General features: G+C 41.2%; 4 protein-coding genes across 11 annotated transcripts; 3 read left to right on the top strand and 1 right to left on the bottom strand.

Annotated features, from left to right (window-relative positions):
* The first annotated feature begins 29058 nt into the window (after positions 1-29058).
* On the top strand, positions 29059-42942 carry asah1a (N-acylsphingosine amidohydrolase (acid ceramidase) 1a). Its single transcript, XM_060927869.1, has 14 exons — positions 29059-29165; positions 29272-29318; positions 29501-29591; positions 31616-31699; positions 31835-31913; positions 32076-32150; positions 32251-32296; positions 32397-32541; positions 32634-32688; positions 35508-35589; positions 39012-39143; positions 39260-39383; positions 42333-42389; positions 42529-42942. Exons 1-14 carry the CDS (start codon positions 29097-29099, stop codon positions 42616-42618), a joined length of 1176 nt encoding a protein of 391 aa, XP_060783852.1. The 5' UTR covers positions 29059-29096; the 3' UTR covers positions 42619-42942.
* A 5047-nt stretch (positions 42943-47989) lies between these two features.
* Positions 47990-56848, top strand: fgl1 (fibrinogen-like 1). Its single transcript, XM_060926955.1, has 7 exons — positions 47990-48177; positions 48339-48513; positions 48602-48761; positions 55032-55129; positions 55267-55355; positions 55464-55651; positions 56361-56848. The coding sequence occupies exons 1-7, from the start codon at positions 48115-48117 to the stop codon at positions 56518-56520; spliced, it is 933 nt and encodes a 310-aa protein (XP_060782938.1). The 5' UTR covers positions 47990-48114; the 3' UTR covers positions 56521-56848.
* A 5086-nt stretch (positions 56849-61934) lies between these two features.
* mtus1a (microtubule associated tumor suppressor 1a) lies at positions 61935-117934 on the top strand. Of its 8 annotated transcripts, XR_009655231.1 has the most exons (16): positions 68601-68685; positions 74904-76620; positions 77405-77636; positions 80311-80481; positions 82785-82892; positions 84660-84767; positions 103271-103494; positions 107610-107676; positions 111131-111345; positions 111620-111725; positions 111861-111934; positions 112122-112217; positions 113832-113948; positions 114088-114185; positions 116440-116808; positions 116972-117934. XR_009655231.1 is itself a non-coding variant. In XM_060927862.1 (15 exons), the coding sequence occupies exons 2-15, from the start codon at positions 74950-74952 to the stop codon at positions 116654-116656; spliced, it is 3504 nt and encodes a 1167-aa protein (XP_060783845.1). In that variant the 5' UTR covers positions 61935-61965; positions 74904-74949; the 3' UTR covers positions 116657-117934. The 8 variants fall into 8 exon arrangements, 7 of the variants coding, with proteins under 7 accessions (XP_060783845.1, XP_060783846.1, XP_060783848.1 ...); XM_060927862.1 differs by lacking the exon at positions 68601-68685 and adding an exon at positions 61935-61965 and having other exon boundaries at positions 116440-117934; XM_060927863.1 differs by lacking the exon at positions 68601-68685 and adding an exon at positions 62031-62095 and having other exon boundaries at positions 116440-117934.
* A 285-nt stretch (positions 117935-118219) lies between these two features.
* Positions 118220-132557, bottom strand: pdgfrl (platelet-derived growth factor receptor-like). The gene is made up of 6 exons (XM_060927860.1): positions 132398-132557; positions 131252-131522; positions 128676-128827; positions 128241-128540; positions 127980-128116; positions 118220-118705 (listed from the first exon to the last, which is right to left on the bottom strand). Exons 1-6 carry the CDS (start codon positions 132450-132452, stop codon positions 118514-118516), a joined length of 1107 nt encoding a protein of 368 aa, XP_060783843.1. The 5' UTR covers positions 132453-132557; the 3' UTR covers positions 118220-118513.
* Between the last annotated feature and the right edge of the window lie 11622 nt (positions 132558-144179).

Here is a 144179-nt window from a genome sequence, read left to right as displayed (position 1 = left end):
TGTATTACATTCACTTTACTTTCATATTATTTTTTGTTAGGCTTTTCAGAATACAACCATATGTGCCACTTTTGCATAGATGTTTACAGTTAGTTGAAATACTTGAAAATGTCAGGGTGTTGCAAACAGCCTCAAAGTCTCTGAAAGGCCTTAGACTCCAGAGGGTTAAAGAACAAGTATTGGTGGCATGATCACTGATATCAACCACTTCATGCTCCATGTGTGCTCAACCCAAAGTTCCCAGAACTCCACCAGCAGGCAGACTCTGTCCACTCCCTGTACCTCAGAGACCCTGGTCCCATATAGCCATCGACTTCATCACCAACCTCCCCCCCTCTCAGGGTAGCACCACCATAATGGTGATCGTTGACCGCTTTTCAAAAGATCTAAGACTCATCCCGTTACCTGGCATCCCCACAGCTTGTCAAGCTGCAGAACTACTATTTCAGCATGTCTTCAGATACTATAGTCTGCCTGAGGACATTGTCAGCAATTGGGGCCCTCAGTTCATCTCACACTTCTGGACATGTTTCATGGAGAGACTGGGGGTATCTGTGAGTCTCACGTCCAGATATCACCCTCAATCTAACAGCCAAGTGGAAAAAGCCAATCAAGAAATTGTCTGCTTTTTAAGGATTTTTTGCATGCATAACCAGGGGGACTGAGCACGATTCCTCCCATGGGCCGAGTATGCACAGAATTCCCTTAAACACTCTGCAATGCAGTTGACACCATTCCAGTGCATACTTGGCTACCAGCCACCTTTGTTCCCCTGGGATGACACGCCCAGCCAGGTACAATCAGTAGAGGATTGGTTTTCATGCAGCCAGACAATATGGGAAGAGGTTCACCAATGTCTTGAAACAGTCAATGCCCGATATAAAGAGTATGCAGATAAACATCGGGCAAACAATCCAGACTTTTCACCAGGTGACAGAGTATGGGTGGCAGCAAGGAACCTAAGGGAGCCCAAAACTTGTAGAAAGCTCCAGCCACAATACATTGAATAAGTCAAGGTCCTTCGTTGGATTAATGAGGTCTCGTACCATTTGGAACTCCCCCCTCACAGCAGGTTAACACCCATATTGCACATCTCCAGTCTAAAACCTGCAATCCCAGGGCCCCTTGCTGAGAACACACCAGTTCAGGAACACCCAGCTCTTGACATTGAGGGAGAACCCGTCTATCAGGTAAATAAGATTCTCAAATCCAGATGAAGAGGAAGACAAATTGAGTACCTGGTAGACTGGGAGGGTTACAGCCCTGAAGAACAGAGCTGGGTCGCCACCAAAGACATCCTAGACCCGCTGCTCACGCAAGAATTCCACACTCAACAACCTGACAAACCAGCACCTAGAGGTAGGGGTCGTCCCAAGAAGAATGTAGCTCCCAGAGGAAGCTCCTCAGGGGGATTCTGTCAGTAAATCGGCTGAGAACGCCCCGACTACAAACATGGACACCTCAAACCACAACTCCCAAGTCTCACAGCTCCCTCTGTCTCCTGATTATTAAACTCAGCTGACACTCATTTCCCTAATCACTGTTCTCCCCACTTAAACCTCTCACACATGCCATTTCAGTGCGACGTATCATTCAGCTCATTTCAGTACATACCAAGCCTTGTTTCTCTGACTGCCTATCATTCTCTGACTCCTTTCTTGCCCTTTCTCATTTTCGCCCTTTGTCTTGTCTCTACCAAGTTGTTCACCGATTGCCCAACCCTTGCTAGTCTCTGACCATGATTTCTGTCTCTCATTTTGGCTTTGTTTACAGTTTGTTTCTCATCTTCTTCTGCATAATAAGTAAGTGCCTGCACTCTGACATCTACATGTCACTCATGAGGAAATTGATGAATTGTTTTGATAAATTTGGGTACTTTTTGTCTGTGAATGTGTCTATATAATAAAAAGAAAATCACATGTTAGCTTGAAGATATGAAGTTTATCTTCTCATATTGAAAATTTCACATTTTTCATACAAAATACATCGCAGATCTGAGTGACATATTTCCTGATATTTCACTCTGATGATGTCACTACCAGTGTTTTCCTGAGGACTAAGAACACATTGTCAAAATGGCAAACCAAAATTAAAATTCTTTTGATGAACTTGCATTTTTTTTTAATGTGTCCATAAAATATAAAGAATGTTACATGGTGGAGCGAAGATATGAACTTTATCTTCTCATGTTGAAAATATTTTCACTCATTCACTTCACTCACTCATGAATATATTCACTACTCAAACATAAACTTCATATCTTCACACAACCGTACTCTAAATATCCTCTATTTAGTATAAATATGCAGGTGATCATAGGAAATTATGTGCGCTGATTGGTGGAGAGATTTGGATTATTTCTCGATAATCACCTCCAGTGACTCAGCAAAATGGTGGCCAATTGTTTTGTCACAGTAAGTGAGGAAGAATTACATAACAGTATTTTACATTATATGGCATTGAGCAGACACTCTTATCCAGAGCGATGTACAACGAGTGCAAAAGTCAGGTACATGAAGTGCTGAACTTCTAGACAAGAAAGTTCTAGTGCCAACTGAACAAGTGACAGCAATACCTAGTGTAATATTCTGTTGAAGTACCAATACTCATACAGCCAAGGAAACAAACCAACCATATGAAGTCCAACTAAGAGAACTCAAAACAGCTGACCCCAGGCTAGACCATACACAGCCTGGGTTGGTCTAGACCGAAACGCACTTACACAGTGGGCAGAGAAGAAGGGAGAAGTACAGCCTGAAGAGATGAGTCTTCAGTCTGCAATTGAAGGTGGTCAGGGAGTCAGCCGTTCTGAACTCAATGGGAAGGCCACCAATGGGGAATCAGGATAGACAGTAGTCTTGAGCAGACTAGGCAGGAGCAGAGAGGAGGAGGGGCCAGGCAACCAGTAGTAGCAGAGTATAGAGATCTGGCTAGCATATAGGGGAGGATCAGACTCCAGAGATATGCTGGCCCTAATCCCTTGAGAGCCTGGTAAGCTAGCACCAGTGTCTTAAATTTGATGTGAGCTGTGATAGATAGCCAGTGCTGGTCGGCAAGCAGAGGGGTGACATGGGAAGAGTGAGGGAGGTTGTAGAACAAGCGAGCTGCAGTGTTCTGGATGAGCTGCAGGGGTCTGATGGCAGAAGCTGGAAGGCCACCAAGGAGAAAGTTGCAGTTGTCCAAATGGGAGAGGATCAGTGCTTGGACCAGGAGCTGAGCAGAGTTGGTGGTAAGAAAAGGGCGGATCCATTGGATGTTGTAGAGGAGGAATCTACATGTCCGGGTCACTGCAGCAATGGTCACTGAGGAAGAGAATTTGTTATCGAACATGACCCCTAGGTTCTTTGCGCTGGGTGAAGGAGACTTAGAGATGTCCCCCAGGGAGATGATGATGCCCAGGGGTGGAGAGGATGGAGAAGGAATGTAGATTACCTCTGTCTTGCCTGGGTTGAGCTTCAGGTGATGGTTGTCCATCCAGCTCTGGATGTCACGCAGGCAAGCTTTGATGCAAACAGAGACCTGTGTGTCAGAAGGAGGAAAAGAGAGAAACAGTTGGGTATCATCAGCATAGCAGTAGTAGGATAGACCATGGGCAGAGATAATTGGGCCAAGAGACTGGGTGTAGAGGGAGAAGAGAAGGAGACCAAGTACTGAACCTTGGGGGACACCGTTGGTAAGTGGGTGTGGTGCTGATACAGTACCAGACCAGGTTACCTGGAAGGACTGACCAGTGAGGTAGGACTTGAACCAATCTAGGGCTGTCTCGCATTAGCCTGGCTAACGCGACTTCAAAGCTCTCCGAGCATTTGGTCTGGCCAAGCTATTAAGCCAAACCGTTTCCCAGAGCCCGTGGTTGACCCGCCTCCCTGAAATGCCTCAGTTTGCTACTGGTCGAAGCCAGAAAAGGCTGTGACGAAGCTTAAACCAATCACATCACTCTTTCCTCTGACGTATGTGACGCGACGGAAACTGCTTGAGTAACAGGAAGAAGATAAATACCTCCAGGGCTGCTCTTTGCTCTGTTTTCAATGAGAACTTCCCGTTGAATGCTTTCAATACAGCATCTACCGCTGTGTTAAAGGCTTGCCGCTGCTCCATGTTCGTGATGTGAATGAAGCGCTTCCGGCATAGATTCTGTAAACAATCTATGGCTTCCGGTCGCAGTTCTACTACGTCACTGCCTTGAACACGCCTCTACCCAGGGCCGTTGGAGATGCTCAAAGTTGATTGGTTCCCGATTTTTCGGGAGCTTGGAAATGCTGTAGATAGCCTGCCTGGCCAGACTAAGCTCGGAACAGGCCCTCGTGTTGCGTCACGCTTAGGATGGGCAGGCCCAGGCTAGTCTCGCATATCCCCAGAGCTGATAAGGATGACAGGAGGATGGAGTGATCAACAGTGTCAAATGCAGCAGAAAGAAAATGAAAGAAAATGCTGTCCTTAAAAATCACTAAAGATGCTATGATGTTTGGTCTAAAACTATTCAAAGGTAACATGGAATTGTGATTTTATTTGATCTATTTCAAAACAAAGTATTTTATGTGAGTCCGCATAGATAAGTGCCTGCACACAAGTCTGTATGCATTACATTTGCATGCTGTTTTTGAAGTTTGAAAAAAAAAAGATTTTTTTTAATACAATTTTTTTTTTAAATAATCACCTGTGAATTTATACTAAAACAATTATCTGCCTCCGGCTCAGTGAATATCCGTGAATAATAACCTCAACTTTGTCTCAGTTATTATTCACGGATATTCACTGAGCCTGAGGCAGATAATTATTAAATGTTATACTATCTATTTAGTTATCTTAATACTCTTTTTTAATATATATATTTATACTTACAGTAGGCCTGTTATCTTTTACATGCATTGCACTGTTGTGCTAATTTGCAGCTCTGGTTAGATGCCAACTGCATTTCATCAAGTACTTGTACTTGTGCAATGACTATGAAGTCTAATCTAATCTAATCTAATCTAATCTAATCTAATCTAATCTACTGATGACTTAGCAGCCAAGGTTCTGACCTACCAATCCAACATTTCGTGTCATTTGTGCTGATTAAAATTCAACACAGATTTTTCCTTGTTCAAATAGTAAAAATGTGCATTTCTATAAAGACTGACCTGCAAAAGCTTTACCCCATGAAAAGTAGTCAGTGAGTAGGCACTAAGTTTTTATCACAATGCCTATATTGGTTCTGCTACTAAATCTGAAAATGATTTAAATATTTAAATCACAATACAAAGAATACACAGGATGGTTCAGGTAACAGTGCTGTGCATGCTAACACTAGTTATGTCTGCAAGTAGCATAGACACAAGTGATCTCGCTGAGGATATCAATTCTCTCATCCATTTGGAACAGCACATCTACTCTGGGAGGAAGTGTTCAGGGTATTCCCACCACCAGTGAAAGCAGTAGTGCAACCCAAAGTTTTGCTTGTGTATCATGGTTCAAAAGGAGAACTGGGCGAAGTTGCTAAAATTTGTGAAAGTGAGAAAATGAGAGGAGAGAGTGGGAAATTGTATAGTACATGGTAATCCAGTTGTGTGTTAGTGGGTTAGTGTTTTCTGTCCTAGCAGGCTGCCTGGCTTTGTGTAGTAGATCTGTAACTGGCAATGTGTTGACTTGGCATTGGTGAAGAGGTCCACCTGTGCCTTGCCAAACCTTTCCCAGAGTAAGCTCCTCAACCTTGTGCCACCCTGATGGTTGATGTAGTTGACAGTCAGGATATTGTTTGTGAGAACCAGCATGTGATGATGGAAGAAGAACTTGAGGGCCAGATGGATCCAGCTAGTTGATGTGCTCTGATCTTACACCAAGGGGCCACACACCACCTGTGGCACAATACTACTCCCTAGTCCATAAGGGAAGTATCCATGGTGCCTGGCTGTCTCTGATGTGACACTGACTAAAACAGATCCCTATTGTTAGATTGGCAGGCATGAAAACCTCTGCCACATGGTTTCAGTGGATCTAACACTTATTATATACCTCATCAAAAAATTCTTGAGCAGGGACTGGCCAAGGATGGCTCACATAACATAAAATAGGTCCACCACTGATTAAACAATGTAGCTCGTGATGTCAAAAAATTTAAAAAATCTGATATGGTGTGAGTCAGTCATGGTGTTATGGTATATCCTGGATATACCAGGAACTGACGTCACAATTTCAAGCTATATGGCCGACTCGAGTCACAGTTGTGGCTCTGCGAGCATTTCTGTGTGTAGATCTACGTATCATGATCATGCCTAGTGAGGCAGGTGATACCATGGTACAGTGCACATGCACAGGTTGAAGGTCATGCCGATATAAACAACAAATATGGCTGCCTCCAGTGAGTTTATGCCGAGAGTCAACCTTAACACTTTTAGTTTGGAATTTTTTGAGGAGAGATATAAATCAAATATACCATGCACTGAGAACCACCGGGAATTATGGATTCTCTGAGGTGACTGGCATAGTACTAGCCTGCGCCCCTCACAAAATGCCAGTCACCTCAGAGAATCCATAATTTCAAGCAGAGCCTCTCATCTCATCTCATTATCTCTAGCCGCTTTATCCTGTTCTACAGGGTCGCAGGCAAGCTGGAGCCTATCCCAGCTGACTACGGGCGAAAGGCGGGGTACACCCTGGACAAGTCGCCAGGTCATCACAGGGCTGACACATAGACACAGACAACCATTCACACTCACAGTCACACCTACGGTCAATTTAGAGTCACCAGTTAACCTAACCTGCATGTCTTTGGACTGTGGGGGAAACCGGAGCACCCGGAGGAAACCCACACGGACATGGGGAGAACATGCAAACTCCGCACAGAAAGGCCCTCGCCGGCCACGGGGCTCGAACCCGGATCTTCTTGTGAGGTGACAGCGCTAACCACTACACCACCATGCCGCCCAGCAGAGCCTCTGTGTATGGTATATTGGATTACTATAATGACTTGCTGTGATTTGTTAAGACAACTGTCTACATCTGTGTATGATGGATTGTAATCTATTTATAAACTGTATATCTTGCAATGAGATGGTGCATGACTGAGGTGAATGAATGAATGAATGAATGAATGAATGAATGAATGAAAGTTCTCACAGTATCCTGCTGTATTTGTGTGTGAAGTGGGATCATTTAGAGACGATAAGCTTTTGTTTTCCTTTTCAGTTCAGTTCAGACAACTTTATTAGTCCCCAAGGGGGCAATTCAGTTCAAGCAGTTCCTGAACATAAAAACAACAACAACAACAACAACAACCATGACAACAAGCAGCAGACAGCAGACAGGAGTACAATATGTCAGAAACAACAGGCCAGTACATAATTGTATGGAGTGGCACAGTTAAGTAACAGGGGAAGAAAAATAAATAAATAAATAAATAAATAAATGGGCATACAGAGATGCATTGCACATAGGTACATGAATACAAAGTTACAAAATATGGCTACCATTATCCAGGTTTAAGAGCCTAATGGCAGATGGAATGAAAGATTTAGCGTATCTATTTGTCTTCCTAATAGGTGCTATAAAACGGTGGCCTGAAGGCATCACCGTGTACTCAGAGAACAGGATATGGCTATGTTGGGAAGTTATTCTTTTAGCCTTGTGGACCACCTGCCTTTCTCACAAAAGACTCAAATCCCTCTGCTGGACACCAATTATTTTAGAACAGACCTTTACAATGCTGCAAAGGCTGTTTTTGTCTTTTAAAGACAAACCACCAAACCAGCAGATGAAGGAGAAAGTTAAAATGCTCTCGATAAAAGACTGATAAAACATACACAAAATTCTGTTACAGACCTTAAAGGAGTTCAGCTTTCTTAATAAATGCATTCTTTGCTGGCCTCGTTTGACAATACATTCAGTATTTTTATCAAACTTCAACTGGGAATCAAACACAGTACCTAGGTACTTGTAAGTTTCAACAATTTGACCTCGTTCCCATGAATTGAACTTGCCCTAGGTTTTACATCATTTTTTCTAAAATCAATGACTTGTTTTTTTCACATTAAGGTCAAGGAAATTTTCATCACACCAGTTAACAAAATCAGACAGGGCGCTATCATGGTCCAACTCTGACTCTTGAAGGAGAGTCAGAAGTGCTGTATCGTCTGAAAATTTTACCAAGTAGCTGCCCTCTTTACGAGACCTGCAACTGTCTGTATACAGGATAAAAAGAAGGGGAGATAAAACGCAACCCTGAGGGGAGCCTGTGTTTGAAACCATGACATCTGACAAAGCTCCATTAACTAAAACCTGCTGCTTCCTATCAGTTAAAAAGTTTAAAAGCAACAATAAGAACTGATCAGGTAAATTAAAATAAGAGGAGAGTCGTTGAATTAAAATATGGGGTTGCATCTTGTTAAAAGCTGAAGAAAAATCAGCAAATAAAAGTCTCGCATGTGATTTTGGCTTCTCCAAGTGCTTGTAGATTTTGTCAAGAATGAGGAGTTTAGCATCCTCTATCCCCTTTCCAGCTTGATATGCAAACTGTAAGGGGTCTAATTTGTCACACACTAAAGAGACAATCTCATCTTTCATGATTTCCTCAAAGATTTTCATAATAAGTGATGTGAGAGCAACAGGCCTAAAATCAGTTAGTTGCCCAGGATTTTTTGTTTTGGGGATTGGAATTATTGTTTAACTTTTCCAAATGGAAGGAAGTTGACAATGATTGGCACACATCTGAAAGAGTGTAGAGAAAACTCCACTGAGCTGGTTAGCACAGTACCTCAGTGTGCGCCCACAGACAGCATCAGGGCCAGCAGCCTTCCTTATGTTGGTTTTCTTCAACAAAGCTGTAACCTGATCTTTGCATATCACAAAATCAGTTCGGGGTACAAGAGAATTCTTAAATGCAGAGACATTCTGAGTAAAATCACAACTTTCGAAACGGGAAAAAAACAATTGAAAGCATTTGGTAACTCAGCATCCAATACTCCTTTAATGGTGATATGTTGCTTGGCCTCATCTTCCTGCTTATTAATACAGGCTATTGATTTAAGTCCTTGCCAAGCTACTCTGATATTACCACCTCCAAATTGCATTTCAATTTTATTCTTATAGTTTACTTTAGCCTTTGCTATTTCCCTCCTCACTTCCCTGGAGAGGGGCCTTTTCTCAAGAAGATCACCTGTGAAAAAGGTCCTTTTCTTTTTGTTGATAGCAGTTTTGAGCTCCTTAGTTACCCATGGTTTGTTGTTGGGATAAACAACAACCTTTTTTGATGGGATAATAGAGTTCACACAGAAGGAAATGTAGGAGGAAACAGTATCAAAGAGTTCATCAATATTCTCACTGCCATCATAAAAACAGTCCCAATCGGTACAGTCAAAACAGGCCTGGAGAGATGAAAAACTGTCTTCCGTCCAGATTTTAACTTCTTTCTCTCTATATTCAAGACGTCTGAGGGCAGGCTTATACACAGGCATTAAAAACACACAGTTGTGGTAGGAAGCCCCAAGAGAAGGCAGGGGCAAGGATTTATAAGCACTGCTTACAGTACCATAGCATAGATCAATCGTGGAGTTTCTTACAGTAGTAGCACAAGACACATATTGTTCATAAGTTTTCAGTGTCTTGGTCAAAGTGCAGTGATTAAAATCACCAAGGATAAACTTTGGAGCATCAGGACAAATGGAGTCAAGTCTATGTGTTACATCTGCAATCAGCTGTGCCACTGTGGCTGCATTGGCACGTGGATGAATGTAAACAAGCGTGAAAAATAGTTGTTGAAATTCATGAGGCAAATAGTGAGGGCGGAGTGAGACAGACAACAGTTCAATATCAGGAGTACATAACTTTTCCCGGATCACAACGGTACCTCTGATTGACAAACAAGCACACTCCCCCTCCTCGGCTCTTCCCTGTGATCTCTGGGGACCGGTCCAGCCAAAGTGGGCTGCCAAACCCATTTATAGCCAGGTCCTCGTCTTGGTCCGCCTCACTGAGCCATGTCTCAGTAAACGCTAGCAGACATGTTTCCTGAACTTCAGGTTTAAATTTGGCCCACACTTCCAGCTCATCCACCTTGTTCCTGATGGACTGCACATTTGAAAGCAGGACCGTAGGCAGCGGAGGAAGCCGGCGGCGGTTGTCCAGGCTGAGGCGTTTCAGTCTCCGACGTATGCCTCCTCTCCTTCCTCTTTTCCTTCGGGTAGTCCAGTGAACGGGGACATCATCCAGGCTGTGTGAGGTGTACAGTTCGGCCGGTATTCCCGCCGGTACCCCTCCGGTATTTTTGTTGATAATATAAGCCATACTGGAAAGCATACTACCCTCTATAATGTGATTCTTTAACTGTGTACACACTATTTTTGTTTCAGTAAATGTGCACATATTAGTATGGCTCATTAGCATTAGCATCACAATTAGCCTCTCACTGTTAATGCTAGCATTAGATTTGTTATATAGCTAAATTGTAATTTTAGTCATGGGTATGACTTTAAACTGCAACCAGTGGTGAGTCTCAAGTCCGGGAGGACTTGAGTATTGGGGAAAGTGGCATTACCCCTTAATCACCATTACTCGTAGATCCACTCTGACCCGGAGTGGTACGGTAGCACCTGCCTGGGTTCCAGCTATGGGTTAAATAGTACATCACCAATGAGGCACTGGCAGCAGGGCGCTTTTCGGTGCAATGTGGCAGATGAACCCAACAGGGTCAATGGCACACCACCAGATGGCATGCAGAAGAGCCACTCAAATGGTCCATGGATGGCATCACCCGGCAAGTCAGTTGTCACTGCGGGGCAACTTCCATACCCATCAGGTCTGTGGCACTTTTGTATATCACTTGGCATCAGGTCTGGAGGTCCAGAGAGACAACACAATGGGGGCATGACACCATTTGTCTTATCTTACTGTGCAAGGTGCTTCATTAGGAGAGGAGCTCTGGTGCAGACCTTGTAGCCCATCTCCATTTCTGCACATCCCAATGAAGTAGTCATCATCGCTAGCGATGGACAGCCAACGACGATGACGACATTGTAATTATGCACATGTTTATGTATGCATAACTATGCACAATTCAACTTACTGTTGTTTAGTTCTTGGGTTTTTTTGTTAATATGCTGAAATTTGTACCCTTTTATATTTGTTTGCTTATAGCGAATACCACAGATCTCAATTACAGTTTTCAACTATACAGTCTACCTAGGCAAATCTGCATCTGGTCATCAGAGATTCTGGTGGGTGAAATAACTTCCTTTAGACAGACATCTGAACTTGTTCTTGCTGGATACCCAGTGGGGGGTTTCAAGTGGTGACAGGTGACCAGAGGCTGAGGTTTTGAGCCACTTCTACAGCACTGTTATCAGTCCAGTCCAGTCCTGTTGTTCAGGCCAGAATGCTGAATACCTATCGCCCATTGAGGTTGAGATGCAAGTGTTTTTCTCTGCTCTACAAAACAAAGTCCTCCACCAAGCACATTTACTAAACGAATGCAATTTAAAGAAGTACCTGCAAAACCTCTACTCCATTAACAGCAATGAGTAGGCATTGGCTGCTGTTATAATATTATTGACACTGCTACTACAATCCCGATTCCAAAAAAGTTGGGACAAAGTACAAATTGTAAATAAAAACGGAATGCAATGATGTGGAAGTTTCAAAATTCCATATTTTATTCAGAATAGAACATAGATGACATATCAAATGTTTAAACTGAGAAAATGTATCATTTAAAGAGAAAAATTAGGTGATTTTAAATTTCATGACAACAACACATCTCAAAAAAGTTGGGACAAGGCCATGTTTACCACTGTGAGACATCCCCTTTTCTCTTTACAACAGTCTGTAAGCATCTGGGGACTGAGGAGACAAGCTGCTCAAGTTTAGGGATAGGAATGTTAACCCATTCTTGTCTAATGTAGGATTCTAGTTGCTCAACTGTCTTAGGTCTTTTTTGTCGTATCTTCCATTTTATGATGCGCCAAATGTTTTCTATGGGTGAAAGATCTGGACTGCAGGCTGGCCAGTTCAGTACCCGGACCCTTCTTCTACGCAGCCAATGATGCTGTAATTGATGCAGTATGTGGTTTGGCATTGTCATGTTGGAAAATGCAAGGTTTTCCCTGAAAGAGACGTCGTCTGGATGGGAGCATATGTTGCTCTAGAACCTGGATATACCTTTCAGCATTGATGGTGTCTTTCCAGATGTGTAAGCTGCCCATGCCACACGCACTGATGCAACCCCATACCATCAGAGATGCAGGCTTCTGAACTGAGTGCTGATAACAACTCGGGTCGTCCTTCTCCTCTTTAGTCCGAATGACACAATGTCCCTGATTTCCATAAAGAACTTCAAATTTTGATTCGTCTGACCACAGAACAGTTTTCCACTTTGCCACAGTCCATTTTAAATGAGCCTTGGCCCAGAGAAGACGTCTGCGCTTCTGGATCATGTTTAGATACGGCTTCTTCTTTGAACTATAGAGTTTTAGCTGACAACAGCGGATGGCACTGTGAATTGTGTTCACAGATAATGTTCTCTGGAAATATTCCTGAGCCCATTTTGTGATTTCCAATACAAAAGCATGCCTGTATGTGATGCAGTGCTGTCTAAGGGCCCGAAGATCACGGGCACCCAGTATGGTTTTCTGGCCTTGACCCTTAAGCACAGAGATTCTTCCAGATTCTCTGAATCTTTTGATGATATTATGCACTGTAGATGATGATATATTCAAACTCTTTGCAATTTTACACTGTCGAACTCCTTTCTGATATTGCTCCACTATCTGTCGGTGCAGAATTAGGGGGATTGGTGATCCTCTTCCCATCTTTACTTCTGAGAGCCGCTGCCATTCCAAGATGCTCTTTTTATACCCAGTCATGTTAATGACCTATTGCCAATTGACCTAATGAGTTGCAATTTGGTCCTCCAGCTGTTCCTTTTTTGTACCTTTAACTTTTCCAGCCTCTTATTGCCCCTGTCCCAACTTTTTTGAGATGTGTTGCTGTCATGAAATTTCAAATGAGCCAATATTTGGCATGAAATTTCAAAATGTCTCACTTTCGACATTTGATATGTTGTCTATGTTCTATTGTGAATACAATATCAGTTTTTGAGATTTGTAAATTATTGCATTCCGTTTTTATTTACAATTTGTACTTTGTCCCAACTTTTTTGGAATCGGGGTTGTAAATCAATACAATAAAGACCTAAGATTGTTCAGGTAGCAATACAGTGCATGCTAACACAGGTGACCTGGTTGATGGTAACAAATCCCACCATTGTTATGTTGATGTTGAGTTGCTTGTGCTTTTCTCCGCTCTACAAAACAAACTCCTCCACCAGGATCCTGTAATCTGACTTTAAATGCACCCTATATTTATTGGTTTGTGAATGCACCCTACAGTAGAAGAATCTTCAGAGGACTTCAGGTGGCACAAGTTGGTATTGTACTGACATTTCCATGTGTAGACAGTGAAAAGAAAAGGAGACTAAACAGTTCTTTGGGGTGCTGCAGTGCTTTTCACCACTGCCTCTGACAGAGTTTTGGAGCCTCACTAACTATACAAGTTGGTTAGATAGCCCATGAGCCAAAAAAAAAAAGTATTTTCTTTTGACATGGCCTTTTTTTCTCTCACTCCCTATTAAAAGAGTCTCTTGAGGCTTGTGCTATTCAGTGATTGCTGCAAGACTTCTCATTCATTGCCCTTTCCTTTCATGGCATTGTCAAGATTTGACAATGAAAATGATCTTGTTTTTCAATAATTAACACAGCCATTCTATATTCACTTTTAACCACCTTAGATCTTGGCATGGGCGGCATGGTGGTGTAGTGGTTAGCGCTGTCGCCTCACAGCAAGAAGGTCCAGGTTCGAGCCCCGTGGCCGGCGAGGGCCTTTCTGTGTGGAGTTTGCATGTTCTCCCCGTGTCCGCGTGGGTTTCCTCCGGGTGCTCCGGTTTCCCCCACAGTCCAAAGACATGCAGGTTAGGTTAACTGGTGACTCTAAATTGACCGTAGGTGTGAATGTGAGTGTGAATGGTTGTCTGTGTCTATGTGTCAGCCCTGTGATGACCTGGCGACTTGTCCAGGGTGTACCCCGCCTTTCGCCCGTAGTCAGCTGGGATAGGCTCCAGCTTGCCTGCGACCCTGTAGAAGGATAAAGCGGCTAGAGATAATGAGATGAGATGAGATCTTGGCATGGGATTTAAAGACTTAAAGCAAGTCATAATCTATCTATCTATCTATCTATCTATCTATAGTACTGTGCAAAAGTCTTAGGCACATGTAAAGAAATGCTGTCGGCCAAAAAAGGCTTAAAAATAATGAAATGAAATGTTTCAACATGATGGTGTAGTGGTTAGCACTGTAGCCTCAAGCAAGAAGGTCCTGGGTTTGCAGCCAGTGAGGGCCTTTCTGTGTGGAGTTTGCATGTTCTCCCCGTGTCTGCATGGGTTTCCTCTGGGTGTTCTGGTTTCCCCCAAAGACATGCAGGTTAGACTAATTGGTGGCTCTAAATTGACTGTAGGTGTGAATGGTTGTTTGTCTATGTGTCAGACCTGCGATAACCTGGCGACTTATCCAGGGTGTACCCCACCTTTTCCCCCCTAGTCAGCTGGGATAGGCTCCAGCTTGCCTGTGATCCTGTAGAACAGGATAAGTGGCTACAGATATATAAAAAAAAAATACTATAAACACCAGTAAGCCATAATAAATGAAACCAGAGCATCAGCAACAGTAGCTCACACGGCCGTACCATAAACCAGACTCGTTTATAATTAGTTAAGTTGCTCTTCATGAGAACAATTAGGTCTTCCAAACAAAACAATCAGAATCAAAATCCATTGAAAACTCAGGGAGTAGTTGCGATTTTTGTGAATTGTGGACGGATGGATGGACGCCGGACGCCGCGTGATGGCAATAGCTCATCGCCCTATGGTCAGTAAGCTAACAGAATCAGTATTTGGTGCGAGATGATCCTTTGCTCAAAAAAAAATAGTAGTCTCAGGTACAATGAGTGCAGTTTTATAAGGAAATGAGGTGTAGGTTTTACTGAGCATCTTGCAGAACCAGCCACAGTTCTTCTGGACACTTTGACTGTCACACTTGCTTCTTAATTTTGCACCAAAACCCAGTAGCCTTCATTATGTTTTCTTTTTTAATCTGAAAAGTGGTCGGTTATTAAATATGCTGCTCAGATACACACATTTTTTTTCTGTAACATTTAATTTTGTGCTGGAAAATGAATGTTTGGAACTCTGTACTGTATGTATGTATGTACCGTATGTATGTATGTATGTATGTATGTATGTATGTATGTATGGGTGCTAAGGGTGGCTAATCTTCACAGTTCTGCTCACCTAATTTCTGGATAACTACCTTCTCGTGGTGCACCTGTTTTAAACAGAAAGTTATCTCAGGGACTGAGTAAAGGACGGTATATTCCCTGGGCAGTGCCCGAAGTAGATGGATAGTCAAAATCTTTTTTTGGGTACTATGACAAGTTGACTGATGACATCTGGTGAGAGGGAAACTCAGAAAAGTCTGCGGTTTAAGTGATTACTAGTTATCTTGCTGTGGCTTGCCACTAGATACTAATCACGGAGACTGAGAGAATGGCACTCGTGTTGTACAAGCATTTGTCACTATAATCCACTGATGTACAGATGCCTCGACATCATCTCAGCTGCTGTTCTTAGGATATTCTGCCATCTTATCATGGACTTTCACTGATGTTTACCATCCACATTTTGTTCTTAGCAACAGAGTTCAATTGTCACATATGCCTGATGCCAAGAGTCACCTTAGAGGCCATGAACGTCAAAATGAAACAGTTGATGTGAAGATATAGAGTCGGCTATCATCTGTAGAAGATGTGGCAATCACCACCATGTATGTATGTATGTATGTATGTATGTATGTATGTATGTATGTATGTATGTATGTATCTATCTATCTATCTATCTATCTATCTATCTATCTATCTATCTATCTATCATAGCTATTATTTCCCCCCATTCTGATGTTTGATGTGAACATTAGCTGAAGCGATTAACCTGTATATGCATGATTTTATGCATTTGGCTGCTGACACATTATTGGCTGATTATACATTAGCATGAATGTCCAATGGTACAGGTGCTTCTATCAACATAGCTTGCAAGTGTATATTTCAGCCTGTATATTTTCAGGCTATAGAAGATGATCTGATGTTCCAGGTTTAAATAAGTTACTCCATTATGAGTTTGTAGAGCACAGCCAGGATCATTTTTATGTAATAGGGAGTTTATTCAGCTCTCACCAGCAGTGTTTCTGAATGATTTACTAAGTATGAAAGATTTAATCATTCAATGTAGGTGCTGCTTCGAGGGATTAACTTCTAAAAGGGGCAATTCCTGGTCTTGTCCATGGAATAAAGTGAGTAAAGCTGGTGTTAGGATGCTTCGTTCGCTCAAGCTGAGCTAAGTTATGGGCTGGTAAAGTCTATTCCAGTCACTGTAACTGGCTTAATCATGTTTGCGGATTTTCTTCCATCTTTTCTCTCATGGAGTAATGTTTTGTCTGTTCTTATACGGTACAAAGCAGAAAAGGGGAACATAATACACATAGACAGGATGGTATGAATACATGGGTGCTAATTTTATTTAGAATTTATTCCAGGGGCTTTAACACTATTACTATTATATACAGTCATGTGAAAAAGAAAGTACACCCTCTTCCAGTTACATGGTTTTACCAATCAAGACATAACAAAAAAATCATCTGATGCTTACCAGGTCCTAAAATTATGCAACTCTAACATCAGGTGTAAAGCAACACACAACAGATTCCATGTCATTATTTATTTAACAAAAATTAAGTGAAAATGCAGCATCCATGTGTGAAAAAGTAAGTACACCCCATGATCCAATAGCTTCAAAACCACCTTTTGCAGCAATAACTTGAAGCAGTTGTTTTCTGTATGATTTTATCACTCTCTCATATCATTGTAGAGGAATTTTGGCCCACTCTTCTTTACAACATTGTTTCAGTTCATTCATGTTTGAGGGCATTTGTTTATGCACAGTTCTCTTAAGGTCCTGCTACAGCATTTCAATTGGGTTGAGGTCTGGATTTTACTTGGCCATTCCAACACCTTGATTCTTTTCTTTTTCAGCCATTCTGCTGTAGATTTGCTGGTGTGCTGGGGGATCATTGTCCTGTTGCATGACCCAATTGTGGCCAAGCTTTAGCTGTTGGACAGATGACCTCATATTTGCCTCTAGAATACTTTGGTATCCAGAGGAGTTCATGGTTGACTCAATGACTGCAAGGTGTCCAGGCCCTGTGGCTGCAAAACAAGCCCAAATCGTCACCCCTCCACCACCGTGCTTGATGGTTGGTATGAGGTGTTTTTGCTGATATGCTGTGTTTGGTTTTCACTAAACATGGCGCTATGCATTATGGCCAAACATTTCCACTTTGGTCTCATCTGTCCAAAGGACATTGTTCCCGAAGGCTTGTGGCTTGTTCAGATGCATCTTTGTAAGCGTAAGCCATGCTGCCATGTTCTTTTTAGATAGAAGAGGCTTTCTTCTGGCAACCCTTTCAAACAAACCATACTTGCGCTGTCTTTTTTCTAAGTGTACTGTTATGAACTTTAATATTTAACATGCTAACTGTGGCTTGTAGAGTCCTCGATGTAGTTCTTGGGTTTTTTGCAATTTCTCTGGGCATTGCACAGTTTGACCTCGGAGTAAATTTGCTGGGACGTCCACTCCTGGGAAGTCTTGAATGTTTTCCACTTCTGAATAATCTTTCTCACAGCAGAATGATGGACTGCAAATTGTTTGGAAATGGCCTTATAACCCTTCCCAGACTAATGCATACATGTCAACCTTTGGTCAATCAAACCTGTATAACCAACCTCCAAAATCCGTATTTCCCTTATAAAATCCATATAAGATGCAAATTAAAATAATTTACCTAAAATTTGAATGATAATTAACAATGATATATCCCAGTTACTTTTTATTCAATATTAATAACAATAAACCTTCAGAATAAATACAAAGCTCCAATGTTTGACAAAAACACAGTGTTATCAGCGTAGTTACGAAGGAAATACTTTGTTGTTTGGAGACAGGTTTCACCGAGAGGCTATTATGCACGAGACTTCATATTAGCCACAAAGTCAGGAAAATCTGTTCGTAAAATTACGTTATAATGACCAAATACAATGAAAAGTATTTTTTCCAGTCTCACCTGTGAAAGGTAATCCCATGTGATCTCGTTTGGACGGTAAACCTGTTGGTACAGTTAAATGCAGCACATGAATGAGGCATCTTTATTCTCGGCTACTGTCTAGACGCTATACCAGAGACGGTTGAAGAATCTCCACTTTGCCACATCCAATATGGCGGCGAGGATGACGTATGATTCTACGCAGAAGGCGGCGTCTATGTTTATATGTCTATGACTTCACGGTTGGCGGGATTCTCGCAATGCGGTGTGCGCATGATCAAAAGTGGAACGAAGTCTCGCTACCACAAGATAACGCGCAATTTCATGACTCTTTACTGGCTGTCTGTGGTGTACAGTACGTTTGTAAATGTTATGTGTTCTTTTATCATCGTGGGAATTGATTATAGCTCTAAATAAATACTGAAGTTTTTTTAAAGAATCCGTATAACTTTATTTATACGCCCGTATACTACGTTTATTGAATCAAATCCGTATAAAATACGGACATTCCGTATAGGTTGACATGTATGCTGATGTGCAGCAACAATTGCTTCTCTAAGATCATTGCTGATGTCTTTCCTCCTTGACATTGTGTTAACATCCACCTGAGCGCTCCAGACCAGCAAAGTGCCAAAACGTCTGCTTCTTAAGAGGTGGCCACACTTGCTGATGATCAATTAATCAAATTCATTTGATCAGCAACACCTGGCTGCTAATTGCCTTCATAATTTCTATGGAAGCAGTAAGGGTGTACTTAATTTTTCACACACTGCTACTGCATTCTTGGCTTACTTTGTGTTAAATAAATAATGACAGGGTGAATATGTCATGTGTTCTTGGTCATCTGAGGTTGTATTTGGCTAATTTTAAGACCTGGTAAGGACCAGATGATTTTGTATTATGTCCTGACACTTAAAACCTAGACTTGAAAGAGGGTTTACTTTCTTTTTCGCATGACTGTATCACTGAACATTTGATGATTCCATGATTATCGGAACAATTTAGTTATTTTATTTTTTAACTTTTTTTAACTTTTAAATTTTTTTTTAATTTACATTGCAGATAGTCATTTCCAGTTTATTAATGTTCCACCTGTTCACCTAAAAATGCAACTAAATACATAGTTTTACAGACTTTGTGAAAGTGTTATTTCCCTCCATTTTTAACTTAATTTCAATGTGTTTCATTTCTATTTATTCAAGTTACTTCTGATACACTAATTTGATTGGAAAAGTGGTGGTCCAAGAGTGCTGATGTTTGGTATAATAGAAATGGGCACTTCACTGTGTGGACCATTCTATGGGCAGCATGGCGGTGGTGTGGTTAGCACTGTTGCCTCACAGAAAAAGATTTAACCCATCTGAAGTAGTAAACACAAGCATGCACACACACCCAGAGCAGTGGGCAGCTATGCTACAGCACCTGGGGGTTAGGTGCCTTGCTCAAGGGCACTTCAGTCATGATACAGAGGGAAGGGAAAGTGCTGTTCATTCCCTCAACTCCCCTCACATTTTTCCTGCCAGTCCCAGGAATCAAACCAGTGACCCTTTTGGGGCCATGGCTGCCCCCGCAGTAAGCAGGTTCGACTGGAACCTTTCTGTGTGGGGTTTGCATGTTCTCCATGTGCCTGTGGATTTTCTCCCACAGTATAAATACGTGCGGATTAGGTCAAACTCTAAATTGCTCATAGGTCTGAGTGTGAATGGCTGTTCTGTCACTCTATTGGCCCTTTTCCACTACCCTTTTTCAGCTCACTTCAGCTCGCTTCAGCTCACTTCAGCCCGACATGGCTCGCGTTTCGACTACCAAAAAACAGCACGACTCGGCTCGCTTCAGCCCTGCTTAGCCCCTAAAACTCGCACCGTTTTGGAGTGGGGCTGAAGCGAGCCAAAGCGAGCCGAGTGAGGCTGGGGGCGTGAGCAGACACTCCCCTGTGCACTGATTGGTGAGGAGGAGTGTCCTCACATGCCCACACACGCCCCGCGAGCACGCTGGGATCTGTAAACACCGTAAACCCGGAAGAAGAAGAATTACGAATTACGAGAATTTCTGAAGCCTTATGCGCCTCGCCTCATCTATACGCTCTTGCCAGTATCTGTTGGCGTTGTCGGTGACAACAAGCCACAGCACCAAGACCAGCAACACTAACGACTCCATGTCCTCCATGTTTATTGTTTACTATTCGGGTCATGAGACTACCGCTTAAAAGCTTACTGATGTCACTGTTTGCGCTGCTTAACGACATCACGTGACGTCCACCCACTTTTGCTAACTCCACCCAATGTGTCCACCCACTTCCAGCCAGCACGGTTCAGCGCGGTTGTAGTCGAAATGCAACGCCAACAGCCCCACTCAGCTCGACTCAGCACGGCACGGCTCAGCCGCGTTTGTAGTGGAAAAGTGGCATATGTTAGCTCTGTGATATGGACCTGCAATGTATAAGCGGTATAGAAAAGGGATGGATGGATCACTCCACTTGTATGTCTTTGGCACCTAAAATTTACTACAGAATACTTTGTTACACTTAATTCATTATTACACTCACTGTGGGTTGTCGCTCACATTACATTTAAGAGTCTCAACACGGGGAAGTCATGGCCTAAAGGTTAGAGAAGCAGATCTGGGACCAAAAGATTGCTGGTGCGAGTCCCTGAACCAGCAGGATTGGCTGAAGTACCCTTGAGCAAGGCACCTAACCCCCAACTGCTCGCCAGGCTGCTCTGGGTATGTTGTATGCCGCTCTGGATAAGAGTGTCTGATACAGTGGTGCTTGAAAGTTTGTGAACCCTTCAGAATTTTCTATATTTCTGCATAAATATGACCTAAAACATCATCAGATTTTCACACCAGTACTAAAAGTAGATAAAGAGAACCCAGTTAAACAAATGAGACAAAAAATATTACACTTGGTTATTTATTTATTGAGGAAAATGATCCAATATTTGCAGAAATATAGAAAATTCAAAAGGGTTCACAAACTTTCAAGCACCACTGTACATGCCTATCATGTAACCAAACAAGTATATAAATAAAGAAGCTTGTACTGACCCCTACTGGAAACAAGTAGTTATTTCAAGAAAATGATGTGATTTTTTTTTTAAAGATATTTTTGGGGCTTTTTTTCACCTTTATTGGATAGGACAGTGTAGAGACTTTATATAAATCCCATCCTCTCCTGGTGGCATTACGGTGTTATGGATCAGTCATTTTTTGTATCTAGAATCTGTAGACACTTCTTGTAAGACTGTAGTAGTTTAATTACTATAGAGCGGCGGCGACAATTATTGACAGTCCGTAATTATCGACACCTTTTCAGATTTACCAATAAAAAAAACAATTTTACAAAGATGAGTTTCAGTTACAACAGTTATTATTGGTTAATTAATCAGCCGGAAGACCCCCCCCTCACCCTTTGATCTTGTCGTCTGATGACACAGCTTGTTACTGGAGATGGAATTTTTTTAGCACGATCAGCAATTTCAGAAAAACCCAGATGTTATCATCGCAGGTAAGCGTGGTGGAAAGATCATGGACATGTTTTTACTGTTCAAATTTATTGATATTTCATGATCTCCTTGTCGAAACCTACTTTGTTTCTTACTCTTTCATTTGACAGTCACCATTTTGTATCTAAACGCGCGTTTGAGAAGTCACGTGAGGTGTCGATAATAGTGATCACTTTCATCTGTGTCCACCATTATCGACACCCTGTGGAATTAAGGGACATTTACAACTGTTATGGATTGATCTTTGTGTAACATTGTTGAAGTAGATGAAGTACTTAAAAAAAATAGTGATGTGATTTATAATAATTTTTTTTCCTGATTCATAGCAGAATGGAATGTTTATAGAGTATTTGGAATCCGATTGCAATAAATTTCTATTTAGACCAGAATTAAATTCCTAGCATATAAAAAAATCATATGCTTGAAATATTCAGATTTTTCTATTCCATTCAGAATATACATATATTTATAATCTCCTTCTCACCCCCGGCGGGGGGGTGGTATCCATGTCATCCTCAAACTCGGGTCCTCTACCAGAGGCCTGGGAGTTTGAGGGTTCTGCGCAGTATCTTCGATGTTCCTAGGACTGCGCTCTTCTGGACTGAGGCTTCAGATGTTGTTCCTGGGATTTGCTGGAGCCACTCTCCCAGTTTGGGGGTTACTGCCCCAAGTTCCCCCACTACCACGGGGATCACGCAACCCTTGACCTTCCACATCCGTTCCAGCTGCTCTTTCAACCCTTGATACTTCTCAAGTTTCTCATGTTCCTTCTTCCTGATGTTGGCATCAGCTGGGATCGCCACATCTATCACCACCACCCTCTTCTGCTCTTTGTCCACCACCACTATGTCCGGTTGGTTAGCCAGGATCTGTTTGTCAGTCTGGAAGCTGAAGTCCCACAGAACCTTGGCCCTGTTGTTCTCAGCCACCTTCTGTGGTATGGCCCATTGGGACTTGGGTACTTCTATTCCATACTGGTTGCAGATGTTCCTGTATACTATCCCAGCCACTTGGTTGTGCCTCTCCATGTACGCTGATCCAGCTAGCATCTTACACCCTGCTACTATGTGCTGGACTGTTTCAGGGGCTTCTTTGCACAGTCTGCATCTTGGGTCTGATCTACTCTGGTAGATCCTGGCCTCTATGGCTCTTGTGCTTATGGCCTGTTCTTGTGCTGCCATGATTAGTGCCTCTGTGCTGTCTGTCAGTCCTGCATTATCCAGCCACTGGTAGGATTTCTTGATATCAGCCACTTCCTCTATCTGACGGTGGTACATGCCATGTAGGGGTTTGTCCCTCCAGGTTGTCTGTTCCTCCTCCTCCTCTGCACTCTCATCAGGGTTCTGCTGCCTGAGACATTTGGCCCTTTTCCACTACCCTTTTTCAGCTCACTTCAGCTTGCTTCAGCTCACTTCAGCCCGACACAGCTCGCGTTTCGACTATCTAAGAACAGCACGACTCAGCTCGCTTCAGCCCTGCTCAGCCCCCAAAACTCGCACGGTTTTGGAGTAGGGCTGAAGCGAGCCAAACCGAGCTGAGTGAGGCTAGGGGCGTGAGGAGACACTCCCCTGTGCACTGATTGGTGAGGAGGAGTGTCCTCACACGCCCACACACGCCCCGCGAGCACGCTGGGATCTGTAAACACCGTAAACCCGGAAGAAGGAAAATTACGAATTACGAGAATTATGAAGCCTTATGCGCCTCGCCTCATCTATATGCTCTTGCCAGTATCTGTTGGCGTTGTCGGTGACAACAAGCCACAGCACCAAGACCAGCAACACTAATGACTCCATGTCCTCCATGTTTATTGTTTACTCTCCGGGTTGTGAGACTACCGCTTAAAAGGTCATTGGTGTCACTGTTTGCGCTGCCTAACGACATCACCTGACGTCCACCCACTTTCGCTAACTCCACCCAATGTGTCCACCCACTTCCAGCCAGCACGGTTCAGCGTGATTGTAGTTGAAATGCAACGCCAACAGCTCCACTCAGCTTGACTCAGCCCAACTCAGCACGGCACGGCTCAGCCCAACTCAGCCGCGTTGGTAGTGGAAAAGCGGCAATTCACTTAGCAGTTCATCCTTTGGGGCCATCTTTCTGATGTATTCTCGGATTTTCGATGTTTCATCCTGGACCGTGGTCTTGATGCTCACTAGCCCTTGGCCTCCCTCTTTCCGCTTAGTGTATAGTCTCAGGGTGCTGGACTTGGGGTGGAACCCTCCATGCACGGTGAGGAGCTTTCTAGTCTTGATAGCTGTGGCTTCTATCTCCTCCTTTGGCCAGTTTATGATACCAGCGGGCTATCTGATGACTGGTAGTGCGTACATGTTGATGGCTCGGACCTTGTTCTTACCATTCAGCTGACTTTTCAGGACCTGCCTTACTCTCTGGAGGTATTTGGCTGTGGTTGACTTCCTTGTGGCCTCTTCATGGTTTCCATTAGCCTGTGGGATGCCAAGGTACTTGTAGCTGTCTTGGATATCACCTATGTTGCCCTCTGGTAGGTCAATCCCCTCAGTCCGGATCATCTTGCCTCTCTTTGAGATCATCCGGCCACACTTGTCCAATCCGAATGACATCCCTATGTCATCGCTGTAGATCCGGGTGGTGTGGATCAGCGAGTCTATTTCTCGCTCGTTCCTGGCATACAGCTTAATGTCATCCATGTAGAGCAGGTGGCTGATTGTTGCCCCACTACGGAATCGGTACCCGTAGCCACTCTTCGTGATGATCCGACTGAGGGGGTTCAGGCCTATGCAGAACAGCAGTGGTGATAGCGCATCTCCTTGGTATATGCCGCACTTGATGTTGACTTGGGCAATGGGTTTTGAGTTGGCCTCTAGGGTTGTCTTCCACATTTCCATTGAGTTCTGGATGAAGGTCCTTAGGTTCCTGTTGATCTTATACAGTTCCAGACATTCCAGTATCCATGTGTGTGGCATTGAGTCATAGGCTTTCTTGTAGTCAATCCAGGCAGTGCACAGGTTGGTCTGTCTCTTCTTACAGTCTCGGGCGACTGTTCTATCGACCAGTAGCTGGTGCTTGGCTCCTCTGGTGTTACTGCCAATTCCTTTCTGTGCCTCACTCATGTATTGAGCCATATGCTTACTCATTTTTGCCGCAATGATGCCTGACAGGGCCTTCCATGTTGTGCAGAGACAGGTAATTGGCCGGTAGTTGGATGGGATGGGTCCCTTCTGGGGGTCCTTCATGATTAGGACTGTCCTGCCTTGGGTTAGCCATTCTGGGTGGGTCCCATCCCTCAGCAGCTGGTTCATCTGTGCTGCTAGGCATTCATGGAGTGCAGTTAGCTTCTTCAGCCAGTACGTATGGATCATGTCGGGGCCTGGTGCTGTCCAGCTCTTCATCTTTGACACTCTTTCTTGGACGCCTGCCATTGAGATGGTTACTGGTTCTTGTTCTGGGAGGTTGCTGTGGTCAGCTCTTAGGTCCACTAACCATTGGGCATCGGTGTTGTGTGATGCCTTTCTTTCCCATATGTCTTTCCAGTATTTTTCCACCTCAGCTCTTGGTGGGTCTGACCGGTTTTTGTTCCCCTGCCACTGAGAGTACACCTTGGCTGGTTCAGTGGAGAACAGCTTGTTTATTCTCCTGGCCTCTCCCTTCTTGGTGTATCTCTTCAACCGGGTGGCCAGAGCTGTTAGTCGCTGTTTGGCAGTTTCGAGTGCCTCTGGTATGGAGAGTGAGTTGTACTTCCTGGGTGCCCCTTTATTCACCATGTTCCCTTTCTGTAGTTCAGCTAGCTGGCTAACTTCTCTCCGTGCTGCCTTTATCTTGGCCTCTAATCGTCTCTTCCATGGTGGATACTGTTTGTTATGTCCCGAACCCACCTTGTGTCCAAGCATCTCCATGATTACTGTTGCTGTACTGTGTATCAGCTTGTTGGTCTCAGTGATGGTTCTTGTGGAGATTGTCTTCAGAGCAGCATTCACATCTACTAGTAGATCTTCTGAAGGTACTTGGCAACTCAGCTTCGGTATTCGTCGGGGGCTCCAGGTTTCCAGTTGGGTCATGATCTTCCTTCTCAGGTCAGCAGCTCTTGTGTTGAGGCTGTTAGCTGTTGGGGCTTGGTACCCAATCTCTGGTTGTGGGGATGATGATGATATCTCCCCGCTGACCTGTCTTCCTGGCTCCCCCTTGCCGTAGCATCGTTGTTGTATTTCATTAATCTCTAGTTGTGATAGTAGATTTCGATTACGGATGTTGGAACACTGGGCTAATAGCTGTTTCTTTGTTAGCCTTGATTGTGGGTTTCGAAGTATCCAATGGTCCCACATTCACTAAACTTCAGACAGAAAGGCCCACAAACAAACAGCAACTGAAAACCGCTGCAGTAAAGGCCTGGCAGAGCATTAAAAAGGAGGAAACAGCGTCTGGTGATGTCCATGAGTTCAAGACTTCAGGCAGTCATTGCCAACAAAGGGTTTTCAACCAAGTATTAGAAATGAACATTTTATTTACAAATATTTATGGACCTAACTGTATATATAAAATCTGTAGACACTTATCCTGTACAGGGTCGCAGGCAAGCTGGAGCCTATCCCAGCTGACTATGGGTGAGAGGCGGGGTACACCCTGGACAAGTCACCAGGTTATCGCAGGGCTGACACATAGAGACACACAACCATTCACACCTACGGTCAATTTAGAGCCACAAATTAGCCTCACCTGCATGTCTTTGGGGGAAACCGGAGGAAACCCACGCAGACACAAGGAGAACATGCAAACTCCACACAGAAAGGCCTCCGTCGGCTACTGAGCTCAAACCCAGGACCTTCTTGTGACAGTGCTAACCACTACACCACCGCACACACACATACATACATACACATATATATATATATATATATATATATATATATATATATATATATATATATAATTTTTTTTTGCAGTTTGTTGTAAATATCTACCACATATTACAATGTCGACATCAATATATTTATATAAAAGATATTTTGTACAAAATATAAGTCTATGTTAAACAATTTTTAAATAAAAACCATGTTTTGTTAACTTAGGACCACATACCGATTTTATATATTTATGGTGTTGATAACTGTGGACTAAAGTGTCGATAATTGTGGAACGGTGTCACGTGATCTGATACTCTAGGTCAGGGGTTTTCAAAGTGTGGGAGAGTCAGCCCCCCCTCGGAGAGCAAATAAACAACAGCGCCCCCCCTTACAATTTTTGTTGTTGCTATACTTAATGTTCCATTCGTATTTTTAAAAAATGGTTGTTGTACACATTTTTATTTTTTTTTCTTTTTCACATTTTAAACATCTGTGCTTTTTAAAACATCTTGTTTTACACATTTTAAACATCTCATAGCATCGTTAGCTAGCACCTCTTGGCAGACAGCACACTGTGGCAGTGGAGCATCTTCAGATCCAGTCCATGAAAATCCAAACTTTAAATAATCGTGGTCATACTTCCTTCTTTTTTCAGTCCCCCCAGGATTCCGCGGGCCTTTTTTGTGATTGTTGCGGGCTAAAATGTCTGATGTTGCGGGGGGGGGGTTTCCAAAAAAATTGCGATGAAAGTTGCGGTGTTTTTTAGGTTTTTGTCGCGATTACATTGCGGGAGGAAGTGAAAGTTGCGAGAAATTGTTGCGATTTTCTCTTTTTGTGATTAAAATTGAGTGATATGTTAAATATTAAGTTATTACTGAAAAACTATTGATTAAAAAACAAAGACACTGAGAAATGGTCCTATAAACAACTTTACCAATATAAAAGATTACCAGGACTACAAAAATGCAGAAAAATAGGCTTTACTTATCCAAATGCACCTGTTGGTTCAAAAGTTAAAGTGCATAGAACCTCACAGCACAACATGAAGTTACCTTAAAATATAATATAAATGCCTCAGCTTTCATGTAAGAAAAAAAAACACTATTAATACTAGTACTGTGTGCAGGCAGCCTCTCCTGAAGACTAAATTAAACAATAATTATAAACTAATAAAATAAATGGCTCAGGCTTCATAGAAGAAAAAAAAACAATTTGAACAGAATCTCACAGTATGATGCTGAAGCTGCCTAAACAATGGAAAATAAAATACCATTTTGGCAAAAATGTTGGCATCCATTAATTTCTTGTATTAAGTAAAAAAAAAAGTGCACACAGTCCTTCACTGTAAACATAACACACTTTCAGTAACAGAATTTAAGCCTATATAAACACTGACTCGCACATCATGCAATGTTGCCAGATACTGCTGACGTTTTCCAGTCCAAAATATGTTCAAAACCCGCCAAAATGCACTTAAAACCAATCTGGCAACACTGCGCACATGCTGCTTCTCTTGAACGTAAACACGGAAGTAAGGCGGGAGGTAGTTTGTCGACGTCACCTCAAGACGACGCCAACGATTGGTCAAATTTGCGGGAAGGTTGCGGTGATTGGATATAATTGCAACACCGCCCTGAATTCGCGGGGATTGGTTGAATTTGCGCTGAAGTTGCAAATCGCAACATCCTGGAGGCTCTGTTTTTTTTTTTTTTTTTGCTTGGCCCAGACTCTGTCTCCTCACTCACTGTAGCTTTAGGTACTAAAAATCCATCCATTTTGTCTCTGGTAAAGGCTCCTCACGTTGCGCCCCCCCTGAAGAACTCTGGCGCCCCACACTTTGAAAAGCCCTGCTCTAGGTAATCGGGAATCAACTTTTTTCCCCCCAGTGGAAGTTTGAGTAATTATTCATGCACAATTTAAGCACTGAAAGTCTTTTCTATTTTTGCAATGGCCAAAAGATTAAGGTGTCGATAATTGTAGCCGCCGCTCTAATATAATATAATATAATATAATATAATATAATATAATATAATATAATATAATATAGACTCTAAATTGACCGTGAGTGTGAATGGTTGTCTGTGTCTATGTGTCAGCCCTGTGATGACCTGGCGACTTGTCCAGGGTGTACCCCGCCTCTCACCCATAGTCAGCTGGGATAGGCTCCAGCTTGCCTGCGACCCTGTAGAAGGATAAAGCGGCTAGAGATGATGAGATAATATAATATAATAAGAAAGCAGACTTCACATGCAAGACAAGTGTTTGGCTGTAACATGTTCCAAAAGAGAACGTAAACAGAATATTCATTGTTTATAACCGGAAGAAACCATCGCGTTTCAGATTAAAGGGGGACTCTGTGTACAACTCCTGAACACTTTAACGTAATTGCAAAAAAAAAAGAAGAATTACGTGTAAGACCGAATATTAATAATAATACTAAAATATAACAGCACTGTAAAACACACATTCCATACATTAATGTTAAATAAAAATTAAAAAATATTTCCGTTCATCCCCCTGACCAATGGTACATTCCAGCTCGGTGTACTCGTTGAGGAAGTGTTTATGCTTCATTGTGAAAACTGAAAGTTGGAGGAAAGATGAAGTTGAGAAACGTTCACTGTATTTTGTTGACATCCGTCAGTTTTTTCTCACTTTTTACCTGCTTGGTAAGTTATGAGTTTATTTATAATGACAAGAATTGATATATGATGGCATTAAAGACCCCATGAGAGACTGACAGTCTGAAGACTTTAATGTCTCTCTTGTTTCCAGCATGGTGAAGAATGTAGGACAAGGATGTATCCTCCTAAAGGACCAACGTGGGTTAAACCTTCTTCTTATTCCTTTTTGTAAAGACCCTGTGTTTGAAATGTTGCATAAAAATGACTTTGCTGCTGAATTCTTTCACTTGTGATCTGATCTTGCTTAGAGATTTATCCCATGAGAGCCTGCATGAATGAATTGTAAACTGAGTCCTGTTCTTCCATTTGTTCTGGTACAGATTTAAAAGTAATGTTACCTGGTACACACTGAACCTGGACTTACCCCCTAACCAGAGATGGACTCATGTGATAAAGGAGAAAAAAGCTGAAGTAAGCTCTTAACGACATCCTGAGATAACTTTGTGTCTTGTCTGTAGAATTACAGTACTGTGCAAAAGCACATGCAAACAAATGCTATAGATAGATAGATAGATAGATAGATAGATAGATAGATAGATAGATAGATAGATAGAAGGTCAGTTGGTAAAGTGCATACCTCCATGTGCATGTGTGTGTATATTAGAATACACACACACACAAATCCTGGATCCGCATACATATCCAGACTTGCATCAAAATCTAATCATTTGTTCCTTGGCCCGTGGCTTACGTTTCCTCCAAATTTAATCAAAATCTGCTCACTAGTTTTTGAGTTACATTGGGAACAGACAAACGGAGACAAAAACATTAACCTCCTCCAACAAAGTTTGCAGAGGTAATAAATAAATAGTAGTCTCAGGTGCAGTTGTTTGTGTATATATAAAAAATGAGCTGTATGTTTTACTGAGCATCTTGCAGAACCAGCCACAGTTCTTCTGGACACTTCGACTGTTACACTCGCTTCTTAATTTTGCACCAAAACCCAGTAGCCTTCATTATGTTTTCTTTTTTAATTTGAAAAGTGGTCTCTTATGGGCAGGTGGCACGGTGGTGTCGTGGTTAGCACTGTCGCCTCACAGCAAGAAGGTCCTGGGTTTGAGCCCAGCGGCCGGCAAGGGCCTTTCTGTGTGGAGTTTGCATGTTCTCCCCGTGTCCGCGTGGGTTTCCTCCGGGTGCTCCGGTTTCCCCCACAGTCCAAAGACATGCAAGTTAGGTTAACTGGTGGCTCTAAATTGACCGTAGGTGTGAATGTGAGTGTGAATGGTTGTCTGTGTCTATGTGTCAGCCCTGCGATGACCTGGTGACTTGTCCAGGGTGTACCCCGCCTTTCACCCGTAGTCAGCTGGGATAGACTCCAGCTTGCTTGCGACCCTGTTGGACAGGATAAGCGGCTACAGATAATGGATGGTCTCTTATGGAATATACTGCTTTCTTTATTGACATAGAAGCATTGTTTCTCCTGTAACATTTAATTTTGTGCTGGGAACCTAATGTTTGGAAATCAAAAATGTTTTAGTCCTGACTCGATAATGTAGAAGTCACAAAATAAAATAAAATAAAAAAAATCTATAACAAAATTTGTACTTAAAAAAAAAAAAAATATATATATATATATAGGGTGCCTAAAACCTTTGCACAGTACTGTATGTGTCCATATAAACAAAGCACATAGCTCTTTGTGTTCATATCAGTATTTTCTCAATGGCACTGAAGTCCACAAAACTTCTGTGTGATCAGGAATGCATTTTTTATATTGTTGTCAAAGGTTGAAATATATCATATATGATGGCTGTCTACTCATTAGACAAGCAAGACCATCACTGACAAGTTGACCTATGGCTGATTATTCCTACGCACATGAGATTGACAGTGATTTTATATTTATATAAAATTTGTATGTGTACATCGTCTAGGCAAATAAAACTGAACAGGCTTAATGTTGAGCAATATAAGATTTATTCCTCAAAATTTGAATGAGAAATTCAAAGGTGTGTGGATTCCATGAACGATTTCACAAATTTTCATCTTGTTCGAGCGTACTCTAACATACAAAACGCCTTTCCTTTCCAGTGAGTGGCATTTCTATACTGAAAAAGATAAAAATAAAAAACATTAAACATAAAATTTTGACCTGTTTCCACACATGCTGTTAAAATTTGAGGTAAATTGAATGAGAATTGGCAAAGTTATTAGATTGTGAAATGATATCAAATTTTTTGAAATACCCTGTATATATGTGTGGAAAAGTATAGAAAAAAAACTTGCTTAAGCAAAAAGAAATGTCTGCAGTTTTCTGTTATTCTGTGGGTTTTTCACCCACTAAAATCATGGAAGGGAAGAACTTACTGAGACTCTCAGGTCCATATCCTTATGAATTAAGGAACAAGCTGTTCTTTGGGTAACTGAAACCGAAGACACGGTTAATTAAAATTTAGAGTAATGTGTATATAAACAGGTGTGTTTTTGTTTTTCAGTTGACGGCAATGATACAGGCAATAAAAGATTTATCCAGTGGCTTTTTCCATGGAAAATTAATTCACTTGGTAGATAAGGAGTTGGTGAGTGTTCGCATTCAGTATTTATAGTGCAATGCAATGCTACTGTTTTACTGTATATATCTCAGCCAAAAATGCCTGATTCTTGTACTTGGATTTATTTGTGGGTTATGTGTTTGTTCCCATTTTGTTTTTCAGCCTTTGATCGTGGACATGCTCCCATATCCTTTTAATGAGGAAATTAAGGGAATCGCTTCTGCCTCTGATGTCCCTTTAGGTCAGGCTTGTTCTTTTATGCAAACTTGTCTGTCTCTTTTTTTTACATTTATATTTCATAAGCTTATGAAACATGACAATAGAGGTAATATAACAATGATATTTTTTTTTCTGTTTTCTAATATTCCTTACTAATGCAAGCTATTTGTTGTAAACTTTTTAGGGGAAGTCATGCTTTTTAATATCTTCTATGAAGTTTTCACAGTGTGCACATCAGTGGTGGCTGAGGACTTAAACGGTGATTTAACTGCTAGATATTCTTTGTCTGTATGATCCATAATGTAGTTTGATTAATGTGTCTATTTTGCTTCATAACATATTATTTATTATTTTGCAAGGAAATGTATACCATGCTCGAAATTTGGACTTTGGATTGTTCATGGGGTATGATTTTTAAACATGAGTTGTAATTTTTTTTTTTTTTTTTTTTTGTATGTGTTTGAGATTTACATTGAATTTACTCTCTGTGTTTTGATTCTATTAGTTGGGACCAAAAAACCCAGACTTGGACTCTTACTGAGAAGCTCAAGCCACTTGTGGTGAATGTTGACTTGAAGCGAAACAACAGGACGGTTTTCCGGTCAACCAGTTTTGCAGGATATGTAGGAATGCTCACTGGCATTAGACCTGTAAGTGTTTCAGGACTTGCAAAGGAACTGATCTGCTTTTGATTTTAGAAAAACGTTTGCAAAAAAAAAAAAAGTTATGTGTTTCCTTGCAGAAAGAATTCACTCTAACGATGAATGAACGTTTCGATGTTGATGGAGGATACATAGGTAAGATGCCATTTTTAGGCATGCAAAATTCAAGACTCAAAAGTGCTGTTTAGTTACATATTTATTGGTTGAAGCCCATCTGTTGTTGCACAGCAGTGACACTAACATGGTAGTTGCACTAATACAGTTGTGCAAGGGATTTGAAACACCTCAGTGTGTTGTGAAACCAACCATTAACCAACAGCCTGCAAGTAGTCAAACACTGATGGTGAGAAAAAAGTAGAGGATGATTTTACACACGGGCGGCACAGTGGTGTAGTAGTTAGTACTGTTGCCTCACAGCAAGAAGGTCCTGGGTTTGAGCCCAGCAGCCGGCGAGAGGGCCTTTCTGTGTGGAGTTTGCATGTTCTCCCCGTGTCCACGTGGGTTTCCTCCGGGTGCTCCGGTTTCCCCCACAGTCCAAAGACATGCAGGTTAGGTTAACTGGCGACTCTAAATTGACCGTAGGTGTGAATGTGAGTGTGAATGGTTGCTTGTCTCTATCTGGCGACTTGTCCAGGGTGTACCTTGCCTCTCGCCCATAGTCAGCTGGGATAGGTTCCAGCTTGCCCGCAACCATGCACAGGATAAGCGGTTACAGATAATGGATGGATTTTACATGCACTGTAGGCTACATGGAAAAACCTAATGAATAGTCTAAATGTAGGCATACAAAGTGGAGCAACGAGGTACATTGGCTGTAAAAGGTCGACACGCATTCCTGTTAAAATTGCAGCTTTCCATAATGTAAAAAAAAAAAAAAGCTAAATCATGTCAGATCTTTTTTTATTCAACAACATTCAAGTGGAAAACTACTAAAAGTGTTTGGGGTGGGTTTTGCTTGTAATGCAGCATTCAGTCTGTTTGGGAAAGAGTCTACCAACTTGGCACAGCTTGATTTGGCAGTTTTATTCCATTCTTTCTTGCAAAAATGCTCCAGATCTACCAAGAATCCTGCGTGCAGTCCTCTTCAGGTCATTCCACAGATGTTCAGTAGGATTTAGATCTGGGCTCTGACCTGGCCTTTTCAACACATCGATGAGCTTCTTCTTCTGAAGACATTTTTTGTTGACGTGGATTTGTGCTTTGGGTTGTTGTCATGCTGAAAGGTTAAATGTTTCTTCATCTTCGGCTGTCTATTAGAACTCTGCTTATCCCAGACACATGAAAGAAATGAGAGGTTGTTGTCACATGCTGGGACTGACCAGTACTTCCCAAATATTCCTGCAGCTCCTTTTAATGGTGCTAGAAAAGTCTCTTGGCAGCCTTCCTGATAACTTTTCTTCTTGTCTTCTTCTTCTATTCTTGGCAACGTCTTTATGGTGCTCCATTTTCTCCATTTGCTGATGATGACCTTCATGTTGTTCTCTGGTACATCTAATGTTTTGAACATTCTTTTGGACCTCTTTCCTGATCAGTGTCTTTCGACAACATAAGCCCATACATGCTTTGGAAGCTTTTTGTGGACAGCTGATCTTTATTTCGGGCTCATCAAAATCACGTCACTGGTGACAGGTGTATGATAATTATTTTTGAGCCTGAGCTTGAATGTGATTGGTTCATTCTGAGCACACTTGCATGCCACATTAGAAAAGGATGTGTACACTTGTGCCACTAGATTATTGTTTTATGAATTTTTTTTCTTTTAAAACGTTTCTATTTGTTTTTCACTTGAATTTTGTTGCTTGCTAAATCACATTAAAGGTAGAAAAATATCTCGCAGGATACACCGATCAGCTATAAAATCAAAACATTGATTATCTCATTACAATGGCACCTGTCAAGGGGTGGGATATATTAGGCAGCAAGAGAACAGTCAGCTCTTGAAGTTGATGTGTTGGAAGCAGGAAAAATGGGCAAGTGTAAGGATCTGAGTGACTTTGACAAGGACCAAATTGTGATAACTAGATGGCTGGGTCTGAGCGTCTCCAAAATGGCACATCTTATGGGGTGTTCCCGGTATGCAGTGGTTAGTGCCTACCAAAAGTGGTCCAACGAAGGACAACTGGCGACAAGGTCATGGGTGTCGAAGGCTCATTGATTCACATTGGGTTACGAAGGTGGTCCAATGCCACCGAAGAGCTACTGTACTGGCACCTTTCTATTTTAGCCAGCATGAACTTTTTCAGCAGTTTATGCTACAGTAGCTCTTCTGTGGGATTGGACCATATGGGCTAGCCTTCGTGCCCTATGCAAATCCATGAGCCTTTGACACCCGTGACCCTGTTGCCAGTTCACCGGTTGTCCTTCCTTGGACCACTTTTGGTAGGTATTAACCACTGCATACCAAGAACACTCCACAAGGCGCGCCAGCTTGGAGATGTTAAGACCCAGTCATCTAACCATCACAATTTGGTCCTTGTCAAAGTCGCTCATATCCTTACATTTGCACATTTTTCCTGCTTCCAACACATCAACTTCAAGAACTGACTGTCTCCACTGTAACGAGATAATCAATGTTATTCACCTTTCAGTTATTTTAATTTTATGGCTGATTGGTGTATATCCTTCTTTTTTCTTTTACACATCACAAAAACCTGCAATTTTAACAGAGGTGTGAAGAATTTATGTCCACTGGAGGTAGGTCTTAATAAAGTGTCTGGTATAAATACAGTATTTAAAAATCACAGCATCAGTGCTATGCTCATATCAGCATTAACTCTGTTTTACTGCTCAGTTAATGTGCACTTAGCACTGGTCCTATGGTGGTTGTTTGTGTGTGTGTGTGTGTGTGTGTGTGTGTGTGTGTGTGTACACGAAGACTGTAGACAAACAGTCCTTTCTGTTGTTACAGGCCTTGCTTGCTGATAACATATAATAACATTACATATTTCTCCCAGGGATCCTGGAATGGATACTTGGCAAGAGAGATGGAATGTGGATGAGCTTCCTCACACGCAAGGTCCTTGAAAATGCAACCAGGTTGAGTCAGTCCCACTCTGTATATTCTAAATACCCATACCTAATATTTACAGTACCAGTCAAAAGTTTGTACACCCCACTCATTCACAGTGTTTTTTTTTTTTTTCTTTTTCCTCTGTATTTTGATTATTTTCTATATTGTAGAACAATACTGAAGACATCAAAACTATGAAATAACACATGGAGCATATTATGTACTTATTGACTGAGTTAGGTCGGGCTAGATGGGAAAATATTTGGCTCGAGGTCATGCCGTACAGACTGAGCACAGCGAGGTGCATACAAATGACCAAGCGCCAAATGTTTTCCCGTCCGGCCCAACCTAACTCAGTCAATAAGCATTTTATCATATGACCCATACGGACTCGCGTGCACGCTCTTAATAAAACCACTGTTAATAAAATAATTGTCAATACTTCACAAAAAGGAAGACAAAGTGTCAGGTTCGTAGTCTAAGGGTGTATTCAGACCAGGATAGTTCGATAGTTCACTTGCTTTGGTCTGAACCAAATGTTTTTTTTATTTTTTCATTTTGGTGTGGTTTGCTTTCACACTGTACATTTTAGTAAGCGGACCAAAATCTGTCAACAAAGCCACGCGCCCTGAGGTCGTTCAGCTATTGGTCAGAGACGACACGCGCACAAAGCATTAAGTTCAAAAGTAGTCATGGAGGCTTTCCGTGCTGTTATTCTTTTTAATGTCATCAAAGCTATATGTTTTTTCCAGTTTTTACTGTTTTCACAATTGTGCGATTACTATGCTGTTGTACAAGTAATTTAACGACGATGACAAAGGGCAAGGCGGCTACGGAGGATAGCGCTGATGAGCGCACATCATGTTGTGACAGTTCTGGCTCTTCACGCAATAGATGAATTTCTTTTTTGCGTCGCTAGTACTGCCACTTTTTGAAAGAATGTCCCTGATTTTAATGTAGGTCTGACGGAGTTTCTTCACTTTTAGCCGACATTGTTCTGGGGAGCGCGTGAACCCCTTCTCCTTCATTTTCTCACTGAATACAGCAAACACGTCGGCATTTTTGTGTGTTCTTTCCAAAAGCTCAGATATGTGGACATCTGCCCATATATCCACAAGGGTACGCGTTTCTTCCTCGGCCCACGTTTGCCCCCTACTCATTTTTTGTACTCTGTAGTCTAGCCTACCACTGGTCTGAATGACTGAACGACTGTTGTAAGGTTCCCTTGACAACCGAAACAGTGTTTGCACTTTGCAGTGGAGTGTCGACTCTGTTTCCCATAATGCTCGACAAACGACGGAAGCTCCTGAAGTACAAAAAAGCAAAACTGTCGGATTAGGTCCGGTCTGCTTTCACACCTCCAAAAGGTCCGCACCAGGGTTCCTTTGGTCCGGACCGAGTCCGACCTTGCAGCTCGGTCTCGGTCCGCTTGTTTGGTCCGGACCAGAGTTCGGTGGTTTGTATTCAGACCAACCCAAAAGGTCCGGACCAAGGGAAATTTGGTTCGTTTGGTCCAGACCAAACAACGTAGGTGTGAATACGCCATAAATTTACTTTTTTTTTCTTCGCTTGTACATAGACAACTTGCTATGTAGTTTCTAGCTCCTTAGAGGGGATGACTTATGCCTCTTTCCTCCTTAACTTCAGCAAGGAATCTTTTGAAAATGTCCATGTCGTACTTCGTTTTTTTTGTTTGTTTTTTACAGTGTTTTCTTGTTGTTGCCCTTGTATAAACAAATTAATTTCTTTGCTCGAAAGTACCTTTTTTTTCAATTTTTTTGACAATTTCAGTTTGTTCAATTTAGTCTGTGTCTGATAAATCATCTCGATAATAAAATTCACTTTCACTGTGCCCAGTTGTGTCGCTCATTTATCAAAGTAAAAATTCAGAGCAAAATGAAAATGGCGGAAGCGAGGGAAACTGGTCTGGGGCTGCATGCAGATTTTTCCAGACCGGATTCAAAAATCCGTATCTGTCCAGTCACGTGATGTTTGTTCCCAATAGTTTTATTAAAAGCATGCGCATGGGTCCATACGGGTCATATGATAAATGGGATTATGTGGTAAACAAAAGCGTTAAACAAAATATGTTTCATATTTTAGAGTCTTCAAAGTTGGCACTGTTTACCTTGATGATGCTTTGCAAACTATTGGCATTATCATTCAAATAAATTTTTACACTGCTTTGATTGGCTGAGTGAACTGCAAATAACTGCCTACAAATAATGGTGTGCTCATGCGCAGTTACTTTACACTTTTGTCAACATGGCTCGCTTCCTTAAATTGACAGTTAGTTTGCTTCTTTAATTGAGAGTAAAAACATGAAAAAACTTGTCGTGCAAACTTTATAATCAGTATTTTTTTTTTAAATGAATGATAAAACAATTATTGAACTCGGTTTTCACAAAATATCGTGATTTGTTACTGTCTGCCTTCGGCATTGGCAAATGCTTGCTTACCACTAACAAATCGTGATAATTTGTTCAATCTCATCCAATAATTGCTTATTATCTTAACCAGCTTCATGACGTCGTCACCTGGAATGCTTTTCAATTAACAGGTGCCTCGTCAAAAGTTAATTAGTGCAATTTCTTGCCTTCTTCATGCAGTAAATAGTAAATAATAAACATACAGTAAATATCCTGATTCCACCACTGTAGTTAATCCATATTATGTCAAGAACCGCTCAACTAAGTAAAGAGAAACGACATTCATCATTACTTTAAAGCGAGACGGCCTTTCGATTTCATAAAATCGGTGAAATTTGGTTCCCGCTGAAATTTGGTCATTGTGATTATATGTTTATTTCTGCAATATTTAGTTTGGTCCTGTGTTTCCTTTCCTTTGCAACATAACATCTTTTCTTCTCGCTTTCCGTTACCGTAGTCGGTCTTTCATGTTTCATTCGCGTCCTCCATTTTCCTCTCCTGTTTCAAATTTGTATCCCACAATGCCTTATGCGAACAGGGAAAGCCCACCACATCATGCATGACGTAGTATCTTGAATTGGGTCATGATGAAGCAGGAAAAAATATCCGATAATTTAGGGCCACATGGCCCTAAATTAATTAATCGTTCTATTAAAAAAAAACCTAATAAAATTGGAAGTCTGTGTTTCGAATTCAGTAGCTTTTGGTCCACTAAACAAAAATAATTGGGTGTCAGGAGAAAATTCTTTTTATGACTTACACTTGAAAAATCTGAAAGGCAGTCTACCTTTAAGACATGACATGCCTTTTAATTAATAAAAATAAAGAAAAACACTGAATTAGAAGGGGTGTCCAAACTTTTGACTGGTACTGTATATCCTGTTCTTGATGCTTCTTAATTTCTTTTTTTTCCAGTATTTCTAAGTGTCTAAGCTGACCTGTTTCTATCGTGACTACTGAGAAACGAATGATGTGATGGGAAATATCAATGAAAAATTACATCCTTGTATTTTTAACAGTTACGAGGACGCCAAAAACCAGCTTGCTCTGACCAAGTTACTTGCACCAGCGTATTTTATCCTGGGTGGAAACCAGACAGGCCAGGGTTGTGTGATAACCAGAACCAGAATCATCACACTGGATGTCTGGGAGTGAGCTCGCATTATCACAATAACAGTATTTAATATATCCACACTCAGATACTCACTGAGATGCCACTTTACTGGGTACACCTGGTTTTGAAGCTTATATAACTTCCATGTTGCAGGATTAATATGAAACTTGGGAGATGGTACGTGCTTGAAACAAACTACGACCACTGGGAAAAGCCTTTCTTTTTGGATGATCGCCGGACACCAGCTATGAAATGCATGAATGAAACCACACAAGCAGTAAGTGTTTACACTAAAGAATTACCACAATATAAACCCAGAGATTTCAATCTTTTTGGGCAAATAACCCCAAATGGACATTATGAATTTTCTGTGACCTCCCCCTCCCCCCTCCCATTTTGGTTTATCCTGTTATTTGCCGTGACAGTGTAAATCCATATTCAATGTTCGTTTTTTTCTTTGCATTTTTTAGTTAGTATTCTTCACTTGTGTTGTTCCACTGATTCAGAGTAATTTTGTTTAGAGAAGATAGACAGATGGAGAAATTTGTCCAAGTTTATTGTTGAACTCACTCCTATGCTTGTGCATAGGCATGTAACAATGTATCATGTGACAATAAATCGTGATACAAGTTTGACTATTTGAATCAATTAACTAAAATATGAAGCATGATTATTATCAGGCTGCAAAATGTTTTTCCTAGCTGGAATCACATTGTTTAGGCAGCAGACGGCGCAGTAGTGGACAATAGCAGGAATGTACATGACTTCAATCTAGGCTGAAGTAACACAGCTCTAATATCATGGAGAGAAAAAAAAAAAACCACCAGATCTAAAATGGGAAGGAGCTGTTGTGTTTTTGAGTGTAGTAATAGATTTAATAAAAAAAATCAAAGCTCTCTTTTTACAGAAAGTGAAAGAAAAGAGAAGACAAATAGAGGTGGTGTAAATGTTCATAAAAGTTTATTAAGAAAAGTCATGTGTGTTTTTATTAATTTTGTAAAAATTTTAGGAATATTTTAGTGAATAGACTTATATTTTACTCCAATATGGGTAAATAATTCTTGAGAAATGTTGATTTATTAAGAAAATGAAACAAAGGCTTTTTTTATTTAACAAAATGAATATGAAAGTTAATGAACAGGAAAATACAGTTAGGTCCATAAATATTTGGACAGAGACAACATTTTTCTAATTTTGGTTCTGTACATTACCACAATGAATTTTGAACAAAACAATTCAGATGCAGTTGAAGTTCAGACTTTCAGCTTTAATTCACTGGGTTGAACAAAATGATTACATAAAAATGTGAGGAACTAAAAGCATTTTTTTAAACACAATCCCTTCATTTCAGGGGCTCAAAAGTAATGGACAAATTAAATAATTGTAAATAAAATGTTCATTTTATTTACAATTATTTATTTATTTACATGCCAACCCTTTGTTGGCAATGACTGCCTGAACTCTTGAACTCATGCACATCACCAGACGCTGTGTTTCCTCCTTTTTAATGCTCTGCCAGGCCTTTACTGCAGCAGTTTTCAGTTGCTGTTTGTTTGTGGGCCTTTCTGTCTGAAGTTTAGTCTTTAACAAGTGAAATGCATGCTCAATTGGGTTGAGATCAGGTGACTGACTTGGCCATTCAAGAATATTTCACTTTTTTGCTTTAATAAACTCCTGGGTTGCTTTGGCTCTATGTTTTGGGTCATTGTCCATCTGTATCATGAAACGCCGACCAATCAGTTTGGCTGGATTTGAGCACACAGTATGTCTCTGAATACCTCAGAATTCATCTGGCTGCTTCTGTCCTGTGTCACATCATCAATAAACACTAGTGACCCAGTGCCACTGGCAGCCATGCATGCCCAAGCCATCACACTGCCTCCGCCGTGTTTTACAGATGATGTGGTATGCTTTGGATCATGAGCTGTACCATGCCTTCACCATACTTTTTTTCTTTCCATCATTTTGGTAGAGGTTGATCTTGGTTTCATCTGTCCAAAGAATGTTCTTCCAGAACTGTGCTGGCTTTTTGAGATGTTTTTTAGCAAAGTCCAATCTAGCCTTTTTATTCTTGAGGCTTATGAGTGGCTTGCACCGTGCAGTGAACCCTCTGTATGTACTTTCATACAGTCTTCTCATTATGGTAGATTTGGATATTGATACGCCTACCTCCTGGAGACTGTTGTTCACTTGGTTGGCTGTTGTGAAGGGGTTTCTCTTCACCATGGAAATTATTCTGCGATCATCCACCACCGTTGTCTTCTGTGGGCATCCAGGTCTTTTTGCATTGATGAGTTCACCAGTGCTTTCTTTCTTTCTCAGGATGTACCAAACTGTAGATTTTGCCCACTCCTAATATTGTAGCAATTTCTCGGATGGGTTTTTTCTGTTTTCGCAGCTTAAGGATGGCTTGTTTCACCTGCATGGAGAGCTCCTTTGACCACATGTTTTCTTCACAGCAAAATCTTCCAAATGCAAGCACCACACCTCAAATCAACTCCAGGCCTTTTATCTGCTTAATTGAGAATGACATAACGAAGGAATTGCCCGCACCTGCCCATGAAATAGCCTTTGAGTCACTTGTCCAATTACTTTTGGTCCCTTTAAAAACAGGGTTGCACCTGTTAAGGAGCTGAAACTCCTAAACCCTTCATCCAGTTTTAATGTGGATACCCTCAAATGAAAGCTGAAAGTCTGGACTTTATGTCCATGTCCATTATATAACTATAACTTGAATATGTTTCAGTAAACAGGTAAAAAAAAACCAAAATTTGTGTCAGTGTCCAAATATATATGGACCTAACTGTAAATGTTGCATATTGTTATATTTTCATTTATTTATTTATTTATTTATTTATTTTTCCCTTCAAAAAATAAAATCATGGAAAAAATTGAATTGAATCATGAATTGGGTGAATTGTTGCATGCCGACTAGTGTAGCATCATGTCAGGATAGTTAAGAGCTAAAATCGCATGTACACTCTCTTCATTCAAATGTGTCTTGTTTGAATACGACTCGTAGTAACGTTTCAAAATAGTAGCACACAAAACTGTGTTCATCAAGCAATATTCATGATGTTGATTTGTAAAATAAATCAAATACTTGTACATGAGGTCATGTCCGCTAATTTGGGAACTCCTGATACAAACCATAGTGCCTGTTTAACAATGAATATAAATCATGATATAATTAAACTGGGCTGACCACGAAAATCTGTTTCTTCAGAAAATTACTTTGCTGACTTTATATGATGTACTTTCAACAAAACCAGTTCTAAATAAGGTAAGACGTCTGACACTAGTTAACCCAGCATGAATCTAGAACCATTCATGCTTTCATGCAGGTTAATATTATTTTAATGTGTGTGTGTGTGTGTGTGTGTGTGTGTGTGTGTGTGTGTGTGTTGATTTGATCACTCTAGCTAACCACCTATACTGCACTAATGGAAGTATCGACTGGGAGACTCGAATCTTACATCAGAGAATGTCCAAGTCCATGTACCCCCTGGTAACTGACTCAGGACTGAACATACTGATGAAGCTGATATAGTGTGTCTATGTAAGCTGTTTTTTTAAACCTCTCAACTGCTGAAATATTACATTAATATGTAATTTTTATGGCTGTCCACATGACGTGGATGGCCATAGTTTACTAGCTCGGAGATAACCTCTTTAATGTTCTAACAAAAGTGTAAATATTATATGTTGTTCCCAAACGGTAGGGGAAAAACACCTCTGACTGTAGTATCGTTAGTAATTTATAATTTCTGTAATGTTTGATTAACATTTTTTTTGTGTGTGTGTTTGTTTCCAAATAAAAGTTTTTTATTTTTGTTTATTGGTCTCTTTCTTGAAATAAGGCAAGTATGAAATAAATGACAAAATTTATAAAATCATATGAAATAAATAAAATGGCAAAGTACTTATATTTAATGGGCAATCACCATGCAATTAATTTAAGAGTCACTTTTCAGGGAAAATGCCCAAATAATTTTATGTATCTTTTTCTTGTACATACAGTGGTGTTTCAAAGTTTGTGAACCCTTGAGAATTTTCTAGATTTCTGCATAAATATGACCTAAAACATCATCAGATTTTCACACAAGTCCAAAAAGTAGATAAAGAGAACCCAGTTAAACAAATGAGACAAAAATATTATACTTGGTCATTTATTTATTGAGGAAAATGATCCAATATTACATATTTGTGAGTGGCAAAAGTATGTGAACCTCTAGGATTAGCAGTTAATTTGAAGGTGAAATTAGAGTCAGGTGTTTTCAATCAATGGGATGACAATCAGGTGTGAGTGGGCACCCTTTTTTTTTTTTTTTTAAAAAGGGATCTATCAAAGTCTGATCTTCACAACACATGTTTGTGGAAGTGTATTATGGCACGAACAAAGGAGATTTCTGAGGACCTCAGAAAAAGCGTTGTTGATGCTCATCAGGCTGGAAAAGGTTGCAAAATCATCTCTAAAGAGTTTGGACTCCACCAATCCACAGTCAGACAGATAGTGTACAAATGGAGGAAATTCAAGACCATTGTTACCCTCCCCAGGAGTGGTCGACCAACAAAGATCACTCCAAGAGCAAGGTGTGTAATAGTTGGCAAGGTCACAAAGGACCCCAGGGTAACTTCTAAGCAACTGAAGGCCTCTCTCACATTGGTTAATGTTCATGAGTCCACCATCAGGAGAACACTGAACAACAATGGTGTGCATGGCAGGGTTGCAAGGAGAAAGCCACTGCTCTCCAAAAAAAACATTGCAGCTTGTCTGCAGTTTGCTAAAGATCACGTGGATAAGCCAGGAGGCTATTGGAAAAATGTTTTTTGGACAGATGAGACCAAAATAGAACTTTTTGGTTTAAATGAGAAGCGTTATGTATGGAGAAAGGAAAACACTGCATTCCAGCATAAGAACCTTATCCCATCTGTGAAACATGGTGGTGGTAGTATCATGGTTTGGGCCTGTTTTGCTGCATCTGGGCCAGGACAGTTGCCATCATTGATGAAAAAATGAATTCTGAATTATACCAGCGAATTCTATAGGAAAATGTCAGGACATCTGTCCATGAACTGAATCTCAAAAGAAGGTGGGTCATGCAACAAGACAATGACCCTAAGCACACAAGTCATTCTACCAAAGAATGGTTAAAGAAGAATAAAGTTAATGTTTTGGAATGGCCAAGTCAAAGTCCTGACCTTAATCCAACTGAAATATTGTGGAAGGACCTGAAGCGAGCGGTTCATGTGAGGAAACCCACCAACATCCCAGAGTTGAAGCTGTTCTGTATGGAGGAATGGGCTCACAAACTTTCAAAGGGTTCACAAACTTTCAAGCACCACAGTGAGTTGGAAATATAGCAATTATGTTCAGAAATCCACCTCAGATATGTTTGTGGCATGTCTCTGAAAATGAGAGCAGATGATATTGACAGGGTTTGCTCAAAAAAGCACAGATGCGACAGTCTCTTCAACACAAGTCAGTTTTGCTATTTTTTAAGGTTGCATTTAACCACTGAAACCGGCAAATTGGTTCAGAAAATATCACAAGGCAGCAATTATAGATTTTACCTTTCTGTCTGTTCATTCATTCATTCATTGGTCTTCAGTAACCACTTTATCCTGCGAGGTAAGAATGCACCCTGTATGGGACGCCAGTTCTTCTTATAGCACAATGTGTGTATACACTTTTTCATTTTCTTTTCTTTTTTTTAATGATAGATGATATAAGCAGCTGCTTAAGGCAACAACTGGTGCTTTGATATTGTTTCAGACATGGAATGAAAGTGATGTGTAAGTGAGATGTGCTGCTTTTGCTGTTGTGGGACTGGTGTGAAAACACATGACGGTGTCCTCCACTATTATTGGCACCCCTGGAAATTATAGTGAACACAATGTAACTGAAGTATGTTTCACATTGAAATTGTACAGTGTTTTTTGAGTTGATTGGAGTGTGTAGGAACTTTCAAGCTGTAATCCATGACTTCCAGATTAACTGGGGGACAAATATGAGGTGACACAGGGGTCAAAATCCCTTAGTCATCCATCAACATCGGAAAGATAAGAGAACACACAAACCAAGTGAGGGAGAAGTGTGTTGACCTTCATAAGTCAGGGAATGGTTATGAAAAAAAATAGCTCCTCACCTGAAAATGCCAATTTCTACTGTTTGGGCAATAATAAAAAAGTGGACACCGACTGGAACTGTTACAAACTTGCCTGGAAGAGGACCCAAGTTTATTTTGTACAGTGAAGAGGATGGTAAGAAAGGCAAAAAAAATCCCCAAGGATCACTGTTGGTGAATTACAAGAAAAAGTAAAACCTTGGGGTTTCCAAGTCTCTAAAACCATCATCAGACGCCACCTGCATGCCAACAGGTTATTTGGAATGTGTGTCAGAAAAAAAAGCCTTTTCTGTCAGTTTACCACAAACATAAGCACCTCAAGTTTGCAAAATGCTACTACAACTGTGACTGGAAGAGTGTTCTGTAGTCTGATGTAACACAAATGGAGCTTTTTGGCAACAAACACTTAAGGTGGGTTTGGTGTAAAAAGAAGGATGGCTATAATGAGAAGAACCCGATCCCAACTGTAAAACATGGTGGAAGTGCTGTGATGTTTTGGGGCCATTTTTCCTCCAAAGGCCCTGGAAACCTTGTTAGGGTGCACGGCATCATGGACTCCATGAAATACCAGCACATTTTAAACCAAAACCTGGCTGCCTCTGCCAGGAAACTAAAACTGGGTCATCATTGGATCTTCCAGCAGGACGATGATCCGAAACATTTGTCCAAATCAACACAAAAATGGTTCGCTGACCACACAATCAAGCTTCTGCCCTGGCCAACTCAGTCCCCTGACCTGAACCCCATTGAAAACCTGTGGGGTGAGCTGAACAGGAGAGAGCACAAGAGAGGGCCAAGGACCCTGAACGATGTGGAGAGACTGTGTAAAGACGAACGGTCTCAGATGCTCTGCTCTGTATCTCCAACCTTATCAAATGTTACAGGAGACTCAGTGCTGTTTTACTGGCAAAGGAGGTTGTACAAAGTATTAAACGCCAATAATAGTGGCACATGTGTTTTTGTTTAAAATAATTAGTTCTTGATGAGGGATTTGTTTTTCTCTGAATAAATTCATTTCAGTTAAAGGTTGGATTTTTCTCATTTTTTCAGTGTGAGATGAAGCAACTTCACCAAAAGGTGGATTTTTTTCCTAACCCTTTTTACTAATCTTTACAAGAGGTGCCAATAATTGTGGAGGGCACTGTATTATTACTAAAGCACTCAAAAGCAGTGTGGACGTCCTGTGTATCTCTCTGTGTCCTTTCTGAAAGATGTGTTTGGCTGTGGAGTTGCACTGCTGTACCCATGGGCGCCACCAGGGGGGGAAAGGTTAGAACAATTCTAGGGGCCCAGCACTGCCATGGGGCCCTTTAAGGGGCTGATAATATGCTTTTAATGATTTTAATAAGACTTTTGAAATAACAACAATACAATATTCCATCTGGTAAAATGAGCTAATTGAACAAGGTTGTCTATTTCTTGAGTTCTTCAACATACTGTCATTTAACCCTCCCCCTTTTGCGAAATGGTACGGTCTAGTTCTGGTAGAAGCGCGATGCGTGGCTGTCAAAAACGTAAAGAAAGGCAGCTGAAAGCTGAGAGGGACCGGAGAGGCAGGCAACTGGTCACTCAGTTTTTCCCAAAGAAAGGTAGCTATCGCTCACATGTGTGTTCAAAATATTAGCGAATGATAAATGAACAGTATGAACGTGGTTGGATTAGCCTATCAAGAGAACACTTTTATAGTTTGTACAGTGACATTTTTTTCCATTTTAATAACTGAACTGACTTGTGTGATAAACAAGATGAAATATTACGTTATGCTGGTGCTGATAACTAGTGCTAATAACCAGTTTCATAACTAATGGGGTGCCCTAAATATGCACAGATTCAGGCCTCGGGGGGACCTCCGCCCTACCAAACCACTGAACCCCCCTTTGGAGAAGGAGGTAAGCAGCAATACAACCCATAAATGCTTTAGGATTGAAGTTGTTAATGAGCGAGCGCCATATACTGTACAGTTTGCTAGATTAAAGTGTTGCTAATAACGGACACCAGTCAAGTGTTTGACATGGTTACGTGTGTGGAATGTTCACACGTTCTAAACCATTGGTTTCAAATTGAACAGACAGTACAGAACAGCAGAACAGTACACACAACTTAACATGTAACAATCCATGGGATTCCCATAGGTATTTTGATGCTGGGTAGAAAACTTTTTCTATGATTTATTAGCAGTCACATCACACATTTCACTACCAATTGTCCTAGCACAAGAAGCATGTGGCAAAATCTTGAATTTTCATTTGTGATTGTAAATGCACCAGAATTAGTCACTGACCAGTTTTCATCTAGTCCCTGGTAGGTTAATACATAAAATGTAATAAAGTCACAAACTCAAGGTCCATGGGCTATCAAAAGTCAAATAATGACAATAGTGCAATTGTGACGAGGGTGGGCAAAGTTGGGGGGCCCAAAATTCTAATCTTTCATGGGGCCCAAAATTTCTGGCGGCGCCCCTGGCTGTACCCTTTGATTCATCACACGGTAACCTTCTACACACACATGCGTATCAAATCAGACATTCTTCTCTGAAAGTCAGCCAGGCTGTTTTAGATTTCTTTTATTATTTTGTCTTAAAAGTTTGAAATGAATTAGTTCAGTGTTATATTGCTTGATTTTTGAAGAACGACAGCATGAAGTTTGAAATAAGAAGTATTTTATTTTAAGTTTGGGTTTGGACATGATGCCCTTGTTGTTGTAGATCTGTTCATCTGCATTGCTTCTGAATGACTCACCCAAAAAGCACACAGGCAGTTCCAGCAGGTTTTAAAAGGCATGCAGGATAGATCGGACACGTGAAAGAGCTTTGGCGCATGAGCTTAAAACAACCGGTGCAGTAATTATCATAAAAGGTCACTTTTCTTTGTCAAACTTGTTATGATGGCAACAAAGCATTATGCTGTGATTTGGATTGTTTTATGTTTGGACCTGGTTGATTCTGTAAGTATTATTAACTTTTCTGAGCTTATAGGAATAGAATTGAATTGAATTTATCCATTCGGTCAAAATCTGACTACTTCCTCTAGAGTGCCTGGTAATACTTTTGTTTGTTTGTTTGTTTGTTTGTTTGTTTGTTTGTTTTATTCCAAAAAATTGTGTAGTCCTTTGATGAATGCCACCAGGAAAGAGACAGACTTCAGGCACAGTTAAGGAATATGGAGGCTCGTGCTATTAAGCAGCAGGAGATGATCCAGAGGTTGATGAAACTCAATCAGGAGCCTCCGCTTCCTCTGAACCAGAGCATCTTTTTTGACTTAGAAGATAAAAACTATACAGGTAAATAATGTATTTTTCTGTTTATTCGTATTAGCTGGAATGTCATGCTTACTGAAGTTGTTTTTTCTTTTTCCCTCCCCAACTTCAGATTGTGCTCAGATTTTCAATAACGGTTACAAGAATAGTGGATTTTACATGATTAAACCTGAAAAGAGCCCGGCTCAGATTAGAGCGTACTGTGATATGAGAGATGGAGGTGGATGGACAGTCTTCCAAAGACGCTCCAGTGGTAACGAGTCTTTTGACAGGTGAGAAAAATTCTGTATTTGTGTAGCATTTGTACGTAAGTCACACTGGAGTGTAGAACCAGAAGGCTATAAGTAAACTTTGGAAGACTTAAAACAGACTTTCCTCTTACTGCAGCCAGACTGTGTGAAGTCTTTAAAATTGTAGTACTTTAATAATGTCAGATTCTTCAATTCAAAATGCCCTGAATGTTTATGTTTCCATTTGGCACTAGATGCTATTTCACATCATTAGCTTTCATTTGTATAGGTAATCGTATGGGGCCGAGTAAAATTAAGGATTAAAGTGCATATTCTGGACCAAGGGGGCAGCACGGTGGTGTAGTGGTTAGCACTGTCGCCTCACAGCAAGAAGGTCCAGGTTCGAGCCCCGTGGCCAGCGAGGGCCTTTCTGTGTGGAGTTTGCATGTTCTCCCCGTGTCCGCGTGGGTTTCCTCCGGGTGCTCCGGTTTCCCCCACAGTCCAAAGACATGCAGGTTAGGTTAACTGGTGACTCTAAATTGACCGTAGGTGCGAATGTGAGTGTGAATGGTTGTCTGTGTCTATGTGTCAGCCCTGTGATGACCTGGCGACTTGTCCAGGGTGTACCCCGCCTTTCGCCCGTAGTCAGCTGGGATAGGCTCCAGCTTGCCTGCGACCCTGTAGAACAGGATAAAGTGGCTAGAGATAATGAGATGAGATGAGATTCTGGACCAATTTCGGGGTTTTTTTATATGAAAGTATGTCCTTTTACCATGGAAGCCCATTTCCGCCAGTAAAAAAAAAAAAGGTGGTCAGAAAAAGTCAAAATTATGAGATAAAAAGTCAAAATTATGAGATAAAAAGTCAAAATTATGAGATAAAAAGTCAAAATTATGATTATGTTTTTGGATACTGCAGATGGAAGGAAAAATAACCATTTTGTACTGGATCAGACTTGTTCATGGGAAAAAACATCACTGTCAGCTTTACACAAATTCAGGGATTTCAGAGGAGACCAGTCACTCAGACATGTGGCTGTTACCTGGAGTTACCAGTCACTTATGACAGCTACCCAGATTTCAGAAGTGAAATGAACAAAATCTTAGAAAGTAACATATGGGTCATGGATATTATGTAGGAATTTAGTCAATAGGAACGTTCTTTACGCTTGTGAAGGAAGTATAACAGCTGTTTATTTAGTGTCGCCGCCTTGTTGACCACTTTTTTTTGCATTTTGTTTTTGAGTTTACTTTACGCACTTTAAGTGGCATGAACTTTAAGTGGTATGCTGCAGAGAATTGCGAATACCTGTTGTGTGTTTTAAGGACAACAAAATGCCTTCTAATAATGGATTAGGCCTACTGTTGTACTGTTGTTGTTTTGTCTGCCTGGGAAGAGTTATTATCAGCAGAAAATTCCAGTTATCTTTATAAATAATTTCAGATGAGATGTCATGGATTTTAGTCGGAATTACCAATGTATGACTACTTGTTTACATTTCTCATGGCAACCACTGTTTTACTCCATACAGTTGCTGTTGTTGTTTACAAAAAAAACATCTGTTGTTACTTTTGAAGGCTTCCTTCTGTAAAGATTTTAAGGTGGCATTACAGTTCCAATGAAATTATATAGTTTTGCATTCTTTGTATTGTGATCTTTTAAATATCTGAATAAATAATTCAGTTAAAACTTGTTAGGATTTTGCATTTTTACTCATATTTGCAAATGTTGAATGGTAGTAGAACAAAATAACTTGACTGCTAATACATTTGATGTGAAAATAAGAAGCTACATCTTTTAAAGCAGGTATTACAAGTAAAAAAAAACATATTTTAATTGGCAATCAGTTAAACTGCAATATTTCAAATTGTGAATAAAATGGGCAAAGGAAAAAACAAAAAGACATCTCTGAAATGGCCTGTGCCTGTTGAGGTGTCCACGACCATGGCAACCTTGACATCATGTGTATGTGTATCTTGTTGTGGATGTTACGGGATGCTTGAATACAGTATCTTATCTTACAACAGGTGACACAAGACCAGGTCCAATAAAATTAATGATTTACACCAAGATCATTGTTTATCAGCTGTCTGAGTGTGAGATACAGGTTAACTGTTTCAAACACATCATTTGTTAATGACAGATTATGCTCTGACATTAGGTCCACACAAATGTGAAACACATCCTCATCACATGGAAAGTCTTTGAACATACACTCTTCAAGGCAGACTTCAACTTTCTCCAGGTCCACATTCTGCAAATAGTCTCTGCCTCCGTACAGCTGAGGGACTGCATGTAATATGGAGGGACGTCCATGAGGTGAACGAGAGTTGTGGACTTGACGGACTCTGTGGTCATTCCAAGTCGATACAACCCCATCAACTTCTTCCTAGAGATCAGACATAATATTCAGTATATAAATTCTGTATTACAGTTTCAGTAATAGTATCCTGATTATTTAAGATGGAGTGGTTGAAATGGTTTCATTTGGGTGGGAGAGGGGGTGGGCATAATACAAACAAACCAGGAGCAGGGGTGTTGAAGTGGGAGGCAAAGTGGGATTCATTATCCAGGACCCAGTAGTAGGGGCCCTGGGCTAGGGATGGGGTGGGACGGGTTTTTAGGCCTAGGCACTATTGTGTAATGCCATGTGTAACAAAGCGCTTATTTGATAAAGGACAAGGCCTCTATAAGGGTAGTGTGTATAGACTTAGGCTACTCTCTGGATTCTCCGTGATAAGAAGCTATATGGCAGCACCCAAAATTTATTGTGAATTTGATGACTTCAAGATTGCACATGCCTAGTGAATTTGGCTTAATATTTATGGGAAAAGCTGTGACAGTCAATACTGTGTCAAAATGGTAATTTAGGTGAATTATGTTCTCCTGTCTTTTTCGAGTAAGTGGGATAAAGCGAACCGAAACATCAGGTTTGATAGGAGGAGGGGTGCTGTAGCCACACTTCAGAAATTGCCTTCCATCTATTTTAGTAGTCAGTCCCACTTTTTATCCAGCTGATAAACATAGTTACCTTGATCCATATTTTGTGACACCTGTTGCGCTGGCTTCCTCAAGAGGGTGATTAGATATACCATGCAGATAATGATGCACAGTAGCCTACAAAGCCCGTCTTGCATAGGCTATAGGCCTAAGTTACGAAATGATAACCAAAGGTAAAACAACATCAACAATTACATCTGCATAAAAACGCTAGGCTTTAAGTGCGTAAACGCTGCTTAGAGGTGGGTAAACTATATTTTCAGGTGGGTAAACGCGATTTCCGAAATCTAGGAGATGCGTAAATGGCATTTACATACGTTTATGCACCACTACATCCCTCCTATAGTTGAATATTAAATTACATTATTATAGAAGATGCGATAAATTGTGAATGCCTACCTGGATTATTTGAAGAAAACAAAACTGAATCAAGGATTTGTCCAAGAAGTTGTCTGAAAAGAAGCCATCTTCCCGCAGTTTGTCAAATAGGTCTATCCAGAATTGGGCACACTGACTTTGCAAGATCAGCCACCAACGTTCAATTCGCTGGTTTGCAGTGTTTGGACCCAAGGTTACACTGTGTGTATTCTCTGAGAGGAAGTGCTGCATATCAGCTACATGGCCATTTTCTGTCCCCATGATAGGCTACTGAGGGTAGTGTCATGTCCAGGTAAGAAATGTTTTCCGTCCTTTCAGCCTACCGTTTGATTGTCGAGAGATATCAGAGATTCAATTTCTGTCTGAAAGCGGCTTGAGGTACACGTTTCAACAATGTTCTCCGCATTACTCAATGGTCAAACACTTTTGCTAAATCTGTATAATGTAACTAAATTTTAGGTAGTTGTAAGATCACTGTGAGTGCAGCGTTTCTAAACTAGCAGAGATAGTACGCCTTGTGGTTGTAGCATGCAGCCTGCATGGTAGTAAGTGTCACTTCTGATCCTAATTGATATTACGTACCCTTAACCATATCCGCAATGCAATGTAACATCAAACAGAACAGAATGATAATCTTACCTTTCAACTGCATCCCTTGTGTCTTGCATTCAGAGTCAACGTTGCTAAGTTCACATGTTCAGGGCCAGGCCGGTTGGCAGCCACTTTCCATGACTTCCCTTTCCAGTGGCCATTCGTTGCCATGGCAGCAGTTAGAGCATGCGTTCTTTGTATCCCAAAATTTTGACTTTTTATCTCATAATTTTGACTTTTTATCTCATAATTATGACTTTTTCTGACCACCTTTTTTTTTTTACTGGTGGAAATGGGCTTCCATACTTTACACACTCATCCAGAAGGGTAATTTTGCACAAGGCCATCTGTCTACAGCAGAAAAAAATAAAATAACAAAACGCGTCTGGAAAAATCTCAAGGGAGTCTGGAGCCAGATTCGTGATGTCACCTGCGGAAGCGCCAGCAGGCTGCGCGAGCTTTGCACAGTTTCAGTGCACAGCCTGTGTAGACCAAGCGCTCCCATTTCTCTCTCATTGTCCGGTCTTTTGGAAAATGATGAGTACTAATCCCATCAAGATTGGTGTTGCTACACCATCCTACAATACATCTGTTAACTATTTTAATAATTACGTGATAACGTTGAAGAAATTTGCAGAAAACCACCAGGTTGTTTTCTCATAAACAAACCAGCGCTGACGTAGGATTCAGAAGGAGCGTCCCACACGCGACGTCACGCAAATCAATGTTTGCCGGGAAATCCAAATGCCAAGTTTTTTCAGAGGTGGACCAATTCGCCTCAAATGGCTTGATTTCAACTGAATTTTTCTGGTATTGCACAAGGCAAAAAAATTGCACAAACTGCAAAATGTTACAGATATTTGACCAAAGTTTAATATAAAATAGGAGAATTACATTGATCTTGCTCCTGAATTTACCTGTGATATGCACTTTAATTTCACTCATGATTGAAATCACGAGTGAAATTGATCCTTAATTGTACAATTGGAACCATACGATTACTTGTTTATAATATATAGGGCCAAATTCATACTTCGGAAGCCATTCAAGTTCACAACATTCGTCATTCACGTTTTCTGAGCCAATCAGGGCGCAATACTATCTTGCACGTTTGAATCAGTTTCTAAAGCATTCCTTGTTTTCGCAAACCTCTTGTTTTTCCCTCGAGGACTTTTCATGATTCTTGAAAAGTAACATCTTTCAGGATTGATCCCGGATATTTCTCTCGTACTGTGTTGCCGATCCAATGCTGCCTGCATTACTTTAAGAGAGTCTGCTTCGTAGTTTTCCCCATTTTCTTTCCTCACTTCTGCATAAAACCGCGATAGCACCTTGTCTAACTCACAGCATTCATATGCCACTACAGAGTCGTTTATTTGTCTTTCTGCGACCCATTTCTTAAACACAGAAAGCCAAAAAATCGTACTTTTTTTTTTTGGTATTTTCATTTTCACTTGCAGCTTTCAATTGGTTTATCATTTCTTCGTCAAATACAGCGAAACGCGGCATTGCTGAGTCAGCAGAGTCAGCCATTTTGTTGACAAAATTTGCTAATTTTTGTAACCGTAACCAAGCAACAAACTAGCCAACTGCATTTCAGAAATACGCCCCCGTGTTAAGGAAAAAAGCCCTCCTTGTTTGACCAATCAGAATTGAGTAATTTGGCTCTATGTATTATAAGATATGTAATTCTTCTAATCGCAAAATGACAAAATGTACAGTACTGTGGTTGTGCAAAAGTCTTAGGCACATGTAAAGAAATGCTGTCGACCAAAAATGGCTTAAAAATAATTAAATGAAATGAAATGTTTCAATGTTAAAAAATACTATAAACAGCAGTCAGCTATAATAAATGGAACAAAGTCAATATTTGGTCTGAGATGACCCTTTGCTTTAAAAAAAAGAAAAAAGTCTCAGGTACAATGAGCTGTAGGTTTTACTGAGCATCTTACAGAACCAGCCACAGTTCTTCTGGACACTTTGACTGTCTCACACACTTCTTAATTTTGCACCAAAACCCAGCAGCCTTCATTATGATTTCTTTTTTAATCCGAAAAGTCGTTTCTTGTGTAATATGCTGCTCAGATACGAGCATTTTATTTCCTGTAACATTTAATTTTGGGCTGGAAAAATGAACATTTGGGACTCTAAAATGTTTTTGACTTGATAATGTCAAAGTCATAAAATAGAAATCTATAACAAAGTTTATATTAAGAAAAAAAAATAGGGTGCCTAAGACTTTTGCACAGTACTGTAGATACAATAGTGATGTAAATACTGAAAAGGTAAGAAAGATTTAGCATTCCTGGTCTTTCCTGGTGAATTTAATGCTTTTTGTTTTAGGGGTTGGAGTGACTACAAAGCTGGTTTTGGTGATATGGAATCTGCAAATGGAGAGTTCTGGTTAGGGAATGACAACGTACATTATCTGACATCCCAAGGTAGGGCATTCCTTAGGTTTAAATCATTAATCAAGAAAAATAGGGTATAAATGATATCATTTGCATACATTACAAGATCATTAAAAACTTTTTATTCTTAATTATATATCACGCATGCGTTTAATATGATGCGGCAGGTGATTACAGCTTGAGGATCAACTTGGAAGACTTTGAGGGCAAACACCGTTTTGCCATGTACAAAAAGTTCCATGTTGACAGTGAACAGGTAGTGCCTGACTTTTTGAGGATTAAACAAGGAGATTATTCCTCTGTTAAGTATATAAGCACAAGTTTGAATGAATTATAACTATGCCATTTGTCTGCATGGTTTTAGAATCATTACCAGCTGCAGTTTGATGGATACAGAGGGAGTGCAGGAAACTCATTCTTGGGCAGCTACAACCCTGAGGTGCAGAGTTGGGCAAGTCATCAGGGCATGAACTTCAGCACTAAAGACAAGGACAATGATCGCTATGAGGGCAACTGTGCTCTGGAAGACATGTCTGGCTGGTGGTTTAACAGGTCTATTAAATGTATTATTATTTTTTTTAAAAAGCTGTTTATAAAAAAAAATATTATTTAAATTCGTAAACTGATCTCATCTCATTATCTCTAGCTGCTTTATCCTGTCCTACAGGGTCGCAGGCAAGCTGGAGCCTATCCCAGCTGACTACGGGCGAAAGGCAGGGTACACCCTGGACAAGTCGCCAGGTCATCACAGGGCTGACACATAGACACAGACAACCATTCACACTCACATTCACACCTACGGTCAATTTAGAGTCACCAGTTAACCTAACCTGCATGTCTTTGGACTGTGGGGGAAACCGGAGCACCCGGAGGAAACCCACGCGGACACGGGGAGAACATGCAAACTCCGCACAGAAAGGCCCTCGCCGGCCACGGGGCTCGAACCCAGGACCTTCTTGCTGTGAGGCGACAGCGCTAACCACTACACCACCGTGCCGCCTCGTAAACTGATGAATCATCAAAAATATTTATGATTTATAAATTTCAGCAACAGTCCAGCAGCTTAGATTTTTTATTGGTAATATGAAATACTGTTGTAAAAAATAAAAATCCCTTTCAATGTTGTAAATCAACTACACACAGTCTTATAAGTATGGAAAGTACTATCTGAAAAGAAATCATCATTACATAGGATGAAAACTCTCATCCAGTCTTATGCTGTATGTTGTTGCTTGAAGTTCTTCCATTGTTCTTCCTCTAGATGTCACTCTGCCAATCTGAATGGACTGTACTATAAGGGGCCGTACAGCGCAGTGACTGACAACGGGATAGTCTGGTACACCTGGCATGGCTGGTGGTACTCTCTCAAAAGAGTGGAAATGAAGATCCGACCAAGTGCCTTTGAACCTAATGAAGTCTAACATAACACCTTTTACCACTGCCCAGTACAGTACCAGTCAAAAGTTCAGTTACGCCTACTCATTCATAGGTTTTTCTGTATTTAAACTATTTTCTACGTTGTCAAACAATACAGAAGATATCAAAATTATGAAATAACATATAGAACTGAATTGAATTTGAAGGTGTGTCCAAAACCCATTGCATTAGAAGGTGTATTTTGACTGGGACTGTACACCGATCAGCCATAACATTATGACCACTGACAGGTGACGTGAATAACATTGATGATCTCACTACAGGGGCACCTGTCAAGGGGTGGGATATATTAGACAGCAAGAGAACAGTCAGTTCTCGAAGTTGATGTGTTGGAAGCAGGAAAAATGGGCAAGCATAAGGATCTGAGCGACTTTGATAAGGGACAAACTATGATGGCTAGATGACCGGGTCTGAGCATCTCCAAACTGGCGCATCTTGTGGGGTGTTCCCAGTATGCAGTGGTTAGTACCTACCAAAAGTGGTCCAACGAAGGACAACCGGTGAACCGGTGACAGGGTCATGGGTGTCGAAGGCTCATTGATTCGCATAGGGCACGAAGGCTAGCCCATATGGTCCAATCCCATAGAAGAGCTACTGTAGCATAAACTGCTGAAAAAGTTCATGCTGGCTAAAACAGAAAGGTGTCAGTATAGTACAGTATCTCTTCTGTGGGATTGGAACATGTGGGCTAGCCTTTGTGCCCCATGTGAATCAGTGAGCCTTCAACACCCATGACCCTGTTGTTGGTTCACCGGTTGTCCTTCGTTAGACCACTTTTGGTAGGTACTAACCACTGCATACCAGGAACACCCCACAAGATGTGCCAGTTTGGAGATGCTCAGACTTAGTCATCTCGCCATCACAATTTGGCCCTTGTCAAAGTTGCTCAGATCCTTACGCTTGCCCATTTTTCCTGCTTCCAACACATCAACTTCAAAAACTGACTGTTCTCTTGCTGCCTAATATATCCCACTCCTTGACAGGTGCCACTGTAATAACATAATATAATTCACTTTACCTGTCGGTCTGTCTGTCTGTTGTCGTCCTCATAGTTGAGGGTTGGCGATCCAAGAAGCTATCAACTACAGTAGCTTCCCTGAATTCTCTTAGGTGATTACAGCACCCCAGAGGGACCCAAACCCTCATCTGGTGGCAGGTACACGTACACACCTATGGGCAATTTCGAGTAGCCAATCAACCCAATCCACATGACTGTGGGAGGAAACCGGAGCACCCAGAAAAAAAACATACAGATATGGGGAGAACATGCAAACTCTACACAGAAAGGCCCCCATCAGCCACTGGACTCAAACCCAGAACCTTCTTGCTGTGAGGTGACAGTGCTAACCACTACACCACCATGCTGCCCTTACCTGTCAGTGGTCATAATGTTATGGCTGATCAGTGTATATAGATGCTGTATGCATATTTGTAATACGTTTACATACAGTTTATGGTAAAATAGTACATATACAATATAATTTTAGTGTATGTAATTGATAGTATACACTCACTGTCCAGTTTATTAGCAACCCCAGTACACCTGCTCATTTATGAAGTTATCCAGTCCTTCCATCAAGTGGCAGCAACACAATGCATAAAGTCATGCAGATACAGGTCCATCCATCCATTATCTGTAGCCGCTTATCCTGTCCTACAGGGTCGCAGGCAAGCTGAAGTCTATCCCAGCTGACTATGGGGAAGAGGCAGGGTACACCCTGGACAAGTCACCAGGTCATCACAGGGCTGACACATAGAGACAAATAACCATTCACACTCACATTCATACCTACAGTCAATTTAGAACCACCAATTAGCCTAACCTGCATGTCTTTGAACTGTGGGGGAAACCAGAGCACCTGGAGGAAACCCATGCAGACACGGGGAAAACATGCAAACTCCACACAGAAAGGCCCTTGCTGGCCACTGGTCTCGAACCCAGGACCTTCTTGCTGTGAGGCGACAGTGCTCAGATACAGGTCAAGAACTTCATTTAAAGTTCACATCAAACATCAGAATGAAGAAAAAGTGGGATATCTTGGGGATAGCATAACGATCAGTGTTACGATGGTTGTTAGTGCCAGATGAGCTGGTTTGAGTATTTCATGATTTATGCATTGTGCTTCTGCCACATGACTGGCTGATTGTGTTCCTATTATAATAAAGTGGACGATAGGTGTATATATCATATACAGTTTATCATGTATAGTAGGCTATATGTAGGCCTAGTTTATAATATATATCTAATCTTTATACTTATATAATCACACAATGTTGATAAAAAGTCAAGATACCACATTGACATGTATTTACTTTTTGCATGGGGGGGGGGGGGGGGGGGGGGATACAAATCATGAACTTCCAAACGTGATGTGGGTCATGAATTAATAAAATAAAGTTGAATAATGTTTTACTGTAATGTCATTATGTTATGACGAATTAAAGTTAGCTGTACAATACCAAGTTAAATAAAACCCTTTTTTTAATGCTTTATTAGAACAACACAATACAACAAAGCCAATCATTTAAAGGAAATACATACCGGTAGACATCAGATATTAACAGAAAGAAGTAAAAAAAAAAAAAGAAAGAAACAAAAAAAAACCTAACATATAATGAATGCAAGTAATCAATTATGTAAAGAGTTAGCAGATCACCTATTCAGTACTGTGCTAATAAGACACAACAGTCTGTCATTTTTTTTTAGTTTTTCTTAACTATATTTAAAGACTTAGATGAGATAGATTAGATTAAACTTTATTGATCCCTTTGGGAGGGTTCCCTCAGGGAAATTAAGATTCCAGCAGCATCATTACAGATAAACAGAGAAAAGAAATAGAGAAAACTTCTAGATAAATTACAACCCCGATTACAAAAAAGTTGGGACAAAGTACAAATTGTAAATAAAAACAGAATGCAATAATTTACAAATCTCAAAAACTGATATTGTATTCACAATAGAACATAGACAACATATCAAATGTCGAAAGTGAGACATTTTGAAATGTCATGCCAAATATTGGCTCATTTGAAATTTCATGACAGCAACACATCTCGAAAAAGTTGGGACAGGGGCAATAAGAGGCTGGAAAAGTTAAAGGTACAAAAAAGGAACAGCTGGAGGACCAAATTGCAACTCATTAGGTCAATTGGCAACAGGTCATTAACATGACTGGGTATAAAAAGAGCATCTTGGAGTGGCAGCGGCTCTCAGAAGTAAAGATGGGAAGAGGATCACCAATCCCCCTAATTCTGCGCCGACAAATAGTGGAGCAATATCAGAAAGGAGTTCGACAGTGTAAAATTGCAAAGAGTTTGAACATATCATCATCTACAGTGCATAATATCATCAAAAGATTCAGAGAATCTGGAAGAATCTCTGCGCGTAAGGGTCAAGGCCGGAAAACCATACTGGGTGCCTGTGATCTTCGGGCCCTTAGACGGCACTGCATCACATACAGGCATGCTTCTGTATTGGAAATCACAAAATGGGCTCAGGAATATTTCCAGAGAACATTATCCGTGAACACAATTCACCGTGCCATCTGCCGTTGCCAGCTAAAACTCTATAGTTCAAAGAAGAAGCTGTATCTAAACATGATCCAAAAGCGCAGACGTCTTCTCTGGGCCAAGGCTCATTTAAAATGGACTGTGGCAAAGTGGAAAACTGTTCTGTGGTCAGACGAATCAAAATTTGAAGTTCTTTATGGAAATCAGGGACGCCGTGTCATTCGGACTAAAGAGGAGAAGGACGACCCAAGTTGTTATCAGCGCTCAGTTCAGAAGCCTGCATCTGTGATGGTATGGGGTTGCATTAGTGCATGTGGCATGGGCAGCTTACACATCTGGAAAGACACCATCAATGCTGAAAGGTATATCTAGGTTCTAGAGCAACATATGCTCCCATCCAGACGACGTCTCTTTCAGGGAAGAGCTTGCATTCTCCAACATAACAATGCCAAACCACACACTGCATCAATTACAGCAGGGGTGTTCAAATTGATCCATAAAGGGCCGTGTGGCTGCAGGTTTTCATTCCAGCCATGCAGCAGCACACCTGACTTGGCTCATTCAATCAACTGAACTGTCTTCACACAGTCAAATACTTGCAGCCACACCCACCCTTGATTAAAGGGTGGGTGTGTCAGTTGATTGAATAAGCCAAATCAGGGTGCTGCTGCATGGCTGGAATGAAAACCTGCAGCCACACGGCCCTTTATGGATCAATTTGAACACCCCTGAATTACAGCATCATGGCTGTGTAGAAGAAGGGTCCGGGTACTGAACTGGCCAGCCTGCAGTCCAGATCTTTCACCCATAGAAAACATTTGGCGCATCATAAAACGGAAGATACGACAAAAAAGACCTAAGACAGTTGAGCAACTAGAATCCTACATTAGACAAGAATGGGTTAACATTCCTATCCCTAAACTTGAGCAACTTGTCTCCTCAGTCCCCAGACGTTTACAGACTGTTGTAAAGAGAAAAGGGGATGTCTCACAGTGGGAAACATGGCCTTGTCCCAACTTTTTTGAGATGTGTTGTTGTCATGAAATTTAAAATCACCTAATTTTTCTCTTTAAATGATACATTTTCTCAGTTTAAACATTTGATATGTCATCTATGTTCTATTCTGAATAAAATATGGAATTTTGAAACTTCCACATCATTGCGTTGCGTTTTTATTTACAATTTGTACTTTGTCCCAACTTTTTTGGAATCGGGGTTGTAAAATAAATTATTTACATATACAAATATAAAAGAATAAGATATGGGGAAGAGAGGAAGGGGGGAGAAGTGGGGTTAAGGTAAGGGGGGGGCAGGAAAGATATTGCACATTGTCCAGTATTGCTTTTTGTCAGGCCAGGCTACTGCTCCTTCCCGTCCTCTGTCCTCCTGTTACCCCTCCTCTCCCCCAGAGAGGAGTTGTACAGTCTGATGGCGTGAGGGACAAAGGAGTTTTTGAGTCTGTTCGTCCTGCACTTGGGAGGGAGCATTCTGTCACTGAACAGGCTCCTCTGGTTGTTGATGACTGGCATCGTCCATGATGTTCAATAGTTTGTCCATAGACCTCTTCTCTGCCACCGTCACCATTTCTAAGGAGAACAGAGAGAAAGAGGGTTGTAATTTTTGCCATTTTTGTTTATGAACAAAAATATTTAGCTTGCAAAATAAAAAAATTCACAACATATTCCAGGAATTTCTTTTCAAGATTTTCATAATAGAAAAAAAAATCTTTGATACTAAAGGGAGTAAGCCACATCCAGGTGATCAAAGAGGTACTTATTAAGGTCAATAAGAAAAAGTTCAGTCGTTTGACATTCAAACTTAAATAAAACCCATGGCTCAGTTTGATATCCCGGAAGTGACGTCATCTGCGCAAAGGTGAGAAGAGCGCAGAGCTCGTGCGTACCTGCTGGCTGTTCCAGGTGAGATGAATGGCTGTTTTTGCACAAACATGAGCGCATCAGGAGATGACTGAGACAAATTTGACAGCTTGTATTCGCCGTTAAATCTTCTAAAAGTTGAAAAAGGAGCAAAAAAGGCATCAGTATTTCGGTAAATGAACTCCAGTCTTCTGTTTTTGTTGTGTATTTTTGGCTCCTCATTTGCTAATACTACCAAGTTTACTAACTCATAATGTTTATAAATATTTCTTTCACCCTGTAAATGACACGATTGGTCACAGTTTAGAAAATTGTTTTTTTCCCCTTGTTGTTTTAATTATAACCTGTTATGACTACAGCATTTTGTATAAAATCTAGCAAAACTATTGCATTAATTTTTTTTTTAAGACTGCCCATCATGCTTAATTATGTATGCACTGATTGATTTTGTTCAAATCCTATGAAGGATTCACTGCAGACTGCATAGCTTTGATTGCTTCCCTCTCTGCACTATTTCTGAATAGCAGTCCAAAGCATCCAAGATGTCTTCCTGATGTTTGTCAGGTGCAAAAAGAAATTTCAGTGTTCAGGAAATAGACTGCCTCAAAAGAAGATGTGAGTCTAATGGGTTCAGAGCTTGAGAGACGTGTGTGACTAGAAATAACTTTTTTTTTTAAAGCATGTACGGTAAACAACCCTATTCTCAATGCTGCAAACAGCTTTTAAATAACTACTTAATCTAAAAACTCAGTTTCGTGTACCTTGCTGGATGAAATTATTATGAAAGATGAGGGAGGCTTGTTTGTACAGTTTCCTGATTTGTATAACTTATTGTATGTTTTCTCTTTGCCAAGAAAGCAAGAGAGTCTTGGCATGTTGTGTCTCGACTTGGCGCTCTTTTGTCCTTTAGGGCATTGTATGGCATCCAAAAGGAATTTTTAAAGGGGAACAGAGGGCAATATATAGAGTAAATATAACAATAAAACACACATTAACGAACCTTATTCAAGACTTGCAAAAGTTTTTTGTTCTAAGGTTGGAAAGTTATAGTGTTTTGAAAGTAGCTCGAGCAAACTATTTCTGCAGTTTGAACAGCCCGTCATGATATTAATTTTATCCAATCAGAATGCACGTTCATTTTCTCTGCGTAACACTCATAACGTATGTATGTGCCCAGGTGTGTTGGCTCATTGAGGTTGGGAATAGCACGTGTGAAATACCTGTTTCTGCCTCTTGCGACGATTTCGCAAGTCCATGGGTGGCGCCTATCTCATTGCAGCAAATAAATTCTGCTGGACTCGTGAGCAACTCCACGTTACATTTTCCGCACGAGCACCACGCCGTGTCACCTGCATGCAGACGCTCTGCCCCACGCTCGCCATGCCCATGGTCAGCATCAGTTTCATCCTTGCCGTCATCCGAGCTTTCTTCTCTTATTTCATCACCGGAGTTGAGAGTACCTCTCCTAGGTTCAAACTGGTACCCTTCTAAGCCATAGCCTGCTTGCAGTGTGTCTTGCGGGATCTCTTCGTATGATTCGACAGAGCTGTCACTTTCACTTGATGCGCCCGACGCCATGATTACACGCTTATCTCCTCTATTTCGGAGAGTTCCGCTAGTGCAGTGGGTAGCGCTGTCACGGTCTTTTTAAAAATGGTGACTCTTGTGCGGTTTAGCGTATAAAGTATCTCATCTCATTATCTCTAGCCGCTTTATCCTTCTACAGGGTCGCAGGCAAGCTGGAGCCTATCCCAGCTGACTACGGGCGAAAGGCGCCAGGTCATTACAGGGCTGACACATAGACACAGACAACCATTCACACTCTCATTCACACCTACGGTCAATTTAGAGTCACCAGTTAACCTAACCTGCATGTCTTTGGACTGTGGGGGAAACCGGAGCACCCGGAGGAAACCCACGCAGAGAACATGCAAACTCCACACAGAAAGGCCCTCGCCGGCCCTGGGGCTCGAACCCAGGACCTTCTTGCTGTGAGGCGACAGCGCTAACCACTACACCACCGTGCCGCCCCGTATAAAGTATTATATTTACAATTACCAAGATATTTCGTTGTTTTCTAGTATATAAATTTGATAGAATACTTAAGAATACGTTACTTTGTCACATCAGCAACTGTATATATTATATTTGGTACCCCTTTAAATAACTTTTAAGGTGCCAGAGCGAGTGTTGGAGCAGGTTGTCTTAAAGTGTTAAATGAAAGTTTGTCTTGATCATAAATGCATCTCGGCTGCAGAAAATCTATCTGCTGGTATGTTTAGATTAGATTACAATCTGTTTTCCTTCAACAGAAACGTACAAATTTAGATTCACAAACATTGTATGAAAGATAAGGTTTTCTGCCATTACTGTAGATTGTTGTACTGATAAGGTAACATATGGAGGGCAGAGATGGGCACAAGGTGCATGTGTGAATTTTTATATACCGTATATTAATGGCATGCAAAAGTTTGGGCACTCTTGCTGAAAATGTCTGTTACTGTGAATAGTTAAGTGAGCAGAAGATTAACTGATCACCAAAAGGCATATAGTAAGGGTAAAGATGACATTTCTTTAATATTTTCTGCAATATTACATTTTTTAGTTCCATCATTTACAGGTGTAAAATACCAAAAAATGAAAAGGATCTGAAGCAAAAGTTTGGGCACCTGACATGGTTAGTACCTAGTAACACCCCCTTTGGCAAGTATCACAGCTTGTAAACACTTTTTGTAGCCAGCTAATAATCTTTCAGTTCTTACCTGGGGGATTTTCGTGCATTCATCCTTGCAAAAGGCTTCCAGTTCTACAAGTTTCTTGGCTGTCTTGCTTGCACTGCTCTTTTGAGATCTAGCCACAGATTTTCAATGATGTTTACATGTGGGTCAAGGGACTGTGAGGGCCAGGGCAAAACCTTCAGCTTGTGCCTCTTGAGATTTTGAGGTGTGTTTTGGATCATTGTCTTATTGTAGGACCTATTCTCTTTTTAACTTCAACTTTTTTACAGATGGTGTGATGTTTGCTTCCAGAATTTGCTGGTATTTATTCGAATCCATGCTTCCCTCAACCAATGAAACGTGCCCTGTGCCACTGGCTGTAACACAATCCCAAAGCATGATCGATCCACACCCATGCTTCAGAGATGGAGAGGGGTTCTTTTCCTGGAATTTGGCACCCTTTTTTCTCCAAACATACCTTTGTACATTGTGGCCAAAAAGTTCTATTTTGATTTCATCAGTCCACAGGACTTGTTTCCAAAATGCATCAGGCTTGCTTAGATGTTCACTTGCAAACTTCAGACGCTGAGTTTTGTGGCTAGGACACAGGAAAGGTTTTCTTCTGATGACTCTCACGAAGGTCATATTTGTTCAGGTGTCGCTGCATGGTCAGTGCACCACCACTCCAGGGTCTGCTAAATCTTTCTGAAGGTCTTTTGCAGTCAAACAGGGTTTTTTATTTGCCTTTCTAGCAATCCAACGAGCAGTTCTTTCAGAAAGTTTTCTTCATCTTCCAGACCTCACCTTGATCTCCACTGTTTCTGTTAACTGCCATTTCTTAGCATTACGATCTGAGGAAACAGCTACCTGAAAACACTTTGCTATGTTCTTGTAGCCTTCTCCTGCTTTGTGAGCATCAATTATTTTATTTTTCAGAATGCGAGGGAGTTGCTTAGAGGAGCCCATGGCTGTTGAGTTTGAGGAGTCAGAGAATTTATACACCTTTGAAATCTGCATCATCTGGCCTTTCCTAATGAAGAATTTGAACAAGCCACAGCTCAATAAGCTAATTAAGGTCTGGAACCTTGGTAAAAGTTACCTGAGAACTCAAATGTATTGGGGTGCCCAAACTTTTGCATGGTGTTCCTTTACTTTTTTCACTCTCCAATTGTACAAAACAAAAATAATACACACATCTTGCATAAAATACTGAAAAGAAATGTCTCGTCTTTACCTTTATGCCTTTTGGTGATCAGTTCATCTTCTGCTCACTTAACTATTCACAGTAACAGACATTTTCAGTAAGGGTGCCCAAACTTTTGCATGCCACTGTACTTACTGGTGCATCTCAAACAATTAGAGTATTGTGATTAATTTTTTTATAATTTTATTCAAAAAGGTAAACTTTTATGTATTCTATATTCATTATATGGAAAATGAAATTAAGCTTTTTTTTTGTTTTAATTTTGATGATTGTCTTATAGTTCATGAAAATCAGAAATCCAGTAAATCAAATTATTAGAATATTTCCTCATATCAATCACAACAGGATTTACAATACAGAAATGTCCAACTTCTGAAATGTTCATTTATACACTCAATACTTGGTTGGGACTCCTTTACCATGAATTACTGTATCAATGCAGTGTGGCATGGAGGTGATCAGCCTGTGGCACTGCTGAGGTGTTATTGAAGCCCAGGCTGCTTTGTTAGCGGCCTTCAGCTTGTCTGTATTTTTGGATCGGGTGTTTCTCATCTTCCTCTTGATAATATCCCATAGATTCTCTATGGGGTTCAGGTCAGGTGAGTTGGCTGGCCAATCAAGCACAGTAATATCATGGTCAGCAAACCATTTGGTAGTTTTCGCACTGTGGGCAGGTGCTAAATCCTGATGGAAAAGGAAATCAGCATCTCCATCAAGCTTGTCACCAGATGGAAGTATGAAGTGCTCTAAAATCTCCTGGTAGATGGTTGTGTTGACTTTGGACTTGATCAAACACGGTGGAGCAACACCAGCAGATGACATGGCACCCCAAATCATCACAGACTGTGGAAACTTCACACTGGACTTCAAATGCCTTGGATTCTGTGCCTTTGTGCTCTTCCTCCAGACTCTAGGACCTTGATTTCCAAATGAAATGCAAAATGTACTTTAATCTGAAAAGAGGACTTTGGACCACTGAGCAACAGTCCAGTTCTTTCTCTCCTTAGCCCAGGTAAGATGCTTCTGATGATGTCTCTGGTTCAGAAGTGGCTTGATGTTAGGAATACGACAGTTGGTAGCCCCTTTCCTGAAGACGTCTGTGCGTAATTGCTCTTGATGCATTGACCCCAGCCTCAGTCCACTCCTTGTGAAGCTTTCCCCAAGTTCTTGAATTGACTTTTCTTGACAATCCTCTCAAGGCTGCAGTTGCTTGTGCACCTTTTCCAGCCAGCCTTTTCAGCAATGACCTTCTGTGGCTTCTCCTCCTTGTGGAGGGTGTTGATGGTCATCTTTTGGACAACTGTCAAGTCAGCAGTCTTCCCCATGATTGTGGTTGCATGTACTGAACTAGACTGAGAGATACACAGTATTTATAGCCTTTTTAATCCAACTTGAAATTAAATATTGCCATATTCGGAGTTGTTTTTTTTGCACTGTAGGCCGGAATTATCAAAATTAGTGTTTAACACTTTTACCATATAATTCCATGTATGTCCCATGTTATTTCATAGTTTTGATGTCTTCAGTATTGTTCTACAGTGTACAAAATGGGCAAAATATATAGAAAAATCTGTGAATGAATAGGTGTGTCCAAATTTGTTCACTGGTACTGTGCATGCGCATACACCTTATTTCCTTCGGGTTAATATTTAGAATGGGTATAAAAGAGCTGATAAATTCTTTGGAAAATGCTTGTAATCAACCACAGTAAACTAACTTTCTATCTAATGTTATCGTACCAAATATTTGGCTTTGGTTTTAGTCATGATAAGCTGTAATCAGTGGATCTGTGAAATTCTCTGCTGGTGTTTATCTTGTGGTTCATGCACACATGGCTGTGAATCATTTATTCCACTCCTTGCTGATAATCTCATACTTGAACTTAAAATGGAGCATCAGTTTTTAATCACTGAACCGTGTTTGATCTGACTAAAGCAATTCACACATTGTAATCCACTGCATCATTACTGCAGTTTGGTATTACTGGTTAGCCATGATTTTATACAATTTTATATAATTTTTATTAGTCTGGATTAGGCAGGAGTAGAATTGTGTAGAACACACTTGACCAGTTCGTGCCATCTATTCCAAGAGATGTGCATGTCGAAAGAAACAACCTACGTTTTTATTTTCGATTTTTAACACACTTACTGTGTACACGCTTAACATAAAGTCACAATAATTGTGTAAAATAGACTTCAAATGGGCTCGTCCTAATTTGTCTAATGCATGTTGAGCTGAAATGATTAACGTGTGTGTGTTGGGAGGGGTGTGTATGCATGCATGCATGCTCGCTCTCAGTTTCAGCCTTGGACAAAAAAGCTGGCTGTCGTGAACTCTCTCATAATAGGAGGCCTTTGGTTGCATAGCAACAGCGAATGCCGTTCTGTCCTGCCATGTCGAAGCCCCTCCCTCCTTGCAAAGGTCCTGCTAGGGATAAGGTAACCCAATGCTCTTTCTGGTAAACTTAGCCTTGTAATATTACCAGAGGCCTGAGTTGGACCTTGAACTGTGGGGTGGCGTATGCAGAGGCGTGTTCGAATGAGTGCAGTCTGATTGCCCAAAGGTTATGGAAGTCAGCACTGAGAATATTTTTTTTTTTTTTTTAGTCAAGGAATCTTTGTTGCAATTTCAGAGGGCTTTGAGAACATGAGCCTACACTTTAGCAGCGTGTTAATGATGCTGTAGTAAGTTTGACTCAGAGTTGGGGGCTGGTGGATGAATGTGAGAAGTCTGCACAGAGTTATGGTCTAGTCTGAGACTTTTCCATACCACTCCATGGGATCATTTTATATGAGAAAGGACCTTGACTCGGGGGAAGAAGACTGTGGAACAGAGCTGGTAGGTCTGTTTTCCATTTCAACTGCATTGAATATGTTGGGAACTAAAGAACTAACTAACCAGCAAATTACTTGGGCTTTATGCTCCCAGAATAAATACTTTTTTCCTATGTTGCAAAAATCAGCTTCCCAAGGGGATCATTCAGGTGGATATTTATAGAGATGGTCAGATAACATGTAAAACTGTATGGTTAAAAAAAAAAAAAAAAGCTGTTTGTTAGTAAACATGTTTAATAGTTTGGTCTCATTGTTGTGTAACTTTTTTTTCTGTTTTAATATAGAAATATCATACTTTTAGTATGTCATAAGGCTTGTCTTTACTACACCATAAACAGGAGCACTATTGTGTCCCTCAGTACAGGTTCAGAGTAAATAAAATCTTAGCAGACTGCAGCAGCTCCTGCCTAACTGTGTGTTTTTATGTCCAGCCTAACCAAAGAGGTCTGTGTACCTAAGAAATTGGCTCTCATTTTTTATGACACTTGAAAGCACTAATGTTCCAGTAGAGGTGTGCTGGGATATGAATTTAATCATCGTCCCGTTCATAGTCATGTGTTAACAGAGAGGTACTTGTTTCTTGCCTTGAGCAGTCAGGTTTTAAAAGTCTGTCCCTGAGCTAATGTTTTGTGAGACTGAGAAATAAAAAGATTTCCCAGTGTTAAGGAGGAAAATTCCTGTATGTGTTTTGGGTTTTTCCCCCCTTTTTGTGTTGTGCTGGTGACCTCACAATTTCTGAAACTTTGTCAATATGTTAAAATAAGGCGGCACGGTGGTGTAGTGGTTAGCGCTGTCGCCTCACAGCAAGAAGGTCCGGGTTCGAGCCCCGTGGCCGGCGAGGGCCTTTCTGTGCGGAGTTTGCATGTTCTCTCCATGTCCGCGTAGGTTTCCTCCGGGTGCTCCGGTTTCCCCCACAGTCCAAAGACATGCAGGTTAGGTTAACTGGTGACTCTAAATTGACCGTAGGTGTGACTGTGAGTGTGAATGGTTGTCTGTGTCTATGTGTCAGCCCTGTGATGACCTGGCGACTTGTCCAGGGTGTACCCCGCCTTTCGCCCGTAGTCAGCTGGGATAGGCTCCAGCTTGCCTGCGACCCTGTAGAACAGGATAAAGCGGCTACAGATAATGAGATGTTAAAATAATTGATTTGCCTCAGTTCAGAATAATTTTCAAGCCTTGCTCGTGCCACTTTTTTCTTAACTAGATTTACTGTACCCTTTAAAAAAAAATTACCTGAACATGCATATTTTATATATATATATATATATATATATATATATATATATATATATATATATTTATTTATTTATTTATTTATTTTAGTTTGGACCTCCAAAATAAACATGGTTATCATTTTGCTGTAAAGCATAAAGTTTCCACTGCATGTAAGTCAACTCTGTACAAATGCAGCAAGGCTTCCTAAAGAGGCAAACCCAGCCCTACAGCTATTCCTGATTTTTATATAATTTAAAACAATTGTCTCAGGTCTGTGAGACAGTTATGAACCTTTGCCTGGTGAATAATCATTGTTTCCTCCTGTCTGTACCTGTTGTTGTGTGTTAGACACCTCCCTCTTTGCCATCATGGAGTAAGAAGTTGTTCTACTGATTTGTTTGTTCACACAGTGTTATTCTTGGAAAGAATCGTCGAACATATGGCTTTTTTCTCTCTAAGCTGACCGTTTCAGTAGATCATTTGATGAAGAAATTGTAATTTTAAAAGGTTTATATTGCTGGTTCAAATTCAGCCTGGTTAAAAGACCTCCTTTCTACCCCTTGCCCAGATCCTCTTCCTTTATTGTACGACCCCAAGTCAGAAAAATTTAGGATGGTATGGAAAATGCAAATAAAGCAAGCAGTGACTTAATTTTTTTTTCTAAATTTACTTTGAATTCTTGCATTTCATTGCATAGAGTATGAGCCCAAAATTTTTCATGTTTTGTCTGGTCAATTTTATTTTGTTAATATACATCCATTCCTGTGTTTGAGGGCTGTGACACATTCCAAAAAAGTTGTAAGGAAATTTAGAGCTAGTAATGAGGTAAAACAAATGAGGTGTTTTGAGGAGCAAAGATGAGCTGAGGATCTCCAGTTTGTCAACAAATGCATGGGAAAATTATCGAAATGTTTTAAAACAGTGTTCGTCAAAGAAAGCTATGAAGGAATTTGGGTATTTCATCCTCTACGGTGCATAAGATCATTAAACGATTGGAGGCATTTCGGTGCATAAAGGGCAAGGGCGCAAGCCTAAGCTGAACACCTGTGATCATCTCCGATCCCTCAGACGGCACTGCATCAAGAACAGTCATTCATCTATAGCTGATATAACAAAGCTGATATGGGCTCGGGATTACTTTGGTAAATCTCTGTCAAGCACTACAATATGAAGTTGTATCCACAAATGCCAGTTAAAACTTTACTGTACAGAAAGGAAGCCTTGTGTTAAGAGTCCATAAGCGTCATCAACTTGTCTGGGCTTGGAAGCATTTAGGATGGACTATCACACAGTGGAAACGTGTACTGTGGTCAGATGGTTCAGTGTTTGGGTCTTTTTTTTTTTTTGTAAGAAATTGATGCCATGTGCTCTGGAGCAAAGAAGAAAAAGTCCATCCAGACTGTTACCAGCAACATGTCCAAAAGCCAGAGTCTCTCATGGTATGGACTTGTCAGTGCCCTTAGCAAAGATCACTTGCACTTCTGTGATGGCTGCATTAATGCAGAAAAGTATATTGAGGTTTTGGTGCAAGAGATTCTGCCTTCAAGACGATGCAAAACTATATTCTACACACACTACAAAGGCATAGCTGAGGAAGAAGTGGGTGCCTGTCCCCTCTGTCCCCAGTAGAAAATGTGTGGCGAATTTTGAAAAAATGACAGTACAAGGTTGTCAGTCACACACCTTAAGACCTGTTTGCAGGAAGAATGTGACATCTGAAATGCTTCATCACTTGGTGTCTTCAGTCTCTGAACATCTTTTAAGTGTTGTGAGAAGGAATGGAAAGATTATAAAGCGGTAAATGCTTTACTATCCCAACTTTGTTGCAAGAAACAAAATTAAGTGTTGGAAAAGAAATTAATAAAATTCATGAGGTAACACATTCAAATAATGTGCTGCTGTGTTTTGAATGCAATGCAGCTCAAAGAAGACTTACAAATCATTGTTTTTAATTTCAGTTTCTATACTATGCCAATGTTTTTCTGATTTGGCAGTTCTTGACAGGAGTGCACTGGAGTGTGCAGGGTCTTTCTTCCAGCAGTTTAAAATCATACCAGGCAATTTCAACCCCTGTGGACTGTGGTTAATAGATAAACAGGCAGAACATTAAAATTTGTTTTTAAAGTTCAAGGAAACCTTTCCTTCCATTTGGTCTGTATTATGTTTTAAAGCTTGTGAAATGTTTCAGTAATGTTGAGTAAACCACAAGTGGCTGGTGTAGAGCTAGAATGATCACACAAGAACTCTGATCGCTATTTCTTCTACTTGGAAGTTTACGATTACTAGCAGTAGGTGAGGTCCGTCCATCCAGCCATTTTGGGGTATCGCTACAGTGACGAGGCTGCTCTGATGGCTTCAGCCATCAAAGTCTCTAGGGAATGTTACAGTAGTGGCTTCCCATTGCCATTATTATTATTATTATTATTATTATTATTATTATTATAGAGGTTTTCTCCTCTCAACCATTCACATTCAGTAGGTGAGTTGGGCTAACAAAATCAACAACTTTGATTTTATGAACTAAGATTTTTAAGAAGGATTTTGAGTTTGTATTTAGTTGGAAACATTTCTGAATTGCAGTTGGAGTTGAGGCCAATTCCACTGACTATTTGTATGCATTATGCACATTTCATCAGCATTTTCTTATCCATGAAATATTCAAATATCCAAGGTACATTTTTGCAGCCTTGGCTTGCTGTGCTGAAAATTCAGTCTTGTAATTGTTAGGCTGTTTATATTCTATCAAGTTCGTATAATGGCACAGTGACCATTTTGTGACTGCTTTGTAGCACAGTCACCTATTACGGAGTTAAAGGAACAGTCCACCGTACTTCCATAATGAAATATGCTCTTATCTGAATTGAGACGAGCTACTCCGTACCTCTCCGAGCTTTGCGCGACCTCCTAGTCAGTCAGACGCAGTCAGACGCGCTGTCACTCCTGTTAGCAATGTAGCTAGGCTCAGTATGGCCAATGGTATTTTTTGGGGCTGTAGTTAGATGCGACCAAACTCTTCCGCGTTTTTCCTGTTTGCATAGGTTTATATGACCAGTGATATGAAACAAGTTCAGTTACACAAATTGAAACGTAGCGATTTTCTATGCTATGGAAAGTCCGCACTATAATGATAGGCATACTAACACCTTCTGCACGCTTCGACAGCGCATTGATACGGAGCTCAGTATCAATGCACTGTCAAAGCGCGCAGAAGGTGTTAGTACGCCTGTCGTTATAGCGCAGAAAATCGCTACGTTTCAATTTGTGTAACTGAACTTGTTTCATATCACTGGTCATATAAACCTATGTAAACAGGAAAAACGCGGAAGAGTTTGGTCGCATCTAACTACAGCCCCAAAAAATACCATTGGCCATGCTGAGCCTAGCTACATTGCTAACAGGAGTGACAGCGCGTCTGACTGCGTCTGACTGACTGGGAGGTCGCGCAAAGCTCGGAGAGGTACGGAGCAGCTCGTCTCAATTCAGATAAGAGCATATTTCATTATGGAAGTACGGTGGACTGTTCCTTTAAACCAGTCTGTTCTGATTTAACATTTGCTGTCGACTTGCACTTCTTCCAAAATGCAATTTTTCTTTAGCTTGCCTTGGCACTAATGACAACCTGCTTTGTCAGTAGTGTCTCCAGTTTCTTGTTAGCCCTATAAATGGACATTTGCATGTGTAAACCTAACTGGTAATTTGTTAATGTTTTAAGAATTTAGGGCTGCTGTGCGCTAACATAAGCCCCTTTTATATACCAAATCTGTTATTGTACAAGGTATAAACATGGGATGGATAACAGTTCCGTTCCCACTCAGTCTTCCATAATGGAAAAGTAACAGATGTCATGTAGTCCCACCTGCTACAGAGCGCAGACTTCCACGAGATGTGTAAGATGTGAGCCTGGACGTGATGTCTAATTCACTAGGTGGCAAGTCCATTGTTGAGAAAAGCCTAAACTGAGACCTTGGCTAGTTAGCAGCATGGCACCAGTTGAGCTGCATCACGTCTCTCTTAAGAGAGTTTTCTTCCTGCTTCTGAAAATCTATCAATTTTGTTCAAGCAAAGACTATAACATTTCTGCTTGTATCTTATGATGGTTTCTTTACAGTGAGGCAGTGTGAGTACTTCGGTCATATCGCTTAGGTCACCGCCAGCAATGTCATGACTGTTCATAACCTGCAAATCCAATGGTTTGAGTCCCACTGGAGCCATGACAAAAGGCCTCTGTCTCTAGGGTGTTGGGGGGGGATAGATTAATCTTTTGACTTTTGCTGTTTTGCTCCTGTTCCCACATGCCACCATTACAGCATAATAATGGAAAATATATGTTGTTTTGTGAATGGGATAATACTAGTAAAAACACCTGGATTTTGCTTCCCAGGTCTGTGTTGCCTTTGAATGGGGGAAAAAAAGTGATCCTAGAAAGCCATTTCAATTAGACATTTAAGACAGGTTAACTGTGGAGGATATTGACACAGTCCAAACTCTATTACTTATACAAAGGTGTCCTTGGAGATATTAAAAATTAACAGGGTGTCATATGCTTATTAAAAAATTAATAGGGGTGCCATATATTTGTTACAAGGAAGGGCGTTCAGTGAATTGCTGATTATAAAACGTTAAGACTCGAACTGTGTTGCTTAATTAGAAGGCAAAAGGAGTTTCTAGTTTACTACGAACATTAGTTTGTTACTAAGAAAATAAAATGAAACACATTGCTGATTCGATTTATACATGGTAACATTACAAATAATTGGAAATTGGCTAAAATGGACTATCTGTAGGGCTAAAAAGAAACTAATGAAACGATTGAGCAGTTTGTCATGTTTAAGGTGCCTGGTCAGGCTAAAGTAAAATGAGGTTGAAGGCTTCTTAACAGTAAGATCACTGGTGTATTTGGGTGTTTCGTGAGACTCATGTACATTTTAAACACCAGAACTTTACATCTTTCTTTAACATGAACATTGATAAAGTTTGAAGTATTTACATACATTTTCTCCATCTTAGGTGACTTGCTTTGGCTGATGTGTAAAGGCTTACCGCAAGAGAAAGAATGCAGTCAAACCATAGACGTTTGGACCTTGAAGTCGGCACCACTGAACTTAAAATCGCTCAAACAGCCAAAGGCATGGAGGTTCCCCTTAAGGCTATGCACCGCTCAGTGTTTGCAGAAGACCAAAATGGAAATATTGCTTGCCTTAGTGACCCTTCAGACAACAGTAGTCATGGCAAAACGAACGGCCCTACTGACGTTGAGATGACCGAGGACTGTGTTGGCGAATTGATTTCTCCAAGCGTAATTAAAATGGATGCACAATCAAACTTGGGCACTGTCGGCTGTATAAAAAGTGCAGATGACAACTGTAGCCAGAATGTGACATTTATGATGTCAGCCCTGAAAAATGGCAATATTGGTTCTAAAAGTACCATGCCAGATGTCCATCGTCTCGTTGTTAAGAAACATGATGGTGTTTCAAAGATGTTCCCCAGTACTGACACGCGACGGGCCTATGTCATAGGATCTGTTCCTCCATCAAGCTCTAGCTCCAGTGAGACCTACAGCTCTGTGAGCTCTGGTGAGATGCTAATTAGGAGCAACAGTTTCATAATTCATGAGTCTGATCAACAACTCAATGCCTCGGACTTGGAGGAATTTTCAGATATGCCTTCTAATGTTGGCCTGATGCCTGGCTGGCTGCCTGATGTTTGTGAAGGTCTTGTTAATAACATGGTCAATGCTTCAGGACAAAGCAGCAAACCTCCAGACTTTGGAGTCACCTTCATCCAGTTAAGCAATCAGACATTCACAATGGAAGAGGATGTATTTCAAACAGTTCCTCAAAATGGACCTGGGGAAAACCGAACTTCACATTTGGTTGCAGGGGTTAGTCATTCTGAATGTGTCACACCAGTTAATGTGAAAAAAAACCCTACAGAGGCTGAAAGATCTGCTCGGTCCACATCAGCTGAAGCAAAAACATTCCAGATTGCAAGCTCTGAGGAACTAGACATCAGTGGTAATGCCAAGACCTCTACTCCTGTTCAGTCTTTGCGCTCGAAAACATTTTGCTTTTCAGACTCCCCTCTAAACACGAGCAAAAGTGATTTTGGAAGTCCATTGGCCCAAGTTATGAAGGAACAGCAAAGCTTGGTCTCTCCGAAACCTACAATTTCATTGCCTGAATCCACGAAAAGTAATAAATTAGAAACCAAGAAGAATGCCAAGCCTAACTTTAGTAATGTAAAATCTAAAATAATGTCTAGAACCGCTAGTGCCTCAAGTGTGACTGGTGTCAATGCATCATCAAATACAAGACCGCACAAAAAACCAACTCAACCTTCCCATTCCATGCAAAACATAGCATGTCCTAGCAAATGTACCTCTGCAATTTCTTCCAGCGCCACTCTCACATGTGGTAGTCTTAAGAGGGATCAGAACAATATGATTAAAAGAACTCACTCATCTACTTTTCATGATAGTGCGTCTGCTCCAAAGTCCCGGCCTCGCACGTGGTCGGAGACTTCCAGCTCATCAAAAACTAATGGAGACAACACAGCTGTAAAGCGCTCACACGTCGGTAGGCTTGTACATGCTTTCACTAATGCAAAAAGCTCATCTGTAGGAGGGTTTCTGAGCCGAACTGGCCTGACAAAACTTGGAGACAAGCAGGCTTCTTCCAGAGAAGAAAAATGTCTTGGGAAACCCCAGAAAATAATTCCAAACGTGAGTTAAAATCTGTGTCTTTGAGTAAAATGTTTCGGTGAACTGTTTTGTACTGTATGTGTGTTTTTGAAATTAATGTTGGTATGCATATTAATTTTTGCACTTATGACATTTGGCGTATCCCGTTTTCCAGAGTGACTTATCTTTTATTTTAGATAAGTAGGATTTTTGTGTGTGTGTAAGGTTAAACATTTGAGGAAAAGTATATAATGAAGCGGTGTTCCTCAAGTCTGTAACTTGTTTCTCTTCTCTAACTTACCCAGTTTAACCAAGTTGGTTAATTAGCTGATCATACTGCATCAGGTGAATTAAAAATTTGAATCAAGGCCAGGATTGACAAACACTGTAATAAAGTCCTATCTATATGTTGGGAATGAATAGCCACTTGACCTTTGTCTCAAGCATGTCCTCCCAAATGATGATAATTCAAATTTGGTTGACCATCTTGAACCAAATGAATGTCCAGACCACCATGTTCTTGCTATGAATGGCTTTAATTGTTAAATATGATCTTGCTACTCTGGTAAATGTATTCCATGTGTACACACTCACTATGTTTATAGAGTTTGGGGCGGTGGGGGAGGTGAGAGGGTGTAACTTGGCAGGGATTTCCAAATTCCCAGGAGAACTATAGTAAAATAGCAAGTTCTGAGTGTGCGCAAGTTCTCGACCACAGCTTAGATTCTTTAGCTCTGTTATGGCCAACACCATAGTGAGCGTGGAGCACACAGACTTCAGTCAGTTCTCGTGGGAGCATGCGAGTGAAAGGAAGCTTCTCTTGCAGGCAGACTCATCCCGGCCAGTAGGAGCAGCGCTCTGTGATTGGCGCAAAAGCAGCCTTGGCTCCCAGCCATCATCACCCAGGGCAGGAGGTGCTTCGCCTGCACGAACTCCAGCAGCAAGCCTTCGGCCGCCACCTCCGTCTGCATCGAAACTTAAGCCTGGCACGGCACAGAAAAATGGCTGCACCACCAAAGACATGCCTTCTCCAAGGAGTAAACTGAGCACATCTGGAGGTATGGAAAATGGCTTGCATATGGTGATTCTTTTTGTTTAAGCTTATTAATAGCAGTTTTTTTTTCAAGTAGACTTGGAGCATTGTGTTTTAAATGATGCCGAATGCTTAAAGGTTGGAGCCAGGAATAATGTTTACATTTGTATGTAGTGATCTCCACCTGAAGCAATGCTAAGTGATGCCAGGTTGTAACATTTCTATGTTGGTGTATAATTAAATGTGTTCAGAAAGTGAAATTGGTACTTGTACCGGTAACTGTCGTATGTCCCTGAGGCAGGTGGACTACTAAAGCGCAGACAGACGGGTAATGATCCAACACCGTTCTTTTATTTATTTTTTTAATTGAGCTTTTTGGTGGCTACTCTACTACACATGCATGCGCGCGCGCGCACACACTGGTCAGGAGACACCACCTCTCCGCTCTCCTTCTCCTTATCAACCCTCGGCCATCACTGAAACAGGCGCACATACACATCAATTAACAACAGGTGAGATCACTTTGCCACTCATCTTCCCTGGCCCTGCCCTCCATTCACAAACCGACGCTTGACCACAGCCCCGCTGCTATAAGAACATTTTGCCGATATTAAATGTTTTACTAATTTCTAAATAGTGTTTTTGTTGTTCGGACTATATATAGTCCATCACTATAGTTTTTGAATGATGGTCATTGTTAATTCCAGGCACTTATTTCTCTTATATTAAGATGTAACTCTGTTTGACTAACCATATGTTTTAGTATATCTAGCCAGAGCAACAACTATATTGCTGTCCAATCCATAACTCCATGTGGTATTTTCATGTGGTTGGTCAGGGCTTAACAGCTCATCAGCTAATTATTGAGTGTTTCGTGAGTTTGATCAGATGTGAATGGAAAACCCATGTACGTACACCTAGACGACCCAGAGTTTACAGAAACGAGCAGAACTTGATGTCTTTTAGTTTGTCTGCAGTTCTCATTTTCACTACAAGGATGCGAATGCCCTGTATACTACTGAGAGCAGATTTTCCTGTTTCTGATAAACAAATCTTGTCGTTCCCAAAGGGATAGCAGAGGATACAGATGTTCCTTCTCTACCTTTACAGTGTTTATATAAAACACACCCCTTCCTGTCCTCCCTGACCATTCTTGTATTTACAGAAGAAAATTAGAGGCCCACTGAGAAGGTCAACCTCGACCGGAAAGCAGTAGGGATAATGGAAAAAACGGGGGAAGGAAAGGAGTGTTGTTTGAATCATTCCCTGATGTGATTTTGGTTATACAATATGGTGCTTTTCACTGTTTGGCCAGCAATGTTAGCGAAATTGAGGATGTAGGGAAAGGACCACTATTGGATGCACAAGCATGGGCAGAAACTGATCTTAGATAAAGGTATAGGATTATTATTTGTGTTCCTGTATACCAGTCCCTTCATTTACCTCTAGGTGAGGGTAATAAAATGGATTCAGAGTACTTTTTGGCTGCAGAATTACTTACTACAGAGATGTAATTTATTTTTATTACAAGGTGTTTCAAAAATTTTTTATATCATTTCACAATCTAATAACTTTGCCAATTCTCATTCAATTGACCTCAAATTTTAACAGCATGTGTGGAAACGGGTCAAATTTTTGTTTAATGTTTTTTGTTTTTATATTTTTCGGTATAGAAATGACATTCACTGGAAAAGAAAAGGCGTTTTGTGTGTTAGAGTACGCTCGAACACAGTTGAACAAGACTTGGCATTTATGAGAGAATCCTCTAAAAATGCACCAACTGTAATGCAGATTTGGGCATGGCATAAAAAGTTCAAAGAGGAAGGCTGTCTGTATGCGCTTGTGTCTCAGGCGGCGTGCATATTGAAAATTTGTGAAACCGTTCATGGAATCCACGTACCTTTTTGAATTTCTCATTCAAATTTTCGAGGAATAAATCTTGTATTGCTCAAAATTTAAGCCTGTTCAGTTTCATTTGCCTAGACTATGTAGTTTCTGGGATATTTACATCTCAAATGATATAAAATTTTTTGAAACACCATGTGTATATCTCATCATCTCATTATCTGTAGCCGCTTTATCCTGTTCTACAGGGTCGCAGGCAAGCTGGAGCCTATCCCAGCTGACTACGGGCGAAAGGCGGGGTACACCCTGGACAAGTCGCCAGGTCATCACAGGGCTGACACACAGACAACCATTCACACTCACATTCACACCTACGGTCAATTTAGTGTCACCAGTTAACCTAACCTGCATGTCTTTGGACTGTGGGGGGAAACTGGAGCACCTGGAGGAAACCCACGCGGACACGGGGAGAACATGCAAACTCCACACAGAAAGGCCCTCGCCGGCCACGGGGCTCGAACCTGGACCTTCTTGCTGTGAGGCGACAGCGCTAACCACTACACCACCATGCCACCCCCGTGTGTATATATTAATGAAAAATGAGAGAGATTAGCGGTCACTGTTTGGGCCTGTATACATTGTAGGGTGTCAATTTCGGTGGACTGTTCCCTGTAGCTTTGGACTGTTTTTTTGGAAAGGACAACCTTTGCTAAATTTATAACCATTGTCTTTAGAATACGTCTGCGCTTGTTTCAATAAATGTTTGACTATGCATTTGCTCATTTTCTTTGCATTACATAAATGCTTTATTGTTTTACAACATCACAAACAACACTTATCTCTTTTTGATGTAGGTAATCTAAGCATGCGTGTTACTGAAGGTACAGGAACCGAGGCTTCAGGAGGAACCATTTCCAGATTCGCTCTTAATCCTGGCCATCCACATTCATCAGCCTCAAAGCTGCCAGTGAAGACAAGGACCCAATTTAAAAGCTTGAGTGTGTCCAGTGGACACACAAAGCCTGGTGAGACTTTAGATGCTTGTCCCGAAGCTGTTCATAATGCACTCAATTCTCAGCCAGTTGTTTTTACAATCTTCAGTATTCTCCTAGACCAGTGTGATCTATTTTGTGATCTAATTTATTAATTCAAGGAGATATAAACTGAACATACTGCTCACTGAGTAAATATCTGATTTCACATAATTAAGATCTAATCAGATAGCATGACACTCGGTGCTGCATACAAGAATGGTCAAGCAGTTAAGTTCATTTTAATCCATAACGCAGCATTATTGAAAATGCATCTAAACTTTTTGCCTGGGAATGGCTTGGTTATCCTTTTACTATGTTTTTGTGGACAGTACAGGGGCTGGAATGGCATTTGTTCCCTTAGCTATACCAGTTGGGATACATCATCTGGTCAAAAGTGGTGTTCACTTCCCAGTCTATCATATACTGCTGTCTTTTTGCACACATCAGCATATACCAACTCTGAGGAGTAAAAAATAGATGAGTAGCCCCTACTTCCTACTGGAAGCATGAAATGTGTTTCAGTTCTCCATCTAGAATAGCTCGCTGCATACTTTACATTGACACTATGATGGACAGTCAACCAACTGTGTGTTATGTATAGTCAAAAATATGTATAGTCAAATATGTTGCCAGTTATATGTGCTCAGATGTAACTAGTCAGTGTAAACATAATCATCCTTACAGTTCAGTTGTGACATGGTGGTGTAGCGGTTAGCCCTGTCGCCTCACAGCAAGAAGGTTCTGGGTTCGAGCCCAGCGGCCGACGGGGACCTTCCTGTGTGGAGTTTGCATGTTCTCCCCGTGTCTGCATGGGTTTTCTCCAGTTTCCCACACAGTCCAAAGACTTGCGGTTAGGTTGACTTGGGGCAGCCATGGCCTGAAGGTTGGGCTGAAGTGCCCTTGAGCAAGGCTTGTGTGTTTACTGTTTCAGATGGGTTAAATGCAGTGTACTTGAGTGTATATGTGATTTTTTTTTTAAATAAAGGCTTCTTGTTGTTGCTGACCCACTTCATGCTTGAATCTGAAATCTCATTTAAGCTCTGATGAAGTAGACACCCCCCCCCCCCCCCCCAGGATTTACTCAAACCCATCAAATGTACTTAAATAGTTTCGTGTTGGTTTAAAGGCTTGATATTTTCTGACTCATAATAGTGTTCGTCTATACCCTTCATCTTCCCAGGGGACAGGGTCATAAATAAGTCACTAAATACAGCATGCTGAATGCTTTTTCCAACTCTAGTTCTTGTGAATTTGTGACTCTAAGGCCAGTTGAAAAGTAGGTCAGTGTTGTCCTTACAGACACAGAAGGGGAGCCTTATTCAGACAAAGAGGCTTTTTTTTTTTTTTTTCCCCCCTCCGCCTGCACATCTTCACTTCCCTGCTGTTTCCTCATTGGTGGATTGGCATGCTTTTCGATGAGTGGTGCTTCTCAGTCCCACATGTCAAGCAAGCTGGGTTTGTTCCACTCCAGTTCACTTGGAGAGAACAAGAAAACAGGACACAACCATATGTCGTCCAGAAGCTCTGTATACTGGACTACCTTATTTTCTTTGCCCATTGTTAAACTTGTAGAATAAGTATTACTAATGTTGGTTTACGAGGGCCTCCGCAGCTGCACCTGGAGTGAATTTTCTTTGGACGTTTTTGAGAACTCAACCCTGATCCCCCAATCCAATGCAGGCTCTCAGTGTGATCTCACTCTCTTTACATGCCTCCTCATTGGATCCTATCGCTTCTGTGTCGTTCCTTTGTTAGCTGCCTGTTATGGGAAATCTAAGACTCCACTACAGAGAAGTAAGTTGTGTTGGACCATAAGACGCACATTAAAGTTTCAGTTTCTTGCAGAGAGAAATTTCATAGAATCTCTGCTGTTGGTGCATGAAACTGTTTTATTCTTGGTGTGTTATTTAATACATTGTTGATGGCCACACCAATACTGAGACTGGACTCTTGGAAATCCTTCCTTCTGGGTTCTTTGGTCATCCTTATCTAAAACCATATTTTAACAAAGTGTTTGCATATCAGGAAAAAACCCTTTTTGGAAGCTAAGAATCCTCAATTATTCCATAAAACCTTTAAATATCCCTTGTGAAAATCCTGTGTGGTATAATCCACTACACTATGCAAACCTTGGGTAGATGTTTAGTGTAAAAAAAGCTGTAATGTTCAGACACTCTGTAGTCTGGATGCAACTATTTATCATTGTGTATATTTGAGTCGTGTGTAATAAAAGTGAACTTTTTCTCTCTAGCACATTTCGAAGGGACTTCAGATTGTCTGTGTGTTTTTTGCAGATTTGGAGTCGCCCTCAGGAGCTTTGGGAAAACCTCCCACTACTCCTAGGACCACGTCATTAAGAACAAGGCTCCAAAGTCTATCTCCCAAAGTCTCATCATCTTGTGGTAAAAACGCACATTCTCATAAGACCTCTGTGCATATAACTGTCTTTTTAAAAAAAAATGTGCATAGTTCACAGAATTCAAATCGAGTTACAGACCACTGATTTTTATAAATGATTTTCACTGATTGTCTGTGACTTGGACTGTGCTTGCATATTGCACTTACACTGACACGTATTATAAGAGCAGTATGTGACAACAAACCTGTTTCTCAAAGTGTTTTTATCTTTTAAAAAAATAAAGGTGGCACAAAAGTTTCTCTAAGACTGATGCCATTGGGGGGGTTTAATTAAAAATTTGGTGAATGTCCAGTTGCGTTCTGTCTGGATAATTCAAAGTGGAATTTTTTTTTTTTGCTCATAGAAGGGCTTTACAATTTTGACTAATTATACCCTTGCTCCGAAGGAGGGGGTAAATACTGGTTTACCTCTGTCCATCTGTCTGGATCTCCATCCATCCGAAACACCCTTTTTCTCAGCAACTACAAATCATAGCCACTTGGTACCAAACTTCAGCTTGGGGTTCTGTACCGTGTATACTGTTTTTGGGTCTGTCGCTCATCAACTTCCTGTTTACCAACTGAATGTATTTATGACGCGTATAGTGTGGATTTATAAAATTTTCGTAACATTTTTTTCTCAGCAACTACAAATCACAGCTGCTTGATATTTGGTAGTGAGCTTCAGCTTGGGGTTCTATACCGTGTATACCATTTTCAGGTCTGTCGTGCATCAACTTCCTGTTTACCGACTGAATGTGTTTTCAACACACACAGCATGGATTTACAAAATTTTCGTAACATTTTTCTCAGCAACTACAAATCACAACTACTTGATATTTGGTACCAAGCTTCAGCTTGGAGTTCTATACTGTGTATACTATTTTCAGGTCTGTTGCACATCGACTTCCCGTTTACCGACTGAATGTATTTATGAAACATATAGGGTGGATTTTGACGTTATTTCAAGAAGCAAAACGTTATTTCTAAATGACCGTTTACCAGGATGCTATTTGAAATCCCTGGGGGGGGACACTGCTCTTTACTTGTTTCAGGGTTCATTATTTGTTGAAGTCAACGTTCATAATAAGTGTCCTATTCCTTCAATTGCTTGCATTCTGATACAAGTGAAAGCGGGGGGGATACGTAAGTGAGCAGTAGCAGTAGATCTTGTGAAATACTGAACTATATTAATGGATCTGCAATGAGACCACAGGCTGCTAATTGATGATTCCTGTCATAGAAAGCCATTTTTGTTTCCCTAAACAGTCCATCGTTTCATTTTAATGCTGCTGCCACAAAAATGTCGCCACAGGCTTGCTCATCAAGGATAAAATTAGCTCATGTTTAAAGTCTTGAATTTTCTGTAAAGCTGCTTTGTGACGATGTCTGTTAACCACTATACAAATAAACTTGGCAAAAAGACCATGCAGTATAAACACTTTCTACCACAAAATCCATCACATAATTGTAATATTTACAACAGAGTTTTTTTTAGTTTTCTGTGGTGCCAACAAAAGGGCTGCATCTATAAACCATCATAAGGTTTTTTTTAGGACATTATTTTATGGCATCACAAGTGGGGTGGGGTTTTTCCTTTTTCTTTTTTTTTCTTTAAAAATTCACTCAATACAGTATAACCAAAACTGACAAAGTGCTGATGTTTGTTTTCTTAAGTAGTACCACTGTGCCTTTTTGTGGGTTGTGGTCCTATGTGTGCCCCCCGCCATATAAAGTGAGCTTAAAATCTTCCCTCTGCTGTGGTTCTGCAGGAAACAAGAACACATCTTCACTGTCTCATACATCTGCGAGGTCTACAGGGAACATCTCAAAACCCCCTGCTTCATCGCGGCCTGCTCGAATTACTGCTACTTTTCCAGGTGGGTAGTTACTAGAAAGTCAGTGAAACTGTACATAAGTATATACAGTGGGCATAGCCTAAAGGTTTGAGAAGCAGCTTTGGGACCAAAAGGTTGCCGATTTGATTCCCTGGACCAGCAGGAAAGGCTGAGGTGCCCTTGAGCAAGGTACCTAACCCCAACTGCTCCCCAGGCTGCCCACTGCTGTGGGTATGTTAGGGTCCTGTTGTACATCACTCTGGATAAAGGGATCTGCTAAATGCCTGTAATGTAATATAAATGTACAAATTTGCTTAATTTGTCATTTTCAAATCCTTTAATCACTGACTAAATCAGATGTATTCTTGGCATTCCATAATCCTTTCCGAAGCCCATACTAATTTAAGTTTTCATCTTGACAAAGTATAGCCCACTCAGTCGGCAGACTTAAAATCCCTTCGATCGTCATCTCGCTCACCACAGCTATTAATTTTTGTCCTGGCACAGTGGGAAGAAAAAGTGGATGTGTGCTGTAGTGATGTGCAGTGTGCATCAAATCACTTTGTAGTCGTGCTTTTTTTCCATATAAATTGTAGTGGCAGTTGGTTTTCACTGTGGGCTTTCTGCAGCGTGAGGGCTGTGTTCTGCAGCCAAGTCCATATGACCCAGCTGAGACAGCTGCAGCCAAGTTAGTACGCTTTTTTAATTTAATATGCTCTCATAAACACATCACCTGCTTGGAACAGGGATCAGTGGATAATTCTTCAGCAGAGAGGCCAAATTATGAAATGATTGCCTTAACTTGTCAGTTCAGCGATATTGTTAATCCAAGGCAAAGTGTACTGAAAACCATATTTAAAAATTATCACCCCGATTATAGCAATGTCGCTTCAGACAAATCTTGGTTTGAATTTTAAGAAATGAAAGTTGTTTTTTTTCTGACGTAATTCCATTACTGACTTTTTTTTTTTCTCTTTCCTCATAAGACTTTGCATTCAGAGGTAAACATGGCTGCATTTTTTTTTTTTAGGGTCAAAAGATGCCCCATACAGTGTGATTTTTTTTTTTTTTTTTTTTTAATTTAATACCATTTATCTTGAGTACTGCAACTTTTAAAAAAAATAATAATAATTTACCACATTTTGCTGTGACTGTAATTCTGTTACCAGAAGAACCACCCCAGTACAATTCTGATCTGTTACTGTTTGTTTTTGTTTTGCGGAGGTGGGGGTTGAATTGCTTTTAGCAAGAACATGTCTGGCTACCAGAGGTGGACAGTAACGAAGTACATTTACTCGAGTACTGTACTTAAGTACACTTTGAGTGTCTGTAATTGAGTTTTTATTTATTTTTTTTGGAAACTTATGACCAACTTCACTACATCTAAAAGGCAAATATCGTACTCTTTACTCCACTGCATTTCTATCCAGGTCCTCGTTACTATGAAGCAGCTTTGAAAGTGGATGTTCTAAAACGTGATTTGGTTTTTTTCACAGGTGACATTGAGACAGCCTATCAGTAATCACTAGGGTCACATCACATCCATAGACTGAATAAAATCAAGATCAATGATTTCTCAGCAGTATTATTTAACACGATCAGTTGATGGCAGAATGGAAGGAGGCGGCTCTTCTGGGGAATGCACGCACCCACAGTTCTATAGCTAGAACCCATGTTTCAGTTTTCTGAAAGAATTAAAGAGTTTTGTTTTAAATGTTTGCTTTGTTTGCCTAAAATGAACCACATCACGGTCTACAAAAACTTGCCGTCCGACTTGCAGAAGCATATTGAGGTCTGTAAACGTTTTATTCCAAGGGAAAGCTTGCAGTGAAGTTGTCTGTGCTTTCACTGCTAGCGATAATGTTGCAATAGTTATGCAGTCTGGTTAGTCAAATGACCTTTCTTTGGATTTGCCTGCCAAGTTGCTGTAGCCTTGTCCACGGCTAACGTTTACACATAGCTAGTTAACTTGGACACAGTTAGCATGTAAAAACAGTTACGCTAAGATGAATGACGTTCACTTTTCTGAAAGGATTTCAGAAATGTTTTAGTATAATCTTGCCAAATAAACAATGTATAAATCTAATATGATTTCAAGTTTGAAAAGAGTTTGCTAGCGTCAGGTGGAGCTTCACTGACTAGCTAGCTTAACGTTAAACCACCATGATGGCACAGCATGCGTTCATTTTGTGAATTCGGATTTCTGTCTTTGGTAACGGCGTTAGGTTTTGTAAGCGTTGTGGCAATGATACAACAATGCGTTGACATGTACTTTTAATACACAAGTATTTTTAAAAGCAAGTACTTTAACTTAAGTAAAAATTTGACTGGACAATTTTCACTTGTATCGGAGTAACATTTGACCAGTGGGGTCTGTACTTTGACTTGAGTAATGAAGTTTGGGTACTTGTCTACCTCTGCTGGCTAGTCAAATTTAATCCAGCTTAGGCATTGTACATTTTACAAATTGAGTACGTTTTTAACTTCAATAGTTTTTATTTACAGTAACACAGCTTTAATTCATTCATCTTTGTTCATCACTTTATTCCTGGTCAGTCTCTGTGTTCTGGAACTCTACTTGTTTGTTAGGACACAACATTGTACACGGTCATTATAGGCAGTGTTCATGTTCACCTACATTTCAGTACCTAAAATTAGTAAGATTGCCCACTTATGAGAACCAAGTTATGAAATTAGGTGCTTGTTTTTGAAGCACGTTTTAACCTTGGGGAAACAGCTTGGGTTGGGTAAACATGCAGGGTTTGCTGCTGTCCGCAATTAACCGCACATTCTTGCTACAAACTGTTAAGATGTGAGATTATGACTGCAGCAGGGTACATGCTTTTTTTTGTTCAGGTTTGGTTGCTTCCATCGTCAAACCCACTACACATGCTGTCAATTTTGTCAGACAGATTAGACCTGGGTGAACAAATACAAACCTCAGTCAGCAGTAACGAAAACTCGGGGCTCTTAATCAAAAGTAAGACAATGAAGGCCCCAAGCCAGACCCCCCCCCCCCCCCCCCTTTTTTTTTTTTTTTTTAAATGTTTGAGTTGCCTCTCTTCTGAATAATAATAATAAAGAAATGGTGGTACTGTATTCCATTTAATGAAATTAAATCTCACTGATGGGTTATCCTTGTATCTAAATATTTCTCATTTTATTTTGCATATCCTTTGTATGCCATTTTATTTAAGCAGTGTTGGTATTATGAATGACTGACTTAGTCTTTTTCTTTTTAGTGTATTATATTTTTTTCTGTTATTAGATGTATTTAATAATAATTTATTATTAGAATATTTATCAGCGGCATGGTGGTGTAGCGGTTAGCACTGTCCCCTCGCAGCAAGAAGGTTCTGAGTTCGAGCCCAGTGGCTGATGGGGGCCTTTCTGCATGGAGTTTGCATGTTCTTCCTGTGTCTGTGTGGGTTTCCTCCGGGTGCTCCGGTTTCGCCCACAGTTCAGACATGCAATGCGGTTAGGTTAACATGGGGCAGCCGTGGTCTGAGGTTGAGCTGAAGTGCCCTTGATCAAGGCACCTAACCCCCAACTGCTCCCTGGGTGCTGTAGCACAGCTGCCTACTGCTCTGGGTATGTGGGTGCGCTCATTGCTCACTTGTGTGCGTTCACGTCTGTGCTTGAGTGTACGTTGTCTTGGCTTCTTATTGTAGTTCCTTACTGAACGATTCATAAACCTTTATTTGATTTCAAACTCCTACCCAAGAATTAGAAAATTCCTTTTTAGTTGAATAGGAAGGCACGTGTTCTCACAACCTTAATTCACGTCTCGTATTGTTAACCATTATTATTAACCATTTAACTGCTTAACTCCACTGATAGAACCCAGTCATGTTGATGGGGAGATTCGCTTGAATCCAGCATGGCTGATTTTTCAGCTCTGGATAGTAGGCACAGTGTTGCTGTGAGCCGTTGCTTTGACCCTCGCCGTTTTTATCCTCTCACCCTCCCTCTAGTGGGAGAAGGACAGAGAGCATATGACGAGGGAGGGAGCAAGAGAGGGAGGCCTACGTCACAGGTTAAGGCTGGGCTGTTCACTCCTCCCACTTCCCTTCTCTTTCCTCTAGCATCCTCCACAGCGGCAGTGCCATGGAGAGATGCAGATGGAGCCTTGTCTGAACGTGGAGGGATAAAAGCCTGTTTTTGATCTGGGTGGATTACGCTTGTCTGCTTTCGCTGCATCTGTCAGAGGAACTATGCAGCCAGAATATCCTTCTCTGGCTTGCTTTTTCGCTAGGTTACAGCTAACAAGAACTGAAGAAAAATACTGACACTATTATGAACTGGAATTTAATTGTCCCTTCCCTTCTCTCCATTTAGCTTAATGCTTGGGTGAACTTTTTTTCCTGAAGCTTTGAGCTATGCGCATGTGGACTCACACTGGGGCTGCTCTTAATATTATTTTGCTTTAGGGGTGTGTGTGTGTGTGTGTGGTTTTTAAATATATTTTTGGGCCAGCACAATGTTGTTCTCGCCTAAATTCTCCCTGTCTAATATTCATGTGAAGCTGACTGCTAAAGGTTTACTCCGGAGCCTCCAGCTGCTATCTGGCTTCAAGAAGAACACTGTGGTGTTTCGAGCAGGTGTGTGGTTCTACCAAAAGCATGGTGTTTATGCAAGTTTGTTTCTTGCTCTGTACAGACAGTTTGGAATAATTTATCTGCATCTTTTTGCAAGGTGTTTATTTTTAATCTGGCACTTGGTTCTTACTGCCTCACCGTGTTATTTCTCCTGCTCGTATACATGCTTATGTATCCGTTTACACTCTGGAGCACTTTAAACTGTTTTCTCATCTTACATGCTTTTAGCTTTAAGAACATCATGTCCATCATTAATGATTTTTTTTTTCTTCTCCTAGCTTGCATTTTCTTCTACAGTGGTGCTTGAAAGTTTGTGAACCCTTTAGAATTTTCTATATTTTTGAATAAATATGACCTAAAACAGGGCGGCACGGTGGTGTAGTGGTTAGCGCTGTCGCCTCACAGCAAGAAGGTCCGGGTTCGAGCCCCGTGGCCAGTGAGGGCCTTTCTGTGTGGAGTTTGCATGTTCTCCCCGTGTCCGCATGGGTTTCCTCCGGGTGCTCCGGTTTCCCCCACAGTCCAAAGACATGCAGGTTAGGTTAACTGGTGACTCTAAATTGACCGTAGGTGTGAATGTGAGTGTGAATGGTTGTGTGTCTATGTGTCAGCCCTGTGATGACCTGGAGACTTGTCCAGGGTGTACCCCGCCTTTCGCCCGTAGTCAGCTGGGATAGGCTCCAGCTTGCCTGCGACCCTGTAGAACAGGATAAAGCGGCTAGAGATAATGAGATGAGATGACCTAAAACATCCTCGGATTTTCATACAAGTCCTAAAAGTAGATAAAGAGAACCCAGTTAAACAAATGAAACAAAAATATTATACTTGGTCATTTATTTATTGAGGAAAATTATCCGATATTGCATGTGTGAGTGGCAAAAGTATGTGAACCTTTGCTTTCAGTATCTGGTGTGACCCCCTTGTGCAGCAATAACTGCAACTAAACGTTTCCGGTAACTGTTGATCAGTCCTGCACATCGGCTTGGAGGAATTTTAGCCCATTCCTCCGTACAGAACAGCTTCAATTCTGGGATGTTGGTGGGTTTCCTCACATGAACTGCTCGCTTCAGGTCCTTCCACAACATTTCGATGGATTAAGGTCAGGACTTTGACTTGGCCATTCCAAAACATTAACTTTATTCTTCTTTAACCGTTTTTTTGGTAGAATGACTTGTGTGTTTAGGGTTGTTGTCTTGCTGCATGACCCACCTTCTCTTGAGATTCAGTTCATGGACAGATGTCCTGACATTTTTCCTTTAGAATTCACTGGTATAATTCAGAATTCATTGTTCCATCAATGATGGCAAGCTGTCCTGGTCCAGATGCAGCAAAACGGGCCCAAACCATGATACTACCACCACCATGTTTCACAGATGGGATAAGGTTCTTGTGCTGGAATGCAGTGGGGTTTTTTTTTTTCCTTTCTCCAAACATAACGCTTCTCATTTAAACCAAAAAGTTCTATTTTGGTCTCATCCATCCACAAAACATTTTTCCAATAGCCTTCTGGCTTGTCCACGTGATCTTTAGCAAACTGAGGACAAGCAGCAATGTTCTTTTTGGAGAGCAGTGGCTTTCCCCTTGCAACCCTCCCATGCACACCATTGTTGTTCAGTGTTCTCCTGATGGTAGACTCATGAACATTAACATTAGCCAATGTGAGAGAGGCCTTCAGTTGCTTAAAAATTACCCTGGGGTCCTTTGTGACCTCACTGACTATTACTCGCCTTGCTCTTGGAGTGATCTTTGTTGGTTGACCACTCCTGGGGAGGGTAACAATGGTCTTGAATTTCCTCCATTTGTACACAATCTGTCTGACTGTGGATTGGTGGAGTCCAAACTCTTTAGAGATGGTTTTGTAACCATTTCCAGCTTGATGAGCGTCAACAACGCTTTTTCTGAGGTCCTCAGAAATCTCCTTTGTTCGTGCCATGATACACTTCCACAAACATGTTGTGAAGATCAGACTTTGATAGATCCCTGTTCTTTAAATAAAACAGGGTGCCCACTCACACCTGATTTCAATCAATGGGATGACAAACATCTGACTCTAATTTCACCTTCAAATTAACTGCTAATCCTAGAGGTTCACATACTTTTACATATGTGAGTGGCAATATCGGATCATTTTCCTCAATAAATAAATGACCAAGTATAATATTGTCTCATTTGTGTAACTGGGTTCTCTTTATCTACTTTTAGGACTTGTGTGAAAATCTGATGTTTTAGGTCATATTTATGCAGAAATATAGAAAATTCTAAAGGGTTCACAAACTTTGAAGCACCACTGTAGTTTGGTGTTTGTTCACCTGTACGTTCACTCTGATACAGGTCGGAGAAGCCCAGTTCTCTGTGTTGGCTTGCTTGTAGGAAGGATATTTTGGGGCTGTTACTATTAACTGAGGCACTCTTTTACTATTGCACTCATTTATTTATTTTTTACTCTCATACCTTGGAATATTAGAATTGGTATTTCATCATAAAATCATTGATTTAATCATTGTTTATTTCTATGTCTGTATTGCGAATGCAGGCTGTCAATTAAGTTTATTTAATTCAGCCACGAATGGTCCAACTGTTTTTTGAATAAACCCATAGAGACTGGTAGAGCAATCCCCAAGTGACACACAAGGATTGTTTTCGTCATTCCTTCTGTGACTAATACAAAAACCTCAACACGCTTGAAATGGCAGTGAATGATGCATTGTGGGGAAATGTGGAAGTATAGTAAAAGGGGATGGGGCTCCTTTATAAATACACAGGCCTTGTAGTTTTCAGGGGTGTCAGGAAAGTGCAGCGTCGTAAAGGAAAACCTTTGTTGTGGTCTCAAAAAATGCAATAGTTTATTTAGTTCCCTGTGTCACCAACAAATAGTTAAAGATCCATCAGAGCATGATTTAGGAAATGTATAATAATAAAGGCTGCGTAATCCTAAAATTAAAACTTTTTTTTTCCTGCAAAATTATAATCTGTTGTTTGACTTTATGATCAGGCTTTAAAAAGACATTGTGTCAATTGTAGGAATATTTCACTGATCGTGAGGTGAATGCCCTTATTCCACTACCAAGTAATGCAGTACGCCCAGAGATCAAAGTTTATGTGACTCAACAATACTTGGTCACATGATAATTGCAGTTGTGTAAGAAATATTAACCATCATTCACAAGGCATATTTTACATCAAACAGAGTGCCTACCTTCTGCAGACTGTATTAACAATTCAGTCAATGTTACCGATGATAGAATTTTTCATAAATGAATATTGACGGTGACTGGATGACCTCTTCCCTGTACGCTTAAACCTTACCATTACACGCCATCATCTTGCAGCAATGAAAAAATAAAATGAAAGGGTCATTGATTTTCATAATACACAAACCCAAATCTATGCAGGTATTTGTAATTTATTATTTGACAACTATGGATATACTACAACATAGTTTGACAGTATTGGAGCATTTAGATCATTGAGTATGAAGTCAATACCAGTTTGTGTTTGGCATTTTGCACTGGAATATTGTTTACTACACATCTGCAAGGTCTGGTCGACCTTGCTCTTTAGGAATTCCTTAGACAAAGGTTTCTTTTTGCAAAATGTTCTCTATTTGATCATATTCCCTTCTGTTCTCTTATATACTCTTGTATTGTCCTCTATTTATTTAATTTATTTATTTATTTATTATTATGCTCTCTTCTGTTCTGTGCACATGCACACTTCTCTATATTCTATTCCCTATTTCTATCCATAACGCATTATACGGTCATTCCTAGTCTTTGGTATGACTTTAAACCACAACCGGTGGTGAGTCTCATGTCCGGGAGGACTTGAGTACTGGGGAAAGTGGCGTTACCCCTTAATCACCGTTGCTCCCAGGTCTGCTCTGACCTGGAGTGGTAGCACCTGCCTGGGTTCCAGCTATGGGTTAAATAGTATATCACCAATAAGGCGCTGGCAGCAGGGCACTTTTTGGTGCAATGTGGCAGATGAGCCCAACAGGGTCAATGGACAACCACCAGATGGCATGCGGAAGAGCCACTCAAATGGCCAACAGATGGCATCACTCGGCAAGTCAGTTGTCACTGCGGGGCAACTTCCATACCTGTCATGTCTGTGGCACTTTTGTGTACCACTTGGCATCCGGTCTGGACATCCAGAAAGACAACACAATCGGGTCATGATATCGTTTGTGTTACCTTACTGTGCAAGGTGCTTCATTAGGAAAGGAGAATAAGTATGGCGCGCTCTGGTGTGGGCCTCACTGCCCATCTGTGTTTCTGCGCATCCTAACAAAGCAGTAATCATCGCTAGCGATGGCCAGCCGACAACGACTACTGCACATCACCTTTTGCTATTAATTCATGCTGGGTGCGATTTGCTGGGGGGGGGATGGTGGGGATCATCCCCCCCCCCTCTGGTTTTTATCTCTGCTGAAAAAAAATCCTCGGGGACAACCCTGTCAATAAAACAAACAAACCAAAAAAAAAGTTGACATGACAGGCATGTTGTGACACAGTTTTCTATGGTCTATATTGCACTCGCTTTCAAAATGACCTGAAGTGGCAGCTTTGATGTTCACGAACGTCCCCAGCAAATAGATGCATTGTAGATAATAACAATATCTTTGCGTTCTATCGCAGGGATGCAAACAGCGCGCCTTTTGGCGGATGCCGCCTTTTTCACGGCCGATTTCCCCCCCCCCCCCCCCCCCTTTTTTTTTAATATTTGGGGGGGCGTTGGAGTGTCTGATTATAATTTCAAAGTAAATTCTGTATTAAAATTACTAAATAAGCAAATCCGTTACAGTCCATGAAACAGGAAGTATAAGGACGAGAAAAAAAGTTTAAATCGGAAAGCTGCGCACAATGTGAACTGCGCCATCAGAGCAAACTGTTCATTTAGTATTCATGTATTTTAGTGATTTTCGAGTCACTGTCCATTTAATCCGGAGGGAGAGAAACATCACAGCAACGCGACAAGCAATGCGAACTTTGTTGTGTGTTCATGTATTTAGTCAGAGAGATAGGAAGATGTTCGTTTTCATTTAGTGTTATTCATTTGATATCATCGGATGTTATTGAGCTGTTAGCCTATTGTTACCTTAATTTTGTGATGTTTCATGATTTAAAAAAAAAAAACATCCCCCCTTCTGTTTTTTTGACAAATCACACCCTGAATTCATGAATCACCTCAGTCATCCGTAGCAACAGTGTCGATCTTGCTCTTCCTTAGACAAAGGATTCTCTTTGCAGTTTTATAAATAGGTTTTAAGGAGAAACTCTTGATCAGGAACTTTTAGTGTAAAGATAAGATCCTTTGTGAAGATGGCCCCTGTGTAGTGTGAGGGAATGGAATAGTAGAAAACCAGTTTCCATGAAAGTCTTGATTGTGACAGAAATAGCAGTGCAAATAGTGAGCTCAAAATGGATCTGCTTTTCAGACTCGTATGAATAATTCACGCCTGTGAGATCAGCTTGAATCATTTAGAACAGCTTGTCACTATCTGTTATGCAGTTATTTATTTTAAGCTGCTCTAGTTTTTAAAATGGTTTTCTGATCAGGTAGGTCTGATTCTGACTATAGGCACAGACTAGCACTATCAAAGATAAAAATGAGATGTTTAATTCAGGCTGTTTTCCCTTCCAAATCCATGTTTACAGTGTAGAATTTTTAGTCTAAGACTTGAAACACTACTGCTAATGTATAGTAAACCTGAACACCTTTATTGAGAATACTGCACAGTACACCTGCATGACATTAAGTGCGTCAAAGTGCATATTTACTGTGCTGTAAAAGTGTCTCTGGTTTTAAAATGCAACTGGAGTTGTGTAGATCTACTTATTTGTACAGTTTCAAGGTTTCGCTAATGCTCTTCGTGAGGTATTTGTGATTTGGCTGACGGGGCACTGGGTGTCCCAAACTATAATTTGCAAAACCTTCCTCCAGCATAATTACAGTGTAGAATTAATCTGCAGTGGGTACATTTGAAACATAACTTTAACTTTAGTCCTGTCTGATTTTCATTTGAAGTAGGTTGGTATCGTGTATGATATTTTAAAGTGCATATCACGGGTAAATTCAGGAGCAAGATCAATGTAATTCTCCTATTTTATATTAAATTTTGCAATTTTTTTACCTTGCGCAATACCAGAAAAATTCAGTTGAAATCAAGCCATTTGAGGCGAATTCGTCCGCTTCTGAAAAAACTTGGCATTTGGATTTCCTGGCAAACATTGATTTTTAGTGACGTCACGTGCAGGACGCCTCCCTCTGAATCCTTCGTCAGCGCTGGTTTGTTTGAGAAAACGACCTGGTGGTTTTCTGCAAATTTCTTCAACGTTATCACGTAACTTATTGAAATGGTTAACAGATGTATCGTAGGCAGGTATAGCAACACCAATCTTGATGGGATTAGTACTCATTGTTTTCCAAAAGACCGGACAATGAGAGAGAAATGGGAGCACTTCATGCGAGGCACACGGAAAAATTGGCTACAGACTACAGCATTATTTGCGGTGCTCACTTCACAAGGCCTGACGACTTTGAGAACTATTTGCAGTGGGAAATGGGCTTCGCGAGGCAACTTGATCTGAAAAAGACAGTTTCATCTGTCAGAATGCCCAGAGCAACACCCTCTCCATCTGTGTCAGCATCACCAAAGGAGCCAGCCGTGTTCGTCTCCCCTGACAAAAGGCGAAGTGACGCATCCACTGAGGCCCTCGAAGCCGAGGACCAAGCAGAGCTGAGAAAAAGACCAAGAAAATCGGCAATTCACAAGTTGACTGTTGCCAGGGTAAGAAGAAATTCTGACATCTCATTCTTCATCCAAAGGTGAAGTAACATTGACATTTCCATATTTCAATGCAAAATCGCTAGCTGCTAAACTTGGTCTACACAGGCTGTGTACTGAAACCATGCAAGCTCTCTCAGCCTGCTGGAGATTCCGCAGGTGACGTCACGAATCTGGCTCCAGACTCCCTTGGGATTTTTCCAGACGTGTTTTATTTTATTTTTTTCTGCTGTAGACAGATGGCCTTGTGCAAAATTACCCTTCTGGAGGAGTGTGTAAAGGGACATGTTTTCATATTAAAAAAAAAAACGAAATTGATCCAGGATATGCACTTTAAGGCGCACTCTGGGGATGCCTTGGGATAAACGGCTAAGGAGAAGATTGTAGGAGAATGGAGGGCAAGTTTTTGGAGGAGTGAGACCTCTGGAGGCCAATAGTCAAAATGCACTGGTTACATTTAGTCTTTGACATCATCTTTGTGTTAAATGTCAGCGCTGGTTATGATGTCTCTGCCACCGTAAGGTGCAGGGGCTGCAGGAGGCATTATGTTTTTGGGTCGTCTGTGCGTCCGTCTGTGCGTGCGTGCGTCCGTCCCGAAACCTTGTGAACGCGATATCTCAAAAGCTAATGAAAGGAATTTCACCAATCTTTCACCATTTCTGCAATTTGGGACAAACTGATTAGATTTTGAGATCAAAAGGTCTAAGGTCAAGGTCACTGTGAGGTCAAATGTCTGTCCGAAAACCTTGTGAACACAATATCTCCAAGGCTAATACAAGTAATTTCACCAGGTCAAGATTACTGTGAGGTCAAATGTCCATCCCCAAATCACAACTTAATAAGGTGTGTAGTCTACCAGGCAGAGGCATCCCCATCGACGCCGTTGGCGTCGAGTTCTATCTAGTTGGAGTTTGTTGTGGGACAGATGAGCATTGTGACTCACAGGTGTATCAGCTTCTGTGTCATTTTTTTTGTATTCTCTTTGGGGTTTGGCTAGGTCATTGTAAATTCGGTACTCTGGAGGACGACTGATGAGTGACCAGCTAACTGAAGACTCCAAAAATCAATAAAATTATGCAGAACATAACAGTTCTGACACTGGCCCAGACTATGTACATTGCCTTTCATTTTGCAGCTAGCCTGCTTCTGTTCCTCTGTCTATGCTTTCAGCTTGACAAAATGAGCCTTGCCTGCAATCCATTCAGTGCTTGTGTTGTGAAGTCCACAAGAATGCAATTAGAATGGGTTCAGGTCCTCGATCACTTAAAATGTACCAGAGAACTGAATGGATGTGCATTTTATCACTGTTGGGCACAGAGGTGGCAGTGTCCTTACTGTGGTTCTGTCGATACCATCTGCTATCCTGTGTGGCTATGGCAGCTCTTAATATTGATCTGGATGGTGCCGTCTCAGGAGTATGGCATGGTGCTAACCTTACAAACCTGTATTTATTCTCCTTCCTTGACATTTGGCTTGTGGATAATGGGGGGTCAGCCATCCTTTTGCTCACCATGGCAATGCCCATGATGCTCTGTTTACTGGGGTTGGCTGCCACACAGCATTCAATCTTTAATGATTGTGTACACCATTGAGGTCCAACAGATATTCAGCCACATTCGCCTCATGACAGGGTGCCTGCAGAACTTCAGAAGCTGCTGGAATCAAGCTGTGGATCTCAAATTTGGTCATAAAATGTCTCTATAGCAGGCTTGTGCTAGAGTCTGACTCGTGCCCTAATTTTAAGGACTCGTGACTTGACTTAGACTTGAGCACTGATGATTTGGACTGACTCGTGCGTCAACTGCATTCGGATTTGTAAATTGGAGACGAGGACTCGGATTTTTTTCTTTTTTTGTAACGTACCATAATAATTTGGCATAAAATATTTAGAGCTACATTAATTTTTGTACTAATTTCGTGTAAGTGTCTCACACCTGCGTGCCTTGGCGCATGCATCAGATGCTCTCGGGCGCACTCCAGACAGCGCGCATGCACCATAAACAACTCGCACCTGCACAGGATTAAGGCACAATCAGCATGCCTATATAAAAACTATGAAAGCACACTTGCTTTGCGAAGTATTGAGTTGCATTGCTGGCATGTTACCGAGCTTTGTTTGGTTTCCTGATCCCCGATTTCCTGTTTCTCATCTTTGATTCTGCCAAGTCTACGATAGCCTGTTTGTGCCTCATTCGACCTATTGCCTGTTACTATTTTTTTTGTCTGCTGTTCTGGATTGTTTACCCGTCTTCACTTGTATTAACAAACACACCTTCTGCACTCTCATCCATCTCCCAACCATCTCTGACAGAATACTTTGCACTCCCTTACAAAGAGCATGCACATTCACCTGTTCATACATGTTCAGGAACAAACCAATGATAATGGTGCTGAAACAGCCACCGTCAAATGGTGCAGTTGGAGTCTTGGACTCGACTCAGATCAATAGTGGATTCGACTCGGACTTGACCACTGGGGACTCGAGACTGGACTCGGACTCGAGGTTTAGTAACTCGACTACAACACTGCTTCATAAACCTTTTGGGTTGTGAACAAGGTCATCCTGGACATGCCAGGGCTACTTACAGGTTCCCCTGCACACCGACGGACCTCAACTTTTACAGCAATCATTAAATACACCAGGGTATTTTGCTGTATGAGTTCCCTTCAGCAGCACAATGTGGTGTTTTTGCTTGGTCTGACAGCTGGGGTGTCTCAGTGGGTGCAGGTATTGTTGGTTTAACACAGCTCCAGAGGCAAAGATTTAATGCCGTACTCCAGCTCGCATTTTGCACAGCTTTGCATATTCTCTGTGCGTGTGCATCTCCCAAAAACATGTTGGTGGGTGAACTGGCTGTTATAAATTGATCATGTGTGAATAAGCATGCAGTTGCCTTGTGTATATAGTGTACCTGGGATCGGCTTCAGCTCTACCATGGCATTTGACCAGGATAGTGATTATTGAAGGTGGTTATTAACATGAGCTCCTTTTGCAGTCAGTTCCACAGTGGATTGCTTTATTTTTCACCTTCCATACTTTGATTTTATTTTGTATAATGTATTTGAAATTTTGATTGTCCAGATACAGAATTGCCAAGTGATTGACCTTCAGCCATACTCAGTATTCTACAATTTTGCTTCTGAGCAGCATGAATATATAAACCTTGACCACTAGAGGGAGCTAGGGGAGCCCTTTGAATTTGCTTTTTCAAACATTTACCAGCAATGATACGGTTATGGATCAAATTATGAAACTCTGCACAGCATGTTCCTTACTTTTGGAAGGAATGTTCCACATGGACAGAGGACGACTTCTCCACTGATATATTTTGCCTTCATGAGAATCAACCCCTAGGAATAATACCCCCTTCCCCCCCATGACCTTTACATTGATGAAGGCTGTATATACAAGCTCATCTGTAGAGGTTTACTGAATTGAGCTGTGGACATAATTGCTTGACCTTTTAAGAGCTCGGCTTCAATCTTTAATCAGAATGATTGATTAGTGATATGAATTGTTGTCCATATGGAAAGCTGGTTTAAATACAACCCCGATTCCAAAAAAGTTGGGACAAAGTACAAATTGTAAATAAAAACGGAATGCAATGATGTGGAAGTTTCAAAATTCCATATTTTATTCAGAATAGAACATAGATGACATATCAAATGTTTAAACTGAGAAAATGTATCATTTAAAGAGAAAAATTAGGTGATTTTAAATTTCATGACAACACATCTCAAAGTTGGGACAAAGCCATATTTACCACTGTGAGACATCCCCTTTTCTCTTTACAACAAGTTGCTCAAGTTTAGGGATAGGAATGTTGACCCATTCTTGTCTAATGTAGGATTCTAGTTGCTCAACTGTCTTGGGTCTTTTTTTTTTTTTCATATCTTCCGTTTTATGATACGCCAAATGTTTCCTATGGGTGAAAGATCTGGACTGCAGGCTGGCCAGTTCAGTACCCGGACCCTTCTTCTACGCAGCCATGATGCTGTAATTGATGCAGTATGTGGTTTGGCATTGTCCTGTTGGAAAATGCAAGGTCTTCCCTGAAAGAGACGTCGTCTGGATGGGAGCATATGTTGCTCTAGAACCTGGATATACCTTTCAGCATTGATTGATTGTGTCTTTCCAGATGTGTAAGCTGCCCATGCCACACGCACTAATGCAACCCCATACCATCAGAGATGCAGGCTTCTGAACTGAGGGCTGATAACAACTTGGGTCGTCCTTCCCCTCTTTAGTCCGAATGACACGGCGTCCCTGATTTCCATAAAGAACTTCAAATTTTGGTTCCTCTGACCACAGAACAGTTTTCCACTTTGCCACAGTCCATTTTAAATGAGCCTTGGCCCAGAGAAGACGTCTGCGCTTCTGGATCATGTTTAGATACGGCTTCTTCTTTGAACTATAGAGTTTTAGCTGGCAACGGTGGATGGCACGGTGAATTGTGTTCACAGATAATGTTCTCTGGAAATATTCCTGAGCCCATTTTGTGATTTCCAATACAGAAGCATGCCTGTATGTGATGCAGTGCCGTCTAAGGGCCCGAAGATCACGGGCACCCAGTATGGTTTCCGGCCTTGACCCTTACACACAGATTCTTCCAGATTCTCTGAATCTTTTGATGATATTATGCACTGTAGATGATATGTTCAAACTCTTTGCAATTTTACACTGTCGAACTCCTTTCTGATATTGCTCCATTATTTGTCAGCGCAGAATTAGGGGGATTGGTGATTCTCTTCCCATCTTTACTTCTGAGAGCCGCTGCCACTCCAAGATGCCCTTTTTATACCCAGTCATGTTAATGACCTATTGCCAATTGACCTAATGAGTTGCAGTTTGGTCCTCCAGCTGTTCTTTTTTTTGTACCTTTAACTTTTCCAGCCTCTTATTGCCCCTGTCCCAACTTTTTTGAGATGTGTTGCTGTCATGAAATTTCAAAATGTAACTGATATTGTTGTGAATACAATATCAGTTTTTGAGATTTGTAAATTATTGCGTTGCGTTTTAATTTTCAATTTGTATTTTTGTCCCAACTTTTTTGGAATCAGGGTTGTAATAGTCACTCCTCTTATGTCCTTGTCAGAGAATTACCAGCACCCTGGAATTTGTTCGTTTTAGTTTGCGGTGTTCCTGGTTCCTACGTTACAAATAATGACCATTTTAATATTAGTTTTAAGGACGTGAACCAGAACTAAACGGTCATGAAAGGTTTTTAACTGCTTGTTTTAAGAAAATAAAGGTGAAGTTAGCAAGTACTAAGCCACTGCTGTTTTGCCACAAATAGGCTGGGGGTGGAATCAAAACACAGGTTTGTGTATTTCCTCACCACAACTGTGATTTCTTTTCCTTGTGAGCAGGTTATACTTCCTGAGATCGCTAGCATTACTAACTTTCCAGTTCATTTCCCCCCCACTCTTACTTCAATTTTAATGCCATTCATTTTGCAGGGATTTTGATACAAGCCTTAAAGCTATACGGCCTTTTGATTTCATAAAACCAGTGACATTTAGTTCCCTCTGAAATTGTCATTTGTTTGTTTATTTCTTTTAATATCTCAAAAAAAAAACCAGGCCATTCTGTGGCTGGGAAATTATTTAATTTGAGGGGATTCCCTAGCAAATAATGCGCATGAAATCGCTCATTTCGTGTAGTCGAGCAGACGGAGTAAGTCCGTGTGCGCATGTGCAGGTTTACTTTCTTTTCCTTCTTCTTTTGGGTGTTACGGCAGCTGGCATCCTGTGCTGTATTACTGCCATCTACAGGTTTCCCTTGACCGTGCACTGACAGTTACATAATTCTGTTGCTAAACGATCAGCTGATCACACCGAGGTGCTCGCTGACTGCCGATATTTATTAATTTGGTTCCTGCATTTCCTTTCCTTCGCAACATAACTTCTTTTCTTCTCACTTTGTTACTGTAGTCTGTCTTTCACATTTCATTCACATCTTCCATTTTCCTCTCCTGTTTCAAATTTGTATCCCACAATGCTTTGTGCAAACGGGGAAAGCCTACCATGTCATGAATCACGTGTATCTTGAATTGGGTCATGGTGAAGCGGGGGCGGAAGCAGAGAATTTAGGGCCATGTGACCCTAAATTCATTATTTGTTCTATTTAAAAAAAAAAACTAATAAAATTGGAAGTCTGTGATTTGAACTTGGTAGCTTTCGGTCCACTAAACAAAAATAATTAGGTGTCAAATTCTTTTTATAACCTAAACTTGAAAAATCTGAAAGGCAGTCTACCTTTAAGAAAACCAACAGGCTTATCTAGAAAATGTTAGTGATGTATCAGTTTTATGGAATTGGTGTAATAAAATCAACTTAAGATGCACTTTTCCCCCCCTCTCCAGTAGAACTCCTGTATGACACTAATAATCCTTGAAGAAACTTTTGAAATGGCTTTTTTTTTTTTTTTTTTTTTAAGACTGTAGGGGGATGTTATTTCTCACTAAGGATCAGTAGTAAGTCTCTCAAATGCTTTGAGGAACCACTCCCACCTCGCCTTGTTAAGTACATTTTAGAGCCAGCAGTACTCAGAGCAGTTATGTAATAGATTGGGCAGAACGGCCTCTGTGTAGGTCTCTGGTGTCCAATGTCAAAGTTTAAAAAAAAAATAAAAAATACTGTAAATAAAAAAGCATGTTAGTCAAATAGCTGGGATCACAAAAGCACCACGTGCTCTGCAACTTCTTAAAATGATAATCTCCATTGTGGGACTAAATTTGTTTTAATAATGCTTTCATCCTTTTAGCGGAGTTTCTGTGTCTGAGTATTTCAGGTTTTAATGCTGGTAATGCCTCCCCCTCACAGGGATTCTGGCTATTATTATGACTTGGTGTTGTATTTATAAAGCCCATGTAAATCAAAACTAGTGGCATGGCCATGCTAAAATAAGAGCTCTCTGATGTCTGTCTATGGATTGGGAGAGAGACACATCATCTCATTTGGGGCACGCGTTGTTAATCAGGGCACCGTGTGTGTGTGTGTGTGGGTGTGTGTGTGTGTGTGTACACAACTCCTAACATCTGAGAGCTAGACAGTGGACACTGGTGCCTCTGACCAAACTTGCTATAGGTGCATGAACTAAAGTGGTTTGAAGAAAAGCATGTTGAACACTGCATCAGCATTTAATGGCTGTTCTCTTACAGTTGACAAAAACAAGGCAAAGGGGAGCTCACGGAGCCAGCAGCAGGGCCACACCAATGGCCATCCGGACCTGGTGCCACCAGAGACCAAGCCACAAGGACTGGAGTACTACAAGGCTCTGTGTGAGAAGAAGAACCAAACCATCCAGCAGCTGAAGAACAGTTTTATTGCTAGCAACCGCAGATTTGAGGCCATCACTGTTGTTGTACAAACCCTTTCCCGACAGGTACTTTTTTTTTTTTTTCCCCTCTTTCATGCTGTTCATTATAAGTCTTTTAATACCAATGAATTCTTAAATCACCATCTTGATATGAAACATTTTATTGAGATGGCAGTTGCATTAAAAACGTGTGTAATGGTTTGTTTACATGACTATGCAAGTGTTTGGTTAGAAATTTATAGCTGGGTTGTTGGAAGTGTGTGTTTGTTTTGGTGATGCCCTCACATGGCTCTGTAAATTAGTTTACATGCCAAGGTTTCCAGGAAGACAAGTTCGACTGTGTGAGTCTGCGGTGTGTGTTTTCTTCCATACAGACTAGGCTCTGGATTTGTCTGGATGCAAAGAAAATTGCTTTTAACCCTCAAACTGGCCTTTATAATTCACCAATAAAAGCACTAATGTACTGTATGCCCATTCGAAGAAGCTCTCTGACCTGTTGAGTGGTGAAGTTCCTTAACTACTGAAGGTAGACCGTTGAAATCTGCTAGATGAGTGGGTAGATTTTGGGGTTATTTCATGAAGGTTACGAATGCTACCTATTAGTAAGAGTTTGTATAGTCCGTGCTTCCTGTTAATGATCTAGTTACGGCTTATTGTCAAAATTGGTTTAGGATGTATACTAATGCTTAGATTTGTTGCAGCCGCATCCATTTATTGATCTTTTTTGCAAGTTAGCAGTGAGGTATCAGTTGGCAATAGAGCGCACAAACTATCGGATGGTTTCCATTGAGGTTTAACATTTTAATTTGATCTCAAGATAAAATTCCACATTTTACGTGTCCGTCTTATTGGCTCATAAGGCCGATGAGCTCTTGCCATGGTGTCCGTCGTCCACAATTTGGTTAAATCTGATCTCTTCCATCGATTCTCCACGGATTTCCATTCCAATTGTTTTGTTTGAAAGAAGTCCTCACGCCGTACAAAACTTGGTCGTTGTTTTGTCAGATTTTTTGCTAACGAGTTAGTAATTAGGCTGCAGGCCTCTCATTTCTCATCCGATTCCAGTTCTGATTGATGTTTTTGGTAGATCTTCCCTTGAGGAGCAAAACTTGGTCACTTCTTTATTGATTTTCCCCATTGTAAACAACTTGTGTACAACTGTTTTTCATATCTCCTCCCTCAGTTCTCAATGGATCTCAGTTCTGATTTGTTTGAAAGAACTCGTCCTTTTGTACAAAACTTGGTCATTGTATTTTTTTTTCTAACAAATCGCTAATTAGGTCAACTTAACGGGTTTTCAGATCTTTCACTAGAATTGTATCCCCTCTCTCATTTCGATTTCAGTTCTGATCAATGTTTTGGGTCAATCTTCCATTGTGGAGCAAAACTTGGTCAGTCATTTGTTGATTTTCTTGTAAACAATTTGTTTTTAACTTTTTCAGCTAAATCATGTCTCCTGTCTCATTTGTCAATGGATTTCACTTCTGATTGTTTTATTTGAAAGAACTAGACCTTCTGCACAAAGCTTTGTCATTGTATTGTCAACTTCATGGGTTTTTGGACTTTTCACTTGAATTGTATCTCCTCTTGCATTTCTCATCCAATTTCAGTTCTGATCGATGTTTTGGGTCGATCTTCCATCGTGGAACAAAACTTGGTCATTTGTTTATGTTGATTTTCTTGTTTGCAACTTTTATTTTCAGTTAAATCATGTCTCCTGTCTCATTTGTCAGTGGATTTCAGTTCTGATTATTTTATTTGAAAGAACGAGGCCTTCTGCACAAAGCTTTGTCATTGTACTGTCAAATTTTTGCTAACAAATTAGTAATTTGGTCAACTTACAATTCTAGTCAGAAGAAAATGTATCTCCTCTCTCATTTATCACCCGATTTTCAGTTCTGATCGATGTTTTGGGTAGATCTTTAATCGGGGAACAAAATTTAGTCCTTTTGTTGACTTTCCTGTTGTAAACAGTTTGTTGTGGAGGTTGGTCCTCTCTCACATTTGTCACATTTCAGTTCTGTTTGATGTTTTGGTAGTCACGGTGGTTTTGATGGCAGGCCAGATGGGTTTACTATGTCCTTGACGATCTGGTTTTGTATTTCTGAAACGTATATTTTCACTGACAACACGCACCTTCTGTCTGTTCATATGCCATAGAATAAACGTGAGAGGAGAACAATTGTCAGTATGTTTTGTTTGGGAGTGAAAATGCCCTGTAGTAGAATATATTAAACATTTATTACCCTAATAATAGTGCCTTAGGCCTTGTCATGTCTGTAGGAGAATGAACAGCTGTTGACTTTGTCTATAAACATATCAAGTCAGGCATTCAACAAGGTGGACTGAGCTGGTTTATATCTTTTTAAGCATTGTCACCACTTGGCACAAGGTCATAATTTCACTGTAAGAGCGTCCACGTTTTTGTTGAATCATCCGTTTGCTGTATTAAGTTGTCCAGCAAGGACATTTGTAGGCATGAATCGAAATGGCTGCTACTATTGAAAACTGATGCAGTTTATTTATCAGTCTGTTGGTGTTGTTTTTCTCCTCCTCCTTCTGAGAATTGAATGCATTGGAGTCTGTTATCTTGTGACGGTGAGCATTCAGCGTATACGGTGTATGTGTTATGTATAGATTAATAATAATGACCTTTTTCATTGTGGTGCAAATATTAGGTCCACATTTATTCTGACTTTGCTGGTAACCTCGTGCTTTTTTGTTTTTGGTGAGTACCATGTGAACGTATTAAAGAATGACATGCAGTGAAATAATATTCAGGACTGTACAATGCCTACTGCTTTGTTTTCATTAGGAAAGACTGTACTCTCCCTTTCTGTTCTTCACTGAAAAGGTCATTTCATATTCCTCTCCTATAGCATGCTGCAATTTAATAAGTGTCGATCAATCAGCTTTCTGTCCGAATCGTTTCTTCGCTTTGCCTGTGGTGGCTCTCTTAAAGTGCAGTGACACATCCTGCTCATGTGCACACTGCAGCCTTTTCCTGGCTGCTCCTCTATTAGTGACATTATGGTATATGCACTTCACTGAGAAGCAAGTGGTTGGAGGAGGGTAGAACCAATGGAATGGCTCCTTCCAGTCATCCCCGTTGTGTGCGAGAGTGTGAGTGAGTGAGTGAGAGAGAGAGAGCAGTCGTGCGTGGAGGTGCTGGTGATTCCTTCACCTGAGCTGCTGTCTTCCACTGATTCTGGACTGTTGGACCATGGGCTGCTCTGGCAGCAAAATGTGCCTTAACGCTCCCTGTGCTACACCCCGGGTAAAGACATTCAGCTTCTCCTCTGGGGACCGGACGAGGATGACAAACAGGATCTCTGGATGCCTACATGCATTTGTCTCTTGTTAATGATTAAGCATGTGCTGTGATGGTAGAGAGTTGGATATTACTCATCTAACATCTGCTGTTCGCAGTGTTATTTTATGTAGCTTGGTGCAGTCTTTCTTGCAGGGCTGCTATAATTAGGGGGTTATCAGTTCACATCTGCCTGATGTATGTCCTATGTGGATTTTATTGAGCTGCAGAGAAAAGCGCAGGTTGGGAAGCTAGTAGCTGGCTTTTGGAGCTCCTCTGCGTCTTTTTTGGGAGGCTGACAGGAGCACTGCAGCTGAGGGGCTGGCTGAAATCCACTTTATGAAAGACAGCAAGAGAGCGGGTGGAGGAGGGAGACTAGAAGGCTAATTACACCACTCTGCATCATTCTTAAATCAGTTTCCTGAGGAAGCCAATTAGTTTTGAGATGCTTCTGGGTTTTTTTTTTTTTTTTTTTATATTATGTGCTGTGTAGAATGCAGCATAATGCAAAAGTGTATCTGTATGATGGTGGATGCTAGTCATGTGCAGTATTACCAGTCTTGTATTCGCAATCAAATTTCTATGTATCTGGGAAAAACTTTATTACAGTAGTATCGTCACATGACCCGTTTCTGTGACCAGCACGTTTTCTGAAGAACAGTGTCTCTGTTGAAGGGAGAAAAAATTTAGATCAGTTGCCTATAATATAACGTCACACTTCAACCAGAGTATAGTTATATTTTAACCCTATTTACATCATTGAGCCACAAGCTGACCGGTTTTATTTCATTGCTTCAGTATGTAAACACAGAGGATAAGTCTGTGTACTGCATGTGAGTTTCTGATGCGAGTGTCTCCTGTCTGTGTGCAGCATGAAGAATCGGTGAAGCGGCATCAGGAGCGTTCTGTGGAACTGCTCAACCTGCGTGAGGAACTCGGTGAGTAGAGAATACTGATGCTAATCAACTGCGTCTTCGAGGGCGTTGTCGTCTTTTTAAGGTGTTCCGGTTTCAGTCCATGAAAAGAAAAACAAATGAACAAGTCTAGAAAAGCACCGGCTTTGACAACTGACTTTTTAGTAAGCTAATTGCATTGTAACAAGAACAGGGCTGGGTGTGCGGTGTCTTCGACTGGCTTTTTAAACTGTTCTATAATTAAACAGAAGACGACAAAATTTAATTTAATTTGCCTACAACTAGGCATGAAGCCAGCGTGCCGTTAGTAATGTTAGGGCAGGGAGGAGCTAGAGCCGTTTGCTTTGCTGCCACGTAATATGACTGTGCAAAAGTCACTAGAACATGGTTTTTGTTTATGGATGTGCCTTTTCCCACACGCTCTTTCCTCCAGACAGGGAGCATAGGGGAAGCAGCCGTCCTAACATGTACTCGTACCCCAGGGCCAAGGCCCTACCTATGTCTGAAAGAAATCGGAATTACTACAGGAGTCAGTCTAATTGCACCGAGTTACAAGAAGCAAGGTGGTAGTAGTGCAATAGGGTTATGTGCACATACCATTAACATGTCTGTGGTGATTATCAGTTACAGCGACAATCTTTTAGTCTTTCTTTTTGCTGTTCTGTAAATATGACCGATGCAAACTCCATTATTTGATCAGTACAGCCAGATCCATTCCTCAAGACCTGAGCACCTGCTTCTATACTGTGTTTAGTGTGTCGCTGTTTCTCTGTTCTTTAAGCAGGAGAGATGCACTTTTCTCCCCCATGAAACTGGAGATACCCAGCAAACACCAGTTTGTCAGTGGGGTCTGATTTCTTTCTGTCAAAAACGCGTTCCCTGTCTGGCCTCCTGGAGAACTGCTCAGGCTGGAATCTGTTATTGATGATCAGAATGACTTTTTCAAAGTGTTTGAGCCTGTTTGGTTGTGCCATCATTAATTGGAGAGTCTGACTTGGAAGGCTGAAAACTGTAAATGTATATGGTATTCCATGCTTCCGGGAATTGAACCCTAGTATGCCTAACATTTGAAACTGGATCCGTAATATTGGCTACAAAGCTATAATGACCTGGCTGAAGGGGTCAGTCATGCATTGTATTATTTTTTTTCCATATTTATGAGGGTTTTTTTTTTTTTTTTTTTTTTTTTTTTTGGGCCATATCGGACATTCTTAATCCTGTGTATGATCCTCATCCTGCTGTCTTGGCCTCTTAGCACATTCCAGACATCTAGAGAGGCTTAGGACCCCCACATGACTCCCCTTTGGCCATCTCACAACACGAACCATACTAATGTTGAAGAGTGTTATCCTGTTACCCGTACAAGGTTTCTAATATTGATTTGCACTTGCTTTTTAAGACTTTCATGAGATGCTTGTTTCAGTAAAGCCAGTAAAGTTGCTTGGTCTAGCTGGGGGGGAATAATTTTTTTTTTTTAATTTGGGCTTCTCTCCAGACTGGCCATATAAAAAGCCCAGTCTTGTAAACCACGCTAATGGAGATTGGTCTCAGAGGCTTCAGTCAACTCAGTCCTGTCTATGCATATTAGCTTTGGTGTGCTTGTTACGAAACCATTTATCAGGATAACACTGATTATAGCTCATGAGGGAAATCTTGGCCACACAACACTCTTAAAGCTTCTATAATTATATATAATTTCCCCCCCACTGTGTCGCTACACGTAAATCCGTTCATAACTTCTTCATCCAGAGAGATCCACATAATTTAATGCTTTTGTTTAATGCGGGGATTCTTCCCACCAGTCAAGGAGATCCATTGCCTTGGATAGTTTAAGGTGTCGTCATCGTCCCCACCCCCAACTTCTAACACGTCTGATCTAGTTCGTAAATCAAACATTTACATAAGTAATTAACGTTATGCCTTGTAGAAAATTACCATAGCATCATAGCTTGCTTGCTTGATACAACACTGATAGTTCACCACATGCTTTCACCATCCCTTTTTTCTCAGTGATACACTCCTGATGTGTATCGGTTGATTTTTTTTTTTTTTTTTAATTCATTCGCATTTATTTGGATTATTTATAGGCTGTGTGTCTGAGGTCTGCAGCATAAATTTACCCAGTAATAGAATTACGCTGCAGATTTATGAAACACATCCAGCCATTAGTGACTATTGGTTCAGGCTCCTCTGCTGTCCCTGAAACTGCAGGTGTCATGTTTTTGTTCTACACCGGGGCAGGTTACAGAACAGGCGCTCTTTGTCCTCTAGCTAAAGTATACAGTATAGACTTATTTTTTTATTGCCCCCCCCCCCCCCCGGCTGTGCTCATGACTACTTCATGATCGCTCCTAGTATAAACATGATTTGATTAAGTTATTTACACAGGGCGTGACTGTTCAGCCTAAGGGTTGTTTAACAGACTGTTGTGGGTTACAGCAGTATATCGACTGAACCGAAGCACCACCTTTTTTATTTCTGATTACAGTCAAATGAGGGTCACTGACTCATTCTATCCTGTGGATCAGTGTCCCAAAAGAATTTCATTTTAGTTTTTCTGGTTTAGAGATGGTGAAGTCAGATCTTACAGGCTATTATATTTTATTTTATTTTTTTAATTAATTTTCAAACACCATAAAATGTCCTGATTTGTCTAGGTACCAGCTGTCTGCCCTCTTTGCTAAACTTGTGCCATTGTTGCAGACAAGAGAAACATTTCTACGCTGGCGAATGCTAAAGGTCGCTGGCAGTCGTTTTGGATCTAGGACTCCGTTTTATGATATTGTTGCCCGTTTGGCTTCACACATGCCCTAGAACACAAGAAGTTGCAGCTGTGATTCCAGCAGTCACTTGATTTGTGTGGATAAAGAACAGCAGCGGTGTGTGTGTGTGTCAGCCCCCTCTGGGACTGGGTTAAGAGGCATCTGTTATCAGTAATAAGAGAAGCCATTCACAAATCTCCAACTTTTGCTCTGTTTGTGGGAGTATGAGGGTGTTTGTTTGTTTGTTTTTGTTTACACATGTGCATGTTGTTTTTCTCTTTCATTAATGCTTGGATTATCCTGTCATTTTAAAAAAATGTGGTGTTTTTGCATAATATTGTATGCACTGTTGTAGCTTTGCTTTGTAGGACTGTCCAAGATGCTATAAGTGCGGTAACAATTGTATGCCAGGAAGAATGCTTTTCAAATGAATCACACCGTGGAGTATTGGCAGAACCTTATGTCAAGGCAGCAAATGTGCTTTAACGCCAGCAGCTTGTCCTTTCCAGATTTGGTGCATAGTGATCAGTCCTTTTAATCTTGCACTGGACATAAGATTAAAGCAAAAAAAAAAAATCTTTAACAGAGGAGCTCTGCATTTTTTTTTTTTTTATTTATCTACGCATGTTTTAGCTTTGGTATAGCAGTATGAAATGTAAAATGCATCCACCAGTATGCCCACTGGCATGAATTAAAGAAGTGAACGTGTCCCACAGTGAGCTCCTTGGAGTCATGCGAGCGTCTAGGGAAGGAGAAGGAAGAGCTGCATGCGGCCTTCGATGGAGTGCTGCAGAAAGTGCAGGAGCAGCACCGCCTGGACCTGGCTGACCTGGAGGAGCGTCTGAAAACCTTCTACTCCACTGAGTGGGAGAAAATCAGCCAGTCCTATCAGGAAGAAGCGGAGAAGTACAAAGCCCTGCTGGAGCAACAGGTGAAGGGGAAGGATGGCTTTTATGCAGTGTTCATGTCGTGTGCTTGTAAGGCTTTTTACACAAGATCCTCTCTGACGTCACTGCCGTAAAAGCTGTTTTAATTCCATGATGATTGCTGTAGTTTTCAGGTCATGCTGCAATGTTTTTCGACTTGTTTTCATGCTCACACGCAAAAGGTTTATATTTAGGCTTCCAAGCTTACCCATTGCTGAACACTTCAAACATTTGCGCCCCTAAGTGCTTCTGATACTGAAAGTGTTTGTGTCTGTGTAGCTGGAGGAATTGAGAGCCAAACATGAGGCTCTGCAGAAAGAACTGGAAGAAGGCCATGAAGAGAAGGTTAAGGGCCTTAAACAGCACTATGAAGAGTCTTTTGAAGGTGACTAAAATTAGTGTTCTCTCTCTCTCTCTCTCTCTCTCTCTCTCTCTCTCTCTCTCTCTCTCTCCACCCGCACAGTTAGCTAACCACTAATATATATGAAAACTCATGCTAAGATTTTCTTTTCTCTTTCAGAACTCAGAAAAGCTCATGAGCAGGAGATGCAAGCTCTGGAAAAAAGGCAAAAAGACACCGAAGTAGCGTTATCTGTAAGAAGGCACCAGGAATGTTGATTTGATTTAAATTGAATCATTTACTTGCGTTTTACGTTTATAGAAGTAGCTCACGTTAAGAATTCATACCAGTCCATAGACGAGTTACTTCACCAAATAAGCAACTAGAGAGTGTATGTTAGAAGTATAGGAAACTGACGGGGACATATTTTGCCTTCATTAGAATCAAATTGAGGAGCTCACTGTAGCAAACAGCTACTTCAGTGAGCGGCTGAAAGCAGAGGAGGACCGTAGGAAGGAACTGGCTGAGAAATGTCAGGTACGTGACTTTTTTTTTTTCCCCCCCTCCCTTATCCTGTACTGTTTATACATGTTATCAGGTAGACAGAAATAGTGCCCACTGATAGCACCAAGTGAGCACTTTCCATTCACAGTCGATCAGTGCGTTTTGTGGTGTGTCGGGTTAATATTAGAGGGTCCTCTCTGATTCTCTATCACTTTGAAAGGGGATATAGATAACCTTCCAATGCTTTGCCAAGCCTTGTCCTTCTGTTGCTACATAATGACTTATTACATAATGTCAACATGACTTTAAGCCACAAGGTCAAACGGATGTACACGTGCAAGTTCCCATTTAAAAAAGACCCTTGGTTACTTTTTGCACATATTCTTAAGAGAACTGTGGACCCTTTTCACGTGACGTCACGACAAACGCGGCCGCCATTTTGGACATGTACTACCAGTAGTTTACCACAGCCAACATTTGAGGAACGGCAGCAAAGAAAGTTTTTACTTTCAGCAAGACTTCCATCATGCCACTATATTGTTGTGGACCTGGATGTAGTAACCATCAACAAACAAGGCAAGGTTTATCATTTTATCAGATCCCGACGGAGAAGATGGATAGCGGCCATTAACAGATTGGCAGCCCTCAGCATACAGTACCAACGCTTGTGTAGTGACCACTTCGTTGGAGGTAAGATGAATAAAATTAGCCAGAAAAGGCATTACATTGCTGTTAACATTCTGTGGCGGCGAGTGTGTAACCAAATGGGTTAAAATAACCCATTGTAACCTCTTTGTTCTTCTGTAGTAGCTATTGTTGACTAGCTAGTGCTCCGGCCGAGGTTCCGGAGCGCGCTCCGGCTTGCTCCCCCTCAAATTAAGCAGCGCACTCCGGCTTGCTCCCGGAGTGCTCCGGCCGAGGTTCCGGAGCGTGCTCCGGCTTGCTCCCCCTCAAATTAAGCAGCGCGCTCCGGCTTGCTCCGGAGCAAGCCGAAGCGCGCTGCTTAATTTGAGGGGGAGCAAGCTAGAGCGCGCTCCGGAACCTCAGACGGAGCGCTCCGGAACCTCGGACGGAGCACTCTGGGAGCAAGCCGGTGCGCGCTACTTAATTTGAGGGGGAGCAAGCCGGAGCGCGCTCCGGAACCTCGGACGGAGCACTCCTGGAGCAAGCCGGAGCACGCTCCGGAACCTCGGACGTTGGCGTGTATGTGTATGGCGATGGGTTTTTAACGACATAGGTATACAGATCATGTGGGCCGAAGTCCGGTAAAGACGAGGGCTTCATGTACTTCCGTACGTCAGTGAACAATCCTGGTGGAAGCAGGTAAACGTCGTTCTCTAAGCCTGCTAACCTCAATTTTTGCAAATACCTCTCCCTCTGCTCGCCCTGTAAATGCCCTACGTCGCTGGATAGTGAAGGTGTTTTCTGCATCTCGCGCCTTTTTCTTTTATGTTTTTCGTTTGTCGCCTTCCTCGCATTCAAACTGATTCGAGCCGAAGTCCACTACATGTCCAAAATGGCGGTCACGTTTACGAAGGTCACGTGACTGAAAAGGGTCTATAGAGCTTTGGTATACTTGTAGACGAAAATGCAGGTACGAGTTTGATCATGAAAGCTCTTGCTCACCAACATTTAAAATGTTTCCAGAAGGACCCTCACACGCTCTATCTAGAGCAAGAGCTAGAAAGTCTGAAGGTGGTGCTGGACATTAAGAACAAACAGATCCACCAACAAGACAAAAAACTGATGCAAATGGACAAACTGGTGAGCTCACTGGTTCCTTCAGACCTCCCCCCCCACACACACACACTTTTATGGCTATATTAGACTGAAGAACGTAAGAAATGGAGACCTGATATTTCAGTTTACACACGATGTGGGTGTTTTAATTGCATTATTCTAGATGGAGAAAAATGTGAAGCTTGACGAATGCCTTAAGAAAGTCCAGCAAGAAAATGAAGATCTAAAAGCCAGAATGGACAAACATGCTGCATTATCAAGGTTTGGCTCATCTTTTACTGGTCTCTGGTTTTTCTCTTGGTATCCCTGACCTTGTGGTTTGATTTTTCTTTCCTTTTTGGCTCAGCCTTTGGCTGAAGCCTACAGAGGCACTTGGCTGTATGTGTATGTTTAACAGAGTTCAAGCGTGTTTTTATGAATGTAATTGGCGTGCCAGCCTCAGGTAGCGATCCTACAGTCACAGTGTGGTGCCACTGCATACTGACTATGTAAGTGCCACGTTGCATAACCTCAGCTCGCAATGTAATCCTCTGTGGCCGAGCGGTCTAGAGTGCTGTCCAGGAAAGGAACAGATTTTGCAACATCTGTTCAAATCCTGGTGTCCACTAGAGGTGTGAGGATTAATCGATTCCTGATCTGTCGATCCATTTCAATCTGTGATTCAAAAATCGATTAAAATTTAACGAATCACGATTCACTAGCGATACCTAATTTCGTCCCGATAACCCGAGATGCATAACACATTTCAACAAACAGTATAATTTTGATATGAAAAATTCGATTTGGTATCCAGAGCTGTACATGGGCCGCAGCCATGTTTGTGGTTGCCGTAGCAATCTCACAAGATCACGTGTTGCTTTGGGAACAACATGGCGGATGACTCAGAATTCCTAAAGCCACCAGCTTTTAAAAGCCCAGTTTGGCGACATTTTCTTACAATCTCCGTGCCTTATATTCTCTCTGGACAATGAATGTTGTGTCTCAAGAGGTGGTATTCACTTTAACACAAGTGACTATTTTTGTGTTATAAAAGATTGAGGAAGTCATGATGTTTTCATGGCTTTTTTTGTTTTTGTTTAAGTGCTTTGCGCTTTGAAAATTAAAATGTGCCAAAAATGACTGAGCTGTGATACATTCAAAGTCCATGGAGTGACTGGGGGTCTGAATAAAGACTCCAAAGGCAACTTTTTTTTTTTAAATATATTGCTCTACATTTCTAGGCTGACAGTTAACAGAATATCGACAATGATTTGCATCAGTTATAAAATAGAGGACAAAAAAATGTGAATCGTGATTTCAAATCAGAAGGTCAAAATTGTGAATTGAATCATGAAAAAAATAATTGTCCACGTAAAAGGCTGAGCTCAGACCTGCACAGGTCTCTAGTTTGTTTGTTTATTATATTTCCGTAGTCTGTGACCTATTTGTATTTTTGTTTATTTTCTGGTGCTTTTTGATTTTCTTCTATTTTGTTGTTCTGTGTTATCCCCCGCCAAACTATATAGAAACGGGTTCCATCCGTCTGTCCGGTCACGCTTTTGTTTCCGGGCCATCTTTTAAAGCTACTGAAGATATCTTCATGAAACTTTGTATACATATCAACCAACATGTGAACTGGTGCCTTTTGCTATTTTGGATTTTTTTTTGGGGGGGGGGGGGAGTATTTTTCAAGTTTTTACATTTAAAAAAAAAAAATAATAAAAATTAGATTTTTATTTAGTTTCTAAGAGCAGTGTTCGTTTCTGGAGCATGTATCCAAAACTATTCATGGTATGGATTTGAAACTTGGTATACATGTTAACAAGGTGATGTAGATATGCCTTTTCATACTAAGAAATTTGAGATTTTAATTTTTCATGTTTCCATGGGCTCTGGTTTCCCCCACAGTCCAAAGACATGCAGGTTAGGTTAACTGGTGACTCTAAATTGAGCGTAGGTGTGAATGTGAGTGTGAATGGTTGTCTGTGTCTGTGTGTCAGCCCTGTGATGACCTGGCGACTTGTCCAGGGTGTACCCTGCCTTTCGCCCGTAGTCAGCTGGGATAGGCTCCAGCTTGCCTGCGACCCTGTAGAACAGGATAAAGTGGCTAGAGATAATGAGATGAGATGTTTCCATGGAAACAATTTCAGACTTAGTCTCTCAGGTTAGTCTTAAGGGTAGGTTTTGTTTCCAGAGCAGAACTTGAAAACTGAGTGGTATGGTTTTGGTATATGTGTTGATTAAGTAATGTATATGTACCTCTTGATACTAAGAAATATGAAAAATTTACAATTTTTAGCTCACCTGGACCAAAGATCCGGTGGGTTTATGCCATAGGCTGCTGAGGTCGGTGTAAAGAGGCAGGGTTGGTTTCCTGCAGCAGAACTTGAAAAATGATGTGATCCATAATATCTTAAAACTTGGTATATAGGGCGAGGGATCTAGATGACGGTAGTCTTGTTTTATTTGTACTAACACTTCAAGTACTTGCTTTGTAACTTGAATTACGTTCATATGTGCTTTTCCCTTCCCCTAGGCAACTGTCCACAGAGCAGGCAGTGCTGCAGGAATCACTTCAGAAGGAAACAAAAGTGAACAAGCGTCTGTCGATGGAAAACGAGGAGCTGCTGTGGAAGCTACAGAATGGAGACTTGAGCAGTCCACGCAAGATCTCACCCTCTTCTACCTCTGTGACTCTACAGTCCCCTCGCCACTCGGGGCTTTTCTCCAGCCCCCCCGTTTCCCCCAGATAACATTGGTCATCAGCTTCCAGGAAGCAGCTTCTCAAACACTTTTTTTTTTCTTCCAGGGACAGACTTTTTGTCTACAATGAAGGCTATATTAGCTTTGTGGGTCTACATCCTGTAACCTGAAGGACATTAATCCAAAATGGATCTATTCCCAGGTGAAACTTGTATAGTTAAGATTATTAAGACTGTTTAAAGGATTGCACAGAAGCACTTGATCAATAAGGCCACCTTTTTGTACTTTTGCCTTTCACATCTGATTTTGGGAGAAAAATATCTCAGGGTTTGTAAATAATTTCTCTTTTTTTTTTTTGCCGCTAGACCTCCACACTTCATACTTCTGTCCTCCATTATCTGGGACGGCACATGACTGGCCGTGTTTGAATGAAATGGCAAAATGCTTTTTATGTCTTTAGTTACTATGCATATCAAAATTAACTTGATGGTGTTTGGCAACTTTGAAAAGCTTTACCACTAGCAGTCTTTTACGACGACCTGCTTAACATCACAACAAATTCCTTTCAAAGCTTTCCAGATGCTACTGGACAGTTTAGAGAGTTAATTAATTTTTTTCATTAGAGTACTGTCTCTTCCCCTAACTTTTGATTAGCAAGGCATCAAATATTGTATAAAAATGGCATGAGTACATTTAAATACTTTTTTTTTTTTTTTCCTTTTTGCTCTCTCAAGTCATTTTTATACACGAGTGAATGAAACCAAACACTTGGAGCAACATTCCTAAAAAATGTAGAAATGCAAATATATTCTTTGCATTTTGCATCAGTATTTGGACCTTGTATATTAGTTATGTTTTAAAGATGATTAAGTCCCACAAACTGAAGACTGATGAACTGTGTATTTGATGGTTCAGATTTTTGCCAGTCCAATTACCTGCTACTTCTAGGAATGAAAATCTCTTGTCAGTGTGGTTTGTTTTTTGTTGTTTTTTTTTTGTTGTTTTTTTTAAATATGAATACGGGTTTGATTGTTCACTACTGTTGACCCCTGATGAGATACTGGTGTACACTTTGTTCATCCTCTTTTCTTTAACTTCTTTCTGCCCATGGGACCAACCTATATGACCGTTTGTTTGTGCATGTTCAAGTGGCCTCAAGAGCAACCCCCAGTGTTGAAACTCTTCTTCTGCAGCTTTAAGGTTTAACTATTTCACACATGAACATGGTTTAGTTCTGATAACAAGAAATTTAAGAGCTAACTTGGTTGTGTGTCACGAAGATATTTGAGAGTTATGTTTATTGGCGTGAAGCTTAATTTTTTTTTTTTATGTGCGATTAATAAAGTCATTAAAATCACTTTCATTTCAAAGTCTGGTGCATTTTTAATTAGTATTTTAATTAGTAGGAGCCTTTTCATATGGAAATAGTTAAAATGTATGTAATAATAGCAGGACAAATGCAGAGTTACAGAAGGCGTAGGTAAGACTTGTCTAAGAAAGTGGAAAGTGAAGAATGTGTAACACTGAACCAAAAATAAGCACAGGCTTCACTCTGCACTCTACATTCCACATACGGAGTCCATTAGAGGCTTAGCACACTTTCCACCACAAGCTCCACCATCAGCTTATTTTATTTTCACTTCCAGCAATGCAAGACCATGTTAATATTGAGGTACAGATAATGATTGTAGCATTAAAAAAAAAAGCATAGATCTGGGTAAACAATGACATTTTCACTGGAGATATTTTCATTATATGAAATATTCACAGATGTGAAACCAGTAAAAGATATTATATTAGCACTTTATCTTGAACTTGCCATGAAGTGTGCCCCCCCCCCAAAAAAAAAAAAGCACAGCAAGATGCCTTGGGTGTTAGAGAGTCCGGTTTTAGTGCCCCATAATGGTCTAATGATGGGTGTTCACTTGTGTGGCCACAGATGTCTCTCCATTGGCGTTTTTGGCTGTGCATATGTAGTTCCCAAAATCAATAGTCTCCACATCATCCACAATCATGACACTCTGGGAAATGCGTGTGATTTGGCCCACACCTCTGTTTATCAGCCTCCTTGACTCTTGAACACTCACAGGCCTCTGGTCCTTCATGGGAAAATAAGAAACGAGCTCAAGAGGAGTTTGCTTACATTCAGTAATTGCTTATTTGTGAACACAAGCCTTTGGGTTTAAATGGCCTAGAATCTGAAGGGAGAGTGATTGATTGTAGAACTGTGTAATGAGGAGAACTCTGAGCTTGTGCTGGAGTTCTGGGTGGCTTTTGTTTGTTCTAGACAGCCAGGCCCCCTTGGGTTGGAGCAGAGAGGACACTGGAGGGTGGTGGGTGCACAAATGTCATCACAAGTAGAAATTGGAGAAAATGTATTGGATGTTAAAAAAAGGAAGATGTTGAAAATTGGAATTATTTCAAAACGCCTCCGTTCAACTGCAGCTGTAGGATACAGAGCTATATAGAACAGCACATAAATCTATCACTCACTGAGGCTGAGCTCTCTGTTTCTATAAACAGTCACACTGAGGGTTTTTTTTAAATGTTTTTCAGTGTGAGCCAATTACAAACATTTTTATAAAGTTTAAACTCCAAGACAAGGTGAAGATGGCACTGTGCTATTGGATGTTGGATTTGTATAACATGAATTATTCTGTCCACATTCACTGGATATGAGCAATCATGCGCTCTGATTGGCTACTACTAGGCTATCAGCTCATATACCGTGAGTAGAGAAAAACAAAATGGCGGAGCATGTTTCTGAACCAACCGAGGACGAAATAAAAACTCTACTTGAAAACAAACCCCAAAAAATGATCAAGTATTTAAAAGAAACAGAAATAGCTAAAAGAATATAGTTGGTTGGTTGGCCTCCCCCCCCCCCCAATGTATCCTGTTCCACACTCCAAATCAGTCAGTGGCGCTATTCTAAGCGGAAATGATTTTGTCGGACATTTTGTAAAGTTTTTATTTATCGAATTTGCAAAAAATCTAAATAAAATTGCTCCGTTTCTCAAAATCCAGTGAACGTGGATAGAATAAAACAGTTATTCCACTCAGTCTCGTCGTGCATGACTTCTAGCCATTTCCAATTTTGTGGATTAACTGTTAAATATAACTAATATAGCAGGGTGTCAAGTTGAATACTACCACTTACTTTATATCACTCATCCCTGGGTTGTACTGTGTGTCTTCCTTTTTTCTTCTATTCTCTATAACTTACCAGTCAGGATAACACAGTGAGGTTTCTCTCATTACAACTTTACAATTGGACTCATTACACGGCCAATATACTGATAACATTGTTGGAGTGATTTCAAAAAACTTTGAATTGGTAAGCCATCCAGAATTGGCTTGTGCTGTAGTATGGTCTAAGAAAGATAACTTCATTAACACCTCATTAAAGTCAGTAACCAAGCAACAGTCATTACAGATGTCCTAGAAAAGTAGCTTGCTTGAATAACACTTAAATAACAATAGAATCATCGAGAAGTCTATTTTCTCAGACAAAGATTACAACACTGTTGCTATTACAAATTACCTCTGCCAATTTTGTTGGAGGTTGTTTTCACCTCCATTTGTTTGTTTGTGCCCAACGTAACCCAAAAATTAGCGAACGGATTTTGAGGAAATTTTGAGGAAAGGTGGGCCATGGAACAAGTAATTTAAACGGTGACGGTTTAAATTCTTTTTACAAGCTTACTACAGTTGTGGTCAGAAGTTTACATATTCATGCCCATGATGAGTGTATCATGGTCATTTTGGGCTGTTAATGATTTCCTTGAACTGTTCTTTTTCTGGGTGGCACGGTGGTGTAGTGGTTAGCACTGTCGCCTCACAGCAAGAAAGTCCTGGGTTTGAGCCCAGCGGCCGGCAAGGGCCTGTCTGTGTGGGTTTCCTCTGGGTGCTCCAGTTTCACCCATGGTCCAAAGACATTCAGGTTAGGCTAATTGGTGGCTCTAAATTGACCGTAGGTGTGAATGGTTGTTTGTGTCTATGTGTCAGCCCTACAATAACCTGGTGACTTGTCCAGGGTCAGCTGGGATAGGCTCCTGCAACCCTGTAGAACATGATAAGTGGCTATAGATAATGGATGGATGTTCTTTTTCCAGGGTGGAATGATTGTACAGCATACATATTTAATGGCTTCAAAAAACAAGAATTGAGTGCACAAGTTTGAATTTATTTTGGATTTTCTCTAATCCACACAGGGTCAAAATTATACATACAGGATCAAATATATACATATTCCCCACTAATATTTGGTTAAATGTCCCTTAGCAAGTTGCACCTGGACCAGACGCTCTGGGTAGCCATCAACAAGCTTCTGGCATAATTCTGGCTAGACAAAAAAACAAGAATTGAGTGCCCCAGAGGATGATGCTACCACCACCATGCTTGACAGTTGGTACAGTGTTCTTAGGTTTGAAAGCCTCACCTTTACTCCTCTAGACACACTGTACCTCTTGTCATTGTGGCCAAATAGCTCAATCTTTGTCTCGTCTGACCAAAAAACTTTTCTCCAGAAGGCATTTGGCTTGTCCATGTGGGCAGCTGCAAATTTCAGTCAATCTTGAAGGTGTCAATTTTGGAGCAGGGGTTTCTTTCTTGGTCGGCACCCTCTCTGTCCACGGCAATGTAAAACTCACTTCACTGTGGACAGTGATGCTGGTGTTCCAGCAGTTTCCAGTTCATGGCAGGCTTGAGCCTTGGTGGTTCCTGGGTTGTTCCTAAACATCCTAACCAATTTCCTTTCATCTAAGGGTGACAGTTTGGGTCTTCTTCCAGACCTTGCCAAAGTGGTGACACATCCAAATAACTGATGATCTTGGAATCTGCAGTTGTTTAGATATGGCTCCAAGAGACCTTCCCAACTTGTGTAAATCTACAATTCTCCTTCTTAGATCTTCACTGAGTTCCTTGGACTTTCCTATGGTTCTGAGTATTGGTCAATCCAATGAGTGTTGTCAAACAAATCCTTTTTATGCTGGCAAAGAGAAACTACCAGTTGTAGTCAATCATGATCAGTAAGGAGAAGTTAATAGGCCTTGGCCTTGTCAAATTAAAAGACATTGTAGAACTTTCAGCACCACTTATTAACAGATTTAAGTGAATGTATGTATATATTTGAGCCTGTATGTATAATTTTAACCCTGTGTGAATTAGAGAAAATCCAAAATAAATTCAAACTTGTGCACTAAATTCTTCTTTTCTGAAGTCATTAAAGATGTATGTTGGACAATCATTCCACCCTGGAAAAAGAACAGTTCAAGGAAATCATTAACAGCCCAAAATTACCATGACATTCATGACCATGATGAATGTATGTAAACTTCTGACCACAACTGTATCATGATGTACTTATCTCTGTGTACAACGTAGAAGACCCACGGTCATGGAAAACTGTGTGAAATGTAACAAGTCTGTTACCAGCCCCATTACCTGTTGGTTTTAGATTAATGTTCAGATTTTTTTCTATTATCGCATTGCATTTTAATGTATTAGTGCACCTATCCATCTTCATTTTTTTTTAAAAATTAACTGGGCCCACAGTAATTTGTGTAAACTGTTGTGGCGACCCTGCCTACGTGTAATCATACTTATTATTTAGTTTTCTTGTACATGTTATTTTCAATTATGTTAAGGCAAAGATCAGTAAAAAAAATGATTAGATTTTGACGCAAATCTGGATATATATGTGGATCCAGGATTTTTTTTTGACTGTTCCTGATATAACTCATAAAAGTAGTGAACTGATTTTGATGAAATTTGGTGTACAGCTTTAGTATTATCCTAGGTTCAGGTGATTTGATTTTGATGTTGATAATATGTGGCTTGCCAGAGGTATGCACACTACCAAGTGCCCTTCTAGTTTATTCTGCAATTGTTCCTTCCCTGTACATCTCATATGGCCTAATGGATAGAGAAGCAGCTTTGGGACTAAAAGGTTGCTAGTTTGATTCCCTAGACCAGCAGGAATGGCTGAAGTGTCCTTGAGCAAGGTACCTAACCCCAGGCTGCTCTGGGTATATTGTATGTTACTCTGGATAAGAGCAATTGCAAAATGCATATAATGTAATAAGAAAAGTGCCACAAAAAAATCTCTTTTGAGCGTATTTCATATAGACTATATGTTGCAAAAATGACTTTTCCAAATGTAGTGTGTTTGTTTGTTGTTTTGCATTTTCTTTTCTTTTTTATTTTCCATAATGTTTCTGGTTTTGAAAAGAATAATTTAACTTGTTTTCTTTCTTCTCAGGATTTCTTGCTTTGTGGAACAGGAAAGTTTTCAGCTCAGATTAAAAAGAGAAAAAGAAAGAGCTGTTTCTGACAGATTATGGGAGTGTGTTCAAATCCTAAAGTTTATGTGCTGAAACATTAAATATTCCTATAGGGCGTAAGATAATTTTAACTAGGAGCCAAGTGCCAGGGGACCTACGGTAAGTGGACATACTGGCTCTAAAAGTTAAGCAAGAGCTTTTTATATATCAGCAGCAGGAGTTAGTGCAGCTGAAATGAGTGATGTGAGCAAATATTGCTGTATTGGTCAAAACAATGGTAGCTGAGGTTTATAATTGATGTACAGTGGTGCTTGAAAGTTTGTGAACCGTTTAGAATTTTCTATATTTCTGCATAAATATGACCTAAAACATCAGATTTTCACAAGGCCTAAAAGTAGATAAAGAGAACCCAGTTAAACAAAGGAGACAAAAATATTATACTTGGTCATTTATTTATTGAGGAAAATGATCCAATATTAAATATCTGTGAGTGGCAAAAGTATGTGAACTTTTGCTTTCAGTATCTGGTGTGACCACCTTGTGCAGCAATAACTGCAACTAAACGTTTGCGGTAACTGTTGATCAGTCCTGCACACCGGCTTGGAGGAATTTTAGCCCATTCCTCCGTACAGAACAGCTTCAACTCTGGGATGTTGGTGGGTTTCCTCACATGAACTGCTCGCTTCAGGTCCTTCCACAACATTTCGATTGGATTAAGGTCAGGACTTTGACTTGGCCATTCCAAAACATTAACTTTATTCTTCTTTAACCATTCTTTGGTAGAATGACTTGTGTGCTTAGGGTCATTGTCTTGCTGCATGACCCACCTTCTCTTGAGATTCAGTTCATGGACAGATGTCCTGACAGTTTCCTTTAGAATTCTCTGCTATAATTCAGAATTCATTGTTCCATCAATTATAGCAAGCCATCCTGGCCCAGATGCAGCAAAACAGGCCCAAACCATGATATTACCACCACCATGTTTCATAGATGGGATAAAGTTCTTATGCTGGAATGCAGTGTTTTCCTTTCTCCAAACATAACGCTTCTCATATAAACCAAAAAATTGTATTTTGGTCTCATCCTTCCACAAAACATTTTTCCAATAGCCTTCTGGCTTGTCCATGTGATCTTTAGCAAACTGCAGACAAGCAACAATGTTCTTTTTAGAGAGCAGTGGCTTTCTCCTTGCAACCCTGCCATGCACACCATTGTTGTTCAGGGTTCTCCTGATGGTTGACTCGGGTATCATCAAGCCAATGTGAGAGAGACCTTCAGTTGCTTAGAAGTTACTCTGGGGTCCTCTGTGACCTCGCCGACTATTACACACCTTGCTCTTGGAGTGATCTTTGTTGGTTGACCACTCCTGGGGAGGGTAACAATGGTCTAGAATTTCCTCCATTTGTACACAATCTGCCTGACTGTGGATTGGTGGAGTCCAAACTCTTTAGAGATGGTTTTGTAACCTTTTCCAGCCTGATGAGCATCAACAACGCTTTTTCTGAGGCCCTCAGAAATCTCCTTTGTTCGTGCCATGATACACTTCCACAAACATGTTGTGAAGATCAGACTTTGATAGATCCCTGTTCTTTAAATAAAACAGGGTGCTCACTCACACCTGATTGTCATCCCATTGATTGAAAGCACCTGACTCTACGGTAATTTCATCTTCAAATTAACTGCTAATCCTAGAGATTCACATACTTTTGCCACTCACAGATATGCAATATTGGATTATTTTCCTCAATAAATAAATGACCAAGTGTAATATTTTTGTCTCATTTGTTTAACTGGGTTCTCTTTATCTACTTTTAGGACTTGTGTGAAAATCTGATGATGTTTTAAGTCATTGTGGCAGCGGGGGCATGGTCAAGCTTCGGTCTGTGAATGGAGGGTGGAGTCAGGTAAGGTAAGTGGTAGAATCACTGCACCTGATGTGAATTAACCTGTGTTTGTGTGTCTTCCCCAGTGACCGCGCCCTATGAAAGGAGAGAGAGAGCAGAGAAAGGGAGCTCTCCCCCAACCAGAACTCGTGTGTGTGTGTGCGCGTGCGAGCGAGCGAGCGAGCGAGCGAGAATAAATGTAAAAGCTGAAAAGCTAAAATAAAAGGGGTTTTTGAGAACTCAGTTCTGGCCTGCCGTGCTTCTGTGCTCCACCCACCTGGTCTGATTCTACAGTGGTGCCGAAACCCGGGAAGGAGTGCAGAAGGGAATAGCCCCATGGATTCCTCCCCTTTCAAGGACCTGATCCATGCCCTCACCACGGCCCAACAGAGCCAGCACCAGGCGCTGATCACCCTCTGGAAGGAGCAGGAACAACGGTTCAAAGCCCTGGTGCTGGTGCAGCAGGAAGATCGCCAGGTGTTCCGGCACCTGCTCGCGTCGGCGGGGTCCACGATCACCACCGCCGTGGACCTTCCCCACCTCACCCTAACGAAGATGGGTCCGCAGGACGACCCCGAAGCCTTCCTCAATCTTTTTGAGCAGGCAGCAGAGGCGTGGGATTGGCCGGTGGAACAGCGCGCGGCATGCCTCCTCCCCCTGCTAACGGGCGAGGCGCAGCTGGCAGCGCTACAGCTCCCCGCCGACAGCCAGCTGGTCTACGTGGACTTCCGCAGGGCCGTCCTCCAACATGTGGGTCGCACCCCGGAACAGCAACGCCAGCGCTTCCGCGCGCTGCGCCTGGAGGAAGTCGGCTGGCCGTTCGCGTTTGGCCAGCAACTCCAGGATGCCTGCCGGCGGTGGCTGAGGGCCGACAACCGCGACGCCGAGGGAATCGTCGACCTGGTGGCGCTGGAACAATTCATCGCCTGACTTCCGGAAGGAACAGTGGAATGGGTCCAGTGCCATCGCCCGGCATTGCTGGATCAGGCCTTCGAGCTGGCGGAGGACCATATGGTGGCCGTTCCAATGGCAGGACAGCATGTCTCCTCTTCTCCCCTCTCTCTCTCTCTCTCTCTCTCCCTCTGCTCCTCATCCTCGCCCCATTCCCCCACCGCGGAGGAGGGGGCCGGTTCCACCCCAGCTGGCCCGCCGCACCCGCGGTGCCCTACCGTTTCCTACTTCCTTGTCTGTGTCTTCCGCCCCCCTCAGGTGAGTGATGTCCGGAACACCGGTGCAGAGGGAGAGCCTGGGCCAGTATGCTGGCGCTGCGGAGAACCGGGGCACCTCCAGCATCAGTGCTCTGCGATGAAGGTGGGCACGGTGGTCCGGATCCCCGACGCGCCAGGGACCGCCCTCAATCGGGCTGGAGCGTATCGCATACCGGTGAGTATCCAAGGGGATATGTATCAGGCTTTGGTGGACTCCGGCTGTAATCAGACCTCAATCCACCAAAGCCTGGTGCAAGACGAGGCATTGGGGAGAGCACAATTGGTGAAGGTGTTGTGTGTGCACAGGGATGTTCACAACTACCCTTTAGTGTCGGTCCACATTCTATTTTGAGGGGAAAAATTTAGAGTAAATGCGGCGGTTAATCCTCGCCTTACCCACTCGATAATTCTGGGGACTGACTGGCTGGGATTTAGGGAATTAATGACGCATTTAGTGAAAAGTGGGGCCTTTTCCACACCGTTTGGCTTACACCAGTTCATCACAATTCCTTTTGGGCTGTTTGGGGTGCCCGCTACGTTCCAGCGGCTTATGGACAGGGTCCTCTGCCCCCACGCCACCTACGCGGCCGCGTACTTAGATGATGTTATTATTTACAGTAATGACTGGCCGCGGCACTTAGAACACCTAAGAGCCGTCCTTAGGTCACTGAGGCGAGCGGGTCTCACAGCCAACCCAAAGAAGTGTGCGATTGGGCGGGTGGAAGTACAGTATCTGGGTTTCCACTTGGGCAATGGGCAGGTGCGTCCCCAAATTAATAAGACAGCAGCGATTGCGGCCTGCTCGAGGCCCAAGACCAAAAAGGGGGTGAGACAGTTCCTGGGGCTGGCTGGCTACTATCGTAGGTTTATACCTAATTATTCGGACGTCACCAGCCCGCTGACTGATCTCACTAAAAAGGGAGCACCAGATCTGGTCCAGTGGATGGAGCAATGCCAGCGGGCTTTCTCTGAGGTAAAGGCTGCACTGTGGGGGGGGCCCACTGTTACACTCCCCTGACTTTTCTCTCCCCTTTATTTTGCAGACGGATGCATCGGACAGAGGGCTGGGGGCTGTTCTGTCCCAGGAGGTGGAGGGTGAGGAACGTCCCATGCTGTACATCAGCCAGAAGCTGTCAGTGCGTGAGGGCACGTACAGCACAATAGAAAAGGAATGCCTTGCCATCAAGTGGGCGGTCCTAGCCCTCCACTACTACCTGCTGGGGTGCCCTTTCACCCTCTGTTCGGACCACGCGCCCCTGCAGTGGCTCCACTGCATGAAGGATGCCAACGCACGGATCACCCGTTGGTATCTGGCACTCCAGCCGTTTAAATTCAAGGTGGTCCACAGGCCGGGGGCATAGATGGTCGTGGCAGATTTCCTCTCCTGTCGGGGGGAGTCGGCTGCAGGCCGGACGGCTCCCCAGCCTGAGTCGGGCGGTGGGGGTATGTGGCAGCGGGGGCGTGGTCAAGCAGCGGTCTGTGAATGGAGGGCGGAGTCAGGAAAGGTAAGTGGTAAAATCACTGCACCTGAAGTGAATTAACCTGTGTTTGTGTGTCTTCCCCAGTGACTGCACCCTATAAAAGGAGAGAGAGAGAGCAGAGAAAGGGACCTCTCCCCCAACCAAAACCCTTGTGTGTGTGTGTGTGTGTGTGTGTGCGTGCGAGCGAGAGTAAATGTAAAAGCTGAAAAGCTAAAATAAAAGGGGTTTTTGAGAACTCAGTTCTGGCCTGCCGTGATTCTGTGCTCCACCCACCTGGTCTGATTCTACAGTCATATTTATGCAAAAATATAGAAAATTCTAAAGGGTTCACAAACTTTCAAGCACCACTGTACATTTACTAATGACTTCCAGTTTTGCACCAACTATAGTCTCCTGCACTTTATAGTACAGAATTCAAACACGACTAAAATTGTGTCGCAATAAACAAACATTTTCAATCCAGTTTCAATAAGCCTTTTGTCTGGTCTCCTTTTTGACAAAGTATTATGCTATTTACCTGTCCTGGATAGGTCCAGCTGAATTTAACATCCATCTCAGGCTCACCCAGAACTGTGCAAGTGATGTTAAAGACATCCCCTCCACTCACTTCATTTGAGGAGGCCTGAATAGTTGCATACGGAGGACCACTAGGTACTAGAGTGAAAAAGAGTAAAGAACATGCACAACAAACCTCATCTTTCTGGTTGTTTTTTTAACCCATCTCAAAGTTGAGTCATCAAATCACACATTGCATGTTTATTCAATACATCTTTCTAACCTTCAAGATAAAGCAGCTGGTACTTAGTGGAGATCTGTGGTGTAGTTTTTGTGGTGCTGCTAGCCTTGCAGTAAAAGGCCCCCATGTGATCAGGGCTGGGGCTCTGAAGGATAAAGCCTTTGGTGGGGTTGTAGGAGATAAGACTTTCATTAGTATGTATCTCCTCTGGAGGCATTTCCCTGTGTAGGGACACTGTGGTCTTGGGGGTCGTGACTCGGCAGGGCACTGTTGCAGGTCTATCAGGTCGCAGGAACACAATCTCAAAGTGGATGGGTGATGGGACAAATAGCTCATCTTTATCTTGACAGAGAGATAAAGACATTTGCATGATCTTTTAGACCTCTAAAGAGCACTGATTGTTAGGGTCATAGTTGCAAAAACAATACTGTAATATTATCAAGAACTTTTTTTTTGATACTGTAAGATATGTTGTACCTGTAAAGTATATGTAGGTGGTGGAGGTGTGATCTGGGTCCTTCTGACACTCATCACCATCACAGAGTATCACCCAGCAGCTGTACTCTCCCGTATCAGCAGCAGAGGGTGATGTCAGGGTCAACTGACTAAACTTCTCATTCTGGTCAATGCTAACACAACAAGAAACAAGGCCAGTCTTTCAGCATCGATCACATAAAGGTGCTTAAATCATTTACTTTATTGAATAAAACACATACTTAAATCATTACTTTACTGGATAATCTACAGTTTATGAATATAAATGTGATAAGTTCTCTCAAGATTTCATTCTCATGTCATCTCGGGGGATTTTCCCTGCCACTATCACCTGTTCATTAGGGATATAAATCCACATTTTTGAAAAGCTCTTTTGAGACAATGTCTACCATTGTACAGTTCTACAGTGTCTTGCAAAAGTATTCATCCCCCTTGGTGTTTGTCTTGTTTTTTTGCCTTACAGGCTGGAATTACAATTGATTTTTGGGGGGTTAGCCCCACTGGATTTACACAACATGCCTACCACTTTAAAGGTGAAAATTGTTGTTTTATTGTGACACAAACAATAATTAAGATGAAAAAACAGAAATTTGGAGTGTGCATAGGTATTCACCCCCCAAAGTCAATACTTTGTAGAGCCACCTTTTGCTGCAATTACAGCTGCAAGTCTCTTGGGGTATGGCTCTATTAGCTTACCACATCTAGCCACTGGGATTTTTGCCCATTCCTAAAGTTAAACTGCTCCAACTCCTTCAAGTTAGATGGGTTGCGTTGGTGTTCAGCAATCTTCAAGTTATGCCACAGATTCTCAATTGGATTGAGGTCTGGGCTTTGATTAGGCCATTCCAAGATATTTAAATGTTTCTCTTTAAACCACTCCAGTGTAGCTTTAGCAGTATGTTTAGGGTCATTGTCCTGCTGGAACGTGAACCTTTGTCACAGTCTCAAACTTCTGGCTGACTCAAACAGGTTTGCCTCCAGAATTGTCCTGTATTTAGTGCCAGCCATCTTTCCTTCAGTCCTCACTAGCTTTCCTGTCCCTGCAGATGAAAAATATCTCCATAGCATGATGCTGCCACCACCATGCTTCACTGTAGGAATGGTGTTCTCAGGGTGTTGGGTTTGCACCACAAATGGCATTTCCCATGATTGCCAAAAAGATCAATTTTAGTCTCATTTGACCACAGAATCATCTTCTATGTGTTTGCGGAGTCTTCCACATGCTGTTAGGCAAACTCCAAACGTGTTTTCTTAAGCAATGACTTTTTCCTGGCCACTCTTCTATAAAGCCCCGCTCTGTGGGGTGTACGGCTTAAAGTGGTCCTATGGACAGATACTCCCATCTCCACTGTGGATCTTTGCAGCTCCTTCAGTGTTATCTTTGGTGTCTTTGTTGCATCTCTGATTAATGCCCTCCTTGCCTGGTCTGTGAGTTTTGGTGGGCGGCCTTCTCTTGTCAGGTTTGTAGTGGTGCCATATTCTTTCCATTTTGCTACAGTATAATGGATTTAATGGTGCTCCCTGGGATATTCAAAGTTTGGGATATTTTTTTTATAACCCAACCCTGATCTATACTTCACAACTTTGTCTCTGACCTGCTTGGAGTGCTCCTTGGTTTTTATGTTGCTTGCTTAGTAGTGTTGCAGAGTCAGGGTCCTTCCAGAACAGGTTGATTTACACAGACATCATGTGACACTTTGATTGCACACAGATGGATCTTAATCAACTAATTATGTGACTTATGAAGTGAACTGGTTGGACCAGCTCTTATTTAGGAGTTTCATACAAAAGGGGGTGAATACCTATGCATACTCCAGATTTCTGTTTTTTCATCTTAATTCTTGTTTGTGTCACAATAAAACAACAATTTTCACCTTTAAAGTGGTAGGCATGTTGTGCAAATCAAATGGTGCTAATCCAAAAATCCATTTTAATTCCAGCTTGTAATGCTGTCGCAAACAGGACAAACACCAAGGGGGATGAATACTTTTGCAAGACACTGGAATTATTATTGCTTTATAGGAGCAAACATTTGATGTAGATTTTATTTATTTATTTATTTATTTAGGGCGGCACGGTGGTGTAGTGGTTAGCGCTGTTGCCTCACAGCAAGAAGGTCCAGGTTCGAGCCCAGTGACTGGCGAGGGCCTTTCTGTGCAGAGTTTGCATGTTCTCCCCGTGTCCGCGTGGGTTTCCTCCGGGTGCTCCGGTTTCCCCCACAGTCCAAAGACATGCAGGTTAGGTTAACTGGTGACTCTAAATTGACCGTAGGTGTGAATGTGAGTGTGAATGGTTGTCTGTGTCTATGTGTCAGCCCTGTGATGACCTGGCGGCTTGTCCAGGGTGTACCCCGCCTTTCACCCGTAGTCAGCTGGGATAGGCTCCAGCTTGCCTGCGACCCTGTGGAACAGGATAAAGCGGCTAGAGATAATGAGATTTATTTATTTATTTATTTTATCAGCTCTAACTAAGGAACAATATAGTCTGAAAATGGACCAAAAAAATACAACTTGAGAATTGGTTAAGAATGAAGCATCTGAGCAAAATAATTGAAGTACCTGAGACGGGAATCATTAAAAGTGCCCAAGTTAGATGGGTATGCCCAGCCAATCTTGTTCCCTTTGCACCTTAGTTCCAGCGTTTTTCCAGGGTTCAAGATTATACTGTCACCAAGACGAAGAAAGCGGCCTTTGTCCAGAACCTGGGTGAGAATGGACTGAAATTTTCCTCCTACCTCTTTGTTTTTTACTTTGGGGTAGCGACCCTTGACTCGCCTTCGTGCTGGTCTGAGACTGATATGTTTCTTACTCTTGGTCTGTTGACTCACACCTGGGTTAACATGAGAAAGAAGTGCCATGACAAACCATTAGCAGAAATGCTAATGTTTGCTTGGAAATGAGAAGGAATGAAGAAAACAGGGCAGGTATGGAGGCATCAAAGTTTTGTCAAAATGGAGAGAAACATTTTAGAGAATGAGAAGAATTACTATTTCGCAAGTAATGTGTATCTGATATTTGCTTTGGTTCAGTTCTAGGCAGAAAGTAGAGAACAAGAACAGAGTTGCAGGAACAAAGCAGCATCTGGAAATCTACTCCATTTTGCATTATAACTCTACAGCTGTACAAACAGAATTGCAGGAAATTTGCTTTTTCTTGTTATGTCAATGTCCAGACACCATGAGTCTTGCAAGCAGATGTAGAACGCAAAACAATATGTATGTGTTTTGTATTTCACTGTGCCAGAGTGATCTAGCAGAACTTTAATTAGGTCTTAACTAGCTTTGATTCTTGTCTGTTTGCTGCTGAGCTTTAAAGATGTCAAAGTTACAACACAGAAATTACAGTGAAAAAAGAAAGAAATGTTCCATTGCCCAACATATTGAGTGTGAATGGAAGCCATGCTACTGAAAATAAAGATAGCCCAGGGAGTTTCATCCAAAATAATGAGGATTTTTGTAAATTCCTGTAGAACTTGTTCCCCTCCCCAACCTTCATCACTGCCTCAGCAACATTGCTCCCAACAAATCCAAGGTAATTCCTGACAAACTACAAAAGCCATACTGTATATCTACAATTTCTTTCACAGATAATACTGTTGCTTTGATGGGACATGGTAACCAGTATATAATAATAATAATAATAATAATAATAATAATAATTATTATCATAATCATAATTAATAACAATAAAGTGATATAGACTCACCATTTTGAATCTCCAGCAGGAGTAGTGATAATAAGAAAAGTACCCAGAGCTTCATAGTGAACCGTTCCAGGTGTGCAGACTTGCAAGAATGGCAGACTGCAGATCTAAAGCTCTGTAAACACCAGTCTCTGTTTCACTGTGGGCTTGATCACCCACAGAAAGAGGGTAATGTTTTTAAACTCCTCTACCGACCCCAAAATTCTGCAAAGATCATCCTCTGGTGCCCTCTTCTGGCCCAAAGCTGCTTTTGCTATTTAGATACCAAGTCAAAGTCCCTCCTGTGCCAGGACCTGGTCTTCCCAGGCAGTCTCCTGTCCTAGTACTAACCAGGCCCTTAAGGCACATCGGACAGCACCGATCTCCGTTTATATAGCCCTCAGCCTCTTGCCTATTACATAGCTAGGGTTACAGTGGTGGCTTGGTCCTCTGGTAACCATAAGAGTTTGACTCCCTACTCACATCTGCATTGCAGTGTGCCTCACCAGATGGCAGTAGGTACCATTTTTATGATGGCCTTTGGCATGACCCAACCACAAGTATAACTTATGGTCTCTTGGTTGAGAGATGGACACGCTAACCACTTTCCCAGCTCATGGTAAATATTGTAGATATACAGTACAATAATTCTCTGTAGGATGTTGATTTAGTTTCTACATTTATATTTGCTCACTTGGCTGACACTTTTACGCAAAGCAATATACGTTTGAGACAGCAGTTGAGGGTTTAGGGCAGTCTTGTAGTTAAGTCACTAAACCTTGAGTGTTGGTCCAGTCTCGAGTCCCCACTATTCACGTCCAAGTCATTAAAAAAATTTCGAGTCAAGTCCGAGAACAAGACTCCAACCGCACCACTTGACAGTGGCTGTTTTAGCACCATTAACATTAGTTTGTTCCTGAACATGACGTATGAACAGGTGAATGTGTGTTCTCTTTGTCAGGGAGTGCAAAGTATTCTGTCAGAGATGGTTGGGAGACAGATGTGAGTGCAGAAGGTCTCATCTCATCTCATTATCTCTAGCTACTTTATCCTGTTCTACAGGGTCGCAGGCAAGCTGGAGCCTATCCCAGCTGACTACAGGCGAAAGGCGGGGTACACCCTGGACAAGTCGCCAGGTCATCACAGGGCTGACACATAGACACAGACAACCATTCACACTCACATTCACACCTATGGTCAATTTAGAGTCACCAGTTAACCTAACCTGTAGGTCTTTGGACTGTGGGGGAAACCGGAGCACCCGGAGGAAACCCACGTGGGCACAGGGAGAACATGCAAACTCCACACAGAAAGGCCCTTGCTGGCCACGGGGCTTGAACCCAGACCTTCTCGCTGTGAGGCGACAGCGCTAACCACTACACCACCGTGTCGCCGAGTGCAGAAGGTGTGTTTGTTTATACAAGTGAAGACAGGTAAACAATCTAGAACAGTAGAAAAAATGGTGAAACAGGCAATAGGTCGAGTGAGGCACTATTTAAGCTATTGTAGATGAGGCAGAATCAAAGAAGAGAAACAGGAAATCAGGGATCAGGAACTCAAACAAGGAAATAAGGCTCAGTAATGTGTCAGCAACACAACTCAATACTTCGCAAAGTAAGTGTGTTTTCACAGTTTTTATATTGGCATGCTGATTGCGCCTTAATCCTGTGCAGGTGCAAGTCATTTATGGCACATGCGTGAGAGTCCACTTGGTGCACGCGTTGTCCAGAGTGCGCCCAAGAGTCTATCTGATGCATGCACTAAGGAGCACAGGTGTGACACTCTTGCACGAAATTAGTACAAAAATTAATGTAGATATAAATATATTATGCCAAATTATAGCATGTTACAAAAAATAAAGAAAAAATCCAAGTCCTCGTCTCCAATTTACGAGTCCGACTGCAGTTAATGCATGAGTCCAAGTCCAAATCTGAGTCAAGTCACTAGTCCTTAAAATTGTCCTGGACTCGAGTACTACAAGCCTGGTTTAGGGTTTTGCTCAAAGACACAACGGTGGCAACCTTTTGATCTGTAGTCTAAAGCCTTAACCAATGAGTCACCACTTCCAGTTTGTATAAAGGTCAAATGTCCAAAAGCAGGCAAATTAGTAGCTTTGCAAGCTATTAACAGGTATATCAAATCTCAGTTAGAGTAGGCCACTGAGAAATATGGTAACAAAGGCCTAATGTAATATGTAGGCTAATTCATTCATGAGTTTAATAAGCACCCAGAGGAAACCCATGCAGACATGTGTAGAACATGCAAACTCCAAATAGAAACACCCTAGTTGGCTGCGAGGTTTGAACCTGGAGCCTTCTTGCTGTGGGGCAACAGTGTTATTCACTGCACCACCATGTCACACAAGGCACAATATTTAATGGAATATTTAATTTTCCTCCATTGTTCATTACTTTCGGACTTTGAGTGCCAGCACAGTGATGGGTGGTAATTTACTTGTTGTAACACACCTGCCTTGATTTATGAAGGTTTTAGTGATTTTCTACTTTCCAGGTGTAGATGCTTTGATGCTGCAAATACAGGTTGTGTGTGTGTGTGTGTGTGTGTACTTGCTACATATTGAGGACCAGAATACTTTTTTTACCAATAGAGTGAGGACATTTTGGCTGGTCCTCGTTTCTTTAAAGGGCTGTTTGAGAGTTAAGACTTAGTTTTAGGGTTCAGGTTAGAATTAGGTTTAGGTTTAGGCATTTAGTTGTGATGGTTAAGATTAAGGTAAGGGGTTATGGAGCACAGTGAAGACAGTCATCAAGAAGTGGAGAAAATATGGGACAACAGTGACATTACCAAGAACTGGACGTTCCTCCAAAATTGATGAAAAGACAAGATGAAAACTGGTCAGGGAGGCTGCCAAGAGGCCTACAGCAACACTGAAGGAGCTGCAGGAATTTCTGGCAAGTACTGGTTGTGTACTACATGTGACAACAATCTCCCGTATTCTCCATATGTCGGGACTATGGGGTAGGGTCACAAGACAGAAGCCTTTTCCTACAAAGAAAAGCATCCAAGCCTGGCTGAATTTTGAAAATAAATAAATATAATAATAATAATAATAATAATAATAGTGGGCGGCACGGTGGTGTAGTGGTTAGTGCTGTCACCTCACAGCAAGAAGGTCCGGGTTCGAGCCCCGTGGCCAGCGAAGGCCTTTCTGTGTGGAGTTTGCATGTTCTCCCCGTGTCAGTGTGGGTTTCCTCCGGGTGCTCTGGTTTCCCCCACAGTCCAAAGACATACAGGTTAGGTTAACTGGTGACTCTAAATTGACTGTAGGTGTGAGTGTGAATGGTTGTCTGTGTCTATGTGTCAGCCCTGTGATGACCTGGCGACTTGTCCAGGGTGTACCCCGGCTTTTGCCCATAGTCAGCTGGGATAGGCTCCAGCTTGCCTGCGACCCTGTAGAACAGGATAAAGCGGCTAGAGATAATGAGATGAGAATAATAATAATTAAAAAATATATAACACCACCTCTTCCAAAAGCATGTGGGAAAATGTGTTATGGTCTGATGAAACCAAGGTTGAACTTTTTGGCCACAATTCCAAAAGGTATGTTTGGTGCAAAAACAACACTGCGCATCACCAAAAGAACACCATACCCACGGTGAAGCATGGTGGTGGCAGCATCATGTTTTGGGGTTGGTTTTCTTCAGCTGGAACAGGGGCTTTAGTCAAGGTGGAGGGAATTATAAACAGTTCTAAATACCAGTCAATTTTTGCCCAAAACCTTCAGGTGTCTGCTAGAAAGCTAAAGATGACGAGGAATTTCATTGTTCAGCATGACAATGACCCCAAGCATACATCAAAATCAACAAAAGAATGGCTTCACCAGAAGAAAATTAAAGTTTTGGAATGGGCCAGCAAGAGCCCAGACCTAAATCCAATTGAAAATCTGTGTTGTGACCTGAAGACGGCTGTGAAAAAGAGATGGGCTCGCCATCTGATGGATTTGGAGCGCTTTTGCAAGGAAAAGTGGGCAATATTGCCAAGTCTAGATGTGGCAGGCTGATAGACTCCGACCCAAAAAGAGTGAATGCTATAATTAAATAAGAAGGTGCTTCAACAAAGTATTAGTTTAAGGGTGTGCACACTTATGCAACCATAAAAAAGTGTACTTTTTTAATGTTTTCCCCCTAACAGATTTGTTTGTTTATCAATTATATTGTACAGGTTATAGGTGGGCGGCACGGTGGTGTAGTGGTTAGCGCTGTCGCCTCACAGCAAGAAGGTCCTGGGTTCGAGCCCCGGGGCTGGCGAGGGCCTTTCTGTGTGGAGTTTGCATGTTCTCCCCGTGTCCGCGTGGGTTTCCTCCGGGTGCTCCGGTTTCCCCCACAGTCCAAAGACATGCAGGTTAGGTTAACTGGTGACTCTAAATTGACCGTAGGTGTGAATGTGAGTGTGAATGGTTGTCTGTGTCTCTGTGTCAGCCCTGTGATGACCTGGCGACTTGTCCAGGGTGTACCCCGCCTTTCGCCCGTAGTCAGCTGGGATAGGCTCCAGCTTGCCTGCGACCCTGTAGAAGGATAAAGCGGCTAGAGATAATGAGATGAGATGAGATGAGGTTATAGGTGACATTAAAGGTGGGAGAAGTTTTGAAATTATTTATCGTGGTCTTTTTTTTACATCAGAAAAACCTATCATTTTAACGGGGTGGGTCCACTTTTTATATCCACTGTATCTTCTTCTTTTGGTTGCCACAGTAGATCATCCTTCCGAATTTATGATCCACATATTTGATTTGGCATAGGTTTTACACCGGATGCCCTTCCTGACACAACCCTTGGGACCAGCACTAAGTATGCACTGGCTTGTGCAACCCCAATGGCTGGGTTATTTTTACTTAATCTGCATGTCTTTGAACTGCAGGAAGAAATCAAGGCACCATGAGGAAACTCACACAGACAACATGCAAACTCCACACAGAAAGGCCCCTGTCAGCCATTAGGCTCAAATCCGGAACATTCTTGCTGTGAGGTGACAGTGCGAACCACTGCATGACCATGAAGACTGCTATAAAGGATATATCATACAACCCCGATTCCAAAAAAGTTGGGACAAAGTACAAATTGTAAATAAAAACGGAATGCAATAATTTACAAATCTCAAAAACTGATATTGTATTCGCAATAGAACATGGACAACATATCAAATGTCGAAAGTGAGACATTTTGAAATTTCATGCCAAATATTGGCTCATTTGAAATTTCATGACAGCAACACATCTCAAAAAAGTTGGGACAGGGGCAATAAGAGGTTGGAAAAGTTAAAGGTACAAAAAAGAAACAGCTGGAGGACCAAATTGCAACTCATTAGGTCAATTGGCAATAGGTCATTAACATGACTGGGTATAAAAAGAGCATCTTGGAGGGGCAGCGGCTCTCAGAAGTAAAGATGGGAAGAGGATCACCAATCCCCCTAATTCTGCGCCGACAAATAGTGGAGCAATATCAGAAAGGAGTTCGACAGTGTAAAATTGCAAAGAGTTTGAACATATCATCATCTACAGTGCATAATATCATCAAAAGATTCAGAGAATCTGGAAGAATCTCTGTGCGTAAGGGCCAAGGCCGGAAAACCATACTGGGTGCCCGTGATCTTCGGGCCCTTAGACGGCACTGCATCACATACAGGCATGCTTCTGTATTGGAAATCACAAAATGGGCTCAGGAATATTTCCAGAGAACATTATCTGCGAACACAATTCACCGTGCCATCTGCCATTGCCAGCTAAAACTCTATAGTTCAAAGAAGAAGCCGTATCTAAACATGATCCAGAAGTGCAGACATCTTCTCTGGGCCAAGGCTCATTTAAAATGGACCGTGGCAAAGTGGAAAACTGTTCTGTGGTCAGACGAATCAAAATTTGAAGTTCTTTATGGAAATCAGGGACGCCGTGTCATTCGGACTAAAGAGGAGAAGGACCACCCAAGTTGTTATCAGCGCTCAGTTCAGAAGCCTGCATTTCTGATGGTATGGGGTTGCATTAGTGTGTGTGGCATGGGCAGCTTACACATCTGGAAAGACACCATCAGTGCTGAAAGGTATATCCAGGTTCTAGAGCAACATATGCTCCCATCCAGACGACGTCTCTTTCAGGGAAGACCTTGCATTTTCCAACATGACAATGCCAAACCACATACTGCATCAATTACAGCATCATGGCTGCGTAGAAGAAGGGTCCGGGTACTGAACTGGCCAGCCTGCAGTCCAGATCTTTCACCCATAGAAAACATTTGGTGCATCATAAAATGAAAGATAATGCGCCAAATGTCCTCTTCCCATCTTTACTTCTGAGAGCCGCTGCCACTCCAAGATGCTCTTTTTATACCCAGTCATGTTAATGACCTATTGCCAATTGACCTAATGAGTTGCAATTTGGTCCTCCAGCTGTTCCTTTTTTGTACCTTTAACTTTTCCAGCCTCTTATTGCCCCGTCCCAACTTTTTTGAGATGTGTTGCTGTCATGAAATTTCAAATGAGGCAATATTTGGCATGAAATTTCAAAATGTCTCACTTTCGACATTTGATATGGTGTCTATGTTCTATTGTGAATACAATATCAGTTTTTGAGATTTGTAAATTATTGCATTCCGTTTTTATTTACAATTTGTACTTTGTCCCAACTTTTTTGGAATCGGGGTTGTATTATTCTATCCACATTCACTGGATATGAGCAATTGCGCACTCTGATTGGTTGCTCTACTACTAGGATATCAGCTCATATACCATGAGTAAAGAAAAACAAAATGGTGGAGCGTGTTGCTGAACCAACCAAGGATGAAATAAAAACTCTATATGAAAACAAAACCCCAAAAATTGTTAAAGTATTTAAAAGAAACAGAAATAGATTAAAGCCGCTAGCGGCCTTGACGGGCCCTCGCACGTGTTGTTCCGCAACCCAGGACATTCTGCCACCCAACAAAACAGTCACATGTCATATATTCATCAAATGTTCAAAGGTGATGTGCATGTTGCAAATGCCATGACTGCTTGACGGATGAGAGATAGACAAAGAGTGTGTGTGTGTGTGTGTGTGTGTGTGTTTCTGTGGTGTGAAAATGTACATTTATATATTTACAAAACTATACATGTGTCTCCTCCTTATCTCTATCTCATGCTGTAATCTTAAGTCATCTTAGCTTTCCTGTGTCTGCAGTGTGTGTGTACATGCAGAGTTTTCATATGTCTGCAACAAAATGCACAATGATGGCAGGTCACTTCTATTGTGTGTGTGTGTGTGTGTGTGTGTGTGTGTGTGTGTGTGTGTATCTGTTTATCAGAGGGAGAGAGAGAGAGAAAGAGAGAAAGTGTGTGTGAGAGTGTGCTCATAGATGTTGCGTGTGCATACTTGTGAGAGAGTGTATGTGTGTATGCATAAATATGCATATGACTGTGTGTGTATGAGTGTGCACAGAATTGTATATGTTACCCATTCTCGTGAGTATTCATGTATGTGTATATGATTGCAACTCTGTGTGTGTGTGTGTCTGTGTGTGTGTGTGTGTGTGTGTGTGTGTGTGTGTGTGTGTGTGTGTGTGTGTGTGTGTGTGTGCTACATGTATATGAGTGAGTGTGTGTTGGTTGCGCTATGTCAGGCATGTCATAGATCAATCCGTCAAAGCACTGAAAATTTCTGGCACATTTCCTGCTTGGCCAGGTGGTGGTGCTATAACAGGCAGGCCCATTGGGATTTAGACATGTCAATATCATCAGAATCACGATATCCAATATTTTGTAAAGTTTCAGATCAATCCATCAATGAATTGAATATTTTTTCCCCATTTCCTGCTTGGCCAGATGGTGGCGCTGTGTTAGGCATCTGAATTACACATGTGAATATCATCACAATCATAATACACAATATTTTGTAAAGTGTCAGATCAATCAGTTAAGGCATTGCCAATTTCTGGCACATTTCCTGCTTGGCCAGGTGGTGGCGCTATAACAGGCAGGCCCACTGGACGTCAGGTTATCATAATAATCATTATATCTATTGAAGTAAGAAGTGTCCGACAATACAGTCAATGCACTGTGGCTTTCTGACACGTTTCCTGTTTATGTGGCAAGATATTAAAATCATAAGGCCATTTCAACATATTACAAGATATCAAAAATCCCTTCACAATATAATATCAGCGACATCTTGGCATCACGTATAACAAATTTCACATGAATCTCATGAACCGTCTAGGAGGAGCATGTTAAAATTCATCATGTGTCAAAACACACATATTCAAAACCCTATTCTTTCCTTGTCCAGTTGGTGGCGCTATACCAGACAGGAATATTGGGTGTCTAGAAGTCATAATAATCACATTCTCTAATAACCTGAAAGGTTTCAGCCAAATCATTAAATGTATTATGACTTCATGACACATTTCCTGTTTATGTGGCGAATATTAAAATTCATCACAGTGCCATTACAACATATCAAAAATCCCTTCACAATTCAACATCAGCAATATCTTGGCATCATGTTTGCCAAGTTTGACATGAATCTGATGAACCGTCTAGGAGGAGTATGTTAAAAATGACCATGTGTCCAAACGCATATAAGCCCAATTACCTCACTTCCTGTTGGGCGTGGCTAATGCAATGTATATATGAAAGTTGTTCGTCTTGGGATGAACTACATATGTACCGAATTTGGTATGCGTAACTGAAACTATATGCCAATCCAAGGACTCCATGACATTAGGGGGCGCTATGAAGTCCCTGGGCCATGCCCGGGGCCAAACGTCTGTGGCTGAGAAGCGGTTACAATGACTGATGTGCGTATCAAATTTCATGAGTTTTCGTGCATGGGAAATGCCTCAAATAAGGCCAAATGCGACAGAAAAATAATAATAATAATAAGAAGAAGAAGAAGAAGAGGAAGAATCCTTCGAAAACAATAGGGCCTTCGCATTGTACGGTGCTCGGGCCCTAATAAAAGAATATAGTGTCGTCCCCCCCCCCAAAGCTCCTGTTGCACACTCCAGCCCAGTCAGTGGCAGGTAATGCACCTTTCACTTGGTTTGCCAACCACCAAAAAAACTCTAAAGAAGAAGAAGAAAACCCCCTAAAAATATTTTAAAAAGCAACAAAATATGGAATAAAAGTATTTGATGGTCAGAACATATCTTTTTTATTTTTCAAGAATTATTATTACAGCATTTTTCACAAATTGCTACTGTCATTTCACCGGTTTGTTTACATTCTAAGCGGAAATTATTTTGTTGGACATTTTGTCCAAAGTTATTTTTTATTGAATTTGCTAAAAATAAAAGTGCTCTGTTTCTCAAAATCCAGTGAATGTGGATATAATAAAACAGTTATTCCACTCAACCTTGTTGTACATGGCTTATAGCTGACTCAGCGCTATGCGCCTCATCGGCTATCAGCTCATGTATGACTCGATTTCATGGAATAACTGTTAAAGTTATTAAAAGTTATTAAAAGTTTAAGTATAGCGATATTAGTTAGGTATGTGACTTACAGAAGTCACAGAAACCACAAGTGATGGGTAGCTCTTTTGGCTGCTGATAGGCAAGGCAAGTTTATTTATATAGCACATTTCATATACAGTGGCAGTTCAATGTGCTTTACAGAAGTAAAAGCAAAACAGTAAACAATAGAAAATAAAATTACATAAAATAAATGGGGAAGAAAATTAATAAGAATTAAACAATAGTAGAAATAAAATAAAATGAGATAAAAATTCAATTAAAAAAACCAGCAGAATAAAATAGAATAAAAGTTAAGTAAAATTTAAAACATGGAGAGACTGTAAAAGTTAAGAGTTTAAAACATGTAGAGATGGCAATATTAATAATTTAGCAGAAAGCATCTAAAAACAGCTTGGTCTTTAACCTAGATTTGAAGCTGCCAACAGCAGGAGCATTTTTGATGTCCTCTGGCAGTTGGTTCCATAGCTGTACTGCATAGTAGCTAAAAGCTGCTTCACCACACTTTGTTTTAACAACAGGTTTTAACAGTAAATTTTTCTGCTGCGATCTGGTAGATGGTAGATTGTGCCCACACCCATTCCACCTAAAAATAAAGTCAAATGAAAGTAAAGTATGGAAATATGGAACATTTTTTTATCTTCTCTTTATTAAAGCTTTTCCATCATGGTACAAAAATGTGCACACAAAAACAAAAGAACAAACAAACAAACATCAGAGGACATCATATACATCACTGTAATAAACTAAATAATCATATATCTGTATTGAAATAATTTATGAAGGACTGCCAAGTTGAGTAAAAAACATTAGATTTCCCCTTCAATGAATATTTAATTTTCTCCAATTTTAAATGTCCCAAATTCTTTCACTAAGGCCAAGTGTGTGTGGGGAGGGGGGGGTTCTGCTTCCAGCATAATAAAATCAGTCTCCGTGCCATTAAAGTCACAAAACGGATCATTCTATCCTGCGTGTCCGACAGTTGCACAGCAACCGGCCTCACACCAAATAGAGCCAAAACTGGGTCTGGCTTGATCTGTTTTTTCAAAATTTTGGAAAGGGTTTGAAAAATAGTGTTCCAATATGTTATAATGTACGGATAATTCCAAAACATATGTGCTAGTGAGGCTGGTCCCAGTGTACACCTGTCACAGGAAGGATCAACAGAGGGAAACATCTTTGACATTTTCAGTTTAGATAAATGCAATCTGTGTGGAACCTTGAACTGCAAAAGACCATGTCTAATACATACAGAAGTAGAATGAACATATTCTTGGGCTTCAGACCATTGACTATCTGTAATAATCACTCCTAGATCTTCCTGCCAAGCCTTTTTCAGATGGTCTAACGTAGGCGCTGAGTCTTCCTGTGATAGCCAATTATGGATCCTTGTTATTAAACCCTTTTTAACTGGATCAAACAGAAGCACTGTCTCCATAGTGGAGGATGGGGGCTGATTAGGGAAGGATGGAAATAGGCTTTTTATAGAACTTCGAATTTGTAGGTATTTGAAGAAATATTTACTTTCCAAATTGAATTTGTTTTGTAATTGTTGAAATGTGGGAAAAACATTTTTGATAAATAAATATTTTATACATTAAATCCCTTTATGGTTCCATTGATTAAATGATACAGTGGTGCTTGAAAGTTTATGAACCCTTTAGAATTTTATATATTTCTGCATAAATATAACCTAAAACATCATCAGATTTTAACACAAGTCCTAAAAGTAGATAAAAAGAACCCAGTTAAACAAATGAGACAATAATATTATACTTGGTCATTTATTTATTCAGGAAAATGATCCAATATTACATACCTGTGAGTGGCAAAAGTATGTGAAACTCTAGGATTAGCAGTTAATTTGAAGGTGAAATTAGAGTCAGGTGTTCTCAATCAATGGGATGACAATCAGGTGTGAGTGGGCACCCTGTTTTATTTAAAGAACAGGGATCTATCAAAGTCTGATCTTCACAACACATGTTTGTGGAAGTGTACTGTATCATGGCACGAACAAAGGAGATTTCTGAGGACCTCAGAAAAAGCGTTGTTGAGGCACATCAGGCTGGAAAAGGTTACAAAACCATCTCTAAAGAGTTTGGACTCCACCAATCCACAGTCAGACAGATTGTGTACAAATGGAGGAAATTCAAGACCATTGTTACCCTCCCCAGGAATGGTCGACCAACAAAGATCACTCCAAGAGCAAGGCGTGTAATAATCGGCGAGGTCACAAAGGACCCCAGGTTAACTTCTAAGTAACTGAAGGCCTCTCTCACATTGGCTAATGTTAATGTTCATAAGTCCACCATCAGGAGAACGCTGAACAACAATGGTGTGCATGGCAG

The sequence above is a fragment of the Neoarius graeffei genome, chromosome 8 (assembly GCF_027579695.1).
Source record: "Neoarius graeffei isolate fNeoGra1 chromosome 8, fNeoGra1.pri, whole genome shotgun sequence".
Taxonomy (NCBI): Eukaryota; Metazoa; Chordata; class Actinopteri; order Siluriformes; family Ariidae; genus Neoarius; species Neoarius graeffei.
The sequence above is the reverse complement of the archived record's forward strand: the minus strand, read 5'-3'. Positions and strand labels throughout refer to the sequence as shown.

Bases quoted from the DNA above. Each gene is read 5' to 3' on its own strand.
- asah1a (XM_060927869.1), top strand. From the start codon at position 29,097: ATGAAGTTGAGAAACGTTCACTGTATTTTGTTGACATCCGTCAGTTTT. The intron at 29,319-29,500 runs GTGGGTTAAACC...GTTCTGGTACAG, and splicing joins TATCCTCCTAAAGGACCAAC to ATTTAAAAGTAATGTTACCT. The intron at 39,384-42,332 runs GTAAGTGTTTAC...CTGTTTCTTCAG, and splicing joins TGAATGAAACCACACAAGCA to AAAATTACTTTGCTGACTTT.
- fgl1 (XM_060926955.1), top strand. From the start codon at position 48,115: ATGATGGCAACAAAGCATTATGCTGTGATTTGGATTGTTTTATGTTTG. The intron at 55,130-55,266 runs GTAGGGCATTCC...ATGATGCGGCAG, and splicing joins ACATTATCTGACATCCCAAG to GTGATTACAGCTTGAGGATC. The intron at 55,652-56,360 runs GTCTATTAAATG...TTCTTCCTCTAG, and splicing joins TCTGGCTGGTGGTTTAACAG to ATGTCACTCTGCCAATCTGA.
- mtus1a (XM_060927862.1), top strand. From the start codon at position 74,950: ATGCAGTCAAACCATAGACGTTTGGACCTTGAAGTCGGCACCACTGAA. The intron at 84,768-103,270 runs GTGGGTAGTTAC...GTTCTCTTACAG, and splicing joins AATTACTGCTACTTTTCCAG to TTGACAAAAACAAGGCAAAG. The intron at 111,726-111,860 runs GTGACTAAAATT...TTTCTCTTTCAG, and splicing joins CTATGAAGAGTCTTTTGAAG to AACTCAGAAAAGCTCATGAG.
- pdgfrl (XM_060927860.1), bottom strand. From the start codon at position 132,452: ATGAAGCTCTGGGTACTTTTCTTATTATCACTACTCCTGCTGGAGATT. The intron at 131,523-132,397 runs GTGAGTCTATAT...ATGTTAACCCAG, and splicing joins CCTGCTGGAGATTCAAAATG to GTGTGAGTCAACAGACCAAG. The intron at 118,706-127,979 runs GTAAATAGCATA...TTTCCCATGAAG, and splicing joins GCTGGACCTATCCAGGACAG to GACCAGAGGCCTGTGAGTGT.